This window comes from Coregonus clupeaformis, chromosome 20 (assembly GCF_020615455.1).
Source record: "Coregonus clupeaformis isolate EN_2021a chromosome 20, ASM2061545v1, whole genome shotgun sequence".
Classification (NCBI taxonomy): domain Eukaryota; kingdom Metazoa; phylum Chordata; class Actinopteri; order Salmoniformes; family Salmonidae; genus Coregonus; species Coregonus clupeaformis.
The window spans coordinates 3835832-3980010 of record NC_059211.1 but is presented as its reverse complement, the minus strand read 5'-3'; the positions used below and the strand labels follow the sequence as shown (position 1 = coordinate 3980010).

General features: G+C 44.2%; 7 protein-coding genes across 10 annotated transcripts; 4 read left to right on the top strand and 3 right to left on the bottom strand.

The window, feature by feature from the left end:
- Window positions 1-10110: 10110 nt before the first annotated feature.
- Window positions 10111-13486, top strand: LOC121533213 (homeobox protein Nkx-2.3). Its single transcript, XM_041839028.2, is given in 3 exon segments — window positions 10111-10815; window positions 10817-10964; window positions 12081-13486. Coding segments are annotated over 3 exon segments (1083 nt in total). The 5' UTR covers window positions 10111-10515; the 3' UTR covers window positions 12716-13486.
- Window positions 13487-29395: 15909 nt separating this feature from the next.
- LOC121533212 (mitoferrin-2) lies at window positions 29396-46145 on the bottom strand. Its single transcript, XM_041839027.2, has 4 exons — window positions 45599-46145; window positions 38446-38674; window positions 38129-38185; window positions 29396-30527 (listed from the first exon to the last, which is right to left on the bottom strand). Exons 1-4 carry the CDS (start codon window positions 45950-45952, stop codon window positions 29944-29946), a joined length of 1224 nt encoding a protein of 407 aa, XP_041694961.1. The 5' UTR covers window positions 45953-46145; the 3' UTR covers window positions 29396-29943.
- A 639-nt stretch (window positions 46146-46784) lies between these two features.
- LOC121533214 (ectonucleoside triphosphate diphosphohydrolase 7) lies at window positions 46785-58742 on the top strand. Of its 4 annotated transcripts, none has more exons than XM_041839030.2 (13): window positions 46785-46938; window positions 47510-47622; window positions 48321-48500; window positions 48720-48925; window positions 49954-50104; window positions 50269-50372; window positions 50624-50683; window positions 53986-54134; window positions 54603-54769; window positions 55009-55333; window positions 55820-55905; window positions 56111-56272; window positions 56366-58742. In XM_041839030.2, the coding sequence occupies exons 2-13, from the start codon at window positions 47615-47617 to the stop codon at window positions 56580-56582; spliced, it is 1815 nt and encodes a 604-aa protein (XP_041694964.1). In that variant the 5' UTR covers window positions 46785-46938; window positions 47510-47614; the 3' UTR covers window positions 56583-58742. The 4 variants fall into 4 exon arrangements, with proteins under 4 accessions (XP_041694964.1, XP_041694963.1, XP_041694966.1 ...); XM_041839029.2 differs by having other exon boundaries at window positions 53983-54134; XM_041839032.2 differs by lacking the exon at window positions 50624-50683.
- Window positions 58743-63459: 4717 nt separating this feature from the next.
- On the bottom strand, window positions 63460-91911 carry LOC121532565 (CREB3 regulatory factor). The gene is made up of 9 exons (XM_045205741.1): window positions 91576-91911; window positions 80410-80699; window positions 79954-80070; window positions 78604-79444; window positions 76803-76982; window positions 73843-74032; window positions 72485-72558; window positions 68538-68669; window positions 63460-66879 (listed from the first exon to the last, which is right to left on the bottom strand). The coding sequence occupies exons 2-9, from the start codon at window positions 80416-80418 to the stop codon at window positions 66743-66745; spliced, it is 1680 nt and encodes a 559-aa protein (XP_045061676.1). The 5' UTR covers window positions 80419-80699; window positions 91576-91911; the 3' UTR covers window positions 63460-66742.
- A 4001-nt stretch (window positions 91912-95912) lies between these two features.
- Window positions 95913-98955, bottom strand: atpv0e2 (ATPase H+ transporting V0 subunit e2). The gene is made up of 4 exons (XM_041839033.2): window positions 98720-98955; window positions 98155-98202; window positions 97544-97643; window positions 95913-97115 (listed from the first exon to the last, which is right to left on the bottom strand). Exons 1-3 carry the CDS (start codon window positions 98815-98817, stop codon window positions 97550-97552), a joined length of 240 nt encoding a protein of 79 aa, XP_041694967.1. The 5' UTR covers window positions 98818-98955; the 3' UTR covers window positions 95913-97115; window positions 97544-97549.
- Window positions 98956-113310: 14355 nt separating this feature from the next.
- LOC123481464 lies at window positions 113311-124333 on the top strand. The gene is made up of 14 exons (XM_045205740.1): window positions 113311-113329; window positions 113417-113568; window positions 113890-114099; window positions 114417-114542; window positions 114665-114710; window positions 114799-114889; window positions 115221-115362; window positions 115467-115571; window positions 115782-115872; window positions 116110-116143; window positions 119572-119649; window positions 121476-121578; window positions 123015-123148; window positions 123370-124333. The coding sequence occupies exons 1-14, from the start codon at window positions 113311-113313 to the stop codon at window positions 123503-123505; spliced, it is 1467 nt and encodes a 488-aa protein (XP_045061675.1). The 3' UTR covers window positions 123506-124333.
- Window positions 124334-132219: 7886 nt separating this feature from the next.
- Window positions 132220-143622, top strand: LOC121533287 (B-cell receptor CD22-like). The gene is made up of 12 exons (XM_045205260.1): window positions 132220-132453; window positions 136555-136632; window positions 136882-137226; window positions 137430-137651; window positions 137845-138114; window positions 138357-138620; window positions 138754-139014; window positions 139148-139411; window positions 139613-139703; window positions 139819-139882; window positions 139977-140212; window positions 143478-143622. The coding sequence occupies exons 2-12, from the start codon at window positions 136578-136580 to the stop codon at window positions 143557-143559; spliced, it is 2154 nt and encodes a 717-aa protein (XP_045061195.1). The 5' UTR covers window positions 132220-132453; window positions 136555-136577; the 3' UTR covers window positions 143560-143622.
- Window positions 143623-144179: the final 557 nt, after the last annotated feature.

Sequence of the window (144179 nt, the reverse complement as noted above, 5' to 3'; positions counted from 1 at the left end):
CACTCTCTCACACACACAAAGAGAGAGAGAGAGAGAGAGAGAGAGAGAGAGAGAGAGAGAGAGAGAGAGAGAGAGAGTACACACCACTTTCTTTAAGATGAATGAAGAATACACAGATATGATAGCAGCGCAAGAAATCATCATGTTCCAGAGTTATCTGGAATATTATTAATCATAAAGGCTTTCACCGGGTACTTGGTAGCCCTAGGGAAATTGAGCCGTTATGATAAGATTGACGTTAAAAACGTTTTAAATGGACAATTCATTACTAATTTTAGGCCATTCGTCACCGCTGGGTAGCATAATCAACAGGTAGACTTAAGCTATAGGCAGTCATAATTCCTGAACCACTAAATAGTTGGCAAACGACAACGCGTGGTTGGACATTCCTACTTAAATCAGAAGCAACACAGATTTATCAGAGTGCTAAAACCTAACGGCATGTTTTTACTTCTAATGGTAACAACGGAAGTGGGGCGCATTCATTGTTAATGATTTTAAACTCGGTGGTGATTGAATTTCTGCTTACATTGAAGAGAACCCGTTGTCTATATGAACCCGTGATCCCCAAGGGAGTTTGGTTTATTTCTTCAATCTCCATCGAGTCATCTGAACCCATAGATGTAAAAAAAAAAAAAAAAATCTACAGAGGATGGAGACGACGCATTAGTCAAAATAACTTGTTTACTGCGTTGTGTACAAATAAAGCTAATGTTTTTATGGATAATTATTTGTATCCTATAAATGTTTCATTCCCGTTCCATTTCCCACATAAATCACCCATCCCTCTGCCGGTAAAAGTCGGTCGTTTGTCACCGGGCTCTGGCGTGCTCCGTGACAGAATAGGAGAAACAGAAGTACCATTAGGTAAACTATTCAACGCCACAATTTATACAACACCCAGCGCGTGGATATAAACAGAGAAGGGTTGCGTCACCTTACAGTATTTAGGGTTCTGTAATGCAGGGCCCAGTCACAGAGCTTTATGGCTCTGTCCGGATTCTAAATTAAGATCGTTTTGCAACCCCTGCACAGCATTTCTTATTTTATGGCCAAACCCATCTGTTTTCAGTGCACATATAGTCTACTAAGAAAGTTAGGAATTACAGATGGCATGTGGAAAAAAGTATGAAGACAGCAGAAAGTTTAAAATTGTATTTTGTGTAATAGGACTATTATTATTATGAGTCTACCAACATATGCCTGTGGCTTTTAGGTCTACCATTATATGAGACAGTAAAACAGACGATTACATTTATTCCTTAATCATAGTCCTAATATAACAGGCTCTATGTGTTTTCACCTGTCCTGAATAAGCTCACCTTATCGGAGAATGGAAGCTATTTACGTGGCTAGTGTAGGCTGCTTGTTGACAATGATTATCGAGTCATTATTTTGGAGCGCCTGTCGGGTATCTGTCTGGCCGGTGGGCTCAGGGCAGGGCAGGGAGGGCCAGGCGGAGATAGACTTCACGGATCAGTGAGATAGCGTCTCCCACTGCGGCTAATGGACTATTAGTCCTATTAGTGACCAGACCGCCGCTCCGCTGTCCAAACAATCCCGGGAGGCTGGAGCACCGCACCGCACCGCACCGCACCGCACAGTGACCGGCCACCACACACTTCTACGCGCATCTTTATTAGGCAGCAGAAGTGGTCAGTGCAAATTTGAGACCGTGTCTAAAGATAATCTATATACTGAAAAGTTATTGATACTTGTTTTCTGGACTTATTCTATTTTAATAGTTTTCCATATAGGCCTAGTTAATCAAAATATGCCTGCGTGTCAATTTATGCAGTATATCCTACGTATGCCAAACGAAAATGAAAATATGTACAAATGAGCGTTTGGTCCCATGTGTTGGTCCCATGATTCACGGGCTTAAATAAAAGACCCCAGAAATTTTCCATTCACACAAAAAGCTTATATTTCTCAAATGTTTGGCAATATGCCTAGCCAGGCCACACATCCGACGACCACGTGTATGTCCTCCTGTGGGCGAGTGGTTTGCTGATGTCAACGTTGTGAACACAGTGCCCCATGGTGGTAGTGGGGTTATGGTATGGGCAGGCATAAGCTCTGGTCAACGAACACAATTGCATTTTATCGATGGCAATGTCAATGCACAGAGATACCGTGAAGAGAGCCTGAGGCCCATTGTCGTACCATTCATTCGCCGCCATCACCACAGGTTTCAGCATGAGGTGGTGGCCATGTCACAAGGATCTGTACACAATTCCTGAAAGCTGAAAATGAAAGCTGAAAATGTTCCAGTTCTTCCATGGCCTGCATACTCAACAGACATGTCACCCATTAAGCATGTTTGGGATGCACTGAATCGACGTATAAGACAGCGTGTTCCAGTTCCCGCCAATATCCAGCAACTTCACACAGCCATTGAAGAGGAGTGTAACAACATTCCACAGGCCACAATCAACAGCCTGACCAACTCTATGCTGCGATGGAGCTTTGTCGCGCTGCATGTGGGAAATGGTGGTCACACCAGATACTGACTGGTTTTCTGATCCACGCTCCTACCTTGAAGGTATCTGTGACCAACAGATGCATATCTGTATTCCCAGTCATGTCAAATCCATAGCTTAGGGCCTAATTAATTTATTTCAATTGACTGATTTCCTTACATGAACTGGAACTCAGTAGAATCTTTGAAATTGTTGCATGTGGAATTTATATATTTTTACCAGTCATATACAGTACCAGTCAAAAGTTTGGACAGACCTACTCATTCCAGGGTTTTTCTTTATTTTTACTATTTTCTACATTGTAGAATAATAGTGAAGACATCAAAACTATGAAATAACACATATGGAATCATGTAGTAACCAAAAAAGTGTTAAACAAATCAAAATATATTTTAGATATGAGATTCTTCAAAGTAGCCACCCTTTGCCTTGATGACAGCTTTGCACACTCTTGGTATTCTCTCAACCAGCTTCACCTGGAATGGTTTTCCAACATTCAATTGGGTTGAGGTCAGGTGATTGTGGAGGCCAGGTCATCTGATGCAGCACTCCATCACTCTCCTTCTTGGTCAAATAGCCCTTACACAGCCTGGAGGTGTGTTGGGTCATTGTCCTGTTGAAAAACAAATGACAGTCCCACTAAGCGCAAACCAGATGGGATGGCGTATCACTGCAGAATGCTGTGGTAGCCATGCTGGTTAATTGTGCCTTGAATTCTAAATAAATCACAGACAGTGTCACCAGAAAAGTACCCCCACACCATCACACCACCTCCTCCATGCTTCACGGTGGGAACCACACATGCAGAGATAATCCGTTCACCTACTCCTCACAAAGACACAGCGGTTGGAACCAGAAATCTCACATTTGGACTCATCAGACCAAAGGACAGATTTCCACCAATCTAATATCCATTGCTTGTGTTTCTTGGCCCAAGCAAGTCTCTTCTTCTTATTGGTGTCCTTTAGTAGTGGTTTCTTTGCAGCAATTCGACCATGAAGGCCTGATTCACGCAGACTCCTCTGAACAGTTGATGTTGAGATGTGTCTGTGACTTGAACTCTGTGAAGCATTTATTTGGGCTGCAATTTCTGAGGCTGGTAACTCTAATGAACTTATCCTCTGCAGCAGAGGTAACTCTGGGTCCTCGTGAGACCCAGTTTCATCATAGCGCTTGATGGTTTATGCGACTGCACTTGAATAAACTTCCAAAGTTCTTGAAATGTTCCGTATTGACTGACCTTCATGTCTTAAAGTAATGATGGACTGTCGTTTCTCTTTGCTTATTTGAGCTGTTCTTGCCATAATATGGACTTGGTCTTTTACCAAATAGGGCTATCTTCTGTATACCACCCCTACCTTGTCACAACACAACTGATTGGCTCAAAAGCATTAAGAAGGAAAGAAATTCCCCAAATTAACTTTTAACAAGGCACACCTGTTCATTGAAATGCATTCCAGGTGACTGAGTAGGTGTGTCTAAACTTTTGACTGGTACCATATATTTGTATTTTATATAATTTAATTGTAAATGTTGGTATGTCAACCCCCTTATTTGAATGCACTTGTTGCAACATTTAAAATGGGCCTAGAGCATCATTTTCAATTATATAAAATACAAATCGTTGCTAAATCAGAGCTTGTGTGATGAAAACCGATTAAAAAAACCCAAGGGCTTATTTCTATCAAAGTATAGAGAATTAAAATGTGAGGTAAATGTTTATGACTTGTCTAACCTATTCCCTATAATAATTTCGGGAAAATGTGCTGATTCAGTGCAAACGAATCTTTTAACCTATTTTATTAGTAAAACCAATTGGCGTAAATCAGTTCTTGACCTTGATATTGCCGTTGTTGATTAATTATGCCTATTCTATAATAACCTAAGGATAAATATTTGAACGTTATATTTGGATGCAATAATAACTTATTTTCCCAATTTTTTTGTTAATTGGAGAAGTGCTTAAAAGTCAGAAGACTAACCCCTTCTTATCTATACATTAATTCACTGGATACTTCCTACAGCAATTGTCCAATAAAATAACCATATTTTCGTTGATTTTACAGGCACGTTTGATGGGAACTAAAGAAAAGAAAATTAAACAAAATGCCATTAATGAAAATAGAAAGACCTAATAATGAAATTACAGTAGGCCCTATACCAATATATTATAAATAGCCTACATTTTCATAAACCAATCTTAAATTATAACGTGTCACTTTGGAAGGAAACTATTTTATGATCCTTCATCCGAATAAAGAAATAAAGTTAAACCGCCAAACTGCAGATAAGTCTGTTCAGCCGGTCCTGACCGAGTGACGTAGGGAAAGCCACCTGCAGAGAAGACGCAAACGTCCATTAATCAAATCAGCAGACTGGTTATCTGACAACTGTTGTCATGGTCGGAGCACGCAGCAAGAAAACATAACCGGTATCTACATACAGTACGAACAAACAATAACACATAGGCCTAAACATATAGGACGACATGTTTTGTGATTTTACCATGATAGAAACTATGATAGTGTAGTAGGCCTATCACGTTCATCAGAATACTACTAAAAGAAAGTGAGACCACAGCAACAGAGCAACATTTTGGCGCAAAGGAAGGACACTTTTTGGGAAGCTTCAAGACATAAATTTTCGATTGTGAAAGTAAGTTTTTTTACGCATGGAAACATTCCTTATTCTTAGATCATATAGCCATGGTCTGGTCGCCCATCGTGTTTGTAATTGGAGGCATCTTACCTTGTGAAAAACACCCTAATTGTCCATAGTCAAATGTCCAAAACAAACAAACGAACCGGCCATCCCCACATGCACTCTTCTCAGTAACGTTAAGTGCAAAGGGCGTGTTTACTTTGAGCGCGGGCCTCCCTTTAACACTCTCAAATGGGCCGTTGTAAAGGGCGCGCGGCTCGAGGCCCTGTGAGGAAGATGCTGTCCCAATCTAAACATCGCGAGCGGATGAGATTATCTCTCGTCTCGCTCCCTTCCCTTTTCTTTCCTCTATAGGCTGCCCAATGGTTCCAACAGCAACCAAGCATTCTGCCCTGGCGCCTATACTTGGCCACAATTGACAGACGACAAGAGGTGTAGCATTTCCTTTTGTTGCCCCCCCCATACCCTCTACCCCTTACCCCCCACTCCTTTCCCAAAAGACAGGTAAACGCCTAACCCTGAAATCTCACTGAAATCTCAGACCCTCCTGATTTGACACAGAAAACAAGTGAAATATGGAAGAAACATTGTTTGAAACAGCAAAGACCAAAGGCCGGCGACGGGCTATAGGCTATTGTTCTTCCATTTTGATTTATCTTAATACTTTAACACTTAGCACAAGGCGGGCACATACTTTAATACGTGCTATTAAACCTATCAAAGAGTGCGGAGAGATATTAGGCCTTGGCCTATGTGATACATCCCGACATAAAGCAACCTCAGCATCCAGAGAGAGAGAGACTTGGGGAGGTTCGGTGTCCGCGGTGGTCATGCTTTGATCATGGCGATGCGCCGAGGAAAGAAACGCGGTTAAGAGACGTCACGTGGCATAATAAGGTGAGAAAATCCGAGGGTTCTGTGTTTTGTCCAACAGCGTTTGATTCTCAACGCTTTTCCGCCTCTCGTCGTTTCTGTTCGGAAGCCACGGCTGCAGTCTATAACCGGGTAATAAAGAGTTGGGGACTGACTAACCGGTCTATCGGCCTATGCACCTAAAATAACACCAGAACAATGAAGAATAAAGGCTAAAAAGGCACAGACATTTCTGCGCAAATGAATGCAAATCAATATAATCAACGTTAACATATGAGTTTGCCAAAAAATAACAACAACGATTACTATTATGAAGATGTAATAAAAGCATAATAGCTCATTCGTTTTTGACAGCACAAATTAGTTTTTGGACACGTTGATTGTGAATCATAATAATCATAATAATAATAATAATACATAATAATAAATTATTCACAATCAATGTGGCCAAAAACTAATTAGTGCTGTCGTCTGAGTATCCAAATAGCCTTCATCTACTAATAACTTGAATTAATAAAATCACTATTGTATAAAAGGCATGATCATGAGTAGAACACAGTAGATCTCTCTCTACAATTACTTTTTTAGGCATAGTTTATTTATTTCTTTCTAAATTAATTGCCCTTTTCGTGAAGGCCTATTTTCATTGAATGTACCCAACAAATACAATTCAAAAAGGTTGATAACGTTTCGTTCATAGAACAAGTATATGCCACTGTGACCATTTAAACAACGAAAGAAGGTAAGTGTAAAATAAATAGGCATATGAATTGGCACTAGACTACCAAAATATCCAAACAATTAAAATTCACTTCCGTGCAATTACACATTCTCGCAGTATGATTCATGCAGGAGAAACATTTGGCCTAAATGTAAAGAACGTTTTTAAAAGGCTACAATGAATGTATGTTTTTCGAGATGCTTGTTGTTTTTTTGATAAGAAGTTAATGGGAAAAATGTTTCAGTCGTTCGTGTAGCTATCGAAAATATAACATCCACCTAACCATCCATCAACAACGTATAGCATAACTTTTCCGGCATGAATACAGGCCTCATGTAGCTCAATTGGTAGAGCATGGCGCTTGCAACGCCAGGGTTGTGGGTTCGTTTCCCACGGGGGGCCAGTATGAAAAATGTATGCACTCACTAACTGTAAGTCTCTCTGGATAAGAGCGTCTGCTAAATTACTTAAAATGTAAATGAATCTCCTAAGCATGGGGCAAAACTATTTTCCAATGCTTCTCCTTGACCTCAGAACGCATCGCGTTACCCAACAATCGCTAAGCGTCGTTGGATTTAATGCTTATTTAAACTACATGATGGTGGCTCGGGCCCCGTCGTCCCGTGGCCAGTCTAAACACAGTCCACCGGTGGCCTTGTTAGGCACTATTTTACGAGTGTCCCGACTTCCACGAGGACATGACCGGTGGCGTTGATATACCACGAATCAGAATGCGCGCCGGCGTGTCTGCGAGCCGTGTAACCAGACTTCATCATCAGACATATATCTGACAATATCCGCCCTCCTACTCCTCTAGGTCTCTCTCTAGTCAGTTAATCATTGTCATGAGTAGGCCTATACGCCTCTGCGCTGTCTTGCTATGGTTTATGGTTGGGCCTAGCCGGCATCTGTATTAAGTCAGATTTCAGATCAGATTTGAGATTGCATTTGATTCGACTTTATGGCACAGATATGGTGCACGCACATTTGAACAAAGGAACATGCAAACACACACACACACAGCAAATGGGTGGACTAATCTGTCTGTCAGAGCTAGATAATACCATGGCACCTCTCTGCTTTGTGTCTGGTGAGGGAAAACCCTGCCTCGCTGCCATGCATGAAAAACGTTACTCAGGCTACAGGAGTGTCTGTGTAAGTGAGGGACCCGCGGAGAGCCGAGGCCACATAGTGACAGCCGTGTGTGTGTGTGTGTGTGTGTGTGTGTGTGTGTGTGTGTGTGTGTGTGTGTGTGTGTGTGTGTGTGTGTGAGTGTGTGTGAGTGAGAGAGTGTGTGTGTGTGTCTGAAACGGAAAGGGAGTTGATACCGAGCAGATTGTATTGGCTAAAAACGTCAATCAGTTTTGCTGGAGGAATGTTAATTGCCGCGGATGCCCTGCTTATCGTCCCCACGGAGTTATTAATATACCCGGATAAGGAGGCACAGAGACACCGGCCATGGGCTACTGCTGGAGCTAGCTACTCTTCACGTAGGCTTTTTGTTTGCTTATAATGTGTACAGATGTGCACGGCATCTTTGGGCTAATAGGCTGCTGCAGCACGGCTAGCTGATAGGCTAGGCTACACTTGTTATTCGGTTATTGCCAATGACGTACTGTTCAAATTTGTTGAATTACAGTAGTGCTGCATGGTATGTTATCATTGATCAAAAACGTAGATCTGTCCTTCCACAGCACTAATTAATGGAGGGGCCGGTGCTGCGTTTTTGCATGCAGCTTGGGGAAGGTCTGAGGACCGAAACGTATACCTGCTGTGATGCATCTGCTCTGACATTAAATACAAAGTGAGTTTTTTCAATGCAGTAGATTTGCACCCTTTCCTTTTTGATTCATGTCATCATTGGTGCATTGTGAAGCATATACATTGAGTGTACAAAACATTAGGAACACCTTCCTAATATTGAGTTGCACCCCCTTTTTCCCCTCAGAACAACCTCAATTTGTCGGGGCATGGACTCTACAAGGTGTCGAAAGCCTTCCACAGGGATGCTGGCCCATGTTGACTCCAATGCTTCCCACAGTTGTGTCAAGTTGGCTGGATGTCCTTTGGGTGGTGGACCATTCTTTATACACACGGGAAACTGTTGACCGTGAAAAACCCAGCAGCGTTGCAGTTCTTGAAAACACTCACGCCGGTGCCACCTACTACCATACCCCGTTCAAAGGTACTTAAATATTTTTGTCTTGCCCATTGAATGGCTCACACACACACACACAATCCATGTCTCAATTGTCTCAAACCTTAAAAATCCTTCTTTAAAAAGTGTCTTCTCCCCTTTCATCTGTCTGGAATGTATGCACTCACTACTGTAAGTCGCTCTGGATAAACGCGTCTGCTAAATGACTAAAAAGTACAACTCTACACTGATTGAAGTGGATTTAAGAGGAGACATCAATAAGGGATCATAGCATTCACCCGGTCAGTCTGTCATGGAACGAGCTGGTATTCCTAATATTTTGTACACTCAACGTAGAACCACATTTCATTTCAACAAACAGAACAAGCTACATAGGCCTATAAAACCGTATAGGCCTACAATGTGGGCGGTTCATCGCACAAAGATTAAGCCCTAGACTAAAACGCATGTTTAATGGAGATTCACTACAGAAAGTGTTTGAGTCCAATATCTCTGTGTCCGGGAAACCGGCACTCAATGTGCATGGCTGTATGGAATATGTAGGCCTAGCAGAGGCCGGACACTTGACCTACACACAGTGACAGACATGTAGCTTGGCGTTTTCTCCTCGTGCTTTTGCTTGATAGCCTGCACAGCTTTCCCACTCACGTCCCCATGAGATATGGAGGGATTACGCACCGCACGCACATCCATAACTTGTCATTGACGTAGTTCAAAACAATATCTACAGGAACATTTGGAACGGTGCACTATAGATGAAGTTCACAAAAAGGGACAATTACTTTATTTCCTCGTTTTCGCCATGCGTAAAAGTCATATTTGAATTCCAGTTGATGGCCTATTTCGAAAGATATATATATATTTGTCAGGGTGTAGGCTATTTCATGCACTCCTGGAAAGAGGGAGCATGCACATGTGTTTGATGAGTGTTTTGTCTCTCTCCAGCGTTCTCAAATGCCCCAAAGTAAGTCAGCAATAAATCCACAGTCAAAGTTCCTACTCTGCTGTCCTCTCCCCGATGTATTCGTTTAGGAGAAGTGGTGCACCACCGGTGTGATTCCGGACCAAGTTATCGTAACAAATCATCCAAAACAAATGAATAAGAATAAAACTGATAAATGCGTAAATTAATGGGCAACCTATAGGCCTATAGCGCAGAAAATGTAGGGAGGGTATTATATATAGAGGGGGGTTGGGGGGGTACAATGGAGGCGGGTCACCCTCTTCTATACCTCCGCTCCCCTCCCAACGTCACCAAATACTTAGCTCGCTCGCGCACTGGCTCCTCTCACCACCTTCCCTTTCTTTCTGTTTCATACATCCCGCCCCAGACCTAGACCAAGTGACATCACGGGAAGAGACAAGGGGCTTCGCCCAGCCCTGCTCCCAACTCCAGTTACAAAAACACACAGGAACTGAACTGTCAAAAGATCGCACCGCACTGCTGGTTTGTCTATAGCCTATGGAGAACCAGGCCACACTTATAGGACTAAGCCTAACCAAACCTTTGTTTCTTTTCATCCGGGGATGAGGTGGAATATCCAGCAGTTTAGCGCGCGCACCTCCGATTACCGAGCCTCTAAATCAATGATTCTTTAAAACGGGGTACATAGTATCATATGTTACTCAGCGGGTTCCATTTCCTTAATGCGCGCGAGCAGGACCTCGATGGCATGATGCTCCCGAGCCCACTCACTTCCACGCCGTTCTCAGTCAAGGATATTCTCAAACTCGAGCAGCTAGAGCAGCAGCAGCGATCTCAACATCTGGACCCGCAACAGATCCAACACCTGTCCCACACCCAACAACACTTAGTACAGCCGGACTCGACCCAGCAACAGCAGACCCAGTCCCAGCATTTCCAGGCGCCGCCGTCCTGTATGCTTGCTTCAGCGGTCGACAGCCCTCGGTTCTCGGACCGGGGAGGACAACATGGCTTACATGAGTTCTCTGGCGGCCCGGGACCGGCATGGAGAGGCCAGTCTGTCCCCGGAGATGTTCGTCCATTCCGGGCTGGGCCAACTGACAGACCCGAAGCTGGAGGTAGACCTGGAGGATCAGGAAAACAGTGAGTAGAATAATATGATTAATATTATGAGATTTTTGTTCTGCTGAAATTATGTATGAACAAAGGGACACAAAGCATCGCTTTGAATAAATGATCTATTATAGCCTCTCTCAATATACAAACTCATGATGGTTTGCATCGACTGTCTATATAAAACCAGAAAATGTAAGGATAAAGCAATAAATTATTCCGGAATGTGAAAATGTATTTGTTTTAGGCTACATGTTAGGCGCAGGAGTTTTGTGAGTGTATTATGATTTCAAAAGACGAACGAGGCCTGTTAGAATTCGACAAAACTACATTTTAATCCAAAATGGGTCTGGAGATTTTTAAGTAATTCATGAATCTCGTGTATCTGATTTGTTGAATGATTATACAAATAAAACATTAATTTAGTTAGGCAGGAGAATAAATATCTCAACGGGTATAAAGATGTTTTCATTATGCTATTGTCTTTATTCTAAGGGCTGAATAGACTGATAAATTAGTTTAAATTATGTTATTGGATTATAACTACTTTATGGCCAATAGAATAGCATGAATGTAAAGAAGTCTTAAAAATAAACGACACCGAGTAGGCCTAGCCTGCAACCAAGTGAAAGTAAACATTGTGGAATAATTGTTGTCTTTGGTTTTGATTTATGGTCATACCTTTAGACAGCTGTATATAGCCATGAATAATTCTCACTATATAGTGCTCTCTTGTTTCTTTTACATAATTTATCTAAACTCATTTATCGTGAAATATACACGTTTTGAATAGTTTGGATTAGACGTTTTAGTGTCACGGTTTTTAGTTTTATTTGGAGGGTAGGGCTATACTGATTGACAAAATAATTACACATTAATATCAGTAAAACTAAAGTAGTAGCCTATACGCATTCAAATAAAAGACATTATGAAATATATGAACACAAAAATATGTTGTATTTTTATAGGCTACTTCAATAAACTATTAAAGAACGCCTACGCACCCCCCCTCGTAATCTGGTTGAGTCGTTTGGCGACTGAAAGTATATGCTTGAGAACTTTTCAGGACACTGCATTATAAAAGCCAATATTCCTATTTTTCAGAGTAGCCTACAAATTGTTTATGCTCATCTCTTGACACCACAGAGAGCTGTGGCGTGGTGTCCAAGCCGCTGGAGGGAGAGGACAGCGGGCAGGGGGACTCGGAGCGGCCGGCCAAGCAGAGAACCAGACGGAAACCCCGGGTCCTCTTCTCCCAAGCCCAGGTGTTCGAGTTGGAGCGGCGTTTCAAGCAGCAACGGTACTTGTCCGCTCCGGAACGAGAACACCTGGCGAGCACTCTCAAACTCACCTCCACGCAGGTCAAAATCTGGTTCCAGAACCGACGGTACAAGTGCAAGCGGCAGCGGCAGGACAAGTCCCTGGAGCTGGCAGGACATCACCACCCTCCCCCGCCAAGACGAGTTGCGGTGCCGGTCCTGGTCAGGGATGGGAAGCCCTGTCTGGGCGGGACTCAGAACTACAATGCTCCGTACGGGTCGAGCCCCTATAGTTATAACGGATACCCAGCCTACACGTACAACAACCCGGCATACAACAGCAACTACAGCTGTACTTACACCAGTATCCCTACTCTCCCCCCATCCACCACGGCTAACCCCTTCATGACCATGAACTTGGGGAACATTGGGGGGCTTAGCGCCTCTCCCCAGCCCCAAACGCACCAAGGGACAGCGGTCACGACATGTCAGGGCTCATTGCAAGGGATCCGGGCCTGGTAGCTCCACTCCGGTTACACCCGGGATCAAACCGGAGCATTGTTTTCATACCCACACCGGTGACATTAATCGAATCCTCTCATGCAGCTTTTTAAGGGTTCTTCCCCTTTTTTAAATAAAGATAGTTATTTCTCAGCAGTATCTCGGAAACAGTGTTGTTTTTATGTAGTTATAGGCCTTCGTGTCTGCCTGGTGCGGTGGCTGTCGTTGGATTAAGACTGAAAAGGTGCAAATTCAACATGTTTACTCCACTCTCGGTGACGGTCATCAGAAAGAAGCTGTGCGTAACGGTTGAAATGGATTTATGACCAACAATGGTCGCATTTTATTTGAATGACCAACTATCCAGTTAACGTTGGATAGATAGGACAGGACTAATCACCAGATAATAAACGTGATAATTGTGATATACGGAGTAAATAGTCACTTGTAAGCATGTGCTTAAAAGGATGTCCGGATTATTCAACACTGATGGCCTATAGGTGGAGTTTCCCAATCTACTGTTCTCAAGGACTTGCTTGATATTTCTAATATTTCTTTAGCCATGATGACAAGAGAAGAAAGAGAGTGTTTGATTGTTTTGAAGCTTATGTAATTAATTGACATTTATTTGATTAATTCCATTATCGCATTAAAAATATCCTGGAATGGCAGAAATTGAAATGGGATGTATTCCAACCTTGAGCTCTGAACACAAATAACAACATGTTATAAAATCTCATAACTTGCTTTCGAAAACGAATAAATTCCATATGTTGCTACTTTGCGCAAACATTCCACGGTCCATTACATTCTTTGTGAGGCTCTTGAGAGTTTTCTATGGTGGGATCCTAATTCTCCCAGTGTGTGTGTGTGCGTGTGTGAGAAAGAGTGAGGAATAGGCAAACTTCCCGCTATCTACAAGTTGTTCTAATTTGGCAAGATGTCTGATATTATTGAAATGTCACCTGCTTTACGATGTGCCTTTAAGTACGAGTATATACAATGGGGATAGCGATAAGCAACAATGTTACAAAATGCTGGACAAGAACAATCTCTGCAAAACACTTCCATCACAATCATCTTCAAAAAGCCACATCCAAAGTAGAATAGACGACTGACAATGAATAGGCAACATTGAGGCATGAATAGTCTCTTGGCAAGATACGACATGGATATCAAGACAAGAAAATACTCATTCTCTCTCTTTAGACACAATTTCACTAAACCCGTGCACAATATTTCAATGAAAACTATGAATTCAAAATGGCCTATTCCCGCAATAGCAGGTAAACGTATTGCAATTGTAGCCTACTTATTCGAACCCATGAAAATAGCTTTTTTAGTGCTGGTCCGACTCAGGTTGTTAGCAACAGCTTTGTTATAAAATCTTGCCATTTAGAAATGTGTCGCGCCCGGGAGGCGGTTGGAAAAGGCCAGGCAACAGGCACACTCGAATTAATTGTGCGGGTGCCAGTCTGTGTGAAAAGAGGAAGTTATTCTCCCTTTGAGGCGCTTTAAGGACGCGATTAGCCACCTAAAATACCCTGAAAGAAGTAGCTCGAGCGGGGCTGGAGAGGCCGAATAATGGGCCTTATTGGATTCCTGGACAAAAGGTGTATGGTAGGCTGGCCCGGCCACTCAGCAAAGACAAAAGAACCCAAGAGCTGAGAGATTGACGTCCTAATATTCCAAATTGAGGCACAGGCAGTGCGTTATTTTAACTGGCTGCGCTATACAGCGATTGGGATAGGGGAAAAAAGTGTTCACTTTTGTTCGCTTTTGGGGAGGTTTTTGTTCCAGAAGAAAGGGCCTCTGATTGGGGCGGGGAGGGAGATCCCCAGCCGGGGCAGCAGGGCTGGAGGTTAGGCAGCGGGGGGCGGCTGTGTGAATGAACGGTTATTATTGCTACAAGTTTCACCATTTCTGTCTATCTGCGGGAATGGAGGATAAGGAGCAGAGCGAATTCAAGGAGGAGAAGAACCATGGCGGCCTGGTTATGAGAAATTGGGCATTGCGTTATGAGAAAATAATATGTTTACAGAAGATAAATATAATGCAAAGGCATTTGATCTTTCTTAACTCTCAATTTTGCAACATGTCGAAAATACACGAGGCTATTTGAAACAGCCTAGCATAGGCTATAGACCCAATGTCGGTCATTTAATACACACTGAACATTTGTATTAAGATACATAAATCGAAGTAAATTGATAAACCTCATTTATTAAAAGACTAAACATAGCAGGCCACTTTCAGGACTGCAATGATGATATGATGTTTAATTTTCCCACTATGTGACCATCTGAATTCACTATTCCTTATGGGCGGCTCAAACCTATCCTCATTACCTTTTGTAACAGCCACACGTTTCGGATAAACGTTTTATTTTAACGATTTTTGTGCGAACTTTTTTCGTTTACGTTAGCCTACAATTGTTTAATTTCTCACATTTTAATCATGACAGACAGAGCTAGCCTCTGGCGGCAATGCCGTTGTCCCGGCTCTGTGGGAAACTGCCAGGCTCGCTCATACCACGGCGCGCAGATCAGCAGAGCTCGAGGAGAGGGGAAGTGGAAATTAGACAGACACGCGAGCAGCGGTTCAGGCCAAAGACATTATCCAGACGAGGAGCAGCAGTCATCACACCGTGCTGTCGATGAGCGCCATAAAAACTGGTCTGGGGGAGAATCTCTGAGAATACGTCCCAAATGGCACCCGATTCCTTATTTAGTCCAGTATTTTACATGGGCGCTGGACAAAAGTAATGGACTAGGCTATATATGGAATAAGGTGTCATTTAGGACGCACAATGGGGTAGAATATCTTATTACTAAAGAGCTAAACTGAAGCATCAGACGAACACACTGATCGCGTCCCAAATTGCACTATATTGCCTTAATAGTGCACTACTTTTGACCAGGGCCCATGGGGCAATATATTGGAAATAGGGTGCCATTTGGAGCGTGTCCACTGTTAAAGGGACTGGGAAAGGAAGGATCACTGTTGGCCTAGATTAAGTGAGCTCCCCGTGGGAAAGCGTCAGAGCGCGAGGAGAGTTGGAGAGTTGTCATGCAGCGTAATCTTCTGGAGACATATTTTGAAGGGAGGAGCGGGGACAGGCTCCTATACTAGACATAAATGGAGCATCATTTCAGATAAACTCTGGGCCTATTGGCCAGGTTTGGTTAAAACAGGAACTAGCTATAGGCCAACGATACATTCTTAAACCGTAGGTCTATAGGCTACTAAGGTATAATAATAATCATAATAATCATAATTATAATTACTGTTAGGCCTATTATTAGTAGATTTAGTTACTATTGAATGAAAGTGTTGTAATCGAACAGATAATAGGCTATTAGAAGCAGTTATAAAATCACAAGCAATCTCGCTATAGGCCACAAGAACACTTCAACTGAAGAATTCAACGGAACTTTTGGACTGCAGACAGGATTTTGACTCTCCAAATAGCCACTCGTAGTATAATTATTTTCCCAAGCTTTCTGACAACTCTCATCCTCGTTTGCTTAATTTGTATTTCGGCTTTCCCTTATCCCTCAGAGTCGCAAGAGATGCTCACTCCACAACCACACACTCAACCAGTTCACCTCTCATGTCCTCTCTCTCTCGTACCTCTTCTGCTTTATTTGCCTAGATCGAAATCAGCAAATAAACTCTGATTGTTGATAACAACTACTGTATTAACCTCTCGGGTGCTCTATATCGAGACCCTGCTCTCCCTAATCTCCTGTTGGGCCCAAAACAGATTTAAGCCAATGAGGACTCCCCTAATGCTCTCGCGCTACTAATGGGGATTAATTGAGACGTAAACAAAAGGAGGCCTCGAGCTTGGCATCCACTGATAAGCAACGTTCTAGAGTCTAGCTGGTGTTCTCTCTCCACCGATGCTTCAGGAGTAGAGCCATAGAGCATACCTGCTGTCACAGCGCGGGACCAGCCACTTGATGTATGTAAATAGAGTTGGAGACAGCCTGGCGTCGCCTCAGAACGCTAGCAGCCTCATAGCTGGCTGCAGCATAGTTGACGTTTCTGATTTGCGTTGGTTTTAGAATCAGCAAGGTCACCCAGTGATACAAGTCAGTATTCAACGTCCATCCATGTCTGAGGACATCGGGCGATGACGTGGAAACCGGTCACTATGGGCAACAGTGAGCGCTGTTACCTTCAAGTAGGTTTCACTAGGAGTTGTGGACAGGGATGTTAGACGGGCGTGTAAGCATCTGCCTCCGATTAAATAAGGTTGCATATTCGAATCCAGCAATAGAACGTTGTTTTGATGTTTTTGTTTTAAGCCTATCCCAAACCTTAACCCTTAACCATTCGGATGAACGTCTAATTCTGACGTCAGACTGTGAGAGCTGGTAGTTTAGAATCCCCAATGGTGGTGGAGGGTTCCAAATTCAGAGGAACAGAGCAAGCTGCAGCTTGCTGTGTTGGAGTGACCTGAAACTGAGATAAAGAGAAGCGGTGATCACGAGGAAGCACAACACAAAGGGGGAAATTAAGATTCTAATCGATTCTCCATGAGTGGAATGGGAAGGTTAATTTAGCCTTATGGCAATACAATAAATACAAATCATTACCCACATGTTTGTGTTTTTGATTTGACCTCAACACCCATCTGAAAATACCAGAAAATGTTTGTTTCAATTAGGCTATTGACACGCTTGCAATTTGGGAAAGCTTTTTCAATAGGCCTAAAGTTAAAGCAGCCAATGCATAAAGGTGATTTTTATGGATGAATAATTTGTTATAATACGCCATGCATATATTTTTCTAATTATGCTATTATTCTTAAAATATTTTCTGACATTGTGACACACACGCAAACAGTTTGGTTATGCGGTTCTCTTTACACATGACCCTACACTGTTTACACTAAACCTAACCACAACCGCTCCGAAGCATCCGTGTGTTCTCATCTCAGATGGCAGATTATGACTTATTAAACACCTATTAGTCATTATCGCGCTTTATATCTACACAGCTGTGTGTGTGTGTGTGAAAATGTCAGAAAATACTTTAAGAATAAACAAATCTACATGCAGAAAATAAGACCAAACAAAAACGCATCCGTAAAATCTAGGAGTTTACATAATATTACAATCACAGACACACGAATAATGGCAAGAAAAAGAGTCTGCTTCCAGAACGGTTCGAATCGGATCAAATTATCCTAATTGGACCGTCTTGGGAGAAAAGGTGTCCTATTGGGTTCCAGTTATTCTGATCTGTTCTGACCAGAAGAGAACTGTATGGAAACTTGAGTCTTTCAGGGTGAAAGATAAGTGGATAGGGCGGTGGCCTTTGGATATGAAGAGAGCCAGTGAAACAACACGCCCTAAGGAGGGCCTAGAACGCGTCCCAAATTGCACCCTATTCCCTATATAGTACCAAGGGCTCTCATCAAAAGTAGTGCACAATATCGGGAATAGAGTGTCATTTGGAACGCAGTACAGCCCTTGCTGAAGACACATCACACCGCCTCCAGTTGTTGCTGTACAGTACGGCCTTTGGTTTGATTAATCGTGAGGGCTTTTAGTAACATCTCTACTAAAGAGAGAGGAGATAGAGTTACAAATAGAACCGCCCGCACCTACTGTATTTACCTGTAAGTGCGGTTACCTCCACACACACACACACACACACACACACACACTTTCCAAACTGAAGTGCGGCATTAGCAGCTGTTAATGACGCGCGCACACACACAATATATCTCTCTTCCTCGCGTCGTCAACATCGAAATAACAAAGCCATGTTTCACCTGGACGTGCCCAAACAGCGCGCGCGCGGGGAAAAAAAATCCGTCTCAACTGGGATAGGAGGAAGAGGGGCAGGGAAGAAAGAAAGAATGAATCAACTGCTTTCATCACATTCCTCAAGCAGAGAATAAATGTTAAAGACTGCAGTTAACCATTGGATGATATGGGATATCGGCAGTGCTTAATTTGAGCCGGATCCTGCCGGAACAGGATCCGGCACCTCTAGATTTCTGCAGTATTATGATACTTTCAAGACAACTGGGAAAAACGAGGTCAAACCATTACGTCAGTGATTTTCAGGTTGGAAAGGCGTAGCTCTAGAAATAGGCCTGAGTTCCAGACTTGTAATTCCGAGTTGGATGACCGTTCAAAATGAATTTGCCCAGTTGGTGCTAGTTTTTTTTCCGAGTTCCCAGTTGTCTTGAATGCACTGAAGTCCTAAGTAGAAGATTTCCAGTTCCGAATTCCGAGTTCCCAGTTGTTTTGAACGCATCATTAAAAAAGATTATGCCAACATATTCGGTCATGTAAAAGGACATAGAATTGCATGACATGCATTTATGAAAGGCAAACATTTCCCCCATGTGTGCAACTTCTGTAATGCCTCTACTCTACTGCTCTATGACACTATGCAAATGAAATGATATGCATGCAATGTTTTATTATTATAAAGGACATTTGTTTTCTCATGCCTTCCTGTACCTCAGAGCTCCCCAGCTCACCCCCTCTCGCGCTCACTTTTTGTTCCTGTACCTCCGGATTTACAAATCAAGCACTGGATGTCGGTTGCCTATGCGGCTATGGCATGATGCAACATATAGGGCTGGCTAGACAATGGACTAAATTAGAGGTCTATAGGCCGTTAATATGGGCCCTATGGTTTACAGACAGTCTCAGACATCCGAACAGCTGAACATTTTTGTTTTAACAGATTTCTTCCCCTTGCCAAGTTTGTCATCCAAGTTTCACTGTTTCTTGGGCTGGGAACCAGGCTTTGGCGCGGTTGCGGACCTCCAACCGGGCCGAGGCTAGGTCGTCCATCAGCCGCAAACATCTAAATATTTATCCCCTCTCTGATCTAGGCCTTACACGATAACCATCCAACGCTACTTTCTAGGTCAAAACAGACCTCGTTTCTGGGAAATTCCGTGGGGAATCATTCATCCAGAGCTGACCAACACAACTGTCATCGTTTACATGTGCGAAGCTAACAATAACATTGTATTATTGTTATGTGGCAACCGATTAGCACCCCAGCCTGGCCGAATCACACAGGACACTTACACCCACCCCAAAATAAAACATACAAATGTTGTAGCCAAATTGAGGCCATGGGACTACAAGGATATATCTGCGCAAAGCATTGTTCTGATATATTGAGCATTAAAAAGGTTTCACATCCCAGATCTCAGAAATGTTTTGTAGTGAATTCTTCTTTCATAACCCATTAAGGTCATCACCTTAAAAAGGTAGGCTACCTAAAGTGCAGAGTATCAAAATCCTAAAACATTTGTAAATCTGTTTTGTTAGGGGGGTGCAATCGCAGATATAACTTTCAGGCTCTGAAATGTCAATCTGGGTTCAGCCATGAGGTCCTATCTGGCACAGAATGTACAAATTATTTCAATAGAAAAGTAGGCTACAGACATTTCATGATTAAATAAAGAGAATACCCTTCTTTCTAATCACATCATCAAATATATTAATTCATGTTCAGCACACATTTGTTAAAGCGATAGTTCCCTAAAATGACAAATACACCATATCCTATGGATAACTAGTAACAGTGCTAAAGCTTAGCTCTGGATGAGTAAATTGATATAGTATTCTGGTCTCTGACACCTAAAGTCAGTAAACTACTTGCTAGTTATCAATAAAATGTGGTAAGATTGTAATTTTAGTGAAATACCCCTTCCATGGAGGTTTTTGAATTGATATAAAATAACAAGACAAAAACAGCAATGTCTTTCCCAAGGGCCTTAAACATGGTCTAAGGCAGTGTTTCCCAGTCGGTCCTGGGGCCCTTTGCACTACACCGCTGATTCAAATAATCAAAGCTTGATGATGAGTTGGTTATTTTAATCAGTTGTGTAGCGCTAGGACAAAAACAAAAACGTGCACCCAAGGGGGGCCCCAGGACCGAGTTTTGGAAACACTGCTCTACGGCACCTGTATTTGTTTCTACCATAAACAGCTTACGTTGTGGACCTTCTTCTGAAAAAGTGGTGAAAAAAAATCTAAGTAACTTAAAAAGAGGACCAGAACCTACAATATAAATAATCAAGGACGTGGGACTATAAGGTTCTATCTGCAAAATATGTAATTTTGAGATGAGTATTTTTCAAGTTATGTCTTCCTCTTTCATGACTCAATAAGTATACTGAACAAAAACATGAACGCAACATGCAACAATTTCAACGATTTTACTGAGTTACAGTTCATATAAGGCAATCAGTCAATTTAAATAAATTCATTAGGCCCTAATTAATGGATTTCACATGACTGGGCAGGGGAGCCAGGCCCAGCCAATCAGAATGAGTGGTGTTGTTACACGTGGTCTGCGGTTGTGAGGCCGGTTGGACGTACTGCCAAATTCTCTAAAACGACATCGGAGGTGGCTTATGGTAGAGAAATGAACATTCAATTCTCTGGCAACAGCTCTGGTGGACATTCCTGCAGTCAGCATGCCAATTGCATGCTCTCGCAAAACTTGAGACATCTGTGGCATTGTGCTGTGTGACAAAACTGCACATGATAGTGGCCTTTTATTGTCCCCAGCACAAGGTGCACCTGTGTAATGATGCTGTTTAATCAGCTTCTTGATATGCCACACCTGTCAGGTGGATGGATTATTTTAGCAAAGGAGAAATGCTTACTAACAGGGATGTAAACACATTTGTGCACAAAATGAGATAAAAAAGCTTTACATGTTGCGTTTATATTTTTGTTCAGTATGTATGTATGTATGTATGTATGTATACTACCGTTCAAAAGTTTGGGGTCACTTAGAAATTCCCTTGTTTTAGAAAGAAAAGCAATTTTTTTGTCCATTAAAATAACATCAAATTGATCAGAAATACAGTGTAGACATTGTTAATGTTGAAAATGGCTATTGTAGCTGGAAACGGCTGATTTTTAATGGAATATCTACATAGGCGTACGGAGGCCCATTATCAGCAACCATCAGCCCTGTGTTCAAATGGCACGTTGTGTTTGCTTATCCAAGTTTAACATTCTAAAAGGCTAATTGATCATTAGAAAACCCTTTTGCAATTATGTTAGCACAGCAGAAAACTGTTGTGCTGAATAAAGAAGCAATAAAACTGGCCTTGAGACAAGTTGAGAATCTGGAGCATCAGCAATTGTGGGTTCGATTACAGGCTCAAAATAGCCCGAAACAAATAACTTTCTTCTGAAACTCGTCAGTCCATTCTTGTTCTGAGAAATGAAGGCTATTCCATGCGAGAAATTGACAAGAAACTGAAGATCTCGTACAACGCTGTGTACTACTCCCTTCACAGAACAGCACAAACTGGCTCTAACCAGAATAGAAAGAGGAGTGGGAGGCCCCGGTGCACAACTGAGCAAGAGGACAAATACAATAGTGTCTAGTTTGAGAAACAGGCACCTCACAGGTCCTCAACTGGCAGCTTCATTAAATAGTACCTGCAAAACACCAGTCTCAACATCAGAAGTGAAGAGGCAACTCCGGGATGCTGACCTTCAAGGCAGAGTTGCAAAGAAAAAGCCATATCGCAGACTGCCCATCTTAATCTTTTCTTTTAATTGGCCAGTCTGAGATGTGGCTTTTTCTTTGCAACTCTGCCTAGAAGGTCAGCATCCCGGAGTCGCCTCTTCACTGTTGACGTTGAGACTGGTGTTTTGCGGGTACTATTTCATGAAGCTGCCAGTTGAGGACCTGTGAGGTGCCCTTCTCCCCCGATTGCTCAGTTTGGCCGGGCGGCCAGCTCTAGGAAGAGTCTTGGTGGTTCAAAACTTCTTCCATTTAAGAATGATGGAGGCCACTGTGTTCTTGGGGACCTTCAATGCTGCAGAAATGTTTTGGTACCCTTCCCTATATCTGTGCCTCGATACAATCCTGTCTTGGCGCTTTACGGACAATTCCTTCAACCTCATGGCTTGGTTTTTGTCTGACATGCAAGGTCAACTGTGGGACCTTATATAGACAGGTGTGTGCCTTTCCAAATCATGTCTAATCAATTGAATTTACCACAGGTGGACTCCAAGTTGTAGAAACATCTCAAGGATGATCAATGGAAACAGGATGTACCAGAGCTCAATTTCGAGTCTCATAGCAAAGTGTCTGAATACTTACGTAAATAAGGTATTTCTGCTTTCTATTTTCTAAAAATATGCTAACATTTCTACAAAACCAGTTCTCTCTTTGTCATTATTATTTATTTATTTTATTTTTGTCATTTAGCAGACGCTCTTATCCAGAGCGACTTACAAGAGCAATTAGGGCGAAGTGCCTTGCTCAAGGGCACAGACAGATTTTTCACCTAGTCGGCTCAGGGATTAGAACCAGCGACCTTTCGGTAACTGGCACAACGCTCTTAACAACTAAGCTACCTGCCGCCCATGGGGTATTATGGGGTATTGTGTGTGGAAAACCATGCATTTAATCCATTTTAGAATAAGGCTGTAACGTAACAAAATGTGGAAACTATTTTTGAATGACAACCCAGCAGTGTGATTGGATTGCAGATAGAACCATATTGCACAAAGTAATGGTGTTTGCCCAGATAGAACTTAAAAAATGTTTCATTGTAATTATTATTATTATTTGTAAAAAATCTGACATCTCACATGTAAAGGACCACCTAAAGAGCAACTCTTTGTGAATAACTCATTTTTTACCAACATTTCAGATAGAACCTTATAGTCCCAAGGTCATGAAATAAAGAATTGCTGTGTGTTTGGTTCAAACGAGAAACACCCTTTGAATGAAAACCGTCTGAGTTTATGCTTTAGGCCTATTCCATCAGGACTAACCAGCAGCTTGTTAAGTCTCGTCTGTTCTATGGCTTATGTTCAGACTCAGGCCTAGAGGGGCTTGGTCGCCGTCTCTGTTCAGCTATTACATTCCACTCCTTGCCACTCCTGTCATTTGCCAAAGACAGGAGTGGCAAGTTAGCTAAAAAGACTGCGGCCCGTCTGTAAACGCCTTAAGGGAAGTGCACAAAAATAAGGAGGATGACTAAATCATAAATCATTAGCCTTTTTGCTTAGACCTCTTGACTAATGAAGGCCATCTTACAGGGTTGGGGTCAATTCCATTTAAATTCCAGTCAATTCAGAAAGTGTAACAAATTCAAATTCCTAATTTTCCTCATTAAAAAGCATTGAGCAGAATTTGAATTTCAGTGTTACTTCCTGAATTGACTTGAATTTAAAATGGAATTGACCCCAACCCTGGTATCCTAGTAATTTTATTCTAATGCAATGGATGATATAGGCTAGGCCCCACAAGCTATATTAGCATGGTACACCCTGGGCTGTTGTCTCTCTGGGTGCAATTCATAACCAGGATGACTGCATAGCCTAGACATTCATCATTCTCTGTGTATTTCCAGGATACATTATTCTCGTGTAAAACATACAGGTAACTGCCAAAATAAAGGAAACAATATTATAAAGTGTCTTAGTAGAACGTTGGGCCACCACAAGCTGCCAGAACAGCTTCAATGCGCCTTGGCATAGATTCTACAAGTGTCTGGAACTCCGTTGGAGGGATGCGACAGTTCTTCCAGCAGAAATTCCATAATTTGGTGTTTTGTTGATGGTGGTGGAAAACGCTGTCTCAGGCGCCACTCAAAAATCTCCCATAAGTGTTCAATTGGATTGAGATCTGGTGAATGACAAACACGCACACTTTAGACCACCTATGCTCCACTGAGATCCCTCTTTCAAAGTCACTAAAATATTTTCTAGTCATTGTAGCCAAAATAATGGTCAACTGGGCAGTTTTCTACATGAGTGTCCCGTGTAGCTCAGTTGGTAGAGCATGGCGCTTGCAACGCCAGGGTTGTGGGTTCGATTCCCACGGGGGGCCAGTATGAAAAATGTATGCACTCACTAACTGTAAGTCGCTCTGGATAAGAGCGTCTGCTAAATTACTAAAATGTAAATGAATGACCCTAAGCATGATGGGATGTTAATTGCTTAATTAACTCAGGAACCCCACCTGTGTGGTACAATATACTTTGTATCCCTCATGTACTCAAACGTTTCCTTTATTTTGGCAGCTAGCTGTATATCTCAATAGCTGGATATCATAGGGGTGCCGATACAGCTGACACACGCCATACTACCAAACTTCATTATGACGGATGTTATTTACACACCATCCACTCAAGGCTATGATGATGTGAGTTATTATATCTGCGTCCCAAATGACCCTATAGAGTACACTACTTTTGACTAGAGCCCCAATAGGCCCTGGTCTAAAGTAGTGCACTAATTAGGGAATAGGGTGCCATTTGGGATGCACCCATTGTCTGTGTGTGTTTGATCTGCCACCAGCTGCATCGCTGATTTAGATTTTAATTCCACATTAAACACCACTGACACACCATTTCACAGACAGACTCACAGGCAGACAGACAGACAAAAAACAGACTCACAGACAGACAGTTACACAGAGAGAAAGAAGACACACTGGGTTTGTGAGGGGGAGGGAGGAGGGGTAGGGAGGGTTTGGAAGAGCAGGAGGCTGGTGGTATATTTGTCACAGTGTACTTGTGCTACTGTGTCAGTCTGACTGCACCTCACCCCCCTGTCAAGGCCACATGATTCAGAAAATACTAAATGGTGGTAAAAGAAAGACTCTTCTGGGTATTTTAGGAATGTTTTAGACTAGTTAGAGAACTCCTCCATAGCATAAGGAAACTTGAGTGCATCCCAAATGGGACCATATTCCCTACATAGTGCACTACTTTTGATCAGAGCGCTATTGACTCTGGTCAAAATATATACACTATATAGGGAATAGGGTGCCATTGGGGACCTATGAGAACACATCCTATGAGTGAGTTCAAAACGTCTAAGCATTAAAAGGTGGAGTCTGTAATTTAGTTTACCTTGGCTGACGTGTGTTCTTGTCACTGTAGGAGATGGAGTCACACTGCTGTGCTGTGGAGACAGTGAACCAGGTGAGGACTAGGGTTGCAAAATTCAGGTAACTTTCTTAAAATTGCAACCTTTTCCAAAAATCCTGGTTGGAAGATTCCCAGATTTCCTGCTTATTCCAGGCATCTTCCAACCGAGATTTCTGGAAAACCTATTTTGGGAAAGTTACCAGAATTTTGCAACCCTAGTGAGTGCTGTCTTTAAAGTAACATGGATGCTAGACCATGAGATATGTCATTTGAAATAGGAGACATTCTCAACAATTTTTTTACACTTTTTTTTTTGGAAAGACCGGCCGCATCAGTATACAAACAAGTGCAATACGTTACAGATTGCAGCTTTAACATGAACTTTTCCAGTGTTTTACTGTTGAAATAACAGACATTTCTTACACAACATTTTCACGAAAATAAAGAGACGGACACATTGTAATGGATAATTTCTCTCCAGCACGTGGGGCGCAGCAGTCCCAAGAGAAGACCCTGCTTCTGCGAGGCGCTGCCCGTTAGCGACTATTTATTTACAATTCAAAATAATACAGGAAGAAGTTTCTTTCAATACAGATCAGTCCTCTTCTCTAGCTTTTCCTAATTTTCATCACACCAAATTTCCCCAACCCCCTTTCTTTCAGTCTTTGGTTTCCACTCCCAAAACATTGCATATGGCAAGAAACACTCCTACAATCAACTATATTTTCTCTCACCAACTCCTTTAAAGGGGAAGTTCAGTATTTTAGGAGCTAGCGGTGGCTAAAGTTAGCTGACGTCTGTAGTGGCTGTTTAAAAAACCCTGAAGCATGATTAACAGTTTCTCCTGGCCCATAGACTACTTTCAGGATGAGGAACCATCTGACATAAAGTTGTAAAATAGTGAACTTCCCCTTTAAGTTAACTGGTAGTAGCATCATATTCAAGATGTTGTTCGCTACCTGTGTATTCAGTATGTTGTAGTAGGTTCTATAGGGTGTCGTTCTGGGTGGCAGTTTCTACCTAGAGGTTCTATAGGGTGCTGTTCTGGTGGCAGTTTCTACCTAGAGGTTCTATAGTGTGCTGTTCTGGGTGGCAGTTGGTTAGTCTGTGTGAGGGGGATATCATGCCAAGTAACCTATTACAAGGTTCCAAAAGTCCCGTAACTTTCCCAAAATTCCAAGGTTTTCAATAATTCATTGTTGGGGGATTCAGGATTCCCTGCTTTCTCCCCTCATGAAAAGTTCCCCAGAATTTTGCAACCCTAATATGAAGGAACCTATATATTAATATTCACTTATCAGGTTGGTTCCAGAACAGTTGGCTGAAACTCTATTCCTTTACACCTAGAATGGGTTAATCTAGGATAGAGTAGTCCTATACACACATTTTATTTTCTGTAATAATATGGCTTCAGAAATGTGGGTTAGGGTCTAGCAGGACTTTGTATTTGTGCGTTTGACTCATGGCGGCTGATTGGAAGGCCATGTGTAGGTAGTAAATGTTGCTGTAAGTTACTATAGAATAAGTAACTACATGTATTTAAGTTACTATAGGATAAGTAACTACATGTATTTAAGTTACTATAGAATAAGTAACTACATGTATTTAAGTTACTATAGGATAAGTAACTACATGTATTTAAGTTACTATTAGTTACCACACGTAACTGTAAATTACTATAAGTGCTAGAAAGCGGTGTGTGTTCAGAAGGTTCCGTCCCAAACGGCACCGTATTCCCTATATAGTGCACTACTTTTGACCAGATACTTATGAGCCATAGTCAAAAGTAGTACACTATATTAGGGGCCAGGATGCCATTTGGGATGCTGCACGCACTCTCAAGGGAAAGGTATTCTGCTCCACTAAGGCATCATCCTCAATGCCTTCAGTGTGTCATCATAATGCGCCCCAAAAGGCACCCTTTTCCTTTTCTAGTGCACTACATTTTACCAGATCCCTGTGGGCCCTGGTCAAAAGTAGCACACTATTAAGGGAATAGGGTGCCTTTTGAAACAAAGCCCATAACTCTCAACAGTCTGGTTCACTGGAGGTGTACAAGGGAGAAGAGTAGTACATCCTCATACCATCCTCACAGAGGTTGTCCCAAATGGCACATTATTCCCTATATGGTGTCCTACTTTGCACTCAATGTTCTAGAGCTTTGCACTCAATGTTCTAGAGCTTTGCACTCAATGTTCTAGAGCTTTGCACTCAATGTTCTAGAGCTTTGCACTCAATGTTCTAGAGCTTTGCACTCAATGTTCTAGAGCTTTGCACTCAATGTTCTAGAGCTTTGCACTCAATGTTCTAGAGCTTTGCACTCAATGTTCTAGAGCTTTGCACTCCCATTTTCCTTCTCTCTTCCTCAGTCAGTCAGTCACATCCACACACAGTCAGCACCACTGCCTTGATCAACTCCAATGTGTTAAGTTGAGTATTTCAAGTCAAAATACTTATATTCCTCAATGTATAAATACAGGTGGAGAAATAAGTTAACAAAAGCCATGCCACTATGTCAAAAATGGAAAAGGAAGCTATTGTTTTAAATAGCGTTGCATGAAACAATCTCTGTGGAATTTAATTCCTGTTTCAGAATGCCGAGATCTTAATATATAGTAAATAAATCTAGTCCAATTGTAGTAGTGGCTATAGATCTCCTTAAAGCTGAATCCACTGACGCCAATCATCACCCAACACAGATGGCTTCACTTGGGCTACATCTCAATACTGTCACCTTCCTCCCAGTGTGCCCTTGTTCACTTCCCTTCACTTATTTGAAAGGAAATGACTGGTATAAGAAATATGGTGGAAACTCTGACTAGCCCATGCCTCCACCAACCCAATGCTATTAGATTTGTGGGAAGTAGTGAATGATTGAACATTTGCAGGAGAAAGTAGATATTATTGGGACTCACCCTTGGTTTTAGATCTGTCCATAAAGTCAATGGAGGGAGGATGAGACTCAAAGCCCCCTAGTGGTTATAGTAGGGAAATGCAGAACTATAAAATATAATACTAACAATATATACAGTAACCGGCCAGTTTATTAGGTACACCAAAATGAATCGCTCCTACAGACAGTGAGTCACGTGGCTGGCTATATAAAGCAGGCAGACAGGCATCGAGGCATCCAGTTACTGTTCAATTGAACGTTAGAATGGGCAAAACGAGTGACCTAAGCGACTTAGAGCGTGGTATGATTGTCGGTGCCAAGCGCGCCGGATCCCGTATCTCAGAAACAGACGCCCTCCTGGGCTTTTCACGCACGACAGTGTCTCGGGTTTACCGAGAATAGTGCGACAAACAAAAAACATCCAGTCAGCGGCAGTCCTGTGGGCTAAAACAGCTCATTGACGAGAGAGGTCGAAGGAGAATGGCAAGAATCGTGCAAGCTAACAGGCGGGCCACAAACAGACAAATAACAGCGCAGTACAACAGTGGTGTGCAGAACGTCATCTCAGAACACACAACTTGTCGATCCTTGTCACAGATGGGCTATTGCAGCAGACGACCACACCTGGTTCCACTCCTATCAGCTAAAAACAAGAAGATACAGCTCCAGTGGGCATCATCATCATCATCACCAACACTTGACAATTGAGGAGTGGAACAACATCGCCTGGTCCGACAAATCCCAGTTCCTGTTGCGTCATGCTGATGGCAGATTCAGGATTTGGCGTAAATCCATTGACCCATCCTGCCTGGTGTCAACGGTACAGGCTGGTGGCAGTGGTGTACTGATGTGTGGAATGTTTCCTGGCACACGTTAGGTCCCTTGATACCAAACGAGCCGAAGAATTCAGGCTGTTCTGGAGGCAAATGGGGTCCGACCCGGTACTAGATGGGTATACCTAATAAACTGTCCGGTGAGAGTATATTTGAATTAAAGTGCCATGTATAGTATGTCTATAAACTAGGTGAATGATGGGGGCTTTTTCTCCTATGTGAGGGGAGAAGGGGAGGTCAGGTCTAGATGGGATACAGCTTTTGGCAAATTTATGTCAATATTTTTTATTTTTTTTGAGTGCATTTTAGCTAGCCTTAACACTTTTCCTAACCTTAACCTCAATATTCCTAACCTACTGCGTAGGTTCTAAACCTGCTCCGTAAGGTGAATTTTGACAAAAAGCTTTATCTCTTCTAGATGACAACCACGAGGAGGGGGCTTTTATTTCCTGGTTAGTTTAGGACAAAGGGTCAGAGGTGGGGTTACTGTGGGGTGGTCATAGAGTCGGATAGAGGGGGCACTTTGCCAAAAGATAGGCAATGAGCCCTCTAGTACATCTCTATGGGGGTGGGTTCCTTGGGGGACATTTTGAGTGAAGGCCGTCCCTCCCTCTCTCTACTTCTCTCCGTCTCGGTGGTGCAGCCTTCTCTCGAACTGGCGCTTGGTGATGACGTATTTGAAGAACTCGTAGACGGACCAGCTGATGGCGGTGGAGGGCATCTGATAGATGATCCTGGCCTGGACGCCCTTAAAGAACGCCGCACCGCCCCCCATCCTGTACACAGTCCGGAACGCCTCCCCTAACCCCGAGATGTGGCGCCCCGCAGTGGCCGACGCCGTCCCTACACCTGCTCCAACCCCCACCGCTCCTGGGACCTCGGCATGGACCGCTAGAGCCTCCTGGGTGTTGAGGAGGGTCTTACAGACGTCCAGAGGGGTGGTGGCTGCGGCGGCGATGGCCCCGGCAAGCGCCCCGGAGATGACGTGCGAGGAGGGGTTGTACTGTCTGTGGGGGTTGAGCAGCTCCTGGAGGTACTCATAGGTCATGAAGTGGAGCGCCTGGAAGGGGACGTTCATGGTCAGCTGGGTGGTGTAGGAACGGTAGAAGGCCCCAGGGCCCTCGCGCTTCCAGATGGAGCCTACGCAGTCAGACACGCCGCGGTACGGGGAATTGTACATCTGCATACGCTGCTTCACCACTAGGGAGGGGGATAGAGAGCGAGAAGAGAGGGAGAGAAAGGGAGAGACTGTTTAGAAAGAAAAAGGAACAGCACAGATGATGAAAACACACTGGAGCTTTTAAAGTACACAACCAGACAGAGAGGAGGGTCAGCCTAGAGGAAAAGGGAGAGGAGGGGAGGGTCAGCCTAGAGGAAAAGGGAGAGGAGGGGAGGGTCAGCCTAGAGGAAAAGGGAGAGGAGGGGAGGGTCAGCCTAGAGGAAAAGGGAGAGGAGGGGAGGGAGGAGGGGGGAGGGTCAGCCTAGAGGAAAAGGAAGAGGAGGGGAGGGGAGGGTCAGCCTAGAGGAAAAGGGGAGAGGAGGGGAGGGTCAGCCTAGAGGAAAAGGGAGAGGAGGGGAGGGTCAGCCTAGAGGAAAAGGGAGAGGAGGGGAGGGTCAGCCTAGAGGAAAAGGGGAGAGGAGGGAGGGTCAGCCTAGAGGAAAAGGGAGAGGAGGGGAGGGTCAGCCTAGAGGAAAAGGGAGAGGAGGGGAGGGTCAGCCTAGAGGAAAAGGGAGAGGAGGGGAGGGTCAGCCTAGAGGAAAAGGGAGAGGAGGGGAGGGTCAGCCTAGAGGAAAAGGGAGAGGAGGGGAGGGTCAGCCTAGAGGAAAAGGGAGAGGGAGGGGAGGGTCAGCCTAGAGGAAAAGGGAGAGGAGGGGAGGGTCAGCCTAGAGGAAAAGGGAGAGGAGGGGAGGGGAGGGTCAGCCTAGAGGAAAAGGGAGAGGAGGGGAGGGTCAGCCTAGAGGAAAAGGGAGAGGAGGGGAGGGTTCAGCCTAGAGGAAAAGGGAGAGGAGGGGAGGGTCAGCCTAGAGGAAAAGGGGAGAGGAGGGGAGGGTCAGCCTAGAGGAAAAGGGAGAGGAGGGGAGGGTCAGCCTAGAGGAAAAGGGAGAGGAGGGGAGGGTCAGCCTAGAGGAAAAGGGAGAGGAGGGGAGGGTCAGCCTAGAGGAAAAGGGAGAGGAGGGGAGGGTCAGCCTAGAGGAAAAGGGAGAGGAGGGGAGGGTCAGCCTAGAGGAAAAGGGAGAGGAGGGGAGGGTCAGCCTAGAGGAAAAGGGAGAGGAGGGGAGGGTCAGCCTAGAGGAAAAGGGAGAGGAGGGGAGGGTCAGCCTAGAGGAAAAGGGAGAGGAGGGGAGGGTCAGCCTAGAGGAAAAGGGAGAGGAGGGGAGGGTCAGCCTAGAGGAAAAGGGAGAGGAGGGGAGGGTCAGCCTAGAGGAAAAGGGAGAGGAGGGGAGGGTCAGCCTAGAGGAAAAGGGAGAGGAGGGGAGGGTCAGCCTAGAGGAAAAGGGAGAGGAGGGGAGGGTCAGCCTAGAGGAAAAGGGAGAGGAGGGGAGGGTCAGCCTAGAGGAAAAGGGAGAGGAGGGGAGGGTCAGCCTAGAGGAAAAGGGAGAGGAGGGGAGGGTCAGCCTAGAGGAAAAGGGAGAGGAGGGGAGGGTCAGCCTAGAGGAAAAGGGAGAGGAGGGGAGGGTCAGCCTAGAGGAAAAGGGAGAGGAGGGGAGGGTCAGCCTAGAGGAAAAGGGAGAGGAGGGGAGGGTCAGCCTAGAGGAAAAGGGAGGGGAGGGTCAGCCTAGAGGAAAAGGGAGGAGGGGAGGGTCAGCCTAGAGGAAAAGGGAGAGAGGAGGAGGGAGGGTCAGCCTAGAGGAAAAGGGGAGAGGAGGGGAGGGTCAGCCTAGAGGAAAAGGGAGAGGAGGGAGGGTCAGCCTAGAGGAAAAGGGAGAGGAGGGGAGGGGAGGGTCAGCCTAGAGGAAAAGGGAGGGGAGGGGAGGGTCAGCCTAGAGGAAAAGGGAGGGGAGGGTCAGCCTAGAGGAAAAGGGAGGAGAGGGGAGGGTCAGCCTAGAGGAAAAGGGAGAGGAGGGTCAGCCTAGAGGAAAAGGGGAGAGGAGGGGAGGGGAGGGTCAGCCTAGAGGAAAAGGGAGAGGAGGGGAGGGTCAGCCTAGAGGAAAAGGGAGAGGAGGGGAGGGTCAGCCTAGAGGAAAAGGGAGAGGAGGGGAGGGTCAGCCTAGAGGAAAAGGGAGAGGAGGGGAGGGGAGGGTCAGCCTAGAGGAAAAGGAAGAGGAGGGGAGGGTCAGCCTGGAGGAAAAGGAAGAGGAGGGGAGGGTCAGCCTAGAGGAAAAGGGAGAGGAGGGGAGGGTCAGCCTAGAGGAAAAGGGAGAGGAGGGGAGGGTCAGCCTAGAGGAAAAGGGAGAGGAGGGGAGGGGAGGGTCAGCCTAGAGGAAAAAGGAAGAGGAGGGGAGGGTCAGCCTAGAGGAAAAGGGAGGGGAGGGTCAGCCTAGAGGAAAAGGGAGAGGAGGGGAGGGTCAGCCTAGAGGAAAAGGGAGAGGAGGGGAGGGTCAGCCTAGAGGAAAAGGGAGAGGAGGGGAGGGGAGGGTCAGCCTAGAGGAAAAGGAAGAGGAGGGGAGGGTCAGCCTGGAGGAAAAGGAAGAGGAGGGGAGGGTCAGCCTAGAGGAAAAGGGAGAGGAGGGGAGGGTCAGCCTAGAGGAAAAGGGAGAGGAGGGGAGGGTCAGCCTAGAGGAAAAGGGAGAGGAGGGGAGGGGAGGGTCAGCCTAGAGGAAAAGGAAGAGGAGGGGAGGGTCAGCCTAGAGGAAAAGGGAGGGGAGGGTCAGCCTAGAGGAAAAGGGAGAGGAGGGGAGGGGAGGGTCAGCCTAGAGGAAAAGGGAGAGGAGGGGAGGGGAGGGTCAGCCTAGAGGAAAAGGGAGAGGAGGGGAGGGTCAGCCTAGAGGAAAAGGGAGAGGAGGGGAGGGGAGGGTCAGCCTAGAGGAAAAGGAAGAGGAGGGGAGGGTCAGCCTGGAGGAAAAGGAAGAGGAGGGGAGGGTCAGCCTAGAGGAAAAGGGAGAGGAGGGGGAGGGGAGGGTCAGCATAGAGGAAAAGGGAGAGGAGGGGAGGGTCAGCCTAGAGGAAAAGGGAGAGGAGGGGAGGGTCAGCCTAGAGGAAAAGGGAGAGGAGGGGAGGGGAGGGTCAGCCTGGAGGAAAAGGGAGAGGAGGGGAGGGTCAGCCTGGAGGAAAAGGAAGAGGAGGGGAGGGTCAGCCTAGAGGAAAAGGGAGAGGAGGGGAGGGTCAGCCTAGAGAAAAAGGGGAGAGGAGAGGAGGGTCAGCCTAGAGGAAAAGGGAGAGGAGGGTCAGCCTAGAGGAAAAGGGAGAGGAGGGGAGGGGAGGGTCAGCCTAGAGGAAAAGGGAGAGGAGGGGAGGGGAGGGTCAGCCTAGAGGAAAAGGGAGAGGAGGGGAGGGGAGGGTCAGCCTAGAGGAAAAGGGAGAGGAGGGGAGGGTCAGCCTAGAGGAAAAGGGAGAGGAGGGGAGGGTCAGCCTAGAGGAAAAGGAAGAGGAGGGGAGGGTCAGCCTAGAGGAAAAGGGAGAGGAGGGGAGGGTCAGCCTAGAGGAAAAGGGAGAGGAGGGGAGGGTCAGCCTGGAGGAAAAGGGAGAGGAGGGGAAGAAAGAACAGGTGATGACAGGACAGATAATAAAATAATAGTTGAAAGGAAAAGAGAATCACATCTAGTCAAAACACAGATATTAGTGTGGTGGCTGAGAGAACACCTGGAAGGCTTTTAATGAGGGTTACAGTTGAGGGACACACCATCTAGGGATCCCCACTGGAGCCAATAAGGAGGAGATGAAACCAGTCTCTAAAATGAAATGCTACTTAGGAAAGGAAATTATGGAATTCAGAACACCAGAAAGTTCAAAGGGTCCAATACCGTCCCTAGCGACCCAGCCAGTGGACCAATGGTACAGCTGGCTGGCACACCTGGGCTCGGTCAGGTTGCTATGGAAACACCAATCACCATGGCCAGATGTATGTGAGCCAGCGGATGTTAACGCTATAGAGCTATACACTGAGGGAGCAGGATGTAAACACACAACGGTCCACTAATGACATTCACAGATGTGTGCTTCTGATGCCCCTTTAGTTAGATGATGCAAACCCTCGACACTGATCTAAGGCCAGTTTAGTTTTTCCTGCCCTAAAGGTCAAGGATAGGATATGACGAATGTAAGTTGATCCTAGATCTGTGCCTACAAGCAACTTCTACCCAGCTGTTGCTCCTTATGGAAACCCCCAGTCTCAGAGCTCCCCCTAGTGTCCTGTTTAGGGACTGTAGCCGTATATAAGAGTCATGGGGATTTGCTATAAATATCCAGACTGAGAAGGGATTTCTGTTCTATTAATGTATCAGGGAGTCTGACGCTGCAGATATCTACAGTTTGCATCCCGGCTCAGGAGACATCACATCCCGGCTCAGGTGTATATATATATATATATGACAGACAGAAGTGCAACGCTATTTGGCTCACAGCCACACAAGTAAATTAGTTTACAATGAAACATTTGCTTTCATATATTTAATGTTTATCATAAACCAGGCTTCCATCCAACCTTTATGTGAGTAAAGTACATAAGTGGGATCTAGACAAGGTGCGATCTTTGGGTCTGTAAAATTAATTATGTGAGAAATGGTGATGAAAATGCTTTTATGCACTAATATTGATCTAATAACCATCATATCAAAGTCAACTTGGAGTCACGTGATGACATGTGTGGTCCGCTCACTAAGACTCGTTGGGAAAGCATGCAGTTTATTAGGCTACAGATTAAATAAGTTATGATGAACTTCACAGGGTGGTGAAAGTGCACAGTGATGAGCTTGCTGCTCTTTTCCAATAATGTATTTTTATTATCTAACCTTAATTTTATCAGGGAGTCATACTGAGACCAAGGTCTCTTTTACAGATGAGTCCTGAATTACAGAAATACACACATCAATATAAATACTAAATGCAAGCAGAAAGAAAAACATCGAAAAACATATTGATCAGTAATACGGTCCTCAATCAGCTTTCTGAATTACCCTTGAGGCACTAAACATCAAATATAAGAACATTTTGAAGATTGTTCCACAAATAAGGTGCAAGAAAACTAAAAGCTGATTTACCTAACTCAGTACAGACCAAAGGAATTTCCAGAATTAACCATCCCTGAGACCGGGTGTGGTAACTCGTATGTCTAAAGTTTAGTAAAGATGTTAGGTACAGTGGGACTTTTTAATGAATAAACATAGCAATGTATCAACCTACATGACATCAGAGGGCCAACCAACTTTCTGCTAGAGAATGCAGTGATTAGTACTTAAATTGTCACCCATAATAAAGTGAAGTGCGCTATGATAAACTGCATCTAACGGCTTTAATGAAGTGGCAGCTGCGTTCATATAGATGATGTCACCATAGTGTAGGACCGATAGGAACGTTGACTGAATAATCTGATTTCTACTATTTAGCGAGAGGCAGGACTTATTTCTATGGAAGCAGACCATTTTTATTCTCAGCTTCTTAACTAACTCATCAATATGCTTTTAAAAAAAGACAGCTTTTCATCTATACAGATGCCCAGATATTTGTAAGCAGGGACACGATCAATATGGACACCATCCAAAATACATATGCTTAAATCAGTTATTTCTATGCGCTCTAGAGAACAACACACTTAGTTTCACCTGCATTCAGTACTAATTTCAGATCAATAAAGTTTCTGTAATAAAATGAAGGCAGACTGTAGTTCAGATAGAGCCTGGTCAACCGTGGGGGCAATAGCATACACAACAGTATGACTTGCATACAAATGCAGGTTACAGTTCTTTTACAGACAAGTCGATATTTTTCATGTAAACAGTAAAAAGTACAGGACCCAGAATCGACCCCTGCGGGACACCTTCGGTAATATCCAGGAACGCCGATTTAACACCATCAGTAGATACACATTGAGTTCTATCTGTCAAGTAATATTTAAACCAATTACATGCAGGCTGGTCTAGGCCAATTGAGGAAAGCCTCTGAATTAGCAGTGAGTGATCAACAGTATCGAAAGCCTTTGACAGGTCAATGAAGAGGGCAGCACAATGTTGCCTTTTATCCATACAGTTAACCACATCATTTATAACTAGGGATGCAGCAGAGATAGTGCTATGACCTGGTCTAAAACCGACTGATGTACATTTAGAACACATTTCAAAGATAAGAAAGATCTTAGCTGAGAATTAATCAAGGATTCTAATATTTTAGCTAGGCAAGAAAGTTTAGAAATAGGGCGATAATTATTTAGGTCACAAGGACATACTGGGGGTCATATTCTGGTGACATGATGATTAATGCTTGGCTGCCGTTTGACAAATTGAAATGATCTTGCTCTTTTGTCCATAATAATCTCATAATCTAGGCTAGAGCCCTACACAGGCAGGATTATTAAACCCGAGCCCAACCTGCGACTTTCAGGCCCTACCCTACCCAGGCACGCTTGCTTCTGCCAAATTTAAGGCCCGGCCTGGCCCTGCCCGAAATCAGAAATAACTCTGTTAGTAAATCCATAAGCTGCTCCTCTCTGTCTGTCATTCGCTCCCTGCGCACAGCTCGCTCTGCATGCACTCTGCTCATGGAGGCTCCGAGTATCCATAGCAACGGCTCCGCTTGGGCTGCTCTGCTCAATGAAGAGACATGAGAGAGCAGTTAGCTGTTATCTACCTTTTCGTAACTCTAAACTCTGATAAAACTCAAGGATTATTATTATTTTCTGTAAAGTAATCTCTCCTGTTGAGGATGAAACACTTCTGACACCATGTTATGATCTTAGTCAGATGTCAATGTACTGCGCAGCAGAGCACGAGCAAATGGTTCAGCTTCAAAATGTTAGAGATCAATTTAGTGATACCGAGCCCTGCCCGTCCCATTTTTAGTCATTTAGCAGACGCTCTTATCCAGAGCGACTTACAGGAGCAATTAGGGTTAAGTGCCTTGCTCAAGGGCACGTCGACAGATTTTCACCTCGGGGATTAGAACCAGCGACCTTTCGGTTACTGGCACAACGCTCTTAACCACTAAGCTACCTGCCGCCCTAGCCCCCTAGTTATTGATGAAGAAACAGGCCCTACTCAGCCCTAACCAGAATGTCGGGACCCGTCGGGCTCTGGTCTGGTAGCAGAGCTCTAATGTAGGCTATACCTGCACTGTATCTACGAGCTGTTGGCTAGAGCGCACGGGACAAGACCAGAGTGGGCACATTCGCAATGTAACGCAACAACTGTTTTTTACAAAACCATCAGTAGAGTTGAAAATGTGATGGAAACCCATTTAACTTGTATTCGGTACATGGGAATTTAATGGTAAAGGTATTTTTATACGCACTATGTCTTCACACACAGCCTTTTATCCACAACAAGTCAATTTGATGGAAACATCTCTGTTGGGAAAATGCACATGTTTTTATGCAGATTTTAGAATATTCGCATGAAAATCTGTCGCCAGTTGGATGGAAACCTAGCTAGTGAAAGAATGTAGCCAGCTACATTTCCTAATGTTTTGCTTAAAGTTAATCTTGCATTGTAACTTTCTACTGGAGAAAAATGACACCAGAGGAAAAGTATCCTACACATCAGTCATGGCTGTCTGGTGATCCAATGACAAAAGCAAAGATATTTCATCCGAGTGGAGAAGATATTTATTCTGCGTTTTATCTTTCCTTTTCTGCATGAAAAACGCAGATTCCTGTGTTAACGCGACCCCCTGCACACACACAGTTTGAACGTGCGCACACACACAGTTTTACCTTCTGCTGGGTTCATGATTGCATCATGGAGCACAGTGGCCATGCAGCCTGCCATTCCTGTTAGAAAGAGAGAGAACAGAGAGAGAACGAGAGAGGATAGACAGACAGAGAGGAGAGAGATGGTTGGTTACCAGTGACAAGTTTAATAAGCCAAAAACACACAGCAGAGGATGCTGCAACTTTCCTTCATACTTTTCCTTAATCTGTCTGTCTGTCTCTCAGTGACTGCTGGTCAAATTAGCAACATTGCTAATACCTCTAAAGGTACAGTATGTACTTGTCAATGTCTCTGTGTGTGTGTCCCTGTAACACCGTACCATTAGCAAAGTGGCTGTTAGCTCCCGGGTGGACCATGTTGCTTAGTGAGAACTTTAGTTTCTCGTAACAGGCGAAGTAGAGAGCATGGGCTGGCCCTGCCCCTATCGCCATGACGTTCAGCCCCCTCACAGGCCGCCACACCCCCTCTGTACGCACGATCTGACGCAGCGCGTCCATTACATTACGGTAACGTGCCCCCGGCTCGGGCTGCAGGCTCTGCATCCGCGTCTAGAGACAGAGAGGGAGGGAGGGGGGAGAGAGGGAAGAGGGGGGAGAATGTAGAAGAGGAGGAGGAGAGAGACGAGGGAAAAGGGCATCATGGTCAATCAACTCTTTCAATTTCACCTAAATAGTCTGATTGGTGGGTCAACTGATCAGTGAAAACTAAGAGTGTAGTCACAGTGCAGCTGACCAGGTTCAATACACTAGACGTTTCTCTGTACAGCCTAACAGTATGTTCCTGTTTACTGCAGGCCAGGCATTCACGCGATCGTCCTCACAAACCATTGGATAAATCCAAAGTCAACTAACTTGATTCACACACACACTATCCAGAGTAACTTCCGGACACAAACCAACAACTATTAAAATCTGGACCATAACTATGGCTCAAAGTCAGGTAGGTAGGTAGGTAGGTAGACATCACAACGCCACACATCACAATGCCAAGCCATAATAACTAGGCCTAAGGCTATTGGGTCGCTCCCCTCTGTCAACAGGGCACCATTCACTGTGTCACAACAGAACAATGCTATGTACGGGAAGGATGGAGCAATAACCAAACTTTGGAGATTGCGTCATGAGTAGAATATCCTCCTTTGTCCACAGTCACAGAGGACACCAAGACAGAAGGATGGGGAAATTACTTCTGGAGGGGAGGGATGGAAATTTCCACTCATGACGGCACACACTTCAGGGAAATGGAAAGTCAGAATGAATGTGCAGAAACAGTGTTTTGTTGTCTTTTTTTCCTTTTTTACACGAAGACCTAAAAGACTGCCCCAACTATTATGGTTTCTAAAGTTGTTTCAAATGTGTTTCTTTGCAATGACAGATTGCATAGGCCTACCATTTTAAAGGCCATTTCTGCGACTCCCCATGTAGGCCTAGCACGTAAGTCTCAGAACCAATACAACAGTGTTAGATAGACCTCAGCACCAGTCTGTCCTTGGCTTCCCACTCCAACCCATGTTACTAGAAACACTAAGCTAACAGTTACCACTATCTCTACAGAATCAGAAGTACTATGATGTTTATTTCCATTTTACTGCCGTGTTAGTTGTCATGAGGCGTTATCTACGACCTGTGGAAGTTGCAGTGCTCACGCACAAACACGCAATGTTTGCATTGTGTCTACAGCAAGATCAAGGTATCAGGGACAACGTTCCACGTTCAGCCCCCACTCCACTCCATGAAATGGAAACAGCAGAACGCACACGGTTGCATAATGTTCATTTGACTAGACTTAGCATTACCATGGTATAGCTCGATAGCTGAGAGTCCAGCTTTAGGGTTGAGGGTGAAATTAAAGGGATAGGGGTTAACTTTAAAACAGCCGAATCTCCTGGGAAAGTCCCCCTTTTCTGAATTAGTTATTGCCCTCTCCCCATTTCCCCTCGTCCTTCTCATCTCTCCATTATCTTGAGAAGCCCTAGATCTGCAGCCCAGTTAGACCACAGCCCATGCAACAACAGTGTGACACCAGATTACAGTATAGAGGATTGGGAAACCAACTAAACATATTAGTAGTCTTTCTCTCCTGTATGAAAAGGGTTGCATTCCAAATGTCACCCTGTTGCATAGCCTATATTTCACTACCTTTGACTGGATACCTACTGTAAGGGCCTTGGTCAAGTAGTGCACTATAGAGGGAATATGATGCTATTTGGGATGCACAAAAACAGTGTTTGGCTTTGTCTTGAGGAAAGTTATGGTTGTCTTTGCTGCCATTGACCCTCCATGTTGGTTTATACTCAACTCAAGCGCTCATGGTTGTTATAACACTCGTTATCATGGTTTGCCGTCAAGTGTTTTGGGGCTTTGATCATCATGGCTTGCCAACTGCCATTCCTCTTCGCTGTCACAGTGACCTCAATATAAAACTGTCTCATCAGATCCGATACCACATTTATAAGTTACTACCATCGTTCATTCATTTATACCAGGATTGATTCTTATTGTTAATCATTTAAAGGTCTAGCCTAATCATGCTCAATCTGGAAGTGCTCTACTGTATCTCTCCAGCTTTCTGTGGTGGTCCTCTGTAGCTCAGCTGGTAGAGCACGGCGCTTGTAACGCCAGGGTAGTGGGTTCGATCCCCGGGACCACCCATACACAAAAATGTATGCACGCATGACTGTAAGTCGCTTTGGATAAAAGCGTCTGCTAAGTGGCATATTATTATTATTATTTTTTTTATTATTATTCTTCTGAAATTGGCCCATTCAGCTACAGTACAGAACCTAACTGGAAATCATGCAACTACACCGACGATGCCAGGCCCAAGTCAACCAGTGTTACAGCACCTATAGCCCAGTGTTACAGCACCTATAGCCCAGTGTTACAGCACCTACAGCCCAGTGTTACTGCACCTACAGCCCAGTGTTACTGCACCTACAGCCCAGTGTTACTGCACCTACAGCCCAGTGTTACTGCACCTACAGTCCAGTGTTACAGCACCTACAGCCCAGTGTTACAGCACCTACAGCCCAGTGTTACAGCACCTATAGCCCAGTGTTACAGCACCTATAGCCCAGTGTTACAGCACCTATAGCCCAGTGTTACAGCACCTATAGCCCAGTGTTACAGCACCTACAGCCCAGTGTTACAGCACCTATAGCCCAGTGTTACAGCACCTACAGCCCAGTGTTACAGCACCTACAGCCCAGTGTTACAGCACCTACAGCCCAGTGTTACTGCACCTACAGCCTAACTGATACAGTGCCAAGCTAGATAACAGGCCAGACATGTCTTCTAGCTAATGGGAAGGACCTTTAGAAGTCATGGGTCGTATTCAACAGGAACCAGTGACGAGAAACTGCTCCTCGGCTCAGAACAACAGGGTGTGTGCGTCCCAAATGGCACCCTATGCCCTGCATAGTGCACTACGTTTGACCAGAGCCCTATGCACTACAAAAGGAATATGATGTCATTTGGAACACAGCCAGACAGTGACACACCTCATAAGAGGTCTCAGCAGCAATGAGGAAATGGTTATTTTGAAATCTATGAGGAAACAGAGAGAAATAGGAAGGAATGAGCGCCAACGCAAGTTCCTTTATTTAACCATGAGTGACGTCTGTCAGAGTACTGTTTCAACAAGGCAGGAATCTGGGTTAGGAAAACAAACCAGATCAATGAGGAAGTAGTCTCCTAACTAGTCCATTACCATCATTATCATCCTTACAACAACCCACCGACTTCCTTGAGACACGGCCCTAGTAAATGAGTGACAGGTCAGAGAACAGTGAAAATACAGTGCCTTGCCTTCAGCAAGTATTCACACCCCTTGACCTTTTCCACATTTTGTTGTACTACAGTCTCAATTTAAATTGGATTACAATTGAGATTTTGTGTCCCTGGCCTACACACAATATCCCATAATGTCAAAGTGGAATTATTTTATAATTTTTTACAAATTACTTCAAAATGAAACGCTGAAATGTCTTGAGTAAATAAGTATTCAAACTGTTTGTTATGGTAAGCCTAAATACATTAAGGTGTAAAAATGTGCTTAAGTCACATAATAAGTTACATGGACTTAAACACTGTGCAAAAGTGTTTAAAATTATTTCTGAACGACTACCTCATCTCTGTACCCCACACATACAATTATCTGTAAGGTCCCTCAGTCAAGTAGTGACTGTAGCTCAGCTGGTAGAGCACGGCGCTTGTAACGCCAAGGTAGTGGGTTCGATCCCCGGGACCACCCATACACACACAAAAAAAAATGTATGCACGCATGACTGTAAGTCGCTTTGGATAAAAGCGTCTGCTAAATGGCATATTATTATTATTATATTATAAACACCGATTCAACTATAAAGAACCAGGAGGGTTTCCAATGCCTCGCAAAGGAGGGCACCTATTGGTAGATGGGTAAAAATAAAAAAAAGCAGACATTGAATATCCCTTTGAGCATGGTGAAGTTATTAATTACATTTTGGATAGTGTATCAATACATCCAGTCACTACAAAGATACATCCTTCCTAAGTCAGTTGGCGGAGAGGAATGAAACCGCTCAGGGATTTCACCATGAGTCCAATGGTGACTTTCAAACAGTTAAAGTTTAATGACTGCGATAGAAGAAAACTGAGGATGGATCAACGACATTGTAGTTACTCCACAATACTAACCTAAATGACAGAGTGAAAAGGAAGCCTGTGCAGAATAACACATATTCCAAAACATGCATCTGTTACAATAAGGCACTAAAGTAAAATTTCAAATAATGTGACAAATAAATTCACTTTATGTTCATAATATAAAGCGTTAAGTTTGTGGCAAATCCAACACAACACTCACTGAGTACCACTCTTCATATTTTCAAACTCAGGGGTGTGAATACCTATGTAAATGAGATATTTCTGTATTTCATTTGCAAACATATCTAAGAACATGTCTCACTTTGTCAATATGGGTTATTGTGTGTAGACGGGTGAGAAAAAATAATCAATTTAATCAATTTTGAATTCAGGCTGTAACACAACAAAATGTGGAATAAGTCAAGAGGTATTAATACTTTCTGAAGGCACTGTACATGATGGTTGGCCAGGGCTCCAACGCTTTCAACCATTAATAACTGATTTAAGGCAGACTGCCCAGGGCCAAAAGCAGAGACCATGGGACAGAGGTATTCTAAACCAAAGGGTATGGGTGTACGTACCATGGCTGTATAGGACAGGGCTGGAAGCTTCAAGTCTGTGGAAGTCTGCACACTTTTATAGGACTCTTTATTAAAAGGCCCAGTGCAGTCAAAATTAAGCTTTTCCTGTGTTTTATATATACACTACCAGTCAAAAGTTTTAGAACACCTACTCATTCAAGGATGTTTCTTTATTTTTACTATTTTCTACATTGTAGAATAATAGTGAAGACATCAAAACTATGAAATAACACATATGGAATCATGTAGTAACCAAACCAGTGTTAAACAAATCAAAGTATATTTTATATTTGCGATTCTTCAAATAGCCACCCTTTGCCTTGATGATAGCTTTGCACACTCTTGGCATTCTCTCAACCAGCTTCTTGAGGTAGTCACCTGGAATGCATTTGAATTAACAGGTGTGCCTTCTTAAAAAGTTAATTTGTGCAATTTCTTTCCTTCTTAATGCGTTTGAGCCAATCAGTTGTGTTGTGACAAGGTGGGGGGTTTACAGAAGATAGCCCTATTTGGTAAAAGACCAAGTCCATATTATGGCAAGAACAGCTCAAATAAGCAAAGAGAAACGACAGCCCATCATTACTTTAAGACATGAAGGTCAGTCAATACGGAACATTTCAAGAACTTTGAACGTTTCTTCAAGTGCAGTCGTTTTTCTATTTGGCTGGCTACACCATGTGCTTGTGGAAAACAATAGGTATTCTAGACCAAAGGGTATGGGTGTATCATGGTAGTATGGGGCAGGGTTATAAGGTAACAGAGGATATAGGTGTTCAGTGGAGGTTCTAATTCTACAACCTATTAATCTGTCCAGGTGGTTAGCGGTCAGGGGTGAGGCCAGCCAACAGGTGCCAAACCCTGTTTAGACTAGAACTAGTTGGTTTAGTCAGTGGCTGGACAAAGTTCAGATACACAACCTAGCAAATGGGGCTATGCAAATATGCATAGGATGAACTGAAAACTCCACGTTGAGTTGAGAATCAATGGTATCCATTCTATAAAATAGCAATATTTCTAATCGGCAATTCTGTTTCAGTGAACACTCAACAGGTAATAACAAGTAAAAGCTTCTAATCATGTGCAACAGCAACAACAACAGTAGCCTAACTGACATCAGTGAGTAGACAGAGGAGTCTATTGACTATCTCCAATCCAGTGCCTTGTGACCAACACTAACCAAATACTTTCACTTCTCCACCGAGGAGGATTATGAAACAAAGTGGTGATTATGCTCTAGCCTAGCTCGCTACTGATATAGTTTCAATGACAGCCATACAACTTTATGTAGCTTTATGTAGCTTTATAGTATTAGCTAGTGTTGCTGCTCCAAAACAAACATGTGTCATATAGTTAGATAGACAAGCTTCAATGCATTATAGTTGGGAGACTAGGGATGTATACAGTGTTTGAGGCAAGTGTACAACTAACTAGGCCCTACATAGGTACCAGTGGAGGCTGCTTAGGGGAGGACAGCTCATAATAATGGCTGGAATGGAGTGGTATCAAACACATGAAAACCCATGTGTTTGATACCATTCACTCCATTCCGTCCATTATTATGAGCCATCCTCCCCTCAGCAGCCTCCACTGATAGGTACATAAGTGCACTTCGTGGGATACTTGGTTAGATAGCTACATTACACACACTTCTCAATTTACATATTTGTGACGTAACCTGGCTGGCTGCTCTCCACTCTTGTGCTAGCGCACGAGCTAATGCTGTCGGCCAGCTATCATTAGGATGTTAGCTAACGAGGTTAATGATTAACCTTGGTTTAAAAGTACGACTACATTGAATAATAAGATAAACAAGCAGCCAAAATCCTTATTTTGCTACATATGTCACTTTCACCTTCGCTAGTTCGCAACCTACTCGAGCTCAGGCTTGGGCCTACCTACGGAATTTATGTCAACAACGGCTGAGATTCTGAATAACACGATTTGTTAACAAACATAACTAGTTAGCAAGTTAAACAACTGATGGTGGCTCTTCTGACAACGTAAAGTTCTCTGGGGAATGTGTACATGTGTTATTTTAGCTACATTTGTGTGCAGACGTGATGTATCTATAGAATTAACGGTGGTTAGCTAACTATTCCTCCCCCCCTTTCCATTCTGAAATAACTGGGAACAGAGAGCTAGCCTCTGAGACACCGTTAACCTACACACTAACAAGCAAGGGCCTGGCTAAAGGCTATTTTGCATTTTGACTAGTTAGCCAACTTGTTGTCATTGAGTAATTAGTGACATTATCATCTTCCTTTACCTTAACACAGTCGATGGGATACATTAGGCAGTGTTCCATGATGCCAGCCACGGCGCCGGCTAACATGTGTGTACTGGTGGCGACACCCTGGGGGAGCCCTTCATAGTCTATTTCGGTCTCGATAGCAGCCACCGTGGGCTCCGGGGCTGCTCGAAGTTGCAACACCGCAGCAAAGTCCGGTTCCGCTGTTATCCGTGGCGGTGACAGACCACCAACAAACCCCTCCGTAGCGTCCAAAATCCTCCCGCCGAGCCATCGAATGTCTGCCCCTGCAGCTCCAGCAGTAACCCCGGCATCGACGCTTGGTGTGTCCACGGACATTCTTCGCCTGGACACGAAACCATTCGCTTCCATGCAGAGACGATATAGTTAAGTCCAAGTTGCGCGGTTATTCCTCCGTGTCTCCTCTTCTCAAAGTCGACACTTTCGCCACCCGTCTCTGAGGGTAGCTCCAGCCGAGGACGGGCCGCACAACAGACAGACACTGCGGATCAAGCAAGGGGAGGCTAAAGTCGGCGTGGCGAATGCATTGGGCGGACTAGGTAGGGAAGAGGAGAGGGCTTGTCAGTAAGTCACGCCGGAAACGGTTACATGATTGGGTATTTCCCCGGTCAATCCTTATGAAATATGGGATGAATCCCATCGATTGGCTGTTTTGCCGTGTAATTATTCATAAAATAAGGCGGGAATAGACGAAAGGGGCGGGACATGGAAGGCTGACAATTTTATAAGCTCCCTTTTCGCAACCACAGCAGTCACGTTTTACTGTAGTTGTTGCCGAATGTGGGTATATGTAATCACTACGAAGGTCAATAACTTGACTCCAACGACATGCATCAGCGCTTCTTGCTCTTAGGGTTTAGCTATATTAAAATGTGTCCCCAACACTGGCTTCGAAGGTCATCACTGTTCTGTCTACTGTGAAATTACTTGGTGAAATGATGCATGACAGGCTCACTGTGCATGCAATGGAAGCGATGCAAGAATGTAATTGCATGCAGATAAATAATATACATCAAAAGATACATAACATAACAGCTATAGATTTTAAACTGACCAATATCAATGTGCATTGGTCAAACTTGATTGTACAAGTCGCACGCACCACACGGGGGCATCATTCAGCACATTGGACAGCGACGTGTTCCGTTAGGTGGCCACGTCGGGCACCGGAAGCTACGTCATCTGACGGGTTTAAATGTTATTTTTATTTTCCTGGATGAAGATTAATCTCGTTCGAAGAAAATAGATGTTGTTGTTAATCTGTGATTCAAGAGTAGGATCCACCCGTGATTAAACCGGCTGGGATGACGTGACGGCCAGCGTTAATTTGTATCAAAGTAAGTTTGGAACAGTGACAATGTTACAATGTATGGAAATATTGTAGCTAGCCACCTGGCTACAGCTGTAACATTCACCGGAAGCCGGTTAGTTATCGGTAGTGTTCCAGTTTTAGTCGATCCAAATCGCTATATCAATACAAATTCTGTGCACAGGCCACGTATTCATTCTTTGTTAAATTGCGATCACAGTGGATGAATTGAGATTAGTTTAGCTTGTAGAGATAACAGTTTACAGTTTACTGGCAAGTAAGAAATCTTACATAACACACTGTTTTAAATAATAGATAAACGAACTAGTTGGCAGAGCAACCTAGACTCAGGGGTTGACGTAACATAGGGAGGGGCATTCATAGGGTGCGTTTCTATTGCACATGCATGTACTGTATCTATTCCTATTGACACTGCTTTAATTTAACACATGTAGCTAGTTCGCTGTTCCTTGGTTACTCTGTGATTTACCGAATTATAGGCCTAGCTACCTATGTTTCATGTCCATAACTAACTTGAAGGGATACGTGGTGAATTACTTTTCTGTCGACATGACTATCTCTATATTCCTTCTCTCCAGATCACCACGGGAAAGCAACACCTGGGTCCACGTAGTACGTTCCCAACCATGAGGAGGTGACAGGCAGCCAGCTAACTCTGCTGCTAGGTCTTGCTGCTTGGACATATGGCAAGGTAACACACACTTTCTTTTTGCTGGGTGCTATTGTTAGCCAATCTAGCTCGAATCTGCAACAGCATAACCAGCTATCACAATACAGGGATATGTCTAGAGTTAGAACAGGGATATGTCTAGAGTTAGAACGGGGATATGTCTAGAGTTAGAACGGGGATATGTCTAGAGTTAGAACGGGGATATGTCTAGAGTTAGAACGGGGATATGTCTAGAGTTAGAACGGGGATATGTCTAGAGTTAGAACGGGGATATGTCTAGAGTTAGAACGGGGATATGTCTAGAGTTAGAACGGGGATATGTCTAGAGTTAGAACAGGGGTGACGTCCATAAACACTCTTCCCAGGTAGTGGATCAGAGAGAATAAAAATATAGAACGAAAAGTATATGGGCCTACTGGTATAATAATGGTCCCAAAGGACAACATCTGGACCACAAACTGGTGCTTCTTCAGAAAGACCGTGAGGTAACACACACTAACCGGACTGCTGTATTGACTTGATGGCAGAATTTGAACTTCAGCATGTGTTTAGGTGAAGATGTTTATGGTTGTTTGAAATGTTACTACGGTGTTCTGTTATACAGAACGAGTAATGCAATAACTGTGAGCATGTGCCCATGCGTTATGTTGTAGTAGGCTATATCTATGACAATAACGAAAACTCCCCCCTCCCCTCCTCCCTCCTCCCCTCCCCTCCAGGATAAGTTTCTCATGCCTGCCAGCCTCCTGGTACTGCAGTGTGTCCCTGCTGTCTCTGGGCTGTGTGCCCAGGCAAAGGGCCTTCTTCCTAGTGTTCCTCACCTGCTCTGCCCTGGTCTTCCTGGGGGTCTACCAGACTGAGCTCTGGGGGCCCCAGCGCCACAGGGGACACGTCAACAAGTGAGTGGGACGTCAGATGAACGGACAGACAGACAGAGAGCGAGAGAAAAACAGACGCACACACCAGGCCAAGTGGTTGCACTGTACTGCTACTGAGTCAACACACTCTTAATTATTCTGCATTCAAAGTGTAATTGTATGGTGTCTAACATGTTTTTCCTGTCTCTCTCTCTCTCTCTTCCTCCCTCTATCCTACCCACCTTTCTCTCTCTCTCCTAGATACCTCTCCTCTGTGGAGACCATGGAGGCTACTGACGTCACCAACGTAGCTCTGAACTATGGGATCGTGGTGGACTGTGGCAGCAGCGGCTCCAGGGTGTATGTGTACTACTGGCCCCCCCACCATGGAAACCCTCACACCCTGCTGGACATCAGGCAGATGAGGGACCATGACCGCCACCCTGTGGTCAAGAAGATCAAACCTGGTGAGGAGGGTTAGGTGGGGAAGGAGTGGGGGTGGGAGGGGGGCTACAACAACAGCAGAGAACAACCTTACTGTTGAATGACCAGGAAAAAAAGGATGTTATCCTAACATATGCCGTTGCCACATCATAGTAGGAACATGTTGTCTTTACTCTGTCAGATGCCTTTTTACCTCTTTACCTCTGGTACAGAGAGAGCTAAGATACAGTAGCTAGGTAACGGGAACTGCCAACATAAAGTGTCTTAGTGGGGCGTTGAGCCATTAGAACTGCCAGAACAGCTTCAATGTGCCTTGGCATAGATTCTACAATCTGTGTCTGGAGCTCTACTGGAGGGATCTTCCATGAGAAATTCCTTCATTTGATTTTTTTGTTGATGGTGGTGGAAAACGCTGTCTCAGGCGCAGCCAAAGAAGTGTTCGATTGGGTAGAGATCTGGAGACACACACACACACTTTAAACCCCTAAGCTCCTTTGGGACCCCTCTTTCAAAGTCACTGAGATCTCTTGTTCTAGGGATGGTAGCCAAAATAATGAGCAACTGGGTGTTGTTATACATGACCCTAAGCATGATGGGATGTTTTAATTTCTTAATTAACTCAGGAACCTGTTTTCAGTTTACTTTGTATCCCTCATTTACTCAAGTGTTTCCATTGTTTTGGCAGTGACCTACATGTTCACCATGTAGGGGCGTGGCACCCCAGAATAAGTTGTCATACAGCGTGGATGGTTTTCACCTGTGTTTTCCCATGTTTTCAGGCCAGACCTACACGTCCTCAACCTGCTGTTGTTATCTACGTTTTTTCCCCATTACCTCCTATTTGCCTGGTACATGAAAACACTGGGACTGAGGATGACCGCAATTGCTAAGCAGTTAGCAGCTGCTATGTTCCCAATAAATTAACAGTAGAATTTAGAGAGAAATAGTAAATCTGCCCTGTTACACCCCAGCCAATGCCACTACCTCATCGCCAACTCAACTATCGCTAACTTTTCTTTCTTTCTTTCTTTCTTTCTTCCTTCCTCTCCAGGTATTTCCACCATGGCTCTGACCCCAGCCAAGGCCAGTGACTACCTCCACCCCCTCCTCTCCTTCGCTGCTACCCATGTCCCCAGGAAGAAACACAAGGAGACTCCTCTCTATATCCTCTGTACTGCTGGCATGAGACTGCTGCCTGAGAGGTAGGCCTCAACCCTCCACCCTGTCAGGGTTCAAGGGTCAGCTGGGGGTGAAGCACAGGATCTACCCCTAGAGATCTGTGGAAGGTTTAGGGCATTGATTTTTACATCGCTAACAGCGGTTTAAAACGTGTGTTTATTTATCCCCATTTCACTCCCCTTCCCAGTCAGCAGACTGCTATCCTGGAGGACCTGGTAAGAGATGTTCCTGTGGAGTTTGACTTCCTGTTCTCCAGCTCCCATGCAGAGGTGATCTCTGGGAAACAGGAAGGTGAGACAGAGAGCTGTGAGCATGATGGGAATATGGTGCAGTTATACCTAGACACTGATCGATTCCTGGGACCACCCATACGTAAACTGTATGCATGCATGACTAAGTCGCTTTGGATAAAAGTGTCTTCTAAATCTGTATACATTGGTGTGAAAAAAGGCCAGATGGTCTAATTGTACTAATATACTGCACCTGTCCTCTGTGTGTGTGTTTATGTGGTGTTAATGGTAACACTGCCTCTCTGCTCTCAGGTGTGTATGCATGGATTGGTATTAACTTTGTGTTGGGACGCTTTGACCATGCAGAGTACGGTGAGTGTGAGGTTATGGCTTCTTTGATGATGTCGCTTGTATGTTCACTGCAAAGGATGAGGCTGGATTTTGTATAGAGTTATGGCTTGGCTGTAGGCCTGAAACATACCGGTCGGTAGCCACCATTTTTCTAGGGCGTTAGATGCCATATATGGCGGCTATAGCCATGTCTCAAGGCTAGGTTAAGGCCTTTGCAGACTGATTTTTGCCGTCTTATGCCACGGTTTTGCCGCCCCCATCTACATTTCCACGTCGCGGGCAAATTCTTAGCTGGTAAACGATTGTCAGCCGTCTTGGCTCATTCCGTGTGAGCGGGTCTAGGTCTGCCGATTCTTAAGCACCGCCACGTGCGGTCGTAGGCTCGGACAAAGTTCTATCAGTGTCAGAATGTTTTTGCCTTTATCGTGTCGTGTGGCAGGTGTTACAAGCTGATCCCGGTGACTGACCAATAGGAACACGGCCGGCACTGAGTATGCACACAATACGATTATTGTGAATGGTCAGATTAATATAATAGTTTGATTTAAACGTTTAGCCTACATGCTGTGCAAGAATAACGATTTCCCTAATAATGTTGTTAACATTACACATCTGAAATCAGGCTACCTGATGGGATTTTGATAAATGCACAAAATCGCCAATCAAAATAAACGTTCTACCACAGCGACCATGTTATTTTGGGGAAGCCTATTTGATTCTGAGTTTGGACATATAACGTTTATATGTGAAAACTACTTCTAAGATGCATAGGGGAGAGCCGGGGCGAAAGTAACACGCCCATTTTCTCAGATAACACAGAAGCTAGAATGACGTAGTGAAGTCGGCACGTTCTTAATGCGGAGGATGAGCTCCCTGCAAAAAAACAGCCCAGTCTGAACATGTTTCGCTGTGTTATTAACATTAAGTGGTTTTGAATAATGAAAAAAAGAAAAACTGGCCCAGAAGTGTTTTTCGGTTGTTTAGTGGTTTAAGGTTCCAAACATATTTCATTTTCTTAACCCGTCTAGTAACTAAATGACAGCATAGGTTTCAACTGTCATGCTAGCTAGTCTTGGGTGTTATCCTGGGAGAAGTTACAGGAGAGACGGATGGGACGAAAGTAACACAATGTAAACTGATGACCTGGAATAAAATAAAATAAACTTTTAAGCACAGGCCGTTCTCTCCTTTAGTTCATATTGCTTTTATAATGTTAGCAAAATATTAACAAGTGACAATGTTTGAAAATTATATGACATCTTTACAATTACGCCTTAATCAATTGACTTGATGGATCAGCTTTTCACGTAAGCTTTTATCGACTGGTTAGTGGTTGAAAATATGTAGCTGATATATATTCTGGTGGTCAATTACCTTGTGTCAAGCCATGGAAATGTGACAAACAAGATGAGTTTGCTGTTTGTGAAGAGAATAAAGCCGTTTGTTCTATCAAGCCACGAGGAGCGCATGACAAGGACAGCTGATTGGTAGGGCTAATCATGAATAGTCACTGATTATTGCGAAAAACATCTCCTACATTCCCATTCAAGTGAGATGAGAAAATGATGGTTAATATAGCAATTATGTGATCCATTTTCGTCCGATTTAATATTGTAAGCACAATATTGTGGTTGCGCAACGCATGGTTCATTTTCATAAATTACGAACCTATAGCATTAATTATTCAAATCGACACAAACATGAAATTATGGCTGATGGTACATTTGTTGAAAGTAAAGAGCATTACAAACCAGAAACATGGAGAAAAGACAGATATTGTGCACTTCTCGCCAGCTGTTACTTCCGTCCCAAAGCTGTTTTACTCCTTCCCTGCCAGCAGGTACAAAGGAAACGTTGTGGTAGTTCTGTTCTCATCTATTTCATTGAAACTAATTTACCCTAGAAATGCTATTACAGTTGCTAATGGTAACGGACATATATAAATTGTGTGTCATAACGTATGGTGTCTCTAGCTCTATCGATCTCTGAGTAATTAGAGAGAATAAATAGTGTTACTTTCCTCCTGGTTCTCCCCTACTTAGTTTTTACTAACTCACTTCTTCTTCAATGAGGTTTAACGGCGGTTGGCATCCAATTTGTAGCATTACCGCCACCTACTAGACTGGAGTACAACTCCCTTTTCTTTTCCTCTGAAAAATAAAACAAAACAAAGCAAAGAAATACCCTACCATCTAACACTACACTCACACATTCAAAACTATTACTAATAATTAACCCCACCCTTCTCCACTACTTAACCCCCCCGGGACATGTCTGATCCCCAGCCCCATGGCCACCCCTACAATTAGTGCATACCACCACTTTCCCCACTCCTTTGTTTACATTTAGATTTTAGTCATTTAGCAGACGCTCTTATCCAGAGCGACTTACAGTTAGTGAGTGCATACATTATTTTTCATACTGGCCCCCCGTTGGAATCGAACCCACAACCCTGGCGTTGCAAACGCCATGCTCTACCAACTGAGCTACATCCCTGCCGGCCATTCCCTCCCCTACCCTGGACGACGCTGGGCCAATTGTGCGCCGCCCCATGGGTCTCCCGGTTGCGGCCGGCAACAACAGAGCCTGGATACGAACCAGGATCTCTAGTGGCACAGCTAGCTAGCACTGCGATGCAGTGCCTTAGACCACTGTGCCACTCGGGAGGCCTTTGTCTCATGCCCTTCTGCACACTTCTCACACCTTGGGATCTCCCTCCTATATACTGCTGCCACATGCCCATAAGTTTGACACCTGTAACATCGTAATGTACTTGGCACATAAGCTCGCACAGGATAACTTCTATATCCTAATTTCACTTTATCAGCCAAAGTCTCAACTTCAAAAGAACAGACAATGACTCTTCTGTTTCCCCACTCTCGCCACCCTGTTTGCGTCGCTCTAACTCACTTCACTCACATGCGCAGATCAAATACACCACTGCAGTTGACGTAGCTTACGTCAGCTGACCTATCCTCGCAAGCCAATCGCAGAATGCGACGAACAGAACTGAAGCAAGTCGTACAATCTGGCCAGGATGATATCAAGATTTCTATTTGGTAACATCGCACAGTGTGACATGATAATCGTAAAAGACTGAATCCGACTAGCTAATTATGATGATGAACCAGATTTGATGGCATCTGATTGCTTGTTTGTCAAAGGATGATGCCGGGGTTTATATATATGGACATGCATTTTCCTTTTGAACAGACTGAGAAAAACATTAAAGTTGATCATTGATGCCTTTACATACGTACCTACATTTGACCGGTTACCCACCATGGACATGACTGACACTCAATTCTCAATTTTCCTAGAAGATGATGCAATGGTGGAGGTCACTACAGGGTCACAGAACAATCACCCAATCAGCCGGCGGCGCACAGTGGGCATCATGGACATGGGCGGAGCCTCGCTGCAGATAGCCTATGAGGTGCCTAGCGCAGTCCACTTCAGTTCACCTGAACAGGTAAGGAAGGAGCCACCTGAGAGCTAGCATTCTCTAGCATTCTCATTCTATTTGTTTGGTATGACTGGCTGTTGTAGACTGGTAAGCCTAATGTTAGAGTTTAGTAAACCACACCATGTATTTGGAGATAATGTCTGCGTCCAGATTCTCCACACCAGGGTCGTATTCATTAGGGCACACCGTAGCAAAACGTTTTGCAACGTAAAAAGAAAATGAGCATTTCTTATTGGACAAATTCAGGTAGTCCTTCCCTGTTTCCGTGTGATTTCTTCAACTTGGTGCCTTTATGAATCTCCCGTGTATTGGATATAATTGAACAACAAGATTGTTACAAATCTATGATTCAAGGAGTAGGGTGAAGTTGCCGGTTATCTTGGGCCAGTTTAGAATTGGGGGAGGGGAAGCTGATCCCCAGAGCATGATTTTATGGTTTAAGTAACGTATGTGGTTCTCTGTCTCCCTCTACAGGAGGAGTCTGGTAAGAGCCTGCTGGCAGAGTTTAACCTGGGCTGTGATTCAGAGCATACGCAGCACGTCTACCGTGTATATGTCACCACGTTCCTGGGCTTCGGGGGGAACATGGCCCGACAACGCTACGAAGACCAGCTGATCAACTCCACCATCACCAAGAACAGGTAGGACCGGTGGGGTGACACGTACACGGACGCAGAGAGAGCGAGACACACACACACACACACAGAGGCACAGACATATAGAGACAGACAGACAGACAGACACTTGCATAAACATAGACGCAGACATTCTCCAATTCATCAACTTCCTCCAATTTCATCTCGACACCTTGAGTGTGAGAACTCTTTGATTGATCGACTGACTGTCCCTTCCTCCGTGTCACTTCCTGGTTGTCCTCCAGGCTGACAGGCGATCAGACGGGCATGATGGAAGCCACGCCCCTCGCGGACCCGTGCCTCCCCGTCGGCCTATCAGACGTGGTGCGTCGTGACGGCCGTGCGGTCCACCTGAGAGGGCAGGGGGACTGGGCGCGTTGCCAGGGGGCAGTCAGGCCCTTCCTGGGTCTCCACAACGGCACCATGGGGTCCCCCAGGGGGGTGTACCAGGCTCCCATCGACTACAGCAACTCAGAGTTCTACGGCTTCTCTGAGTTCTTCTACTGCACTGAGGATGTGCTGAGGATGGGGGGACCGTACGACAGCGCCAAGTACTCCAAGGCTGCCACGGTAACCACATCTCATCATTCTAGAACTTATCATGATCAGAAATTCTAGAACAGGGTTTCCTCTGTCATTACCTAGGCAGGTTAAGTTTCTCCCACCTAGCTCTCTTGGTCCCGATTTATAAGTCTAGTTTCAACAAAAAAAAAATCCTTGGGAGATGCCTTTCTTTGCACTGCTGAAGAAATCTGAGGGAAAACATTGGTTTTGTGAAACGCAAGAAAATGACTTGTTTGTCATTGTCTCTTGGAATGATAGCCTGGTACCAGTCTGTTTGTGCCGTCACGCCACTCCTTGTCATGTTTGGCATGATGAGGAGTTGGAATGATAGCCTGGTACCAGTCTGTTTGTGCTGTCACGCCACTCATGTTTGGCATGATGAGGAGTTGGCATGATAGCACAAACAGATCTGGGACCAGGCTGTCTTTAAGTTCTTAAATCGCTGAGAGATCTTTCCAGGAAGTAACTCCGTTGTCTCCTGTCTGTCTGCAGGACTATTGTGCCACCAAATGGTCGACCCTGACAAAGCGTCTGGACAGCAAGCTGTTCTCTAAACAAGCAGACGCCTCCAGACTGAAGTACGAAAACCTTCAACCCAGTTACTCACTATGCCGTTTATAGTGTATATGTGTAATGTATATTAATCTACGTCGATCTGTCTGGAAATGTAAATGCCTATCTAATAAAAATGGAATGGCATATTGTGTATATTCCAGTCAGATGTAAATCTCAACTTGCTTTACAGCGTACCTGACCTCATCAACCACCTCCCTCCCTGTCCAGGTACCAGTGTTTTAAGTCAGCCTGGATGTTCCAGGTGCTCCACTCAGGCTTCAGGTTCCCTAAGGACTACCCCAGCCTGAAGACTGCTCAGCTGGTCTATGACAAGGAGGTTCAGTGGACCCTGGGAGCCATCCTGTTCAAGACACGCTTCCTGCCTCTCAGGTCTGTGGGTACTTCCTGTGTCTGTCTGTCTGTCTGTCCCGTCTGTCCGTCTGTCTCTGTTATTAATCCATCTCTCTCTCTCCTCTCTAACAGGGACCTCCAGGCAGAGTCATTTAAACAGGGCCACTCCAACTGGCTGCGTTCCTCCTTCGTCTACAACCACTACTTGTTCTTTGCCTGTATCCTGGTGGTCCTGCTGGCCATCCTACTGTACATCCTCCGCCTCCGCAGGATCCACCAGAGAGAACAGAGGCAGGCTGAGGCCCTGGACCTGCTCTGGGTGGAGGAGGGGGAGGCTCTGCTGGCCTGATCCAGGATCACTTTAGACTCTGAATCCTTCTTGATCTGAGGCCCTGGGTGTGGGGTGGGGTGGGGTGGGGGGAGTTACTGATCTAAGATCAGTTGAGATTCTCTAAGTAACTGTAACTGGTGTTAATAGCCTGTTATGCACAGATCTAGGATTAACCTTTCACCCGCTGAGTTGTAGGCTTGACTGGGGCTCCATTTGTTAAGAGGCACTGATCTAGGATCAAATTATCATCCGAAAATCGTAACCTTGACTGTGACCAATGGCCTGTTGGGACAATGATCTAGGACCAGCATGGACACGCTGAATCGTAACGTTGACAATTGGGTAGAAAGGCACAACAATGCAATAGCAACTTCATCCTACAACGAAGGTTCGAATTATGGGGGTGCTGGACACTCCTGTTTGACAAATCTTTACACCCCAGATACAGATATCAACGTTGACCTGACTGTGAGCACCCTCCTGAAACAGAAAATATCAACCAAGGGGCAAACCACTATTTGTAGTTACCTCTGGACCTAGAGTGTTGATGTAAATAGAACCCTAAGTAGGATGGGCCATGGAACTGGAACCTTCAAAAGGGGGAGGAGAATTGCAGGATGTGGGTGTGGTCTTGTGGGCGGAACTTCGTAAAGGGAAAACTGTGAATCGTTAAAATGATGAAACAGGAAAATCCCAATAGGTGAAAGACTGTGAGGACTGAGCCATTCCATTTCTATTGTAGATAATTCACTGTTGCAGAGATGGACCACTGTGTTGGCCATTTTGTTTGAAGGAAGGTGAAGCTTGACGTGTGAGGTAGAAGTTGCCCTTAATCACAGATCTAGGATCAGATACCCTAATCCTAACCTTAACTATTGATGCAAATAAAATCTGACCCTGTATCTGTGGTTAGGGGTAACTTCTAGCTACTCTTTGATGAAAAGGGTGCCTCTATGATTGTCTGTTTGGACAGTATTGTAACCATGACGATACACACTGTGTGTCTGACCAGTATACTTCCTGTAAAACTCACAAACAGGAAGTGCATTCATTCCTTAATAATCCCACCATGGGAATGTTTTTGATTTGAAGCTTTCAAATAGAAAAAGGCTTTATTGATTTGTATTGAAAAACAACAATGAGGAATCAAACAATTTATTACAGGGGTTCATTAAATCTCAAATGTTTGAGACGATGTCTCTTTTTAACGTTTAACGTTTTTTAAACTGTTTGCTTTGGTGCTGGGAGCAGTTTGTTCTGAGCCAGTTATGTTGATGACAAGCTAAGAGAGTGAAACGGGTTGTCAGTGTTTAATGGATTGAAGTCGATGCCTTCTGACTGCACACCTGTGTGACAGAGATGTGTTATGACAGGTCTATGTCAGACTGTCAGTGTTAGTTACCCACCAGCTCCTCACCTGCCCTGTACTGTAAATATCCAATCAGTGATCACTATCAGTCTGCTCCACAATCTCTTGATAATGTTTGGCGGTATTGCTGTTGTTAAATGAGATGCATTTAATTGCTAATCAAAGAAGCCATCTTGTTATTTTGAAGCTGTATAATTTGAGTGGTCACAATGCAACTGGAAATGTAGCGTCAGTGATTTTAATGTAAATTCAACACACTTCCTTTTAGGTTTTGACTGTTTCTACAGCTGAAATCTTCAGAGCAGCATTTGAATGTGGTCTAATACCAACCCTCTGTTTGACCTCTTGTCAGTTTTTGACCAATTTGTTTTGTTTTAGATTTTAACACGAGGAAGGGGCCTAAATGTTGCAGCTCCATTTTGACTCTTCCTAAAGAAGGACCAAATGGCTCCCTATACAATGACCCTGATGGGACCTGGTCAAAAGTAGTGCACTATATAGGGAATAGGGTGCCATATGGGACACATACCAACCGGGCCGTTGCTAGCCTCAGAACTGGGCGTTGTGCGATATGGGACTTTCATGCCAGGCATCCCAAATGGCACCCTATTCCCTATATAGTGCACTACTTTTAAGCAGGGCCCATAGGGCTTGGGTAAAGGTATTGCACAATGTAGGAAATAGGGTGCCATTTGGGACGTAATCCTAACTGTCTTGTCGGTCTCTTATTGAGGAAAAATAACTCAACATGGATGTGGAAAACAAACAAACACAAATCTGTTTAAATAAATCAATGTTTTAAAACATTTCCCAATGGGTTGCTTCTCTTTGGGTACTTTCTCTTGGTATATGTTTAGGTCCAGGGTCGTATTCATTAGTGCACATGGTCGCAAAAATGTTTTGCAACGGAAAATAAAAATGTTTTCTTATTGGACAAGTTCAGGTAGTCCCTCCCGGTTTCATTTATTCCGTTTGGTTCCTAGTGTATACGACCCAAGCTGGTTTAGCAGGTCTTGGTAACGTGTGTGAATGTGCCCTAACATGAACCGAGGTCGGCAGTTGTCACTTTCCAGGGAATTCTGGGTGTTTGTAACATCCTGGTACGAGAGAGGGTGCAGGTCGACATGTGTGCCAACGTACCAAGGCTGACTCTCCCCGTTTATTTTCTCGAATTAAGCTCTTCTGTTGCGCTTTCTCTCAGATCACTAACGACGTAAGAAAGGAAACAAGGAGAGGAAACAAGGAGGGGAAAATCAAGGAGAGGAAACAAGGAGGGGAAACAAGGATGGGAAACCAGGAGAGGAAACAAGGAGGGGAAACAAGGAGAGGAAACAAGGAGAGGAAACAAGGAGGGGAAACAAGGAGGAGAAAAACAAGAAGAGGAAACAAGGATAGGAAACAAGGATGGGAAACCAGGAGAGGAAACAAGGAGGGGAAACAAGGAGAGGAAACAAGGAGGGGAAACAAGGAGGGGAAACAAGGAGGGGAAACCAGGAGAGGAAACCAGGAGGGGAAACAAGGAGGGGAAACAAGGAGGGGAAACAAGGAGGGGAAACAAGGAGAGGAAACAAGGAGAGGAAACGAGGAAAAACAAGGAGAGGAAACAAGGAGAGAAAACAAGGATGGGAAACAAGGAGAGGAAACAAGGAGGGGAAACAAGGAGGGGAAACGAGGAGAGGAAACAAGGAGGGGAAACAAGGAGGGGAAACAAGGAGGGGAAGCTTCTAAGAATATTCGGACACTGTCCAAACCAAAATTCTTATCTAGGGAAACAAAAAGAGCACCCTTACCAACGTGTTTTCTTAAAAATATACTTTAATACAACAGCTGCATATAAATATTAAAATATACATTATAATGGTGTACAGTACGCTCACACAAAACACAAAACAAAAATATTAGGCTTCTATTTGTACGGCACTTTGTATTTTTTTTCTTGCTGCTTTTTAACGTTTTTTTCTTTCATTTCATGATGTATTTTGCCAATCCAAAGCGTTTATTGTACTATTGTGATAATTCTTGTAGGTTATTGAAAACAGAGGGTGGGGGTTAGAGGAGTTGTGGAGGGATATGGGGGGTGCTGTACATGACATGATGACACGGCGTTCTGGAATGTATCCCGTTTGTAATCCAAAAGAGCTCCTCGTGTTCTAGAATCTGTGTTCTAGATAGAAAGTCCATTCCTCTTCTTACTTCGCTGTTAGAAAATCATTGGTTTGGGTATCATTTGTCTTCCTATGTCTGTCTGTCTGTCTGTGACAGTCCTGACTAGGTTTTAGGGTAACAAACCCAGGAGTCTCAGAGCTCTCTGTCTCTTCTGTCTCGGCAGCGCATCGCGTCTCCTTTGAAACAGGAGAGGGCCTCCAGTCTCTGGGAGGGAAATGTGTGAGTCTGCAGTGTGTGTGTGTGAGAGTCTGCAGTGTGTGTGTGAGAGTCTGCAGTTCAGGAACAGTCACAGAGGGGTCACTGTAGCCCCACTAGGGTCGTCTTACATCCGAGCCCATTCAGGCTTTAAACACAAAGCACACACAGGCCTTCTTCATCTCACACACACACACACACAGATTAAGCTGAGGGGGAATTCACCTCCTTCCTCAGTTTCAACCATTTCAGACAATGAATGCAGAGAATAGTGTTCTCCAACTACAAAAGACCAGCTAGATTAGAACACCAGGTAGTGTCCGTTCTTCCTGGTATGAACATGGAAAAAGTAGCAACAATACCTCGTTATAACATACTACAGTATAGGCCTAGAAATATGGCCGGAAAAATGCATCCTACAAATGTGTAATAAGTAATACAGTGCTCAAACTCGTTGTTGAACCGTTTGTTTGACCGTTCAAACTGGATTCAGCCCTTGTTGTCGAGTGCTCAAAGGCATTCTAGAACTCTGGATTTCTAAAGGCTGTATTATCAGGAAGGATCTGTCTCTGGGATCGGCTAGCTCTCCCTTTCTGTGGCAACGATGATTCCCAATCTGAAAAGTATGTCAGAGAGCCGACCTGTTTAGTTTCCCCTTCCAGTGTGAGGCTGTGTTAGACCAGGGAGCTGGGTAAATGCCTGTGTCTGAAATGGCACCCTATTCCCTATATAGTGGACTACTTTTAACCAGAGCCCTATGGGCCGAGTCCTGGTGAAAAGTAGTGCACTATATATTGAACATGGAGTCAGTTCGGATGCACCCAATCTGTGATCGGCCAGATGGCTTGCTTCTTGTTTCCCCCATCTACTGTATGCCAGGTGGCCAATCGGGCTGAAGGTGGAGATCTGACTCGACTAATTTCCCCTGGCGCCTCCTCTCTATTCAAGGTAAAACATAAACATCAGTGTTCTGAGAAGCAGAGTGAGTGGGAGGAATGCTAGCCGAGCGTAGAGAGAGAGAGAGAGAGGGAGACAGTGAGAGAGATACATCGTCCATGCCAAGACCTCGACGCCACTCCCGTTCCATCAGTTAACCCTAAACACAACCAAAACACAACCCATGAAACGGGTACATGAACAGAAAGAAAAAAACTAATACATTTAGTGTAGGCCTAAGTAGGGAAAAAACAACCGTTTGTGGGTTTGTTACAGTTGCCGGTTATTTCTACAGTTGTTGTTGTTGTTGCAGAAAGCAGCAGGAGGGCATGTGAAGTGAAGTAGGCTAGTGCTCCTGCCAGAGAAGAGATCGTGTGACTTCTGGCACGGTGTGTGTGTGTGTGTGTGTGTGTGTCGAAGAGAAGCCTCAGCCTGAGAGAGAAATGTATAACCACAGTACAGTACAGTACCACTCGCTCTCCACCATTTTACCAACATAGAGAGAGGTAATCAACCAAGGCTTGCATTCCAATGTCAATACTACCCAGCTCAAAGGACATGATAGAAATGACTTTATCAGGACCAGATTACAACTAGTTCTGGTAATAAACTAGTTGTAATGATGTTATTATTTCAACCAGGTTTTGCCCTCTTGGTACACAACACAATATCCGCCCACTACATTGCTCCATAGCACATGGTACAGTACTATGCTAGTATGGACATTTGGAACACAGCCTAAGTCCTAACTTCTTCACTTCCACTCAAATCAATGGGAAAGTGTAATTTATGTGGAAGTTACTATTTACCCCTAAAAGAGATGATTATTATCATACTAGCCGTTCTGAGCCCAAATCCCAACGTGTGTTTGTGAGTTATCATCATGATATACAATATGAGTAACAAAACAAAAAAACCCATTCAGAGAGCATCGTGTGTTGTGTTGTTTTGGGCGGTTTGGAAGAGGTCTGTCCCCTAGTAAAAGGACAGTGTCCCAACGTAATGTCAGACCTGACTGTCCATTTGTTTGTCCTCGCCAGTCAGTGTGTCTTCTTTTAATCCAGCCGCCATCTGTCTTTGGCATCGTGTTCTCTTAGTGCTCAGGGCTGCATTCAGGAGTACCAACGGTACACGAAAACGTTCCACAGTGAAGCCTGATAGGAGTTTTTCGCTTTTTTAAATGTACAATCTTTTGTATTATATTTTGCATATGGTAAAGATATGTACTGTGTAATAACCATCCTCTGTCCTCTTGCTGTTTGAACTTTTAAAATGCTTCATTCCTTCCTTCCTCTCCTCCTTGAAAATCATGTTAGTGATAACGTCAAGGAAAAGAAGAAGGATGCCTTTTAAAAGTATTGAAACAGCACCTTGGGGTTTCTAAGTATCTTCACACCTCAGCTTTGAGGACCATCACCACAGCAGCAGCCGGTGCACCTGAGCACCAAATCGCAGAAGGTAAATGACTCTTTAACACGCTGGTGGGGCGTTCTACAGGATGGAATTTCCATAGGTGAGAATGGAACATTTTTATGGAACATTGGCTCTGGAACGCAGCCCGGGTTTCTCAAGGTTGGTTCTCTTTGAAAAAACAGAACAGTATTGCTTAACATCGCCATGGTGATCTATCCGTCACTCCCGCCTCTGAAATGGGCCTGCCTTTAATTCATTTAATGCATGTTTACATTTCTTTATTGTCTTGTTTGGTTGCTTTGACTGTGTACCTCGATAGGTAAATACCCACTGTGCACAGACGTCAATTCAACATTTATTCCATGTTGGTTCAACCATGCTTAATTGAAATGAAGTGGAAACAACATTGAACCAACCAGTGTGTGCCCAGTGGGTATGCTCATTGCTTGGTTGTTTCTGTTCAGGCATACTGTACTGTACTGTAGGTCATCGTGGCTTATAGCTCTAGTAGGCACATCAAACACAACATTGCCCTTTCAACGTTAAAGGCCCAGTGCAGTCAAAAATGTGATTTTCTTGTGTTTTATATATATTTCCACTGAATAATATGTCGAAATTGTGAAAATTATGATAATGGCCTTTTAGTGTAAGAGCTGTTTGAAAAGACCACCTGAAATTTCAGCCTGTTTTGGTGGGATGGAGTTTTGGCTTGCCTGGTGACATCACCATGCGGCAAATTAGTTAACAGACCAATAATAAAGAGAGTTCCAAACCTCTCTGCCAATGACAGCTAGTTTTCAGTTTTCCCCTCCCCACTCAGACCCCTCCCAGACAGTCCGTAAATTGCTCTTTGCTAAGAAGCTATAATTTTTGACAATTTTAACTGAAAACAATCATATTAAGGTACTTAATTTTTACCCTGAAATTATTTAATATTAAAGATAAAAACATCTGCATTGGACCTTTAACACAATGTTTCAACTTTAGCACAATATTGCTCTTAAAAAGGTTAACACAACGTTACTCTTTCAAGGTTAATACAACATTGCTCTTTCTACATTAGCACAACATTGCTCTTTCAACATTAACAAAGTTGCTCTTTCTACTTTAAAACAACATTGCTCTTTCTAGGTTAACACAACATTGCCCTTTTAACGTTAGCAGAATGTTCTGCCATGCTGTTGCTCAGGTGAGAAGTTGCATTTCACCAGAGCACCGTATACTATAGTATACTGAACCAGAAACCATATTCACCCTATACAGACCCAGACAACAACAGTTTCTGTTGCTGAAAAACCATGACCAAATACAACAAATAGGCTCTCAATCAATAATCATTTAAAAAAGGTACAGATATATTACTCTTTAGAAGGTGTTTGGTTGTACCCACCGCAGTGAAAATAGGTTGTGTGACTGGCGTGACCAACGACACTCACTGGCCTTTAAAACACGACGTACTCTGGTCTGCATCGCGTCAGACTTCTGCCACAAGACCACCTTTGGCTTGGCCAAGAAAGGCAGCACCATAGAGTTAAAAAGAGGGCTCTAGAAAAAAAAGATGGGCCCTCTTTCTAACTCTATGGGCAGAACAGAGCAGAACTCAGACACTCGCTAGTCGCTAAAAGACCATCCCCACTTTGTGGGAACATGGCTTTGTGAATAAACAAAACACAAATAACTTTATCGACAAACTTAACAAAAAACGCTCCACCACAATAGCTGTTGACTCTTGTTGCCTTTCAGAAAGGAAGGTGCGCTACAGGTTCACATTAGGAGTCAGACGAAGCAGAAGGCGTGGAGAAGGCATCGAGGACAGACACGTCCCTTTTTGTTTTCTGTTAACATTGAACACAAACACCCAGACAGCGTTATGCTGTAGAGCTAAAGGCAGACCGATAGGAGCTTTCAGTCACTTCCATAGAGACGGGAAAGAGAGAACACCTAACTTTATAGGAAGTGCGCCCTCTATTCATCTCTATGGGCATGTCCTGTATACGCTAGCCTTACCCAACAATCCTCTCAGATTGAATATTAACAGTGATTTAATGAATGTCTGATTGATGTATCAAATCGACCTTTCAGGCAATAATACAGGTAACAAAAGGCATCCTTTTCATAAAGAATGTGTGAGGGTAAACATTAAAACGATCAACGTTTTTTTGTTAATCAATTCAACTTCATCTTCAGATTGATGATACAATGATTGGATAATGGCAGTAGTAGTAGGAGAGAGGGTTGGGTAAGAGCTGATCACTTCAGCTTTCATTCCAGTTCTTTGAAATTTCAGCTTTTCATGTCATCTTTGGTCGGTTGGATTTAAGGTGCATTTAATAGCTACTTTTTTTCAAGTTTATTTTTCTTCCTTCTAATTCTGTGACGAAAGCTCTGCAAGTCTTAGCTGCTACAGTTGCTCTGGTGTTTGGTGTTATCACAGTTCATCCTCTGTTCTCTGGTCTTTCTGAGAGAAGGAACTTGCATTTCAGGGTCATGTTCATTAGGCCACGTAACAGAAAACGTTTTAAGACGTTTTGCAATGGAAAGACAAACATTTGCGTTTCTTATTGGAGAAGTCCAGGTAATCCTCCCTGTTTCTGTCTTTTTTTCCTTTTGGTGCCTGATGAACAGGACCCAGGTGTTTGTCAAAGGGAAATAGACAGGATACAGCTACGAATCAAAGTGCTCATTTATGCCCTGTGGCAAGCACCAATTACGTCGCTCGCTGGTCACAAGAGTCTCCTCCCACTGATCTTTACTAGCAGGGTCGATTCCAGGAGGGTGCAAACAAGCCTGCTAAACGTTGCAGATAGCAATGCCATGAATAGAGCAGACATGACTCCTTACTCTAGATGTCAGAGATGCATGTCTGTTCCATTACAGTCTATTTCTATCTGAACCTTCCAGGAACGTTGTGGCCTACTGAACATGACCCCCCCCCTTCTCTTCCTATCCTCAAATACCCCTTACCATACCCTACCCTACCCTCATGCCAACCCCCTGCCAACTACTCTATCATCTACAAACAGTGCAATGTCTATTCATATAGGCACAATGGGATACTAATACAGTACACTGAAGAACGGAGAGATTAAACCAACCACACACACATTCATACTACACACACACACACACACACACACACACACACACACAGCCATAGATCAGCTGACTCACACATGTCGTCAGCAGCTAGCCTGTGTTGGTGATTAGCCGAAGGTAAGAAGAGAGTGTGTTACAGATCGCTGCTGAAGAGACAGAACGAAACAGAGCTCAAACAGAGGGGAGGGTTGAACTCAAACCTCAGTCTCTGTTGAGCTGTAACCCCCACCTCCTCCATCTCCTCTCCCTCTCTTTCTCCATCCCTCTCCATCCCTTTCTCCAGCCACCTGTTCTCCAGGTGACAGAGTGTAGTGGGGGACGGTAGGAGTGGGTGGCTGTGTCCGAGGGGTGTCGGAGGCGAGGTGGTGGTGGAGGGGGGGTCAGGGGTGTGTTAGGCAGCCGTCTCCTCTCCTGGTCCAGGGGGGGTCAGGGGTGATGGGCGGTCCATTAGGCAGCCGTCTCCTCTCCTGGTCCAGGGGGGGTCAGGGGTGATGGGCGGTCCATTAGGCAGCCGTCTCCTCTCCTGGTCCAGGCGGGGTCAGGGGTGATGGGCGGTCCATTAGGCAGCCGTCTCCTCTCCTGGTCCAGGGGGGTCAGGGGTGATGGGCGGTCCATTAGGCAGCCGTCTCCTCTCCTGGTCCAGGGGGGTCAGGGGTGATGGGCGGTCCATTAGGCAGCCGTCTCCTCTCCTGGTCCAGGCGGGGTCAGGGGTGATGGGCGGTCCATTAGGCAGCCGTCTCCTCTCCTGGTCCGGGGGGTCAGGGGTGATGGGCGGTCCATTAGGCAGCCGTCTCCTCTCCTGGTCCAGGGGGGGTCAGGGGTGATGGGCGGTCCATTAGGCAGCCGTCTCCTCTCCTGGTCCAGGGGGGGTCAGGGGTGATGGGCGGTCCATTAGGCAGCCGTCTCCTCTCCTGGTCCAGGGGGGGTCAGGGGTGATGGGCGGTCCATTAGGCAGCCGTCTCCTCTCCTGGTCCAGGGGGGGTCAGGGGTGATGGGCGGTCCATTAGGCAGCCGTCTCCTCTCCCGGTCCAGGGGGGGTCTGTGTGTCTTTGCCCCCGGCCCCAGCCTTGGTCAGTCCCCCTCCACTCACCTCCAGGATCCTCTGGACAAACTCTTTGGTCCGTCCAGCCACTAGAGGACCTGAGAACACACAGATGGAGATATTAGAATAGAGAGACACTGTAGATACAGAAGAAGAGAAAGAAAAGCGATAGAGAGAGAGACATGTCTTTTCCCCCTGTTGAACTCTCTGTCTTTATGCTTCTAATCTGTGTTGCTTTCTTCCTCTCTCCCTTCTTTTCCCCTCCGTCCCCTCCCTCCGTCTCCTCCCTCCGTCTCCTCCCTCCATCCATCTCTCACCGCTGGATCCTTTAGTACAGGGATCATCAACTAGATTCAGCCGCGGGCCTATTTTTCTTGGGCGGATGGTCAGGGGGCCGGAACATAATTACAAATAATTAGTAGACTGCAAATTGACCACAAGAAGCCCAAACATATATTTACATTTACATTTTAGTCATTTAGCAGACGCTCTTATCCAGAGTGACTTACAGGAGCAATTAGGGTTAAGTGCCTTGCTCAAGGGCACATCGACAGATTTGTCACCTAGTCGGCTCGGGGATTAGAACCAGCGACCTTACTGGCACAACACTCTTAACCACTAAACTACCTGACGCCCCAGTATAACCATTTCACAAGCCTTGCTTACATTTCACATATATCTCTCTATTATGTGTGGGAATACTTTGGAACAGATTTCCAAAATTTAAATCATTTGGAGCTGATTTGCTAGTGTTTTTACAGTCTTTTATGTCCAATTATAAAACATTTTAAAATGTAAATTATTATTCTTAGAAACAAATTTGGAGGGCCATTCCCCCCCCCACTCTCTCACACTGCTGGACTCGTTCAGTATATCCTCCAGTCTCTGTCATCCCCCTCTCTCCCTCCCTCTCTCACCGCTGGACTCTTTCAGTATATCCTCCAGTCTCTGGGTCATCCCCCTCTCTCCCTCCCTCTCTCACCGCTGGACTCTTTCAGTATATCCTCCAGTCTCTGGGTCATCCCCCTCTCTCCCTCCCTCTCTCACCGCTGGACTCTTTCAGTATATCCTCCAGTCTCTGGGTCATCCCCCTCTCTCCCTCCCTCTCTCACCGCTGGACTCTTTCAGTATATCCTCCAGTCTCTGTCATCCCCCTCTCTCCCTCCCTCTCTCACCGCTGGACTCTTTCAGTATATCCTCCAGTCTCTGGGTCATCCCCCTCTCTCCCTCCCTCTCTCACCGCTGGACTCTTTCAGTATATCCTCCAGTCTCTGGGTCATCCCCCTCTCTCCCTCCCTCTCTCACCGCTGGACTCTTTCAGTATATCCTCCAGTCTCTGTCATCCCCCTCTCTCCCTCCCTCTCTCACCGCTGGACTCTTTCAGTATATCCTCCAGTCTCTGGGTCATCCCCCTCTCTCCCTCCCTCTCTCACCGCTGGACGCTTTCAGTATATCCTCCAGTCTCTGATCATCCCCCCTCTCTCCCTCCCTCTCTCACCGCTGGACTCTTTCAGTATATCCTCCAGTCTCTGTCATCCCCCTCTCTCCCTCCCTCTCTCACCGCTGGACTCTTTCAGTATATCCTCCAGTCTCTGGATCATCCCCCTCTCTCCCTCCCTCTCTCACCGCTGGACTCTTTCAGTATATCCTCCAGTCTCTGGATCATCCCCCTCTCTCCCTCCCTCTCTCACCGCTGGACTCTTTCAGTATATCCTCCAGTCTCTGGGTCATCCCCCTCTCTCCCTCCCTCTCTCACCGCTGGACTCTTTCAGTATATCCTCCAGTCTCTGGATCATCCCTCGTTCATCTTTGTCCACCTCCTCTCCGCTTCGCTCCACCCGCTGACCAATCACCTCCTTGATCCTCAGCAACGCCCCCAACAGGTTCTCTATACACACACACACACCACACACACACACACACACACACACACACACACACACACACGGGATAAACAACATCAAAATCTGTTGAAGTAGCAGTATACTATTCAGTTCATAGTATAATGAAATCAAAGTGCTCTATATTGAATGGGCTTCAGTTGGCAGGCAGCGAGAAGATGGATAATGTGGAATGATGTACTACAGTTCCCATAATGCTCTGTGTCTCCTTCCCTGTAGGGGACACAGCCCCTCCCCTCCTCTCTTTCTTTTCCCACACATCCTTCATCCTTCGCTCCAGATTTCCTTCTAATGCCTCCGAAGGACAGGCTCTCTGGGGGAGACTAAACACGGACACACACCGACACACACACATAAACACACACACCCATTACTTTGTAGAGTAATCGAGGTCAGGCTTTCCACAGTTGGCAGGTGTCCCAGCTCCAGTCATTTTGAAGTGAACTCCCCAGTCCACCGCTCATACACATGGAAGCATGAGGCTTGTATACACAGAGAGAATGGGAGGAAGAGAGAGGGGCGTGTGTGGGGAGGGGGGGTGGGGGGTGAGAGAGAAGGAAAGTAAAGTGTGAGTGAGAGAGCAAGGGAGAGAGGGAGGAAGTGAAGAGAGAGGGAGAGAGGAAGAGAAGGGAGTGAATGAGGTGAAACTCCTGGCTAGCCTCCAGCTCCTAGACCTCTGTTAGTCCCCCTCCATCCCTCCATCCGTTACTAAGGCCCAATCACAAGCCCCCGCCCGTTCAGGCAGCTGAATGCTGGCCCGCCTTCTGGAATGTTTGGAATTCCAGCAACAAAAGGGCTGTCCGGAAGATTCCAACAGATTTGACTAGGGGAGAGGATGGAGAAGGTTGCCAGGTTTGGATGGGACTGGGGGAGTGAGGTGGGGAGGTTGCCAGGTTTGGATGGGACTGGGGGAGGGAGGTGGGGAGGTTGCCAGGTTTGGATTGGGGGAGGGTAGGGTTGCTAGGTTTATCTGGGGAGGGAAAGGAGGGTTAGAGTTGCCAGGTTTGGATTGGGGGAGGGTAGGGTTGCTAGGTTTATCTGGGGAGGGAAAGGAGGGTTAGAGTTGCCAGGTTTGGATTGGGGGAGGGTAGGGTTGCTAGGTTTATCTGGGGAGGGAAAGGAGGGTGAGGTCCAACTAGGGAAAGCGGAGGGAGGGGAGGGGAGAGAATGAGGAGAGGGGAGGGTTACACTTCAGCTCCACTATAAGCGTTCTGTTGTGTTGCCATCAGCGTCACTTCAATGTGACGCTCTACCTGATACACAGAGCGTGTTGTTTTGAGAGAGGAGAGGAGCAGAGCGGAAGAGCATCTTTCTTCTATTTCCCCCAACTGTGCTGTCCCATAGTACTTTAAAAAGGCTTCTAAAGCTTGTAATTTCCACTTTAAAATATCAGACTTCATTTGCCGTAAACCATTTTTGATCAACCCCTACAAAGAAATGTCCGTTAATTATAATCCACATAATAATTCACATTTCCTGTTGATGCAGGATTATTTTCCCACTGTAGCAAACTGGCTCAAATTAAGATCCTACATCTGTAGCTTCCCACTGGGCACACCACTCGTCAACATTTCAAATGTGGGTAATATTTGGTTGAGACCAGGGGTGAAAGTAAGGCGGTCCGGTACGGCGTCCTGGCAAAATAAATAGTGGGGGTGTGCCGTACCGGTAAAACATGAGCCTATCACAATCATTCAAACTAAATGTCTAGAAAACTGTCGGATATTACGCCATTATTTATCATTACCGCATGTAAGATGCATGAAAAATGAGTGAATGGACTTAAAAACAGGTGGTATAGCCTACACTCCAAAATGCGATGTGGTTCCACGAGAACACTGACATTTTGCCAAGGCAGAGATGAGTGGCAGAAACGTGTGCGGACAGCAGTGGACGCATACATTCTGGCATAATGACAATTAGCAAATGTCCTTACACTTTGTGGTGTTTTGTGTAACAGATGTCTCTTTCCATTCACCACTGTTTGGAGGCTGGAAATATGTTGCGAGTGGATGAAGGTGCATGGGAAGCCAAGTAAAGGATCCCTTTGAAGGGATTGTTTTACGAGCGCTTGAACACATAGGAGGTCCCGTACCAGGAAGACATTAATTCTACTTTCACCCCTGGTTGAGACGTTGATCAATGAGATTTCAACCTTTATTTACTCACTCAAAAAGACAGCCAGAAGTTGTTGAAATCCCAGTGTCATCACTATGCTTTCAGCCATCTAAAAGCCACATTCCAATGGGAATACAATGTCAGATATTTTGTATTTATACAACAACTTAATGTGTTATCACTGTGCTTCATCTAATAGCACAACCAAATGACCTGGATTGCAGTTGAGATTACATTACAAGTACATGGTGCAAGTGATCAATGCTGTTTGAGATTCTGTGCTGATTATTATAGCAATTGTGAAGATCTCCACAGACCTGCACGCTTTCTATGATTACATAAGAAGACAATTATAGGTACAGTAGGCTAACCTCAAAATGTGACCATGGATGTGTTAGTCATTTTAAGGTAGAATAAATACTGTTACATTAGTTTGTAAGATAGCCTTAACATTAGGCTATTTACTATATTACATTACATTTAAGTCATTTAGCAGACGCTCTTATCCAGAGCGACTTACAGTTAGTGAGTGCATACATCATTTGTTTATACTGGCCCCCTGTGGGAATCGAACCCACAACCCTGGCGTTGCAAACGCCATGCTCTACCAACTGAGCTACATCCCTGCCGGCCATTCCCTCCCCTACCCTGGACGACGCTGGGCCAATTGTGCGCCGCCCCATGGGTCTCCCGGTCGTGGCCAGCTACGACAGAGCCTGGATTCGAACCAGGATCTTTAGTGGCACAGCTAGCACTGCGATGCAGTGCCTTAGACCACTGCGCCACTCGGGAGGATAAAAGTAATATTGAATTGTAATAACACAACCAAATATCAACATTTAAAGGATATCAAATGCTTGGATAGTTTAACCCGAGCAACTGGCTTAATCCTATTCTTTAACTTTTATTTTTAGTTTAGTTGGAGACGTGAATTCAAAATATAATTTGTTAACTTGTCGACAAGTTAATAGGCTGTTGCAAAAGTGATTTTGAATGAGATGTATATCTTTTGCCACTGACTGAGTCTGGCTTTAATTCCAGTTTGTCTACACATGAATCATTTATATGTTGAATCAAAGTTTAAGAATATGACTAAATCAAACTTTATGTGCATTTAAAGTTTGATTTGATTTAGTCCTATTCTTAAATTTAGGTTTTTGGTTGAGATGGAGACGTGAATCCAAAATATTAATGATTAACTTGAAGATTACATTTGAAATCAATCAAAGCTTGAATTGTCTATTTTTTAGTTTAACCCTAGGCTGAATTGAAACAATAGCTCATTCTCATGACAGCACATTGGTAGTAGTCAGTGACAAATATCAAAGCTGGGCTTGGTTAAAACCCTGGATGGAGACCAAATGAATAGATGTAGAGGAGGTGCTGCCCAGCATATTGTTATGTTTCCCTGATAGTGGATATAACGTAGAAGATCTGACATTCTACAAATTCAAAATATTTTATACAAGGTTTGTCTATGTTGAAAAGGAAAGGGAGAGGAGGGCTTGGTTCCCAGGTTTGGCCAGGGGAAGGAAACGGAGAGGAGGGCTTGGTTGCCAGGTTTGGTAAGGGAAGGAAAGGAAAGGTAGAGGAGGGCTTGGTTGCCAGGTTTGGATAGGGGAAGGAAAGGGAGAGGAGGGTTGCCAGGTCTGACGAGGGTTAGGGTTGCCATGTTGGTACTAACCGTACTCCTGGTTGAGTCCCCACAGCTTGATCTTGTTGGCTTCGTGCTGCGCTTTCTTCTTCAACCGACAGGCCCTGAGAACACACACAAGTACTGTCAGGAAACTCTCCCCTACACTCCATCATGTTTAGAGAGGACCCCCTTTTCCCTTCAATACGAGAGAGAGCGAGAGAGAGAGAGAGAGCGAGAGAGAGAGAGAGAGAGAGAGAGAGAGAGAGAGAGCGAGAGAGAGAGAGACGTATTGACACAGGAAATACCAAAGATATTGTCTTCGTCCCAAATGGCAGCCTACTCCCTATATAATGCACAACATAGGAACTAGGGTGCCATTTGGGACACATCCATTGTGTTTCCTGTATGGAAGTTAAAACACTAAACACTTGTGTTACTTCAGTTACAGTCAGAGATACAGCCATACAGAGATACAGAGACACAGCCATACAGAGATACAGCCATACAGAGATCCCCGGGACCACCCATACACAAAAAAAGAAAAAAGTCGCTTTGGATAAAAGCGTCTGCTAAATGGCATATTATTTATACAGAGACACAGCCATCCAGAGATACAGCCATCCAGAGATACAGCCATACAGAGATACAGCCATAACAGAGATACAGCCATACAGAGATACAGCCATAACAGAGATACAGCCATAACAGAGATACAGCCATACAGAGATACAGCCATACAGAGATACAGCCATAACAGAGATACAGCCATAACAGAGATACAGCCATAACAGAGATACAGCCATAACAGAGATACAGCCATAACAGAGATACAGCCATAACAGAGATACAGCCATAACAGAGATACAGCCATAACAGAGATACAGCCATAACAGAGATACAGCCATAACAGAGATACAGCCATAACAGAGATACAGCCATAACAGAGATACAGCCATAACAGAGATACAGCCATAACAGAGATACAGCCATAACAGAGATACAGCCATAACAGAGATACAGCCATAACAGAGATACAGCCATAACAGAGATACAGCCATAACAGAGATACAGCCATAACAGAGATACAGCCATAACAGAGATACAGCCATAACAGAGATACAGCCATAACAGAGATACAGCCATAACAGAGATACAGCCATAACAGAGATACAGCCATAACAGAGATACAGCCATAACAGAGATACAGCCATACAGAGATACAGCCATAACAGAGATACAGCCATAACAGAGATACAGCCATAACAGAGATACAGCCATAACAGAGATACAGCCATAACAGAGATACAGCCATAACAGAGATACAGCCATAACAGAGATACAGCCATAACAGAGTTCTCTTCCTCCCCCCTCTTCCTCTCTGTCTCCCTCCCTCCATCCCTCTGTACCTGGAAGCTAGTTTATTCTTCTCTTTGCGTGAGCGTGCCCTGGCCACAACAGGCAGGTCGTTAACAGGGCCCATCCCGTCTATGGTGGCGTTGAGTTTCTGCAGCTGCTCTCCGATGTTGGTGAGCTTCACGGGGTTAGGGGTCAGGTCGCTGGCGTCCGTCTTCCGTGCTTTACGCCTTCCCTTCTTTCCTGAGGAGAGAGGGATGAGTTAGAAATCAGCCGTGCAGCACTAGGCACTCAGAATCAGTTCATTATAATGACCACAGAGGAAGAAGTCACTAGGTAGGGTGCTTACTCTCTCTAGGTATTGTACTAGGTAGTTTACAAGGAGTGTGCTAAGTAGTTCTAGTGTGCTTACCCTCTCTGTGGTATAGGGTACTAGGTGCTAGTGTGCTTACCCTCTCTGCGGTATAGGGTACTAGGTGCTAGTGTGCTTACCCTCTCTGCGGTATAGGGTACTAGGTAGTGTGCTTACCCTCTCTGTGGTATAGGGTACTAGGTGCTAGTGTGCTTACCCTCTCTGTGGTATAGGGTACTAGGTGCTAGTGTGCTTACCCTCTCTGCGGTATAGGGTACTAGGTGCTAGTGTGCTTACCCTCTCTGCGGTATAGGGTACTAGGTGCTAGTGTGCTTACCCTCTCTGTGGTATAGGGTACTAGGTAGTGTGCTTACCCTCTCTGTGGTATAGGGTACTAGGTAGTGTGCTTACCCTCTCTGTGGTATAGGGTACTAGGTGCTAGTGTGCTTACCCTCTCTGCGGTATAGGGTACTCGGTGCTAGGGTGCTTACCCTCTCTGTGGTATAGGGTACTAGGTGCTAGTGTGCTTACCCTCTCTGTGGTATAGGGTACTAGGTGCTAGTGTGCTTACCCTCTCTGCGGTATAGGGTACTAGGTAGGGTGCTTACCCTCTCTGTGGTATAGGGTACTAGGTGCTAGTGTGCTTACCCTCTCTGCGGTATAGGGTACTCGGTAGGGTGCTTACCCTCTCTGTGGTATAGGGTACTAGGTAGGGTGCTTACCCTCTCTGTGGTATAGGGTACTAGGTGCTAGTGTGCTTACCCTCTCTGCGGTATAGGGTACTCGGTAGGGTGCTTACCCTCTCTGTGGTATAGGGTACTAGGTAGGGTGCTTACCCTCTCTGTGGTATAGGGTACTAGGTAGGGTGCTTACCCTCTCTGCGGTATAGGGTACTAGGTGCTAGTGTGCTTACCCTCTCTGTGGTATAGGGTACTAGGTGCTAGTGTGCTTACCCTCTCTGCGGTATAGGGTACTAGGTAGTGTGCTTACCCTCTCTGCGGTATAGGGTACTAGGTGCTAGTGTGCTTACCCTCTCTGCGGTATAGGGTACTAGGTGCTAGTGTGCTTACCCTCTCTGCGGTATAGGGTACTAGGTAGGGTGCTTACCCTCTCTGCGGTATAGGGTACTAGGTAGGGTGCTTACCCTCTCTGCGGTATAGGGTACTAGGTAGGGTGCTTACCCTCTCTGCGGTATAGGGTACTAGGTAGGGTGCTTACCCTCTCTGCGGTATAGGGTACTAGGTAGGGTGCTTACCCTCTCTGCGGTATAGGGTACTAGGTAGGGTGCTTACCCTCTCTGCGGTATAGGGTACTAGGTAGGGTGCTTACCCTCTCTGCGGTATAGGGTACTAGGTAGGGTGCTTACCCTCTCTGCGGTATAGGGTACTAGGTAGGGTGCTTACCCTCTCTGCGGTATAGGGTACTAGGTAGGGTGCTTACCCTCTCTGCGGTATAGGGTACTAGGTAGGGTGCTTACCCTCTCTGCGGTATAGGGTACTAGGTAGGGTGCTTACCCTCTCTGCGGTATAGGGTACTAGGTAGGGTGCTTACCCTCTCTGCGGTATAGGGTACTAGGTAGGGTGCTTACCCTCTCTGCGGTATAGGGTACTAGGTAGGGTGCTTACCCTCTCTGCGGTATAGGGTACTAGGTAGGGTGCTTACCCTCTCTGCGGTATAGGGTACTAGGTAGGGTGCTTACCCTCTCTGCGGTATAGGGTACTAGGTAGGGTGCTTACCCTCTCTGCGGTATAGGGTACTAGGTAGGGTGCTTACCCTCTCTGCGGTATAGGGTACTAGGTAGGGTGCTTACCCTCTCTGCGGTATAGGGTACTAGGTAGGGTGCTTACCCTCTCTGCGGTATAGGGTACTAGGTAGGGTGCTTACCCTCTCTGCGGTATAGGGTACTAGGTAGGGTGCTTACCCTCTCTGCGGTATAGGGTACTAGGTAGGGTGCTTACCCTCTCTGCGGTATAGGGTACTAGGTAGGGTGCTTACCCTCTCTGCGGTATAGGGTACTAGGTAGGGTGCTTACCCTCTCTGCGGTATAGGGTACTAGGTAGGGTGCTTACCCTCTCTGCGGTATAGGGTACTAGGTAGGGTGCTTACCCTCTCTGCGGTATAGGGTACTAGGTAGGGTGCTTACCCTCTCTGCGGTATAGGGTACTAGGTAGGGTGCTTACCCTCTCTGCGGTATAGGGTACTAGGTAGGGTGCTTACCCTCTCTGCGGTATAGGGTACTAGGTAGGGTGCTTACCCTCTCTGCGGTATAGGGTACTAGGTAGGGTGCTTACCCTCTCTGCGGTATAGGGTACTAGGTAGGGTGCTTACCCTCTCTGCGGTATAGGGTACTAGGTAGGGTGCTTACCCTCTCTGCGGTATAGGGTACTAGGTAGGGTGCTTACCCTCTCTGCGGTATAGGGTACTAGGTAGGGTGCTTACCCTCTCTGCGGTATAGGGTACTAGGTAGGGTGCTTACCCTCTCTGCGGTATAGGGTACTAGGTAGGGTGCTTACCCTCTCTGCGGTATAGGGTACTAGGTAGGGTGCTTACCCTCTCTGCGGTATAGGGTACTAGGTAGGGTGCTTACCCTCTCTGCGGTATAGGGTACTAGGTAGGGTGCTTACCCTCTCTGCGGTATAGGGTACTAGGTAGGGTGCTTACCCTCTCTGCGGTATAGGGTACTAGGTAGGGTGCTAGAGCTCCAAGAGAGGGACCATCGGACCTCCCCTCCCGTCTTCTTCTGTCTCCCAGAGTCCCGTGCGTGAGCCTGGCGGTACTCCCAGAAACACCTTCTCTTCTGGGGCCGTTCCCCTGGACCACACCCACGCTCTGGTTCCACCTCTGGAGAGGGACAGGGACGTCAAGAGTTGATACACACAGACACACACACACACACACGTAGACACACACACACTCACCCCCCGCCGCACCGAATAGAAAAATACGTTAACATATGCGCACACAACTAAATGCCCCTCTATAAAAAATCACACGCACACACACACACACGCACACACACACACACACATGCACACACACACACGCACACGCACACACGCACAAACAAATAAGAAGATCTGCATATGCAGCAGGTTCTTTCCCAACACATAATCCACTCCAGTGCTCTCAACATTCCTCCAGTCAGCACTTGTCCCTGTTCCCTGTAAACTGGGCTTCAACTAGAGGCTGTCTGACTCTCACTGCTTGGTTATGTAGCTACTGGATGTTACAGTGGTGTGTATGGGGGGGGGACCAGGGCCATCCAGTCTGTCTCAACCACCTTGAGTTATAGAGGAAATATCACAGCCACACACACACACATACACCACCGAACATAGACACACACACCAGAGAGCACGCACACATACCGCTCACTCTCGCTCTCACATACACAGCCAGACCAGTGGAGGCTGCTGAGGGGAGAACGGCTCATAATAATGGCTGGAACAGAGCAAATGGAAAGACATCAAACACCAGGAAACCATTTATTTGATGCATTTGATACCATTCCACCGATTCCACTCCAGCCTTTACCTCCAGCCCGTCCTCCCCAATTAAGGTGCCACCAACCTCCTGTGAGCCAGACACACACACACACACTCCACCACACACACACACACTCTGCCAGACACACACACACACACTCTGCCAGACACACACACACTCCGCCAGACACACACACACACTCCACCGACACACACACTCTGCCAGACACACACACACACACTCCGCCAGACACACACACACACACACACACACTCCGCCAGACACACACTCTGCCAGACACACACACACACACTCCACCACACACACACTCCGCCAGACACACACACACACACACACTCCGCCAGACTCACACACTCTGCCAGACACACATACACACACTCCACCACACACACACTCTGCCAGACACACACACACACACACACACACACACACTCCACCAGACACACACACTCTGCCAGACACACACACACACACTCCGCCAGACACACACACTCTGCCAGACACACACACACACACTCCACCACACACACACTCCACCACACACACACTCTTCCAGACACACACACTCCACCAGACACACACACTCTGCCAGACACACACACTCCACCACACACACACTCCACCACACACACACTCCACCACACACACACTCTTCCAGACACACACACTCCACCAGACACACACACACCAGTCAACAAGGCAGAGTGATGTTTCATGGAGTGTGCCAGACATATCAGTTAGTCTGCCTTGTCTGATATCAAATGGCTGAGATTGGCTCAACCAAAACGTTTGACATTTGCAGGAATGACTGGAAATATGCAGAAGAAAATAGAGTAGAAAATGTGACAGCTATGACTGAATAGGTCATATCAAAGACATTCCAGATAACATCATAAACTCCAGAACTACAAAATCCAGAACTACAGAATCCAGAACTACAGAATCCAGAACTCACCAAATTCTGTTTCTGACGAGCTGGACAGTTCTGCTTCCACTGTAGTCTCATCCCCTGCTCCATCCTCCCCTTCCTCCTCCTCTTCCTCCTCTTCTTCCTCCTCCTCTTCCTCCTCCTCCTCCACCAATACCTCCTCTTGCTCTTCCCTCTCCTCCTCTCCCTCCTCCTGCCCCTCCTCCTCCTCTGTCTCTGTCTCAGAGCTGGGGCTGGAGGGCGAGGGTCTATCCCCCCCCTGGGTCAGAGAGTAGTTGTGTTCCAACACCGACCCCCCCGGAAGAATCCCAGACGTCTCCGTCACCGCGGCAATGACCTCCGCCCTCGCCGCCGCCAACGCAGCTGCAGCGACCTCCTCCTCCTCTGCCACCTGGTACACCTCCACCGTAGGAACCCTCACCCCCCCATCCTGTCCTCCTCCTTTTCCTGTCACCCTTTCCATCGCCATGGTAACATCCAGCCCCGCCTCCTCTCTGACCACCCTGCCTCTCTGGGCGTGGCCTAGACAGGGATCGGGGGTCATCGTGATTCCGTTTCCGTGGAGATGCGTTACCATCATCGTGGTTACATGTGATGTCTGCTGCTGAGCCCTCCTCTTCCTCCCCTCCTCCTCCTCCTCTTCCTCCCGGGTCCCGCTCCAACGGCCCATCAGCACGGCGTCCTCGGTGCTCGCCAGCTCCCCCCCGAGGCCCAGTTTTGTGTACCGCGTGATGTCATCCAGCGCCGACACATCCCAGCGCTCCACGTGCAGCTCCTCGCCGAAGCCCCCGTCGTCCACCAGGTCGCTTAGCAACTCGAAGGGCCGTTTCCGCGGCGTCGCTGGAGAGCCCAGCATCAGTAGCACGCTCTGAGGGAGGGGTAGGAGGTAAGGAGAGGGGAGGGGTGGGGACGAGGAGAGGGGAGGAGGGGAGGGAGAGAGGGGTGGGGAGGAGGGGAGGGAGGGAGGGAGGGAGGGAGGGAGGGAGGGAGGGGGGTGGGGAGGGAGGGAGTGGGGGGGAAGAAAGAGGAGATGCAGGAGAGTGATAAAAGCGAGAGAGAAGAGCATTGTTCATTGTTGAATGGTTAGAATGTGCCTTTACTTTACATTGATCTATGTTATAGCCATAGAAATAGATTCTAGTTCATTACAGCTCTGTGGTGACATCACCATAATAAGCAACAGGTATGTCTGTTAATACTGTTATTACCATGTTATTACTATGTTCTATCAGTGTAATAGACAGTGTAATAAACATGTAGTCCAGGTAGTGTGGTAGTAGAACAGATGACAAGAACAAGACAAGACAGACACATAATAAAGACATGTTAATATGTCAGACACCTGTACCTTAGAAGCAATAAAAGTGAGTTAGTTACCTGGTCATACTCGGTCCTGCCCCCTAGGGGGGAAACAGCCAGGGGGTAGGGGCTGAGGAGACAGCCACGGCTCCCATACGCCTCGCCAAACGCAGGCTCCATCCCATTCATGCCCGGCTATAGGACACACACACATTATTTATTCTGCTGAGCTACCATCATTAGCTAGCATCAATAGCTAGCATCAATAGCTAGCATCATTAGCTACCATCATTAGCTACCATCATTAGCTAGCATCATTACAAACAGAATAGAAATTCTGTCTAAATATCTTGTCTGTAATCAGTATCAAAATCACAATCTCTGTTGTACATGTATTATTACCAGACAAGGTATTTAGACAGTCAATTAATATCAATATTCAAGTTGGAAAGCAATTTTATCACATTCATTCAAATAAAACAGCTAAAAAACGACTCTTAGTACCGCACAGAATATACAGAGACAGTGGTGTACCTGAGGCATGCCCAAGGTGGTGGGTGGTGTTAGGAGGTGGTCAGGGTGCCGCTGGAGCGTTCAGCCGCAACACAACACACACACCAACAACACACTGCTCACTGACTGTTGTTGAGGTTCAGGATGGAGGGAGGAGGAGGAGGAGGAAGACGGCGTCTCCTGGGTCGGGTCGGGCCAGATATGGACCATCTGTGACCTCACGGGGTCAGGGGCGAGAGGTCAAAGCTTTAGGGTCGACAGACACACTTCACATCACATGACGCGGTGCTCGCTGCTTACTGTTGGGACCGCTAAAGGGGGAGAGGAGACAGGTATAGGGGGGGGTGGGTGGGTTTCAATAGTCTAAACAAGATATATGAGAGAAGTCACCTAAGGACACATAAGCCAGACATAGATTCATTAAGACTAGTTCTGGACTAAAAAGCATTCTCTATGGAGCCTCTGTGTCTGGGAAACTGGCCCTATGGGTGGATCTCAATAGTCTAAAGAGGCTTCCTCTCCTCGTCTCCTTTCCTGCAAACAATCAAACAACCTGGGATGTATTCGTTAGTCCACACCGTAGCAAGACATTTTGCAACGGAAAAGGTTTTGCGACAAAAAATTGAGTTTCTATTGGACAAATTAAGTCCCTCCCTGTTTGCTTCTGTTTTCTTCAGTTTGGTTCCTAGTGAATACACCCCTGGGGAATGCAGCAGACACCTGATTGGATTTTACACATTTTACATTGATTTACTTCACTTTGACAAATGCTGTGTTTTCAGATCAGACCAGAAGAAGGAGAGGAGACAGGGTGAAGACTATGGAGACCCACCGATAGAGCGTATGGCTTATGTCCTTAGGTGACTCCTTTTAACGCTCACACAGCACTCCAAATATAGATAGATACGATGCAATGTAAAGAGCACAGCCATTAATATATATCTATATGCCAATATATGGCCCTGGTATAGAGGAGAGGGAGGCATGTAGATATTTTATGACTACTGAGATCCGCCTCTAGAGTGTGGCTATGTCCTTATAGGTGACCCATATAGTTTTATAAAGCGTTCCTGATATAGATAAGATTTATAGGGAGCCATTTTAGACTATTGGGATCCACCCATAAGGCTTAGGTGACTCCTGTCCCACAGCGCTCCACTAAGAACAGATACCATGGAATGTATAAAACAACAGAATGGAATGTATAGAATGAATGAACATACACACCAGGGTTTCCGTTAGCCGATAATAGCCGGCTTTTGGATGATAAAAAAACGGAAAACCTGATATATATATTTTTTTTATTCCGCCTATTCATTAATGGAAATACCAGTCGTTGGAAATACATTTGACCGGTCATGCTTATCGGTCTATAGGTTAATTTGCATAATTTAGTGGAATTAAATTGTCACTATTTTATCACACGCGCACAGCAAACAGATACAGAAACAGATACAGAACCTAGAGCTGAAAACCTGTCAGACAGCGAGAGAGTTGCTGCTACAGTATCTCAAACTGATTGTCATACTACAGCTATGACAATCAGTGTGTGTTAAAAACAGTTTTGATTACCACGATTAAAAAGAGCTACTATTTTTATTTCTCAACTGGTAATTGAAGCCCGCTTCCCATTCACCATTCAAGTGCATAGGCAACGATAGGCAGGCTTCAGAGCGTCACGCCACTTTGCAATGAGCTGGAGGTAGAATGCATTTTGAAAACATATTCTTATTTGTTTGAAACCTGAAAGATTTACTTCATATTATGAGGCATGTCTTACCTTGCTTCAAAGTAGCCTGATCAAAATCCGACCATACAAATGTGGAGGCAATTATTTTATAAAGACTTCCATATTGCCCTTTATCAACAAGCTAAACATGTTGATCTGTTGCATCAGCCTCATTGCTTTTTGAAGTTTATTTTGATGTAGCCTAGGCCTACTGGTTGTATGAATTTGGGATCTATCTTCCCACAACTGTCCCAGAGTCTGTTTGGAATAGGCTATTTCTTTCTCGACAAGCTGACCAATGGAATAGTTTCACTTTTCTACTATGGGGGATAGTAGATTGACATAGGCTAGTGATTTTGCTGTTCGTTACTCGTCTTGTGGGCTGAGGAAAAGTAAATGTGGACAGTTATTCTAACATCTTCAAAGTGTGCATCAGAATTTGGTAAGAAGGATGAGCGCCATTGCATCCTCGAGTTGCATGCTCTGTTCAAATTAATTACCATAATCTAAATGTGATTTCTGTCATGCTGAGCACCGTGGGTAGACGCCCTGACCCAATACATATGGGCCCGGTACATTTCTCAAATGTTCGGTAAATGAAAATGCTACCGGTCAAATGTCCGGCGCCACATTTTCCTGAAGTGGCACAGACAGACAGGATAATAATCAGAGGTGTTAGTGATATAGCAGCTATAAGAACAGATCAAGGATCAGTCCACCCTGACCGCAACACAGGTCACCACTGACCTTAGATATGTTTAACAACAACAACATCATGCTACACTGCTGCTAAACTGACCTAAGTTTCCACACACACACACACACACACACACACACACAGACACACGAAGGAATGAGGAAACAAAGTGTGTGTGTGTGTGTGTGTGGAAACTAAGACAGGCTACAGCTGTGGAAGATTCTGATGTGTTGACATCATATATGTTCTGTAGCCATTAGCCAATCCAGAGTCACCGAGGCCGTTTCACCTCCCCCATGACCCCTGTACTATTGACACGATGTGGTTCATGCAGTGTCTCCATTTAACCTACTGTCGCTGTACCTCAAATGTGTTGTGGTTACTGCCGATGCCGCGTACTGTTAGTCTGCATCCCAAATGTGTTGTAGTTACTGCCGATGCCGCGTACTGTTAGTCTGCATCCCAAATGTGTTGTGGTTACTGCCGATGCCGCGTACTGTTAGTCTGCATCCCAAATGTGTTGTGGTTACTGCCGATGCCGCGTACTGTTAGTCTGCATCCCAAATGTGTTGTGGTTACTGCCGATGCCGCGTACTGTTAGTCTGCGTCCCAAATGTGTTGTGGTTACTGCCGATGCCGCGTACTGTTAGTCTGCATCCCAAATGTGTTGTGGTTACTGCCGATGCCGCGTACTGTTAGTCTGCATCCCAAATGTGTTGTGGTTACTGCCGATGCCGCGTACTGTTAGTCTGCATCCCAAATGTGTTGTAGTTACTGCCGATGCCGCGTACTGTTAGTCTGCATCCCAAATGTGTTGTGGTTACTGCCGATGCCGCGTACTGTTAGTCTGCATCCCAAATGTGTTGTGGTTACTGCCGATGCCGCGTACTGTTAGTCTGCATCCCAAATGTGTTGTGGTGACTGCCGATGCCGCGTACTGTTAGTCTGCGTCCCAAATGTGTTGTGGTTACTGCCGATGCCGCGTACTGTTAGTCTGCATCCCAAATGTGTTGTGGTTACTGCCGATGCTGTGTACTGTTAGTCTGCATCCCAAATGTGTTGTGGTGACTGCCGATGCTGTGTACTGTTAGTCTGCATCCCAAATGTGTTGTGGTGACTGCCGATGCCGCGTACTGTCAGTCTGCATCCCAAATGTGTTGTGGTTACTGCCGATGCCGCGTACTGTTAGTCTGCATCCCAAATGTGTTGTGGTTACTGCCGATGCCGCGTACTGTTAGTCTGCGTCCCAAATACACCCTATTCCCTATTTAGTGGCCGATCACTATGGAGCGATTTCAGTTCCAAAAGAAACTGTATTTGAATTCAATAGATATTGTAGTTGAATTAGATATTATTTCATTTGTAATGCTCAAATTGAATAATTGAATGAATGCATTTAACTTGTATTTAATTATTTGAAACTGAAATGAATGAATATTGCATTCAATTTTAAAATTCAATTTCTAGGTATTTGAATATTCAAATGCAATATTTATATATTCAGTTTCAATATGGTAGATATTGCATTGGTTGTCTGTGTATCAGGTTTACAAACTATAAATTCAGAATTACCATTCAACTTCTTAGACGCATTCAGATTACGTTTTCAAATTCAGTTCTCTAAATTCAGATTCAAAACCAGAGACACCATCCCGGTACTTTGCCAGCCAGGAAAGGTAGAGGAGAACAGATAGAATCAAACGCTCTCTGTGGTAAACAGAAGGTAGTGGTATGAACGGAGGGGTTTCTGGCTGTTTTCTGAAGCCAATGTGACATGTTGAATGTATTTTCTTCCTATGAACTTGGCTCTAGCGTTTGAACGGTTTGGGCTATAAGCTATTATGACCCCATTTCTGAAAGCTAAGACTCTCTGGAACATGGACTTCTGTTCACTTCTATGGTGATCACAGGCCGCGCAGGACACGTTAGCAGGGAGTGTGACAACAACTGAAATTTGGCCCCATAAGAATATAATTGAATAGCCTTGTCATAGTTATTCTAAGGATAGCTTTCCCACTCCCTATTTCATCTTGCTCTTGTGACTGACTGGGTGCGAACCGGGTCTACTGCATGTCACAAGACTGGGTTATCCCACTTAGCTAAAGCCCATAGGGATGAGTTCAATTCGTGAATTCAATGGTTCAATTTGTGCATTACAAATTCAAGAATATTCAATTCAAATTCAATATACTGATACAAATTCTAAATGATGGAATTCAAATAGAATTTCTGTTGCCACTGAAATCGCTCCATATATGGGCCCTGGTCAAAAGTATTGCACTATATAGGGAATAGGGCGCCATTGCTATAGTAGCCTGGATATTAAAACAACGCATGTGTTTTGGCTAGCTGCCTACTAGGCTTCATGGGGTAATTAACTGCCTGTACTGTAGCCTAGAAACGTTATACAGTACCATAGATTAGTGGATCTCAAAAGATCTCCTCAGGGACCTCCAAGCCGTTCCAAGTATTTGATCTATTTCAGAGCTAGCACACCTGATTCAACTTGTCAACTAACCATCAAACCTTTGACTACTTGAATCAGGTGATCTAGTTCAGGGCTACAACAGAATTGTAAAACGTATGAGGTTCCCCGGGGAGAGGTTTGAGAACCACTGCCCTAGATATAAAAGTATAGTGTGGTTCCTGCCTAATACTAATCCTAATCCTAACTGTAAACTGCTCTGGATATGAACGTCTGCTAAATGACTAAAATTACTCAAATGTCAAACCGAATACCTACGCTGCAATGCATAAGCGCCTATAGCCTACCACAGTAGTCTGGATATAAAAACAACAATCTATCAATCATTTATGGAGTGTTGATATAACTTAGACTGAGTCCAAAGGCCACTGGTGCGAGCCAACCAGGTCATAAGCACAGCCTTACTGAGACATTCCAGCCTGGACACTGGCACCCTATCACCTATACAAAGCACTACTTTCGACCAGGGCCCATAGGGCATGTTCAAAAGTAGTGTACTACATAGGGAATAGGGTGCCATTTGGGACGCACCCTGAGGCTCCCATAGGGTCCCATAGGGATAGATCTAGGATCAGTTCAGCATCTAACTTAAAACCCAAACCGGGTAGGTGTGTCCCCTTAGGGACACACCTAGGATCAGTTTAAATTTCCCCTAAATGCCGATCCCCCCCACTAATGGTTAAGATTGGGGGAGAGGAAGCTGATCCTAGATCGGTACCTATGGGAAAACTTCACCCCAGAGCCCTAATGAGGGTTGATGAGAGAGGGTAAACTTAAAACTGACCTTAGATCAGTGTCAAGGGGACAATTTATCCTATTTCTGAAACAACGCTCCAGGTAGACGTTGCCCCTTAGGGACAGATATAGGATCAGTTTACCTTCCCCAAGACCCTAACCTTCAACATGAAGAGGTGGGAACTAAAAACTGACATTAGATCCGTGTCTAGTGCCTAGAGGCTACTTAAACCTATATCCGTAAAACAACAGCAGTACATGAAACGACCAGAAGGACACTCTAATGACCCAGTCTAATGTGACCCGTTTCAGGAAGCTAGCCGTATGTCGCATGACACTACTTCACAGGAGAGGCATTTGAACTTCTTTTTTAAATGATGATTAAAATACATTTTGGGGGCAGAAATGCATTCTGGAACATGTGAACTTTCATGTGCCTTAATAACAAACGTGTATTCCATCGGTAAATACAAGTAAAATTGGTTTAGCCACGGAAAAAGACAGGAACCTTCCCGCTAGCCATGATTGGCTGAGATAATGGATGGGCTGGACATGCCGGGAGATGAGTTTGGATTGGTCTGCCATGTAGCATGCTTTTGTATACATCTGGCCCTTCATTGGACACTGTGTTAACAAACCTCCAAACGAGCTTCAATTCCATACAACACTCCTTCAGTAGCCTCCAACTGCTCTTAAACACTAGTAAAACTAAATGCATGCTCTTCAACCGAACGCTGCTTGCACCCGCCCACCCGACTAGAATCACTACTCTCGACGGGTCTGACCTAGAGTATGTGGACAACTACAAATATCTAGGTGTCTGGTTAGACTGTAAACTCTCCTTCCAGACTCACATTAAGAATCTCCAATCCAAAGTTAAATCTAGAATCGGTTTCCTATTTCGCAACAAAGCCTCCTTCACTCATGCTGCCAAACATGCCCTCGTAAAACTGACTATCCTACCGATCCTTGACTTCGGCGATGTCATTTACAAAATAGCCTCCAACACTCTACTCAGCAAATTGGATGTTGTCTATCACAGTGCCATCCGTTTTGTCTCCAAAGCCCCATATAATACCCACCACTGTGACCTGTACGCTCTTGTTGGCTGGTCCTCACTACATATTCGTCGCCAAACCCACTGGCTCCAGGCCATCTATAAATCACTGCTAGGCAAATCCCCGCCTTATCTTAGCTCATTGGTCACCATAGCAACACCCACCCGTAGTCTGCGCTCCAGCGGGTATATCTCACTGGTCACCCCCAAAGCCAACACCTCCTTTGGCCGCAATTCCTTCCAGTTCTCTGCTGCCAATGACTGGAACAAATTGCAAAAATCTCTGAAGCTGGAGACACTTATCTCCCTCACTAACTTTAAGCATCAGTTGTCAGAGCACCTTACCGATCACTGCACCTGTACACAGCCCATCTGAAATTAGCCCGCCCAACTACCTCATCCCTATATTGTTATTTATTTTGCTCATTTGTACCCCAGTATCTCTATTTGCACATCATCTCTTGCACATCTATCATTCCAGTGTTAATACTAATTGTAATTATTTTGCACTATAGCCTATTTTATTGCCTTACCTCCATAACTTGCTAAATTTGCACACTGTATATTATATGTATTTCTGTTGTATTTTTGACTTTGTTTTGTTTTACCCCATATGTAACTCTGTGTTGTTGTTTTTATCGCACTGCTTTGCTTTATCTTGGCCAGGTCGCAGTTGTAAATGAGAACTTGTTCTCAACTGGTTTACCTGGTTAAATAAAGGTGAAATAAATAAATAAAATTTTAAATGCTTCTGTTTATAACGTGAGCTGCTCAGTATGTGTTGATAATCCTTTGTACCGCAGATTTTTTGAAAGATATAACGTTACCTATCGAGAACTACAAACGTTTTGCTACTTTTCTCAACAACATTGATGCCCTGGATTTAGCAGGCGCTATCTGCAGATCAGTTGAAAAAGTTGTGATGGGCTACTTTCTGCACACGCCACGGTCAGTGTGAACTGAGTGACTTGACACAACGCTGGCCAAACAAGATGTAGCTACAAACAAAACGGTGTTAAAAGGTTCCAGTCTGCCGTGAAGCATTCATCCATGTATACAGGTAAGAGTCTAGCTACATTTTCAGATATTATACGTTTCTAATTTGGTCAGAAAGTAATTTTCATTGCAAGTTAAAGCGTACTGTTAGCTAGCTAGCGAGCGTTAGCTTGCTGGCTTGCTAGCTAACGTTACGTGTATGATCTATGTAGTAATATTATTAGAATCAGAAAACCATTTGCATTGCTAGTTATAGCCTAACGTTAGCTAGCTAACATTGAACCTAGTTGGTTAGCTTTAGCTACCTGCAGATTCATACTACAGCTATGACAATCAGTTTGTATTGGTGGTAGTAGTATGAGTTGGGATTATGCCGGTTCATTGTTTAGCTAGCTAGCTACATGTCTAAACAAAAGACTCCACGCCAGATGATTACATGACCCATCAAGTTAACCAGGTGTATCTGGGGGTCATTACGGCCATCTATTGTATTTCATGAACACGTGTACATGTCTAGACAATAGTGACTCATCCACTTAGCTAGATGTGGCTGGGGGGTGGGTATAGCATTTCTTTCACATGACCCATCAATTTAGACAAGTGTGTCTGGGGAATAATTATAAAAAACGTTCTGTTTTTGATATTGCTACTATGCAAATATGCAAGTAACCATTTCACTGTACCGTTTACACATTCTGTATCCTGTGCATGTGACAAATAAACTTAGATTTGATTTGATATAGTGTGTGTTTACCAGAGATGGTAATGTGAAGAACAACATGACCTGCACCAAAGTCTGATTAGGATATAGGTCAAGGACTAGATAAAGTGTATTTTTACCTGGAGTTTTTCCTTATTGTAGGCTGCTACTTTTTCCACATTCAGTCTTGAAATCTTTGGTTGTTTACTACACTACTCACTCTGTTTAGCACATGGCCTCACATGTGAATCCTTAAAGAGATGGGTAGGGCTAAGGCTTTAGAGGGTGTGAACGATGCTGAATGGGTGTAGACAAAGAAGAGCTCTCCAGTAGGTGTACCAAAATATTCAAGAGCCAATTTCTCAAAAGTGGGATTAGAAATTGTTCAACTTCCAAAGCAGAATTACTTTCCCATTGTTCCTCAACTGCAGTGTATAATATAAAATGTTCTAACTCTGAGTCTCTACTTTTATCCAATGTAAAAAAATATATATATATATATATATATCAAAATTTGCTACATAAGATTTGTCCAGGTGGTGGGTCACAAATGAAGACAACACCAGGGCCTGTATTCATAAAGCGTCTCACAGTAGGAGTGCTGACTTAGGATCAGTTTAGGCTTTTAGACCATACTGAATAAGATACCCCAGTAGGCTACTATAAATAAATAACACTGTATAGGGATCAGGTAAGGTTATTATCAAGGTTCCCATCTCCTTGAAGCTATTAAAAGGTTATGGGCCCTATTGGCCCTGGTCAAATGAAGTGCACTACACAGGGAATATGATGCCATGTGGGACACAACCCCAAGAGGACAAGACCAGTAGGCTATAGGCTACAAAATAACACTACAGCTTAGGGCAGTGGTTTTCAAACCTATCCTCTGGAACCCACGACATGTCACGATTTTTGTTGTAGCCCTGAAGTAGCTCACCTAATTCACCTAATTAAGGGCTTGATGATAAGTTATTATTATTATTATCAAGGTTCCCAGCCATTCCCTTGAAGTTATTAATAGGTTATGTATTAGGCCTAATTTAGCCTATATAACTGTCTATGAGACAATGCCGCAACGTAAACAACATATTGTATTGTGTGCGTGGAAATACCCGATCAGGGTGGTTACTGAATGGTGGACTAGTCTACACCCGACCTTGGCCGACCCTGAACAGAATATAGGCTACACCATATCACTATAGCAACAACATATACGACCTTGGTGTGATTTTACACGTATTTAATGTCTCGGAGGCCTGGAGAATAATATAGGTCAAAAGGCAGAGTGACATATTGGAACAAGCCACATAGCCTGTACGCTATAGGCCTACAATAACTGGACCACACACATATGCTATGCACTTTAGACAAAAGCTCTCTATAGCCTACCATTAGTAGGCTACTAATAACATAATACTCTCTACATGCCACTCTATAGGTTGCATAACACGTTATATAGACTAAACAAAAAGCGTGAATAATAAGTAGGTTAGACATTTACGCATTTAATAAAAGTGTCAAAAAAGTGCACCTTCTAGTCCAGACAGCTCGTGATGTCAGCGTGGAACCGAGCGACTCGCGTGCACCGAGTAGCCTACAGTGCCACGAGAGGAGACGGTTGGCCAGCCGGATCAGTGAGACTGTCTGGAAAGCCAATTTGCCAAATTATGTCCGACGCACGCACTGTCTATTTGTCTGGGGAAATAATTTAATTTATAATGTTCTTTTCCCATCTTAAAGGATATTACTGGAATACTTTTGATGATAAGGTTTGTTTTAGGACTAACTGATGCCCCAGCTTTCGCCCCCTCTCTCTCTTTCTTTCTCTTCCCTTGTTTATTTACCCCTGAATGAAAGATAAACAAACTAACCTATTTCGTTCTCATCACCTCATCCTAACGATAAACCCCATCATAATAACCCCCAACATGTGAACTTGGGGCAGCGTCTTGGTCTCACCGTGGTCTGGTCTGACTGCACCGCTGGATAATCACCGCACAACAACAAAGATAAAGAACCGTCTAGAGAGAGGAGGGTGCTATGGCAGACAGCAGTGTCCCGCATGGCATGAGAGCGAGTGAGGGAGAGCACACGATCACACGACCCTCAAAACCCGATGGCTGCGCTCAAGCAAGGCATCTCACATCGCCAACAATGTTTAAAATGTTTATAAAATCTCCAACATACCGGATCAATCTGATAAAACTCGATTTTACAGACAATGATAATCCCAATATTCTCGCGCACCGCACACCATCCACAAAAATAAATTTGGGGCGCAGCTGGCACCATGCAACGCCGGATGTCCATTATTAATTTTTAATACCGCACAAAAAGCCAGATTTAGATAGCGTGTGGAGTGGCTTCGCACGCAACAATGTAGCCTAAATTACAGTCTACATACTTTATAGCCATGACCAAAAAAAACGAATATGTTGCGAGTAAAATATTTCGATATAAAAGAAGTTACCTCGTTTCCCCTCTTGTCATTTCCTCCACCTGACTGTGCAGGCTACAGTAGCCTAACCGACTCGAATATGACAGATAGTGACAGTAGCCTACAGCCAAAGTTGAAAGGGTTTTCAGGAGATCGAATAGCATGCACCGCTCTCAAGATGCAGTTGAACCCTCCTCCCCAAATATACTCTGTATCGGTTCTCCTAAAAATCATTTAACAAAATAATAGCGCAAATACTTAGCTGAACTACGATGTAAGGCCAAGAGGGGATAACTACCAACTTCAGTAAATTACAAAGCTAAAGTGAGGTGACTAGCTACATAGCTGTACCTTATTAGGTTTCGTTCGTGTCCCCTTGAAAGAATCCTCTCCAGACAAGTAGGCTACAAGGTTACCAACCCACACCAGTGTAAAATTTCTGCCTTGAGCCTTAACCGCTCCAAAGATTATTACGTAAATCCAAGTGTGATAATACGGCGACAGTGATAATACAGCAAACTCATTATTTATCCTCACATAAAGGAAGTTAGTTTCAAACAGCTGGTGTCGAGCTAGTCCATAGTTGATCAAACGGGGACATCAAGGCTGTACAGGATAATGTCTGATCCAAAACAGAACAGATTTCGAAATGAGACCAGACACAATGAAAAGATATTGAATTATTGCCTCCATCATGCCTGGATAAACCTAATTCTATTTTCTAGAAGCTCATAAATAACTTACACATCTCCACGGAGCTGTCTAACCCCCTTACGCATCACATGGTGTCGCCCGTATGACTCACAATTAAAAAAGAGCACACTGGTAGCCTACTTTCAATTTTTCGGTGGAATGATAACACTTTAGTTTTCTCATCCGCTTTTTGGCGGGGAGAGGGGGCGTGGGCATTGTTCCGAGGACGTTATATGTTTTGTTATTGTGTATACATGTTAATGGATAGGATAGAATACACACTCGGTTACATTTGACATGGCCTCCCCTTAAAAGCGAAATGACCGACACACGCGCGCTCCGCTCGCGGAGCAACGGAGAAAAACTCCTGATGCAAAATGGAAACTGTGTCGACGGGTAAACACAGGCTCTCGGTGCACGAGGGCATACGAGTTCACCGCAGCGCTCAATTCTAGTGGGCGAGTTCGTTTTGGAAGGCCCGGTGTCCCGGTTGCAGGAGTTTGTTTATTTTAGACTACTCCATTGGTCCTTAAGTGACATCTTCACTCACCCGAGGCACCGGGCCATGCAAAACGAACTTGCCTAGTGAAAACGGATATGGCTGGCTGGGGGATCGACGAAACGCAACGTCAGAGCTGGGGCGGGTTCATGTGACCCATCTTTAGGACACGGTGAAGAATGAGGGCCTGAACCGGGTGAACCGCACGACTACTTACTGTACCGGGGGCTCTAGCCTGCTTCCTGCCGCGCCGCTCTATAGGCAGATAATTACATGAAATCCGAGAATATAGGTCAGATTCCTATTAAAATGTAATGGAAAAAGAGTGGCTAGCCTAGCTATCCAACTCTGCTACATGCAGGCCTATATCACACTTATAAGGAGCCTAGGCCTACAGAAAGTAAACATATGTTAATTTTCTATTCTTAAATCTTAATGTTACACAAAAGTAGGTTTCCACTTGCCTGTGTGTGCGCAGGACGTCAAGTTACATTACCATGAATAATACAACAGCTTAGTGTAGCTCAGTTGGTAGAGCATGGCGCTTGCAACGCCAGGATTGTGGGTTCGTTTCCCACGGCGGGCAGTATGAAAAAGTGTATGCACTCACCAACTGTAAGTCACTCTGGATAAGAGCGTCTGCTAAATGACTAAAATGAAAATGTGGCGAGAGAGAGAGACAGAAAATGCGAGTGTGCGTTTGTTTGTGAGCGAGAGGGTGTGTACGTCCGTGTGTGTGTCCATGCGTACGTGCGTGTGTGTGTATGTGAGAGACACATTGAGAGAAAGCGAGAGCGAGTGTGTACACGTTCTTGTGTGTACGGTATGTCCTCTCCCAGATATAGGCCACAGTATATGACACATTCCATATGCAACGGAGAGAGCAACGCAGCTGACAGAGAATGATCACAGACATTTTAATCCAATCACTGAACGAGCCTGTCTGAACCATATATATTCTAGAGTGTATAGGTCTGTGTTCTGATTCCATCTCTGTGGCCAGAACTGTGGAACACGGTAACTATGGGACACCAAGGCCATTTATTCTGTTGATAACAATAGTCATAGTCCAGGTGGGTAGTTGTTAAAAATGAGACAGAGAGGTTTAGACTATTGAAAGTGTGTGTGTGTGTGTGTGTGTGTGTGTGCCTGTGTTTGTGTGTGTCTATGTGTGAGGTTGTTGAAGGCCAAAAAGGAATTTCAAACTAAAAGCTTTCCTCCGCTGTAGCCTATCTACTGATCGTCTACAGTTCATCACATTTGGTCCTGTATCTTCTTCAGTCTTCATTATCTGTAGGGTGCCGTTTGGGATATGGGGATTTTCTGTCAGCTTCACAGCAGCAGGCCTATGATGTTGTGTAATCAGAATTGTCTGATCTTAGATGATGAATGATATCTGTAATTTTATGTAACCCTGTAATCCCTCATCCACCTGTTGCACAAATGGCTCAATTGTTTCCCCCCCCTCTCTATAGCCTATAGGCTAGTCGTTTTCTATAGCTATAGCCTTAACTCCATTTTAACTATCTAAACGTCCATTGTAACGCCATTCTAACTGTGTAAATGTCAACTTTAACTGTACAAACGTCCATTTTAACTGTCTAAACATCAGTTTCAACTGTCTAAACATCAATTTCAACTGTCTAAACATCAATTTCAACTGTCTAAACGTCAATTTTAACTGTCTAAACGTCCATTTCAACTGTCTAAACGTCCATTTTAACTGTCTAAACTTCAGTTTCGACTGTCTAAACATCCATTTCAACTGTCTAAACATCCATTTTAACTGTCTAAATGGCAGTTTCAACTGTCTAAATGTCAATTTCAACTGTCTAAACGTCCATTTCAACTGTCTAAACGTCCATTTGACTTTCAGCAGGTTGCAACTTACACACTGACACAGAACATCCACTTGTTTGTGGCTGTGACATTGTTGTAAATATGGTAAGACACTCACAGACACAGACACAATGACATCTGTGTTTGTCAGTGTGTGTGTGTGTCCTTTTTACAAAGGTAACTAATACAGAGGGCCTATTATCTAAAGGTCAAGACCTCTATACATTCTCTCTCTCTCTCTCTCTCTCTCTCTCTCTCTCTCTCTCACACACACACTAACACATACACACACTCAAAGGTGGCGTTCATCCCGCATAAACTCCTTTAACTGGTTCCTCCAGGTTATGTTACACATTAGTCCGAGTAGGAAGTCGTATGTTCGCAATGAATGGTAAAGAACAGTCCTCATAATATCAGGTGTATGCATGCATACCTGTGTGTGTGTGTGTGTGTGTGTGTGTGTAACAGAGACAAGTGTCAGGTGCAGGCTGAGGAGGATTCAGAAGGAGACAAGACACAGTGTACCAGACACTGAAACAGGGATTTTACTAAGGGATTCACATGGACAATGTCACTGTATACACCTACACATTAGATCACACTTCCACAAGGCCTGAGTCAGACAAGTCTTTTTCCAGTGTCACAAACACACACATCTTTACGTGCAATACGTTTCCATGGTGACCACAATGAACGAGCTGTTGTGCAAGTTGCAACCTAGGTCTAGTGTTCCTAATAATGGACCTAGGCTTCCACATATCCACATATCTACACAGCTGGATTATATAGAACAGTTTTCTCTCATGTAAACCATGCAAACTGATCTATTCATGTTAGCCCTAGGCTGAATCATGTCTACCTCAGTTAGCGTCCTAAATGACACCCTATTCCCTACATAGTGCACTACTTTTGACCAGAGCCCAATGGGCCCTGATCAAAAGTAGTGTGCCATACAGTATAGGCAATAGGGTGTCATTTGGGACGTAACCTTGATCTATCACTGTTGATCCCTCTGTAAACCGCCCCGCCACCACAACTATCAAGAAGGCTTAAAGGAAAATAGAACATAATTTGGTCTTTCTCAAAAGTAGCTGTATATTGATGTATCTTTCTTGACTTTTTGGCTGAGCTGAGGAACAAGCTGTCTCAGAGATAGGTGGCCCTAACCTGGTCCCATATATGTTTGTGCCATTTTGCCAACTCCATTGGTGTCATTTTCAAGCCAAACCTGTTTAGTATGACAGTGAATGACAAGGAGTTGGCATGATGGCACAAACAAGACTGGCACTCAGGCTAAGATGGCTTCTCTCTGGGTGGGGGGGGGGTTGTTGTGGCTGGCTGGAGCTGAGGTGCCTTCCTACAGAAAGCACCACACATCGTTTACACAAGAGGGGGTAGAGTTTGATAGCAAGCACCTGCAGGGTTTGGGCTCAATTCAAGTTTAACTCAAGTTTATTTAGGAATGGAAATGTTTCAGTTTTGAATTAGGATTTTTCAGTTAATTTTATAGGGACATTTCCATTCAATTCCTGAATTGATAGGAGTTAGTTGTTGAAATGGAATTGACTCCTCCAACCCTGTCCCTGCAGCAAGACTAGTTGTCCTGTGGTCGACAACAAACACTGGCTGTTATTGTGATCATGATCACCATGATAACCAAACCAGGAGGACCTAGGGTTGAACAATTCTAGGAAATTTTCCCAAATTCCCAAGTTTTCTAGAAATCCCAGTAGGGAGATTCTTGGAATCAAAAGGGAATACGTAGGAAATCTGGGTATCCTCCAACCAGGATTTCTGACCAGGGAATTTGGGGAAAGTTACTGGAATTTTGCAACCCTAGGAGGACCATAACGATCCCGGAGAGCGACGATGGGAAAGGAGAGAGGATAGCGTAAGGAGTTGTACTGGTGGTTGACGCGCTTAAAATGGAGTGGGGCTCTTCAGTGTAGTTTCTCATGGCCGTCGGCCAGCCAACCACTCCTGGTAATGTACTAGTATTTACACACAGAATGACTCAACAATAATCATCATAGTAACATAATACAGACACTGCCTCCACATAACATAACAGTCAACTTATGTAAGAGCCAGGATGTCAGTAAAAAATCAATACTAAACTTAAATGAAGACTTTCTGATAATAATAATAATAATAATAATAATAACACAATGTACAGGAAATGTAAACAATAACAATAACAGGTCAACTTAAACCTCAAAGATGCCACGTTTTAACTGTAGCTAGAGATGCGAGAGTGACATCTATAATATACCTGATAATATCAAGTTTGTCAGTGTGAGCTATGCCTTCCAGTGCATTATCAAAACAAATACATTGTTATTCTCAAATATAATAACATATCTCGCATGTAAGGATTATATGTAACATATAAAATGATATTATATCATTTGATATTCCATATTACTTTCATACCTGCTATCCAATAAATAGAATTATGCATGCATTCTACAACACGTTGGAACATCAGCAGCATGATGACATACATATATGTTTCGTATAATCCTTACATATATAGTGTCATATACTTTTCTATCTACGAAGTATTATACATCACTTATCTATATTCTCACAGATTTGATCCCAACATTAGAACATGATTGTTTAAGATTCTCTCCCATCTGACTTGACTGCTGCAGGTTCCGATGGCGATGCACAACATTCTGACAACGTTGCAGTGACATAAGAAAGACATTGGGATGGAGGGATGTAGGAATGTAGCCGGGGAGGTAAAGAGGAGGGAACAGGGGGGTTCAGGAGTCAAGTTGTAGAGGAATCCAGTCCAGGATGGATGAAGTGAATGAAGATATGTGGCCAAAGGGGCATCAAAGAGAACCCAACCCTGGAGAGAGAGAGAGAGAGAGTTACATCATGCCAATAAAGCAAATTGAATTGAATTGAGAGAGGGGAGGGGAGGGAGAGATAGAGAGAGAGAGAAAGAGAGGAGCCATTATAAACGCTATATACCTAGTTTATTCATTATATATATTTTTACAAATATTTTTGTGGAGTTTTACGTGTTTTATTGAGCTAGGACAGTGAAGAGAAGACAGGAAAGGTAGGAGAGACTGCTAGTCAGAAGGACAGTAGGTCAGAAGGACAGTAGGTCAGAAGGACAGTGGGTCAGAAGGACAGTGGGTCAGATTCCAACCCATGCCATCTCTGGTATCCTAGGACATGTGTGCCGTGGGCCCTGACACATTAATGCTTATTCTTGAAAGCTAGTATACTGTGCTATGTCAGGTGTTATAATGAGACAGTATGACTGACCTGGTGTTACTCCCAGAAGTAGCGGAGGTACCAGATGGTCTCGTTCTTCAGCTGAGGTCCAAACAGAGGGTTGGCCTGGGCTAGGATCGCTATCAGCCAGCTACGCACACACACACACACACACACACGGAGATACACACACACATACGCAGTAAGTAGACAACCTGCCATTAACTTATACAGTAAGTAGAGAACCTGACATTAACTTATACAGTAAGTAGAGAACCTGACATTAACTTATACAGTAAGTAGAGAACCTGACATTAACTTATACAGTAAGTAGAGAACCTGACATTAACTTATACAGTAAGTAGAGAACCTGACATTAACTTATACAGTAAGTAGAGAACCTGACATGAACTTATACAGTCAGTAGAGAACCTGACATTAACTTATACAGTAAGTAGAGAACCTGACATTAACTTATACAGTAAGTAGAGAACCTGACATTAACTTATACAGTCAGTAGAGATCCTGACATTAACTTATACAGTAAGTAGAGAACCTGACATGAACTTATACAGTTAGTAGAGAACCTGACATTAACTTATACAGTAAGTAGAACTAGGGCTAACATAGAGCATAGAACCTGACAGGACTTCCATACTCACAATAACCAGCAACAAACAGCTGTCAAGATCAAACTAGTGATGACAACCCTGTGAATAGAAAGAGTCAACACACATTGATACAAACCATATCAGCTATTATCACAAACACACAAGCTTGCACACACACACACACACACACACACACACACACACACACACACACACACACACACACACACACACACACACACACACACACACACACACACACACACACACACACACACACACACACACACACATACTATAACCTGCTTAATATGAACGGTATCTTTGATATACAGTAGCTACTACTGTGACAACTGCATCGCGAGCGGGCCAATAGCTGGGATGAGAGAGAGGTTATCGACGCGTCTAGGCTACTTTCCAGGGCCTACTGTTTCCATCCTGTTTATTCATTACAATCCGAGATATAGGAACATATCCTTACAATGCAAAATATTAGTATAAAAAAATATATATTTCATATAATAAGCAAATATAAATAATTACCAGATTACCAATGTACACTATTTTTCGCTTCTGTTATGCGTTTGTATGGATAACGGTAAGGTAGGATACCTACCCTCGGTTTGGTCCTTTGGGCACGAAAAAGGGTGCTACGATACCAACGAGCGCCCATAAGGTGGTGAAACAGATCATCGGCAGCGCGAAAGAGCCCATCGTTACACCGAATAGATCACCGGGTGACAGATAAATAAATATCAAATTGTGTCCTTAGCTAGAACAACAGCATCAACGGTCGGATGCGTTCCTTCTCAATAACCCCCTTGCAGTTTACTCCCGCCTTCTCCCATTAAAACGCCTCTGATTGTCCGGGAGCGTTATGATTGCAGTCTTTGATTGGTTTAGATTGTGTGTCCGTCAGCATTAGGAAACCAGTGACTGGCTAGTGGAATGCGTATGGGCCTAGTTTGACAGCAGATCGGAAGTGGAATGTAACAGTAACAAATTGTTGACACAATGTAACAATGGTGCCGAGTTAAAAGTAAGTATAGTTTGTATCACACTTTTTCCTGAAATGAATACATTGGTCACTGTAATGGCCTTGGTTATAGCTAATTATAAACTGGGTGGTACTAGCCCTGAATGCTGATTGACTGACAGCCATGGCATATTAGACCATATACCACGGGTATGACAAAACATTTATTTTTACTGCTCTAATTACATTGGTAACCACTTTATAATAGCAATAAGGCACCTCTGGGGTTTGTGGTATATGGCCAATATTCCACGGCTAAGGGCTGTGTCCAGGCACTCCGTGTTGCGTCGTGCATAAGAACAGCCCATAGCCGTGGTTTATTGGCCATATACCACACCTCCTTGGGCCTTATTGCTCAAATATAAGATACTTAATCCGTAGGTTATTTTCAATGTGTTTCCACATTTAATAACATAAATGCCAAGTAACAAACGACATGCGACTGAACGCTAAGTAGCCATGTTCCCAACTGCTGTCATGCTGTAGCGCATGCACACAAGTAAACAGTAAGAATGAACCCATTCATCACAGACACGGGTGTAGTTTTGGACTGTAGGATATTTACATCTTTTCTTATACACTGAGTATGCCAAACATTACGAACATTTGTTTACCAAAGGATAACACCTGAAAGCATTACATAGGCCTAATGAAAACACTTATTTCCATAGTGGTCCTCGATGGTAGCCTGGGTACCAGTCTTTTTAGCTAACATCCTTGTCACTGTTGTCATTTGGGAAAAATGACATGGTACACCATGCTACCTCAATAGTAAAAACAAATGACAAGTTCTTCTACAATGAGTCACCTGAGGTTTTAATAAACAGGCCTATAGATTGAAATGGACAGGATTTAGCTTAGCTAACTTTATCATGAACTGTGACCTCGTCACGTATGGCTTACTGTCCAAAGTAACTGCCAAAATAATGGAAACACTTGAGAAAATGAGGGATACAAAGTACACTGAACTAAAATATGAAAGCAAAATGTAAAGTGTTGGTCCAATGTTTCATGAGCTGAAATAAAAGATCCCAGAAATGTTCCATACACAAATAAAGCTTATTTCTCTCAAATGTGCACAAATTGGTTTACATCCCTGTTAGTGAGCATTTCTCCTTTGCCAAGATAATCTATCCACATGACAGGTGTGGCATATCAAGAAGCTGATTAAACAGCATTATAATTACACAGGTGCACCTTGTGCTGGGGACCATAAAAGCCCACTCTAAAATGTGCAGTTTTGTCACACAACACAATGCCACAGATGTCTCAAGTTTTGAGGGAGCGTGCAATTTGCATGCTGACTGCAGGAATGTCCACCAGAGCTGTTGCCAGAGAATTTAATGTTAATTTCTCTACCATAAGACCTCTAATGTCTTTTAGAGAATTTGGCAGAACGTCTAACCGGCCTCACAACCGCAGACCATGTGTAACCATGCCAGCCCAGGACCTCCACATCCGGCTTCTTCAACTGCGGGATCGTCTGAGACCAGCCAACCGGACAGATGATGAAATTGAGGAGTAGTTCTGTCTGTAATAAAACACTTTTGTGGGGAAACAATCATTCTGATTGGCTGGGCCTGGCTTCCCAGTGGGTGGGGCTATGCCCTCCCGGGCCCAGCCATGGCTGTGCCCTGCCCAGTCATGTGAAATCCATAGATTAGGGCCTAATTAATTTATTTCAATTGACTGATTTCCTTATATGAACTGTAACTCAGTAAAAACGTTGAGATTTTTGCATGTTGCGTTTATATTTTTGTTCAGTATATATTGAAAGCAGGTGCTTCCACACAGGTGTGGTTCCTGAGTTAATTAATCCATTAACATCCCATCATGCTTAGGGCCATGTATAAAAATGCTGGGCAGGCCATTATTTTGGCAACCATGGCTATGCCCCCATAGGATGACAATGCCCCCATCCACAGGGCACAAGTGGTCACTGAATGGTTTGATGAGCTTGAAAACTATGTAAACCGTACACTTATGGGAGATTCTGGAGCGGCGACTGAGACAGCGTTTTCCACCAGTGTCTTGCTCTCTGTCTTGCTCTCTGTCTCTCTCTCTCCCTCTCTGTCTCTCTGTCTCTCTGTCTGTCTCTCTGTCTGTCTGTCTGTCTGTCTGTCTGTCTGTCTCTCTCTCTCTCTCTCTCTCTCTCTCTCTCTCTCTCTCTCTCTCTCTCTCTCTCAATTCAATTCAATTTAAGGGGCTTTATTGGCATGGGAAACATATATTTACATTGCCAAAGCAAGTTAATTAGATAATAAACAATGGAAAACAAGGGAAAATAAATAAACATAAATATAGGTTGTATTTACAATGGTGTTTGTTCTTCACTGGTTGCCCTTTTCTTGTGGCAACAGGTCACTAATCTTGCTGCTGTGATTTTGCTGTGATCTTGCTGCTGCTGGGAGTTAATCAAAATTGGATTTGTTTTTGAATTTCTGTCAGAGCAGATGGTTGGGGGACCGGAATTGGACACAACTAAGCCCAAAAAGGGATTGTATTTGAAAATAACAATAATTTCATACCTTGATTACATTGAGACACGATTGTGAGACACAGAGTAGGTGAATGGATGATCTCGCATATGTGGTTCCCACAAGGAAGTATGGAGGAGGAGGTGTGATGGTGTGGGGGTGCTTTGCTGGTGACACTGTCTGTGATTTATTTAGAATTCAAGGCACACGTAACCAGCATGGCTACCACAGCATTCTGCAGAGATACGCCATCCCATCTGGTTTGCTCTTAGTGGGACTATAATTTGTTTTCAACAGGACAATGACCCAACACACCTCCAGGCTGTGTAACAGCTATTTGACCAAGAAGGAGAGTGATGGAGTGCTGCATCAGATGACCTGGCCTCCACAATCACCCGACCTCAACCCAATTGAGATGGTTTGGGATGAGTTGGACCAAAGAGTGAAGGAAAAGCAGCCAACAAGTGCTCAACATATTTCATATTTCATGTCTTAAAGTAATGATGGACTGTAATTTCTCTTTGCTTATCTGAGCTGTTCTTGCCTTAATATGGACTTGGTCTTTTACCAAATAGGGCTATCTTCTGTATACCACCCCTAGCTTGTCACAACACAACTGATTGGCTCAAACGCATTAAGAAGGAAAGAAATTCTGCAAATTAACTTTTAACAAGGCACACTTGTTAATTTAAATGCATTCCAGGTGACTACCTCATGAAGCTGGTTGAGAGAATACCAAGCATGTGCAAAGCTGTCATCAAGGCAAAGGGTGGCTACTTTGAAGAATCTCAAATATAAAATATATTTTGATTTGTTTAACACTTTTTTGGTTACTGTCACGAGTGCTGTAGGTGGGTGTAGTGGTGGAATCAAACGCAGGACACCGAAGTATAGTCCAACAGACTTTAGTAAATCTCCAACAAGGAAAATACGACTTGCCCGAAGGCGAATAATTACGCTCGAAGGCGCACAAACAAAAGCGCACAAAACAGGTGCGTAAACACTCCAACGTAGTGGAGGAAAGCTCAACCGAGCGAAATAGCGAAAATAGCCCAACACACGACAGACCAAAATCAATAACACACAACACTAGACAAACACAACGAGAAACTTATAGGACACTAATTACGCTAAACGAGAACAGGTGTCACAACAAACAGACAAAAGCAAACGAACATGAAACATACAACGGTGGCAGCTAGTATTCCGGAGACAACGAACGCCGAAGCCTGCCCGAACAAGGAAGAGAGGCAGCCTCGGCCGAAACCGTGACAGTTACTACATGATTCCATATGTGTTATTTCATAGTTTTGATGTCTTCACTATTATTCTACAATGTAGAAAATAGTAAAAATAAAGAAAAACCCTGGAATGAGTCCAAGCTTTTGACTGGTACTGTATATATATATTTGTTTTGGAGTACAGAGCCAAAACAACCAAAACATTTTCACTGTCCCAAAACGTTTGGAGCTCACTGTATATATACATATATATTTTTTGTTGCAAAAAACTTTGGGGGCCAAAGAAAAGTCACCTGTTGCCGAGTTTTGATTGAGACTTTCAGAGCAAGTGCCTTTGTCAGACTAAAGGCTACAGGACAAACGAGGGAGCAGCACACACCAGCCCAGCCCTGAGACAGCACACACCAGCCCAGCCCTGAGACAGCACACACCAGCCCAGCCCTGAGACAGCACACACCAGCCCAGCCCTGAGACAGCACACACCAGCCCAGCCCTGAGACAGCACACACCAGCCCAGCCCTGAGACAGCACACACCAGCCCAGCCCTGAGACAGCACACACCAGCCCAGCCCTGAGACAGCACACACCAGCCCAGCCCTGAGACAGCTCACACCAGCCCAGCCCTGAGACAGCACACACCAGCTCAGCCCTGAGACAGCTCACACCAGCCCAGCCCTGAGACAGCACACACCAGCCCAGCCCTGAGACAGCACACACCAGCCCAGCCCTGAGACAGCTCACACCAGCCCAGCCCTGAGACAGCACACACCAGCCCAGCCCTGAGACAGCACACACCAGCCCAGCCCTGAGACAGCACACACCAGCCCAGCCCTGAGACAGCACACACCAGCCCAGCCCTGAGACAGCTCACACCAGCCCAGCCTGCTTTGCATGTTCATTACATTACTCTGTTGCCCTGCGGCTGATGCAGCTCATGAGACTGTGAAGTGCTTTACATGGTTTTACAGGGTTGAACAAGAAGGAAGGAAACCTTACACTGTTACATTACTGAACTGCAGAACTGTACAGTAGAAACCTAAATTATAAAAAGGAGAAAGAGAGAGAGGGAACAACTTTAGTGTATTGCAATGGGTCCCATGGCCTTGTCAGGGAGCAAGTTTAGTGTATTGAGATGCACCCATTGCCTTGTCATTGTTGGGCCAAAGATTTTTATGTATGTGGTGGGGCATCATAGACAGGCCTAAATTGCCTTGCCAAAACCCATGACTGAAGACTGTAAATCAAAGCCATGCAGTCTTCGGAACGCCTCAAGGTTAGCCTCTAGAACAATAAAGTCAGATAAAGCCTATATGACTGTAGAATCCTTATATCCTCGATTGAAAATATAATATAAAATGTTTGAAAGAAAGAATCCCTGTGTCCACATAAAAGAGGTCAGGACCTTGATGACACAGAAGGCAATAAAGCACTGGGCCCGGCTCAATCCCCCGCTACGTAATCAACCCATCATCTTGCATATGGTTGTCTGCTTTCCCCCGCAGCAAGGTACTATCCAGGAGACCTTGACTTGTGTGTGCATTGTGACATTCAACATTACACTCACAAAAGGTCCAAAAGAATAAAGACATTTACTGGTTGCCCTTTTCTTGTGGCAACAGGTCACAAATCTCTCTCTCTCTTTCTCTCTCTCACTCCGTCTCCCGACCTACTTCTCCTTCGCTCATTCTTTCTCTTTGACAGTGAAGTATTGCCACCTAGTGGTTTAAGACGTACTTTACTGGTCTTACTTTGGACTTCAGGCTGTAACTTTACCCGGGTAGTTTACCGGACACAGATCATATCCATGTACTATCAATCAATCAATCAATTTTATTTATATAGCCCTTCGTACATCAGCTAATATCTCGAAGTGCTGTACAGAAACCCAGCCTAAAACCCCAAACAGCTAGTAATGCAGGTGTAGAAGCACGGTGGCTAGGAAAAACTCCCTAGAAAGGCCAAAACCTAGGAAGAAACCTAGAGAGGAACCAGGCTATGAGGGGTGGCCAGTCCTCTTCTGGCTGTGCCGGGTGGAGGTTATAACAGAACCATGCCAAGATGTTCAAAAATGTTCATAAGTGACAAGCATGGTCAAATAATAATCAGGAATAAATCTCAGTTGGCTTTTCATAGCCGATCATTAAGAGCTGAAAACAGCAGGTCTGGGACAGGTAGGGGTTCCATAACCGCAGGCAGAACAGTTGAAACTGGAATAGCAGCAAGGCCAGGCGGACTGGGGACAGCAAGGAGTCACCACGGCCGGTAGTCCCGACGTATGGTCCTAGGGCTCAGGTCTCTCAGTTGGCTTTTCATAGCCGATCATTAAGAGTTGAAAACAGCAGGTCTGGGACAGGTAGGGGTTTCGTAACCGCAGGCAGAACAGTTGAAACTGGAATAGCAGCAAGGCCAGGCGGACTGGGGACAGCAAGGTGTCAGCATGCCCGGTAGTCCTGACGTATGGTCCTAGGGCTCAGGTTCTCAGAGAGAAAGAGAGAACGAGAGAATTAGAGAGAGCATACTTAAATTCACACAGGACACTGGATAAGACAGGAGAAGTACTCCAGGTATAACCAACTAACCCCAGCCCCCCCGACACATAAACTACTGCAGCATAAATACTGGAGGCTGAGACAGGAGCGGTCCGGAGACACTGTGGCCCCATCCGAAGAAACCCCCGGACAGGGCCAAACAGGAAGGATATAACCCCACCCACTCTGCCAAAGCACAGCCCCCGCACCACTAGAGGGATATCCTCAACCACCAACTTACAATCCTGAGACAAGGCCGAGTATAGCCCACAGAGGTCTCCACCACAGCACAAACCAAGGGGGGGCGCCAACCCAGACAGGAAGATCACGTCAGTAACTCAACCCACTCAAGTGACGCACCCCTCCTAGGGACGGTTACTAGAATAAACTCGTATAATAATACAGTATATTCTAGCGTTCAGCTTTTTCACTACATGTCCTTTAGGTAAGTAGGAACTGAAGTTTCAATATCCTGAAACATATCAAAACATTTTTAATTTCAGAGCTGCCCTGATAGTTTTAATTAAATCCGCATCGCAATCCGCTGTTAATTTTACATTTCAGCTTTCATTTATTCAACTTCAGATGATATCTGAGTTTCATTATTGCTTTGGCAATAGAGTGGCGGTGGCAGGAAGAAACATGCAGACATACAGGAAACGTTGCGCTCAAGCTAGTCTCGCGTAGCCATACCTCGGTCAAGCTATACGAGCTATACACACTTTGTATGCGCCACTACACTTATGAATACGGTATCAGGTTGAAGTCGGATTTGGACGAGAGAGCGCCCGTAAAGCCTAGTGTAGTGGCGCATTCATTCTGTCGGTCGGATAGCTTGATCATTTGATAGAGTCAGATGTAGCTCGACGGCATTCAGGAAACGGCGCAAAAAAAGGCAACTTGAACAAACATTGAAGATCCATTCACCCAGCGTTTAAACTGTGGGGTAACCGCTGTCAGTACTGTATGATCATTTTATCCAGTTTTAAAGTTATATACTTTCAGTGTTTTGTATATTTTCTATTCGAGTTGATAATGCTGGATGGTCGAACTGATGAAGTTCACAAGAGACATTTGCCGACTACTGGGTATTGGAGGCGGTAAGTAAAAGTAACTGCGCCGCCACTGTAAAGTTACCAAATATGTCTCTTATGTCAAACACGCGACGAGTTTAATCTGACAACAGCTGTGGAGTGTTTATCGATGTATCGCTGGCGGGTCGGCTCGACTAAAAACAAGTTACACAAGTTAAAATGCTCCTATGCTATGTGATAGCCTATTGTGATCACAAATAAGCGTGATATTTAAAAGAAAAAACAGTCAGTCATGCACGTTCCTATAAAATGTTGCCTTATATTTAAAGCGGCAATACGAAATTGAAACTAACAAATCTGAGGGATGGGGTTGGAAAAATGTAACCGCTCTCAAATTCATAGTTCGAGCTGTGGATGTAAGGACTGACCATCCATGATATCAAAATTATAGTTTTAACCATGTGTTGAGTCTGTATAGTGTTTGTTTACATATACTTTAATTACAAACATCGGAGTAAAACAAGCTTATATTTTGGGTTCTGATGGGGTACGACAGTTGAACTAAGCTCATTAGGCATTTATAAATTACATTCTTCAAGGACCAAAGGGTACACATCATCAATTTAACTGCAGATTGCCCCTTTTTTAAACAAGGTGTATTAGCGATCTTTCTGTTTGCTCTGTCTCTCTCTCGCTCACATAATCAGTATTGTGGAGCTCAGTTGGTAGAACACGGCGTTTGCAACGCAAGGGTTGTGGGTTCGATTCCCACGGGGGGCCAGTATGAAAATGTATGCACTCACTAAAAAACTGTAAGTCGCTCTGGATAAGAGCGTCTGCTAAATGACTAAAATGTAAAATGTTAAATCCTTTGTGTAGGCTTGTCTGTCTCTATCTGCATATGGCTACACGCCACACTGGAATCTGAGACTTTGTTTCCATTTTGCTTACAAGACATGGTGCAGTGCCCGTAGCTCAGGGGACACAGTCCTCTTGGCTCAGGGGTTGTGTGTCTTTGTGGAACAGATCTGGTCCTTTGTAGCTCAGATGGTGGTGCCTGTAATTCCAAAGTAGTGGTTTCAATTCCCGGGACACCCCCCATACGTAAAATGTATGCACGCATGACTAAGTCGCTTTGGATAAAAGCGTTTGCTAAATGTAATATATTGTTACATTAACTCTGGAATGAAACTCTACCCTAAATGTAGGAGAACAATTTGATGACTAATTCCAATAGAACGCAGTCACCAGTAATTCCCAGACTCTTGTTTAAATGGAAAGGCCTTCTATTCCTTAGGTCCTGGTTGAGTCTTTTGTCTCAAATGGGTGTTGTGGTGCGGAATTTATGCCACTTCTTCTATAAGCCAAGGCCACAGAGGACTGTGTAGCTAGGCCTAGGCTATTACGCTCTCTAACTGAATTTGCTCAAGATACACTCTACTAGACTAACTATAATACATTAAATGTGGCATTTAGCAGAGGCTGTTATCCAAAGCAACTTAGTCATGCGTGCGTACATTTTACATATGCCTGTCCCCAGCGGGAATCGAACTTGCAATCATTGCGCCATGCTCTTAACGAAATGTCAATACACACTTCTGTGAAACACATAATGAACCCTTGTGGATATAGACACCTGTAATGTTACGCACTTCCACAGTAGGCTAACAACATGTATGTAAACAGTAATAATCCACAGGCTAATTGTCACCCCCGATCAACAAATTGCTTGAGAGAGAGAGAGAGATGGCTGATCTAAGAAACTAAGATATACATAACATTACTCTCTTCCACAGTAAATCTAAACTAGTTAAACGTCATTCCCAGGCTATTTTCAGCATCTTTCCTTCCGTCAGCTGGAGGTGGTGCAACAGCAGCCGAGCAGCGAGCAGAGTCAGTATACAATTCTGACATGTCATGATGATGTCACCAGTCTACCAGATTGTTCTTGTTGTGGTATTCAAATGAGAGATACCTGATCGCTGTCATCACATGTTATCACACTGAAGAAGCAGTGTAGGTTTGACGATAGAATCTGGGGCTGGATGCATTCCAAATGGCACCCTATTCCCTATACAGTGTAGTACCCTTAGGCCTTTGTCAAAAGTATTGCACTCTCTGGTCGAAAGTAGTGCACTATATAGGGAATAGGGTGCCATTTGAGACGCACATGAATGAAGTCTTTTACTTTCAGTTTGATTGTCCTCCGATTTTTAGCTGCTTTCATGATGACTCACTCATGTTTGATCAGAACCAGAAGGATGTCTTTGAACTGTGATATGATGAGTTTCTCTGGTATAAGGAATTCAGGATGCAAGAATACAACTAAACTGAAACAAGGTATTTCATAATACGGTACCGGATTCAGCATAACAAGATACACGTGAGTTGCCTCTTGCTATCCGAATGATAGACCAAGAGATCTCTCAGTTTATATACTTCAGGGTAAACAAGTTCTAACCAACAGTTGCCAACCATCAGTGGAGGACACTCCCAACCCCGATGGTATCAGCTTGCACCCCAGTCAGGACATTCTATCTATCACTCATTCTAATATTAACACCACTGGCTTCCCCCAGACTTCTTGGCACCCAGACTTTCTGGCACCCACAGTGCCATAGATAAATGGAATGACCCCATTCCAAAATCCTGTGTAACATGTAATATCAAACTGTGATAAGAGAATAGAGTAGAGTAGTAGAGTGAATGGATTAGAGTAGAACTTAATTGATCCATTATACAAGGACAAGGGAAACATGTCTTCTTGCTGATACAGACAGTACCCACCCCACCCGTCTGTATCATTGTGGTGATGGTGGTATGGAGATGTGTTGTGTTCTTTGTGGTTGAATGTGTGGGTGCTAACTACTAACTAACTGTTCCTCTTGATTTTACTCTCTTCTGTCTTCTTCTCTGGTCTGTAAGCCCAAGGCATTATGGGGGAGGGGGGATGGGTACTTTGTCTCTGAGTGGCAGGAAACCACAGGCATGCAGCCACCACCCCATTTACTTAGAGAGAGAGAGAGAGAAGCAGAACAACAAAGAATTTGAAAACAAATCCAACATTGATAACTCCCATATCTGTTAGGTGAAATACCGCAGTGTGAAATCACAGCAGCAAGATTTGTGGCCCATTGTCATGAGAAAAGGGCAACCAGTGGAGCACAAACAACATTGTAAATACCACCAATATTTATCTGTTTATTTATCTTACCCCAGTATTCATACTACAACTATTTGTACATTGCTAAAACACTAGCTTATAATATAACACTTGAAATTTGTATATTTTAAAAACCTTTTTGAGTGCAACATTTACTGTTGATTTCTAATCATTTTTTGTTGATGTTGTTAAATTAGTTTCTTCTCACTTTTGTTTATTTCACTTGCTTTGGCAATGTAAACATACAGTATGTTTCCCATTCCAATAAAGCCCCATTGATTTAAATTAAGAGAGAGGGAGAGGGAAGCAGAGAGAGAGGGAGGGAGGGAGGGAGGGAAGCAGAGAGAGAGGGAGGGAGGGAGGGAGGGAGAGAAAGAGAGATGTGCAGAGGGAGAGGCAGAGAGCATGGCAGAGAGAGAGAGGGAGACAGAGAGAGAGAGGGAGGCAGAGAGAGAGGGAGGCAGAGAGAGAGGGAGGCAGAGAGAGAGGGAGACAGAGAGAGAGGGAGGCAGAGAGAGAGGGAGGCAGAGAGAGAGGGAGGCAGAGAGAGAGAGGGAGGCAGAGAGAGAGAGGGAGGCAGAGAGAGAGAGGGAGGCAGAGAGAGAGAGGGAGGCAGAGAGAGAGAGGGAGGCAGAGAGAGAGAGGGAGGCAGAGAGAGAGAGGGAGACAGAGAGAGAGGGAGGCAGAGAGAGAAGAGCAAGAGGGGGGATAATACCTTTCCCAGCATTTTTCTGTTCCATATCAAAGTAGTATAAGACAAACAGCTTCTCTGCTGGCCTTGGGAAACAGATATACCACAGGTGGTTTTCATATCGCACCAGAAAGAAGTGTGGTTTTTCTAACAATGTTGCTGCTTGTTTCTTAGCAGTGTTTCAGTCATCATTTCTATCTAACGTAGGCTCAGTAAAATTGGATGAAAAAATACACAAAATGAACTAATATGAATATGAACTAATAATATAAACTAATATGAGACGTTTAGACTAGGGTCGTTAATTAGGGCACTGAAAAGTTTTGAAACTGAAATTTGTTTCTTATTTGAAGAGATCAGGAAGTACCTTCTAGTTTCTAAAAGTTTCCCCAGTTTTGTGACTACTGAACATGACCCAGGGAGGAGCAGTTGTGTGTTTAAGGGGAGTGAGCCATTGTTGACCGTGGTAATCCCACATTCCAGAACGTTCAGATAGAAATGTATTGTGTAGAACAGATATGATTGTCTATCTAACATGTAGAATAGGGCATGCTCTATATTATTCATTGCATTTCTATCTGCAATGTTCTGAATGTTTCACCTTACTGAACACAGACCAGATGTAAGCCAGGCAGTCAGTCAGTCAGAATTGCTGACAACAGCATGCAGGTTTAGCTTGTAAGAAGCAAACATACTGGTTGGATTAGACCCTTTTCCTGTGTTAACTTTGTGACTTTTATTATTTCCTTATGAAGATGGAGAATATCTAATTTCACACATGGTTTAACCCTTGTTTGAGGCTGTTTTCAGTATATTTGTCATGGTTGGAGTTGAGTGGGTCTGTCTCAAATGACGTCCCATTCCCTTTATAGTGCACTACTTTTGCCCAGGGCCGATACGGCTTCCGCATGCTTTGGTTTGGCTGGCGCCTAGCCGAACTTGGCTAGGTGATACGAGCGAGTGTGCTCGCATACTCCCTTAAAAGAGCTTTGCTTGAAAAACGAGAAAGAAACAGCAATAGTACTGTTTGTCCATCTTGAGAAGTCCATCATTTCCTCAAAATAGTCAGAATTAATCTAAGATAACTCAAGAAATCTGTCATCAATTTTGACGTTTTTGCTGAGGAGATCTTAGTCGTGCAATTTTACATCTGAAGATGTTTGGTGCAGTATTGTTCAAGGGAAAGGGGATTCCTAAGGGGATTGCACAACTGAATACATTTAACTGAAATGTGTGTTCCATATTTAACCCAAACCATATGAGTCAGAGAGGTGCGGGGGGCTGCCTTAATCGACGTCCACGGCACCCGGGGAGCAGTTGTTGTTGTGGGTTAACTGCCTTGCTCAAGGGGAGAACGGCAGATTATTCCACCTTTCCGGCTCGGGATTTGAACCAGCGACCCTTCAGTTACTGGCCCAACGCTCTTAACCGCTAGGAAATGAGTCGTCTATCGTTGAATCACAACAAACACTTCATTGAATAATCCCTACTGTTGATCAATGACCGACGAAGGGGTGTTGACTTCGGCAACCGAAATTCGGCTTGCCTCAAGAAATGTTGTGTACCCAAACAGCTGCAAAAACCCCCAAAACTAAACAAACAAAACTTCACAACATGTTGTCATAATATGTGCAGGAACCGTTATGGATGAAAGGCATACAGACGCCTTTACATAACATAACATAGCATAACATAGCATAGCATAACATAGCATAGCATAGCATAGCATAACATCCTATTACTTATAGGCCTGTTGGGTCCCAGAGGTCACACACGCATGGACACATATACACACACACACACAGGCACACACACACGTACACAGGCACACGCTATTGTAAGCAGCGTCCCTGTATGCAAGATGGAATCTGCCAGGCCCAGTGCCGATAGGTCTAGGCTGCATCTCAAATGGCACCCTTTTCCCTATGTAGTGCACTACTTTTGACACTATGGGCCCTGGTTAAAAGTAGTGCACTACGTAGAGATTGGGAATAGGGGGCCATTTGGGACGCAGCCATAGAGCGTAAGGCACAGGAGGTCTATTCTCCAGTATCAGTCATGTTCCATTAGAGAGTCTGCTGTCCAGATGTCAGGTGGTTGTACCACTCCCACCTGTAGACACACACACACACACACACACACACACCTCTCAGGGTCAGGTGAGGGAAGCACCCAGGTGGCAGACAGACAGTGGGTGTTTAAGGGGAAGGTTCTGATCTGTCTGTGTTGCCCTCAACAGGCTACAGTCGGTCTGGATTGAACCTTTTGGTTAAAGGTGTGTCCCAAAGGACACCCTATTCCTTATATAGTGCACACATTTTGACCATGACTCAAAATAGTGAACTATATAATATAGGGTGCCATTTGGGACGCGGTCTGAGAGAGGGGGAAGAGAGTCATTTCATCATGGTAGGACAACGATACACTTCCTGTCTGGATCCACTGGACCAATATGTTTCCACCCGAAGAAGGAGGGAGAATCTCCAGCAGCATGTGTACTGTGCTGTGTTCTCTCTTCTCCTCCTTCTTCTCTTTCCTTCCTCCTCTTTCTCCTCTTTTCAGTCCCCGTCTATGAGACCAACCTGTAGGGGAGAGTGGGGCATGTTGAGACCAACCTGTAGGGGAGAGTGGGGCATGTTGAGACCAACCTGTAGGGGAGAGTGGGGCATGTTGAGACCAACCTGTAGGGGAGAGTGGGGCATGTTGAGACCAACCTGTAGGGGAGAGTGGGGCATGTTGAGACCAACCTGTAGGGGAGAGTGGGGCATGTTGAGACCAACCTGTAGGGGAGAGTGGGGCATGTTGAGACATTTTTCTTTACATTTAGCATCCCTATGTCAAGGGAAATGTATAGTATTCTTTCTAACAACGATATCTACATATATTTCAGGATGTTGTGTATCCCTGGAAATAATCAGAATCCATGTAAACATGGATGGGATATATCTGGTTGCTGCCTCTCCTCCTCTTCTTCCTCTTCTTCCTCATCTTCCTCTTCCTCCTCCTCCTCCTCCTCCTCCAAAGTCTCTCTTTCTCAATGAGACCAACCTGTATAAGTAATGTTACAAAAGGAACACTAAACAAACAACCAAGTGTTTGCTTTGGTTCATTTGTGTTCACTCTCAGGTTGTGTGTGTTTCTAGATGGGCCAGGTGAGCAGGAGGAGACGGGAGGAGGAGGAGGAGGAGGAGGAAGAGGTCCAGCCGCGGGTGGAGAGGTCCTGAGTGGGGAGGAGGAGTTGAGTGAGGAGGAGAAGATCAGAAGGAGAGCAGAGAGACGCAGGGCTAAGAGGAAGGTGAGTAGAACACACACCTGTACCACATCATAATCAACCTGGTAACGCTTCACATTAAGTTGCTCTTATACCTGTGTAACCTGTAATAACACTGTAATTACTACGGTAACAACATTGTTGCTACATAGTCATTTAGAAATTGCTGTGTAATTAATCTTAATGAATCAATTGAGTAATGGAGTTGGTTTTCGGTATTGCACCAGAGGAATAAGGAACCATCTATTTGTTTATCCCTGTCATACCTGGTCCACCTGTCACACTCCTGTCCTCCTTACCCTCCTTACCCTCCCTCAACACACCTTTACCATTCTCTCTTTACAGAGACAGAAAGAACGAAAGAAACTGGAGAAGGAGGAGAAGAGCGGGGATGCTGAGCAGGAGGAGGGAGGAGCAGCGTCAGATTCTGAGAGTGAAAGTGAGGAGGAGAAGAGGGAGGGAGAGAGGGTAGGAACTCCTGCCAAGACCACGCCCCCTCTCACTGTGTCTGGGAACAAGAGCAACCACCAGCCCCCTGTCAGGACCCCAGAGGAGGTAGGAGAGAGAGGGAGGGAGGAGAGAGAGGGAGGGAGGAGAGACAGGGAGGTAGGAAGTATGTCTGCACGAGATGGCTAGAGGTCAGAGAGTAGTGTATTAGAGAGGGAGGGAAGGGTACGAGGTAGAGACCTGGAGGGGGAGGGAGGAGAGGGAGGGAGGGTCTATATGATTCTATGGGCCCTGGTCTAAAGCAGTGCGTTATAGAGGGAGTAGGGTGCCATTCAGGCCCTGGTCTAAAGTAGTGCACTATAAGGGTGCCAATTATATTCCCTACAGTCCCATTAATGTGATTATTATACCTTCTCCTTCTCTAGGAGCCGGAGTGGGATGTCTGCAGTGCGTTTGTGGCCAACGCTGCCAGTCACATCAGACACAAAGCCAGGACCAGAGCAGGCCACGCCTCTAGAGAGAACAAGGAGAACGAGGCTGGAACCTGCGAGGTGGGCTGGACACACACACGCACGTTCATACACACACGCACACGCGCACACCCACACGCACACCCACACCCACACCCACACCCACACCCAGAGGCAGTGTTAACTGACTTGTCTCATTTCAGGTGGAGAGCTCAGACCATCTGAAGAGGAAGGGAGCCTCACTAACAGGTAACATTAACACAATTGTCTCAGAATGATTATTTATTTTCACTGAAATGACCCCAGTTTAACACTGTATGTGTGTGTTCTCCTCCAGAGAAGGGTATTCAGCTGTTTAAGCAGGGCCAGTACTCTCAGGCTGTGGACATGTTCTCTGAGGCTATCCACTGTGACCCCAAAGACCACAGGTACATTTTAGTCATTTAGCAGATGCTCTTATCCAGAGCGACTTACAGTTAGTGAGTGCATACATTTTTTTCATACTGGCCCCCCGTGGGAAACGAACCCACAACCCTGGCGTTGCAAGCACCATGCTCTACCAACTGAGCTACACGGGGCTCAGCACCTTAAAGCTTGACCTCTGACCCAAACACCACATATCACACTACTATGCTCTCTGACCTGAAATTAGATCTCTGTCAACTTATGTTTTCATGTGTCCTCTCTCTCTCTCTCCTCTCTCTCTCTCTCTCTCTCTCTCTCTCTCTCTCTCTCTCTCTCTCTCTCTCTCTCTCTCAGGTTCTTTGGGAATCGTTCGTACTGCTACTGGTGTCTGGAGTTCTACCCCTCTGCACTATCAGATGCTCAGAAGTCCATCCAGCTCGCACCTGACTGGCCAAAGGGATACTTCCGCAAGGGGAGTGCACTGATGGGGCTGAAGGTCAGTGTCTGAGCTCTCTACTGTCAACGTGGACATTGCTGTGTGTGTCTGTCTGTCTGTCTGTAAAATCTGACTCTCTCCATCTCCCCGTCTTCTCTCTCCAGCGGTATGGTGAGGCAGAGAGGGCCATGCAGCAGGTGTTGAAGCTGGATCAGGACTGTGAGGAGGCCTCTACTGAGCTCTTCAACTGCAAGGTCCTGCAGCTCATGGTGAGGGGAGACAGGGGTCAGGGGTCAGGCTCTAGTCTTGTGTTATTGAATGACTCAATGTGTCCAAAGCTTTGTTGATTGGTGAACTTGTCTGCTTCTTTGTCTTTTCAGTTTTTTTTCTAAGATCTGCTCTGATATCAGTTTATCAATTCACCTCTCTCTCTCTCTCTCTCTCTCTCTCTCTCTCTCTCTCCCCCCTCCCTCCCGTAGGATCTGGGTTTTGAGGAGGGGCAGAGTGTGTTGCTGCTGGAGAAGTTTACCACGGTGCAGGCTGCTCTCGGCCCCCCTGAGGCTGCCAGAGGTATAGGGAAAAGGTGCACTACCAGACCCCACCACAGGGGGCATAGTATAGACAGGATGCACTACCAGACTCCACCACAGGGGGCATAGCCATTGCATTTAGAGGAGTTTGATTTCTGATTTAACTAAAATAATACAACAATATAGAAATACATACTGTACGTCTAACATTGATTTATTGTGAGGTTTAGCTACAATGTTTCATAGTGAAGTGAACCTTTTCCTCTTCCTTCTCCAGTGGTGGACCTCTCCTCCCCCCAGGACTCTACTGGGTGAGTATGTTTAACTCTGGGTATCATACCTGGGTTGTTAGTGCGACTCTAGACCATGGTATCCCACTGAGCTAAAGTCTAGGCATTACCGAATTCTGATGTGCACTTTGAAGATGTTAGAATAACTGTCCACATTTACTTTTCCTCAGCCCAGAAGGCGAGTAACGAACAGCAAAATCACTAGCCTATGTCAATCTACTATCCCCCATAGTAGAACAGTTTAACTATTCTATTGGTCAGCTTGTCGAGAAAGAAATAGCCTATTCCAAACAGACTCTGGGACAGTTGTGGGAAGATAGATCCCAAATTCATACATCAAGTAAAAATAATGGTTCTGAACGATTGGAAAATTATTTTGGTTCCAAATCCTGATTAAAACGTTCAGGTTTCAAACAATTAAGTATATGTTTTCAAAAGGCATACTGCCTCCAGCTCATTGCATAGTGGTGTGTGACGCGCTGATGAAGCCGGCCTTCCGTTGCCTCAGCATTTGCTGTTTGAGATGCTGTAGTAGCAGCTCTCACGCTGTCTGACAGGTTTTCAGCTCAAAGGCTCTGTGTCTGTATGCTGTACGCTTGTGATAAATAAAATGCATTACGAATATACTGTACACACGTGCCAATTTAATACCACTAAATTATGCAAATTAACCTTTAGACCAATAAGAATGACCGGTCAAATGTATTTCGATCGACTGGTATTTCCACCAGTCAAGAGGCTAAAAAACATGATTTCACAATGGGATTTTTTCTTCTTACATTTTTACATTTTAGTCATTTAGCAGACGCTCTTATCAGAGCGGCTTACAGTTAGTGAGTGCATACATTTTTTTTTTAGTTGTAGTCGGAAGTTTACATACACCTTAGCCAAATACATTTAAACTCAGTTTTTCACAATTCCTGACATTTAATCCTAGTAAAAAGTCCTTGTTTTAGGTCAGTTAGGATCACCACTTTATTTTAAGAATGTGAAATGTCAGAATAATGGTAGAGAGTGATTTATTTAAGCTTTTATTTCTTTCATCACATTCCTAGTGGGTCAGAAGTTTATATACACTCAATCAGTATTTGGTAGCATTGCCTTTAAATTGTTTAACTTGGATCAAACGTTTCGGGTAGCCTTCCACAAGCTTCCCACAATAAATTGAGTGAATTTTGGCCCATTCCTTCTGACAGAGCTGGTGTAACTGAGTCAGGTTTGTATGCCTCCTTGCTCGCACACGCTTTTTCAGTTCTGCCCACACATTTTCTATAGGATTGAGGTCAGGGCTTTGTGATGGCCACTCCAATACCTTGACTTTGTTGTCCTCAAGCCATTTTGCAACAACTTTGGAAGTATGCTTGGGGTCATTGTCCATTTGGAAGACCCATTTGCGACCAAGCTTTAACTTCCTGACGGATGTCTTGAGATGTTGCTTCAATATATCCACCTAATTTTCCTTCCTAATGAAGCCATCTATTTTGTGAAGTGCACCAGTCCCTCCTGCAGCAAAGCACCCCCACAGCATGATGCTGCCACCCCCGTGCTTCACGGTTGGGATGGTGTTCTTCGGCTTGCAAGCATCCCCCTTTTTCCGACAAACATAACGATGGTCATTATGGCCAAACAGTTATATTTTTGTTTAATCAGACCAGAGGACATTTCTCCAAAAAGTACAATCTTTGTCCCCGTGTGCAGTTGCAAACTGTAGTCTGGCTTTTTATTGGGGTTTTGGAGCAGTGGCCTCTTCCTTGCTGAGCAGCCTTTCAGGTTATGTCGATATAGGACTTGTTTTACTGTGGATATAGATACTTTTGTACCTGATTCCTCCAGCATCTTCACAAGGTCCTTTGCTGTTGTTCTGGGATTGATTTGCACTTTTCGCACCAAAGTACGTTCATCTCTAGGAGACAGAACGCGTCTCCTTCCTGAGCGGTATGATGGCTGCGTGGTCCCATGGTGTTTATACTTGCGTACTATTGTTTGTACAGATGAACGTGGTGCCTTCAGGCATTTGGAAATTGCTCCCAAGGATGAACCAGACTTGTGGAGGTCTACAATTATTTTTCTGAGGTCTTGGCTGATTTATTTTGATTTTCCCATTATGTCAAGCAAAGAGGCACTGAGTTTGAAGGTAGCCCTTAAAATACATCCACAGGTACACCTCCAATTGACTCAAATGATGTCAATTAGCCTATCAGAAGCTTCTAAAGCCATGACATCATTTTCTGGAATTTTCCAAGCTGTTTTAAGGTACAGTCAACTTAGTGTATGTAAACTTCTGACCCACTGGAATTGTGATAAAGTGAATTATAAGAGAAATAATCTGTCTGTAAACAATTGTTGGAAAAATTACTTGTGTCATGCACAAAGTAGATGTCCTAACCGACTTGCCAAAATTAAAATTTGTTAACAAGCAATTTGTGGAGTGGTTAAAAAACGAGTTTTAATGACTCCAACCTAAGTGTATGTAAACTTCCGACTTCAACTGAATATAGGGAATAGGGTGCCATTTAGGTTGTATCCATAATGTTGTGGTGTTATAATGTTGCTATAATGGATGTGTTTAGGTTGCATCCATAATGTTGTGGTGTTCTAATGTTGCTATAATGGATGTGTTTAGGTTGCATCCATAATGTTGTGGTGTTATAATGTTGCTATAATGGATGTGTTTAGTTTGCATCCATAATGTTGTGGTGTTATAATGTTGCTATAATGGATGTGTTTAGGTTGCATCCATAATGTTGTGGTGTTCTAATGTTGCTATAATGGATGTGTTTAGGTTGCATCCATAATGTTGTGTTGTTATAATGTTGCTATAATGGATGTGTTTAGGTTGCATCCATAATGTTGTGGTGTTATAATGTTGCTATAATGGATGTGTTTAGGTTGCATCCATAATGTTGTGGTGTTATAATGTTGCTATAATGGATGTGTTTAGTTTGCATCCATAATGTTGTGGTGTTATAATGTTGCTATAATGGATGTGTTTAGGTTGCATCCATAATGTTGTGGTGTTATAATGTTGCTATAATGGATGTGTTTAGGTTGCATCCATAATGTTGTGGTGTTATAATGTTGCTATAATGGATGTGTTTAGGTTGCATCCATAATGTTGTGGTGTTATAATGTTGCTATAATGGATGTGTTTAGGTTGCATCCATAATGTTGTCTTGTTATAATGTTGCTATAATGGATGTGTTTAGGTTGCATCCATAATGTTGTGTTGTTATAATGTTGCTATAATGGATGTGTTTAGGTTGCATCCATAATGTTGTGTTGTTATAATGTTGCTATAATGGATGTGTTTAGGTTGCATCCATAATGTTGTGGTGTTATAATGTTGCTATAATGGATGTGTTTAGGTTGCATCCATAATGTTGTGGTGTTATAATGTTGCTATAATGTTTTTCACCATAGTCCCCTCCCTCCTTTCCTCTTGTCCTCAGGTCCCCCTGTCCCTCTCTCTGGGTGGGGAACGTCACCGTGGACCTCACTGAGAAACACATATGGGACCTCTTCAAAACGTACGAACACATTCCTATCAGTTTTAGTTCTGTATCTGCATCTCTATATTTATATACAGTACCAGTCAAAAGTTTGGACACACCTACGCATTCAAGGGTTTTTCTTTTCTTTTTTTACTATTTTCTACATTGTAGAATAATAGTGAAGACATCAAATCTATGAAATAACACATATATAATCATGTAGTAACCAAAAAAGTGTTAAACAAATCAAAATATATTTTAGATTCTTCAACGTAGCCACCCTTTGCCTTGATGACAGGTTTGCACACTCTTGGCATTCTCTCAACCAGCTTCATGAGGAATACTTTTCCAACAGTCTTGAGTTCCCACATATGCTGAGCACTTGTTGGCTGCTTTTCCTTCACTCTGCGGTCCAACACATCCCAAACCATCTCAATTTGGTTGAGGTCGGGTGATTGTGGAGGCCAGGTAATCTGATGCAGCACTCCATCACTCTCCTTCTTGGTCAAATAGCCCTTACACAGCCTGGAGGTGTGTTGGGTTATTGTCCTGTTGAAAAACAAATGATAGTCCCACTAAGCGCAATCCAGATGGGATGGCGTATCGCTGCAGAAAGCTGTGGTAGCCATGCTGGTTAAGTGTGCCTTGAATTCTAAATAAATCACTGACAGTGTCACCAGCAAAGCAACCCCACACCATCACTCCTCCTTCTCCATGCTTCACGGTGGGAACCACACATGCAGAGATAATCCGTTCACCTACTCTGCGTCATGGCGGTTGGAACCAAAAATCTCAAACTGGAACTCATCAGACCAAAGGACAGATTTCCACCGGTCTAATGTCCATTGCTCGTGTTTCTTGGCCCAAGCAAGTCTCTTCTTCTTACTGGTGTCCTTTAGTAGTGGTTTCTTTGCAGCAATTCGACCGTGAATTCGACCGTCTCCTCTGAACAGTTGATGTTGAGATGTGTTTTTTACTTGAACTCTGTGAAGCATTTATTTGGGCTGCAATTTCTGAGGCTGGTAACTCTAATGAACTTATCCTCTGCAGCAGATGTAACTCTGGGTCTTCCTTTCCTGTGGCGGTCCTTATGAGAGCCAGTTTCATCATAGCGCTTGATGGTTTTTGCGACTGCACTTGAATAAACTTTTGAAGTTCTTGACATTTTCCGCATTGACTGATCTTCATGTCTTTTTTTAAAGTAATGATGGACTGTCGTGTCTCTTTGCTTATTTGAGCTGTTCTTGCCATAATATGGACTTGGTCTTTTACCAAATAGTCTTAATAATCTTCTGTATACCACCCCTACCTTGTCACAACACAACTGATTGGCTCAAACGCATTAAGAAGGAAATCAATTCCACAAATTAACTTTTAAGAAGGCACACCGGTTAATTGAAATGCATTCCAGGTGAATACCTCATGAAGCTGGTTGAGAGAATGCCAAGAGTGTGCAAAGGTGTCATCAAAGGGTGGCTACTTTGAGGAATCTCAAATATAAAATATATTTTGATTTGTTCAACACTTTTTTGATTACTACATGATTCCATATGTGTTATTTCATAGTTTTGATGTCTTCACTATTATTCTACAGTGTAGAAAATTGTAAAAATAAAGAGTAGGTGTGTCCAAACTTTTGACTGGTACTGTATATCTATGTCCATATCCACTGCTTAGGCTTCTCTTGCTGTGAGTTTCTTTGTTCTTGTGTGGTGTGATAATCATCAAGAAACATAACATTAATGGTCACTCAAAATGGCTGCCGGTCCACCATTCTAATACTATGACATTTATCTCTGTTTGCTGAGTTGGAATGGGAATCATTATTCTTTTACATTCTAATTCTATGTTCTGTACTGTAGGTGTGGGGAGATAGAGAGTATCAGAGTTCTACATGAGAGATTCTGTGCCTTTGTCAACTTCAAGAATGCCAACATGGCCGCTCGCGCCTTGGAGAGGCTCCAGGTGAGTGGTGGGATGGAACATAATGCTGTTAAATGCCTTCAACTATGTGAGATGTGCTTTCAATTCCTTAACTTGAACTTTAGGAGTTTGTACTTTTGGGACTATGCTTTTGGTTCCATTGTACTTTTAGGACAATTTTTATTCAACCTTTATTTAACCAGGCAAGTCAATTAAGAATAAATAGTTATTAACAATGACAGCGAGGCTAAAGGCTCCTGTGGGACAATCAAATAAAAAGGAAGGCTATTTAATCTAATTAACATGATAATAAAAATCCCCATAAAAATCTGTCAGTTTAAGCTAGAGATATCAATCCACTGCATCCGCCGATGTAACACTTCCGCATGTGTGGTGTGTCTCCCGAGTGGCGCAGTAGTCTAAGGCACTGCATCGCAGTGCTAGCTGTGCCACTAGAGATCCTGTTTCGAATCCAGGCTCTGTCGTAGCCGGCCGCGACCGGGAGACCCATGGGGCGGCGCGCAATTGGCCCAGCGTCGTCCAGGGTAGGGGAGGGAATGGCCTGCAGGGATGTAGCTCAGTTGATAGAGCATGGCGTTTGCAATGCCAGGGTTGTGGGTTCGATTCCCACAGGGGGTATGAAAAAATTAAATAATGTATGCACTAACTGTAAGTCGCTCTGGATAAGAGCGTCTGCTAAATGACTAAAATGTAAATGTAAAGGTGGCAGAGCTAGAGCAGTGTTTGTCAGACCATGAGACATCCCGAAAATCGGTCTTCTCACAAAAACGTCTGTATGACTAAATGTACAACACAGACCGACGACACTGGCAACAACACAAGTACAACAGCAAACAAACAGTGTGTGTGTGTAGTGTAAAACAACAGGCTTCCTTACATAAGGCAATGTAAACTAGTGACATGGGGTGACAACTAGAAACAGATACATGTCTCAACAACCTGTTCATCTATTTGTCCTTTGAACTCCTCCAGGGACACCAGGTCCTGGAGTTTTAGGTTGGCTTGGAGAGAATTCCAAGAACAGAGGGCTGATATATTTTGGGGACTGTTTGCATAAAACAAGATTGAGATCTGAGCTTGTATGTGTTCTTATTTTGTGCTAGAAGAGAGGATAGATAAAATGGCAGTTTTCCTTAAATGGTCTGAATAAGAATGTAACAGTGTTTGATCCTGCATGTTGCTAATGATGTCCACCTGAACAACTGTAGAGATCACAATGGTGAGTTAGACGTCTCTGCATGATACAAAGAGTGATGACCCTTCAGTGTAGAGCTTGAGGCTTGCTCATAAATAGTATCACCATTGTCCAACACAGAGAGAAAAGTACAACGATTCAACTCCTTTCTGGCGGCAAAGGAAAAAAAACGTTGTTATTGGTTCCATTGTTCTTTTGGGACAATGCTATTAGTCCCATTGCGTGTATTTGGACTGTGCCTTCTGTTTGTCCTCCTGTCCAGGGGGTGGAGCTGGAGAGCACCAGGCTGGTGATCAGGTACCCAGACCACTGGATGCAGAGAACCCCTCCCTCTCCTCAGAGGACCAACCCTATAGGCCTCAACACCTCCTCAGCCTCCCAGTACGTCTCCACAGGGTAAGGACATCCATCTGTCTGTCAAAACATAAAGTATGATTTATAAACATATACAACATTTATAATGGGTAATTATGAGTTATTCTAAAGTGTCACCATCTCATATCACCTTTGGAAATGTACAAAATGACAGACAAATGACAGATGGTGGGGGCAGGGGCACAGGCATTCAGGTGCTTGTGTTTTCATAAGGTTTGTCTCTATCTCCCCCCCCTTCCCAGGCCCAGGAGGATGGCTCCCATCAATGGTGATGAGTGTTTCTTCTGGAGGACCACCGGCTGTCTCTATGGTGACAAGTGTCACTTCAAACACAAGCCTGACCAGAAAGGACGAGACAGGAAACCATGGCAACCCTGACAACCCTGATCACCACGCAGCGACTGGATTTGAGAGAGGGAGGAGAATGATGAAGATTGAAGAAGAGGATGAGGGGCCGTGTCCCTACTTTAAAAGGGAACAGGGGGATTGGGGGGGTGATCACAGACAGTACACTGGACATATAGTATGAGTTTGTGAATTGTCAATCAAAGTGATTGAGGAGTGCACCTCTGATTTACTTACCCCTCTCCCTCTGCCTCGCTGCGAAACATGGAAATGACATCATCATTAGAACCTTGAAGGGATCTTTGCTGAAGACACTAAGGGGGCTGACATCTGTTGTTATCATGTGATTTACTGTGTGTGTATGTATGGTCATGTGACTGGACATGTGACCTGAATGTGTGACCCCTTGTGATGTCACTGTGAGACACACTGCCAGCCTGATGCCATAGGGTGCCTAGTAATTGCCCCTACAGGGGATAAATAAATAACACTTTTTAATTGAATATGGGGCATGTTCCAAGCATGACTAAACAGCAGTCACTTGCCTGCTCTCACAACACCTGGATAGGTGTTTGTTTAAGATATCAGCTAACCCAATCATGATATAGCAATCTGATGCCCGACTGCACAGTAAATGATCTGGCACGCAACCATTAGTCAGCCTGGAACGCCACCAGGGTCCATGGGGTGTTCTAACATCCACACTAGAGCACCTTAAATGAAACAAGTAGTGTGCTACTGTGGATATTGGAACGAGGTCCATATCTTCAGTTCAGTGAATTTATACATATACACTGAGTATACCAAACATTAAGAACACCTTCCTAATATTGAGTTGCACCGCCCCCTTTTGCCCTCAGAACAGCCTCAATTTGTCAGGGTCATGGACTCTACAAGGTGTCAAAAGCGTTCCACGGGGATGCTGGCCCATGTTGACTCCAATGCTTCCCACAGTTGTGTCAAGTTGGCTGGATGTCCTTTGGGTGGTGGACCATTCTTGATACACACGGGAAACTGTTGAGCATGAAAAACCCAGCTGCGTTGCAGTTCCTGACACAAACCGGTGCGCCTGGCACCTACTACCATACCCCGTTCAAAGGCACTTAAATATTTTGTCTTGCCCAATCATCCTCTGAATGACACACATACACAATCCACAAAGGCTTAAAAATCCTTCTTTAACCTGTCTCCTCCCCTTCTTCTACACTGATTGAAGTAGATTTAACAAGTGACATCAATAAGAGATCATAGCTTTCACCTGAATTCACCTGGTCAGTCTATGTCATGGAAAGGTGTTCCTAATGTTTTGTACATTCAGTGTATGTTCAATGGACTAATACATGTATGTTCAGTGGACTAATACAATTCAATTTGACTAAAGTGACAATATGAGGAGTACAGAATGACTGTTTGAGAGCATCAATGTAAAATTACAACTGTCTGTATCTCCTCAGCATGCACGGTGGGGGAGCTGGGTGTACAAATGACTTTCTGTTTTATTATGTCAAACACAGTTGTATTAATTAATAATAAAATACAGTTTTATCAATTCAGATGTAGTGTCATTATTAAATGTAATTTAATCTGTATCTTTATCCGCTGTGACGTATATTTACGTTTCACTCTGATTGGATTGTCTGAATTCCCTAGTCGAGTGACAATTAAGGAAAAAAATGACATTGATGAAAGACATTTTGGGAAAATGTGAATCCCTCGCCCCTTGTAAAGACATAGACCGTATCTAGGAAAAAGATTTAGGCTTTGCCTGTTCCTCTCTGCCCCTGGCCCCTGCCCCTGGCTCCTGGCTCCTGGCTCCTGGCCCCAGCCCTTTCTGTCTGCATCCCGATTCTCCACCCTTCCCGAAGTGTGCACTTGCATACTTTCTCATTGGATTCATCTAAACAAAAATGGAAACTCCAATGTTCACACCAATCCCATACGTTTAAATCCATGACGTGAAGTGTGAACTTGTGAAAGGGTGGAGAGACATCTCAGTGACCTTATTACCAGTTTGATATTGATCCAAATGGATGAGGACATGACTGGGACATACTGTATGAAGACAGGAGGATGCAGTAATGTTGAGTTGCCAGTAGGAGGAGCTCTAGTCTAGAACCTTCAGTAACACTGACGCAGATGATGAGGTGATGGGAATTGGTCACATTTTGCAAGGCAAGACATTTTAAGAAACCATGTACATTCCATAGTACAGTCAACACGTTGTTTTGGTTCTGTGTTTAAAGAAAAGACTCCATTGAAAATGGATTTAGCCTCTTTTAATAAATGTAGGCCCACTCCTCAAATGAAGAAATACCACTAGCTATGCAGTCTATTGCACATTTTCTATTGAAATACAGTACATCCCATTTCCGTCATGTGTCAGTCAACCACTGAAATCACACTTAAAGGTATTTCTTGTTTTTATGTCAGTAAGTTGACTCACTGTACAAGACCTCTTCCCTTCACTTCATTCTGTAAGTACGCTTGACAAGATCTTGAAATATATATATTTTTGTTGTTGTTGTCATAAATCATATACTTGAGGGTATGTACTGAATATTTTTACATTTTGTTTTATTTAAACCTGTGTTTTGGTTGTTACATTCACAAAGTGTCTCAGTGTAGGAGTGCTGATGTAGGATCAGGTCCCTAGTCAATATAATGATGACCTAAAAGGCAAAACTGATGCTAGATCAGCACTCCTGCTCTACTCCAAGACACTTTGTGAATACATCAATGTATCAGGTGTAGTTATTCACCATATAGAGTGAGTTGTTGTTGGGAGATGCAACAATGGCCTTGAGAACAGCAGGAAATGTGTTGGTGGTCTTTATCTGGTCTTTGGCAGGTATGGTCTCATTTATAATTTGATATGTTTATCAATCTACAGACATTTCTAAAAGGTTAAGAATCATAATTGTATTCTGATGTGTTCTGTTAGTCATCTCCACTTCACTTTATATAGTTATCTTTCACACTTTACAATGGCAACAAAGTGTGGACAAACCCTACTTTCAGTGTGAGCCAATAGGCTTCTTTTTGTGATGCTTGACACGCTGCAAGTCCCGCCTCTCCCATCTCCTCATTGGTTTTTAGGAACACATACCCATGTGTGTGATTTAACGATGAACTGCGGTGCACACTCCAGTCCAGTTGGTGGTGGTAATGCACCTTAAAGTTTGTTGCCATCCGCAATATAAAGTTAAAAGAAGAAGAAGAAGCCTGAAGGAGGAAAGATTACTAGAAACGAACTCGGTTTACCCTATTTTCTGTGGATTAATTGTCGGAGTAGAGGACCTTGTGCATTTCAGGTAAAATAACAACCCAATGTTTATATCCCAGGACAAATTAGCTAGCAACAGCAAGCTAGCTAGCTAAATTGCCATAAATGTTTAATGCTTTTCGACCTGTCCCCAAATTAATATAGTTGGTTCAGAGTTCGTTTTGATATTTCAACCTGCATGTCCTGGTCGCGTCTGGTGTGGGTGGACAAACTCAACATGCGCGCGATGGAGCACGCGGACGCACGTACTCTCCCGGTCTAGTCAGCATGTAAGTGTATGTTGTGTAGTAAACTGTTAGTAGCCCATGTACCTCACCATAATAATTTGGTCCCTTTCCTAACCTCATAATTGAGCCTACTGTTCTGACTTGATGGTGCACATGTAGCCTATAGCCTGTTTTAGAGAAATGTAATAATCAAATATTGTAAGAGCTTTCATTGTCTGCTTATATACCCCCTTTATTTATCCTACGGTTTTGACTTGGTGTACAGGGAGAACACTGTAAGAACGGCCCATGTTCTGAATTATGTCGCTGTACATTTCAAAAGTGCTGAACAAATAGTTATATGGACTTCGTCCATCCTAGCTTGCTCATTAATGTCTTAATCGAAATTACGGTTTTGTCTTATCCGCTCGTCGTTCCCTTATGCCATAGATTGTACATCTCAATAGTCAGTAGAAACCACATTTGTTTAAGTAAATCCGCGATATCAGCTATGTTAAAAAAAAGAAGGCGTAAATGAGACTGAATGAACGGTTTCGCTGCCAGACAAGGTTCTGCTGATAGCCAGGTGTAGCGGTGGTAAGGATTCACTCCATGGTGCTGAAAAGAAAGCTCTGCTGTTGGGACAGCTTTATGTAGGCCCTAACAGTTTGTGGGCACCGTTTTTCACCGTTATAGTGCAATGAATGTATTGTTTAGTATTGTGTTGTGTTGTGTAGTGGCTTTGTTGGCATGCATGAATTGTGGTTTTGTTTTGTTTGCCCCACCAAGATTTACATGCTAAAATCGCCACTGGATACCTGCAGCTTCTCTTCTGTCATTATATGCTGCCCTAGAAGACTAAATAAACCCTTGCTCAACAGAATAATGTAATAGACCGATAGAATGAATGCTTCAATATAGTTGAGCTCGGTAAAGTTTTCTCTGTCATCTTTCGGGAAGCAAAGACGTTTAGGGACTGGGGAGAAAATACATTAACGGAAAAAAAAGAAAAAGGGAAAGATATTCTGTGAAAAATGTCCAAATGACATCAGTTTGACCGGTTGTAAGGAAAAATAAAAGTGTGAAAACGGCACCTCTACAGATGGTATCTAACAGAGCATTGCATTATCTCAAGATGCAAAAATAAATAAATCATTTCTCCACTCCTGTTCCCAAGTCCAAATTTAGCCTACATTTGGTGTAGAATTTTACTGCAATAAATGCTTAGTTCTGCAAGAGTTATTATTAAGGCTATGTGAGAGGTTATAGACCTACAGTCAGTGTCTAGATTTCAGTTTCCATTCAACCCATCTAAACATCAGGCTACCGTTCCCTTGACATGCCATAAGCGAGAGATCATCAACTAGATTTAGCGAGGGCCGTTTTTTTTCCTTAAGTGGATGGTCGGGAGGCCGGAACATAATTACAAATAATTTTTAGGCTGCAAATTCACTGCAAGAAGCGCTAACAGATATAATGTTTGACTAAAACATAATAATTTCAAATCTTGCTTACATTTGTATACGATCATGTCATGTCTCTCTATTATGCTGGGGAATACTTAGGAACATATTTCTTAAATTAAAATCATTTGGAGCTGATTTCCTGGTGTTTCTTTGTCTTTTATGTCCAACAATGAATATTCCACACAAAAAAAACATATATTTATTTTTTTTGCTCAGAAAACTTGGGTGGCCAAATAAAACCACCCAAGGGCCGCCAGTTGGGGAAACCCTGCCATAGGCCTATTTGAAGTCCGACTTGTGACTGTCGAATTTGTATAGCACCTCACAATCCTCACAATCCTCACACATAACATAGCTAGCACTGCTATCGTCCTCTTTTACCAAATATTTTCCAAACATTACTTTTCTGACCCTCCCTTCTCTTTATTTTCAACTCTCCTTTCGCAACTTCTAAATACATCTAAATGTATTTTATATTTGAGATTCGTCAAATAGCCACCCTTTGCCTTGATGACAGCTTTGCACACTCTTGGCATTCTCTCAACCAGCTTCACCTGGAATGCTTTTCCAACAGTCTTGAAGGAGTTCCCACATATGCTGAGCACTTGTTGGCTGCTTTTCCTTCACTCTGCCGTCCGACTCATCCCAAACCATCTCAATTGGGTTGAGGTCGGGGGATTGTGGAGGCCAGGTCATCTGATGCAGCACTCCATCACTCTCCTTCTTGGTTAAATAGCCCTTACACAGCCAGGAGGTGTGTTGGGTCATTGTCCTGTTGAAAAACAAATTATAGTCCCACTAAGCCCAAACCAGATGAGATGGCGTATCACTGCAGAATGCTTTGGTAGGCATGCTGGTTAAGTGTGTCTTGAATTCTAAATAAATCACAGACAGTGTCACCAGCAAAGCACCCCCACACCATAACACCTCCTCCTCCATGCTTTACGGTGGGAACTACACATGTGGAGATCATCCGTTCACCCACACCGCGTCTCACAAAGACACAGCGGTTGGAACCAAAAATCTCAAATTTGGACTCAAGACCAAAGGACACATTTCCACTGGTCTAATGTCCATTGCTTGTGTTTCTTGGCCCAAGCAGGTCTCTTCCTCTTATTGGTGTCCTTTAGTAGTGGTTTCTTTGCAGCAATTTAATCATGAAGGCCTGATTCACACAGTCCCCTCCGAACAGTTGATGTTGAGATGTGTCTGTTACTTGAACTCTGTGAAGCTTTTATTTGGGCTGCAATTTCTGAGGCTGGTAACTCCAATGAACTTATCCTCTGCAGCAGAGGTAACACTGGGTCTTCCATTCCTGTGCCGGTCCTCATGAGAGCCAGTTTCATCATAGCGCTTGATGGTTTTTGCGACTGCACTTGAAGAAACTTTCAAAGTTCTTGACATGTTCCGTATTGACTGACCTTCATGTCTTAAAGTAATGATGGACTGTCGTTTCTCTTTACTTATTTGAGCTGTTCTTGCCATAATATGGACTTGGTCTTTTACCAAGTAGGGCTATCTTCTGTATACCTTGTCACAACACAACTGATTGGCTCAAACGCATTAAGAAGGAAATAAATTCCACAAATTAACTTTTAAGAAGGCACACCTGTTAATTGAAAATCATTCCAGATGACTACCTCATGAAGCTGGTTGAGAAAATGCCAAGAGTGTGCAAAGCTGTCATCAAGGCAAAGGGTGGCTATTTGAAGAATCTCAAATATAAAATATATTTAGATTTGTTTAACACTTTTTTGGTTACTACATGATTCCATATGCGTTATTTCATAGTTTTGATGTCTTCACTATTATTCTGTAATGTAAAAAACTGTAAAAAATTAAGAAAAACCCTTGAATGAGTAGGTGAGTCCAAACTTAATTGGTACTGTATGTCCCCGAGGGCTCGGTTCAAGGCCCTCTCCTCTTCTCTCTATACACCAAGTCACTGGGCTCCATCATATCCTCACATGGTCTCTCCTATCATTACTATGCAGATGACACTCAACTACTTTTCTCCTTCCCCCCATCTGACACCCAGGTGTCGACATGCATCTCTGTGTGCCTGGCAGATATCTCAGCTTGGATGTCGGCCCACCACCTCAAGCTCAACCTCGACAAGATGGATCTGCTCTTCCTCCCAGGGAAGGCCTGCCCGCTCAAAGACCTCTCCATCACAGTTGACAATTCCTCTCTCTCTCTCCCTCCCCTGTAGGATCTTGGCATAGTATAGACAGGCTGCACTACCAGGCCCCACCACAGGGGACATAGTATAGACAGGCTGCACTACCAGACCCCACCACAGGGGACATAGTATAGACAGGCTGCACTACCAGACCCCACCACAGGGGACATAGTATAGACAGGCTGCACTACCAGACCCCACCACAGGGGACATAGTATTGACAGGCTGCACTACCTTTTAGGACTATGCAATTGGTTCCATTGTACTTTTGGGACTATGCTTTTGGTTCCATTGTACTTTTAGGACTATAGTATTGGTTCCATTGTACTTTTGGGACTATGCTATTGGTTCCATTGTATGTATTTGGACTCTGTCCGCATTTTGTCCTCCTGTCCAGGGGTGGAGCTGGAGAGCATCAGGCTGGTGATCAGGAACCCAGACCGCTGGATGCAGAGAACCCCTCCCTCTCCTCAGAAGACCAACCCTAGAGGCCTCAACACCTCCTCAGCCTCCCAGTACGCCTCCTCAGGGTAAGGACATCCGTCTGTCTGTCAAAACATCAACTATAATATAATAATAATAATATAATAATATATGCCACTTAGCAGATGCTTTTATCCAAAGCGACTTACAGTCATGCGTGCATAATTCTTTTTTGTGTATGGGTGGTCCCGGGGATCGAACCCACTACCTTGGCGTTACAAGCGCCGTGCTCTACCAGCTGAGCTATAAACATAAATAATGTTAATTATTTATGAGTTATTCTAAAGTGTTACCAATTAACTCATATCAACTTTTGAAATGTACAAAAGGACAGACAAATGACGGAAGGTGCACAGGCAGGCAGATGCTTGTGTTTTCATACTGTTTGTGTGTGTGTCTCTCTCTCTCCCTCCCAGGCCCAGGAGGATGGCTCCCATCAAAGGTGATGAGTGTTTCTTCTAGAGGATATAATTTTTTAGACCAGATGGAAGAGTGCCTCCTATATGGATTTATTTTAAGAAGGTCATACCAAGGATAATTTAGCTATTTGATTTTGAATTTTAAGAAACCTTATCTCTGAGAGATATAAGAAAGATCAGGATTTTGTAATTAGATTTTTACATGTATTTCAGCCCGTATTTTTGGCACTGAACAGTCTGCACACTGTATATACTTCCATATTTTTTTTCAACTGGTACCGGGACCTTCAGACGAGTCTTGTGAGGCCTGTGGGCTTCCTAGAGCAAAACAACCTACGTGTTTGTGAGTCTCACCTTTCCATATATTAGCCCAAACTGTTCGGATGCTACAGACAGAAGTTGGCAGATCGACTGTACCGAGTCCCAGGACGCTTGAGGGGGTCGTAGAGTAACATTTTGTGAGAAGACCGATTTTCGGGATGTATCATGGTCTGACAAACACAGCTCTAGCTCTGTCACCTTTCACTGCAGATGCAGAAGTGCGACATCGGCGGACGCGGTGGATTGAGACGCATCCAATGCAACACAACCAGATATCTCTAGCTTCAACTGACAGATTTGTATGGGGATTTTTCTATTATGCTAATTTAATTTCCGTTAACATGGTTCTGTATTAAAGAAAAGTGGAAATGGGGACATTTTGTACATTTTAGAAATGTAGGGCCCACTCTAATACAGTAACCTCCCTTCTCTGACATGCTGTTCTGGTCCTCATGCATGTTAATGACTTAAAGAGGAAGGAAAGGACAGTTCTGCATCAGCTACTTGTGCCCTGACTACTTTAAATATGTGTCAATAACGAAACTGACACTTACTAGCAGTTCCCACACACTGCCAGTAAGTTGACTCACTGTACAGGACCTCACCCCTTCGCTTCACTCTGTAAGTACACTTGACAATATTTTGAAATATAGTTTTGGTTATTTATTTTTAATCATTAGTCATATACTTGAGGGTAATGTATCATTTTACTTCTTGTTATGTTTTGAGCTGTGTTTTGGTTGTTACATCAGGGCCAGTATTCATAAAGTGTCTCAGTGTAGGAGTGTTGATCTACATAGGGATGAGATGATTAACCAGGGTAAAAAAAACATGCAAACAAATATTGTAACACTGCAGTGTGTGTGTGTGCGTGTGTGTGTGCGCCCATATGTGTGTGTGTGTGTGTGTGTGTGTGTGTGTGAGGGGGATTTGTACATTGCTAGACATAACCGCCTTGTTGACCTGATAGCCAGTGAGGTGAGACAAGTAGTCTCACCAACAGCACATATGCATAAACATTCTTGTGTAAGGGGAAGCTGGTTTGATGTTGATGATGATGTGTTTTCCTGTGTGCGAACTACGACAGATATTGTTGTAGTGGGGGGAGGCTAGGGGGAGGTGCTCATTTTCGAAGTGGGCTGCTCATTTGACGGCTACATGGAGCAGGCCTTTGCAGAGAAGCTGCCTCGGGTGGAGGTGCAAGCTGGTGACGCTGATATTTGTCAGTCTCGGCCACTCACACAGGCTTGCAGTGTGTGGCCTCCAGATTGCGGTCCTGACAAAAACTAGGGCAAAGCAATTGTCTAGGTAGTATGAAAAAAATATATAAAAAAAATAATGAATGCACTCACTAACTGTAAGTCGCTCTGGATAAGAGCGTCTGCTAAATGACTAAAATGTAAATGTAAATGTAGGTACTGCTCTGTTTCAGCTGTCGTGGGCAGCCTAGCTGTTTGGAGGAGGTGCTTTCTGTACCCTTGAGTGCCATGCATTCAGGGATCTTTGAAATGTTCAATTTGATTGGTGGATTCAAATAAAGTATTTAAAATGTGTGTGTGACACAGTGGATTCAGCTGAGGATCCTTTAGGACCAGACTGATAGGGAGTAGGGTTGACATCTATACCAAATCAAATCAAATCAAATTGTATTTGCCAACAGGTGTAGACCTTACAGTGAAATGCTTACTTACAAGCCCTTAACCAACAATGCAGTTTTAAGAAAACAAAAAAAGTAAAAAATAGATAAGTAAAAAATTAAAATAGCAAATAATTAAAGAGCAGCAGTAAAATAAAATAACAGAAGGGAGGATATATACAGGGGGTACCGGTACAGAGTCAATGTGCGGGGAAACCGGTTAGTCAAGGTAATTTAGGTAATATGTACATGTGGGTAGAGTTAATGTGACTATGCATAGATAATAAACAGAGTAGCAGCAGCGTAAAGGGGGGCAATGCAAATAGTCCGGGTAGCCATGATTAGATGTTCAGTAGTCTTATGTCTTGGGGGTAGAAGCTGTTAAGAACCCTTTTGGACCTAGACTTGGCGCTCCGGTACCGCTTGCCGTGCGGTAGCAGAGAGAACAGTCTATGACTAGGGTGGCTGGAGGCTTTGACAATTTTTAGGGCCTTCCTCTGACACCGCCTGGTATAGAGGTCCTGGATGGCAGGAAGCTTGGCCCCAGTGATGTACTGGGCCGTATGCACTACCCTCTGTAGTGCCTTGCGATCGGAGGCCGAGCAGTTGCCATACCAGGTGGTCAGGATGCTCTCGATGGTGCAGTTGTATAACCTTTTTGAGGATCTGAGTACCCATGCCAAATCTTTTCAGTCTCCTGAGGGGGAATAGGCTTTGTCGTGCCCTCTTCACGACTGTCTTGGTGTGTTTGGACCATGATCGTTTGTTGGTGATGTGGACACCAAGGAACTTGAAGCTCTCAACCTGTTCCACTACAGCCCTGTTGATGAGATTAGGGGCGTGCTCTGTCTTCTTTTTTTTCCTGTAGTCCACAATCATCTCCTTTGTCTTGATCCCGTTGAGGGAGAGGTTGTTTTCCTTGCACCACACGGCCAGGTCTCTGACCTCCTCCCTATAGGCTGTCTCATTGTTGTCGGTGATCAGGCCTACCACTGTTGTGTCATCATCAAACTTTATGATGGTGTTGGAGTCGTTCCTGGCCATGCAGACATGGGTGAACAGGGAGTACAGGAGGGGACTGAGCATGCACCCCTGAGGGGCCCCCGTGTTGAGGATCAGCGTGGAAAATGTGTTGTTACCTACCCTTACCACCTGGGGGCGGCCCGTCAGGAAGTCCAGGATCCAGTTGCAGAGGGAGTTGTTTAGTCCCAGGGTCCTTAGCTTAGTGATGAGCTTTAAGGGCACTATGGTGTTGAACGCTGAGCTGTAGTCAATGAATAGCATTCTCACGTAGATGTTCCTCTTGTCCAGGTGGGAAAGGGCAGTGTGGAGTGCAATAGAGATTGCATCATCTGTGGATCTGTTGGGGCGGTATGCAAATTGGAGTGGGTCTAGGGTTTCTGGGATCATGGTGTTGATGTGAGCCATGACCAGCCTTTCAAAGCACTTCATGGCTACAGATGTGAGTGTTACGGGTAGTCATTTAGGCAGGTTATCTTAGTGTTCTTGGGCACAGGGACTATGGTGGTCTGCTTGAAACATGTTGGTATTACAGACTCAGTCAGGGACATGTTGAAAATGTCAGTGAAGACACTTGCCAGTTGGTCAGCACATGCTCGGAGTACACGTCCTGGTAATTCGTCTGGCCCTGAGGCCTCGTGAATGTTGACCTGCTTAAAAGTCTTACTCACATTGGCTACGGAGAGCGTAGTCTGTAATAGTTTTCAAGCCCTGCCACATCCGACGAGCGTCGGAGCCGGTGTAGTACGATTCAATCTTAGTCCTGTATTGACTCTTTGCCTGTTTGATGGTTCGTCGGAGGGCATAGCAGGATTTCTTATAGGCGTCCGGGTTAGAGTCCCGCTCCTTGAAAGCGGCAGCTCTACCCTTTAGCTCAGTGCGGATGTTGCCTGTAATCCATGGCTTATGGTTGGGATATGTACTTACGCTCACTGTGGGGATGACGTCATCGATGCACTTATTGAGGAAGTCAGTGACTGATGTGGTGTACTCCTCAATGCTATCGGAAGAATCCCGGAACATCCTTAGTATTCGATTTTATGCACCAGCTATTGTTTACAAATATACACAGACCGCCACCCCATGTCTTACCGGAGTCAGCCGTTCTTTCCTGCCGATGTAGCGTATATCCCGCCAGCTGTATGTTATCCATGTCTTTGTTCAGCCACGACTCGTGAAACATAAGATATTACAGTTTTTAATGTCCCGTTGGTAGGATAATCTTGATCTTAGGTCGTCCAATTTATTTTCAAATGATTGAACATTGGCTAATAGGATTGATGGAAGAGGTCGTTTTTTCGCTCGCCGTCAGATCCTTACAAGGCACCCCGACCTACGTTCACGATATCTCCGTCTCTTTCTCATGCGAATGTTGAGGATTTTGGCCTTGCCGGGTGTCTGTAGAATATCCTTTGCGTCCGACTCGTTGAAGAGTCGTAATGTGTAGGATGTGTGTTTTAACTTTTCTACATCCATGACTACCAGCACTCTAGACTTCATGGGCCTTCACTACATATGCTATATGTGTGTGTGTGTGTGTTTGTGTGTGTGTGCATGTGCTTGTGAATCACTTGCTGTTTAGCCACAGCTTGGGGATAGGAGCTATCATTGAACCTGGTGGTCAGTCTTTAGGCTGCTGTACAGCTTGATGGACCGTAGAGGATTGAACATTTATCCTCCTATATTTGGGGTTCTGAGAATAAAACAGCTTCAGAACAATCAATGTGTTTACAGTACTACAGATCTGTTCAATAAGTAATTGTTGATGATGATGACTTTATTTTATCCATTAGGAAATTATTTTTTGCATCATACAACATGTAATCTTAAATAGACAGATGTAGACAGACATGCAACACGTCACACACATTACATACATAGTGCAATAGACTTACAGACAGACAGTATTCACACAGACAACTATATAGCACAATACAACACAACACAATATGAGCCTGGTTCATTTTCAGTAATGAGGCCCTGTACCCCATTTACAGTTTATACTTCAATGTATCAGGTGTAGTTATTCACCAGCTATAGAGTGAGTTGTTGTTTATGTTTCTAAGACTGCAGGGTGGGAGATGCAACAATGGCCTTGAGAACAGCAGGAAGTGTGTTGGTGGTCTTTCTCTGGTCTGTAGCAGGTATGGTCTCATTCTTATATTTTAGTTGCTCTGTTTAACAATCTACAGACATTTCTAAAAGGATAAGAATCATAATGTTATTCTGGTGTGTTCTGTTAGGAGTCTCCACTTCACTTAAATAGTTATCTTTCACACCTCACTGAGTGATGCTTATCTGTGGTTTCTATTCACACTCAACTTTACTGTCAGTGTGAGCTAATAGGCCTTGGCTTAATTCTGATACCATTGTGTTGTGTGACTGTGTTTCAGTGGTACTGGGGCAGAATGGCTGGAGTGTGACTTACACCACTCAGAGTATTTGTGCCTTGAAGGCGTCAACAGTGCAGCTGTCCTGCTCTTACATACATCCCAGAAGTTATACAGTCAAAACAACCTTCTGGTTCACTAAAATGTATGCTGTGGAGAATTATGTGAGTCTGAGTAATGACCCAGACTACAAAGGTCGTGTGACGTACCATAGAGATACGAATGGCAACACCCTGACAATCACAGACCTGAGAGAGAGTGACTCAGCTACGTACAAATTCAGATTTATAACATATCAGAACAGAGGGAAATATAGTGGCTATCCTGGAGTCACTCTGTCTGTCACAGGTACAGTTACATTCAATATAGCTAAACTGTTGAATTCCATTTAGTTCAGGAGAATTGTCTTGGTTTGTATTTATGAAATACAAATAATATGATACTATGTCTATATAGCAATTGTCATGTCTTTATTGATCTGTTTGAGAATGTATTGCATCATGTGATGACACTAGACAACAGGTGATTCAGGTTTATGTTGTCTATTCCAGATCTGCAGGTGAAGGTGACTCCTTATTCACAGACTGCAACATGGAAGACACTGACCTGTAGCACCACCAGTTGTCCTCTGACTGGTAACCCCACCTACACCTGGTACAAGAACGGACAGAAAGTAGAACAGGACTCTTCTGTCTTGTATGTCAACTTTAACACTGCAGACAGCTACTCCTGTACAGTAAAAGACCATGAGGGTCTCAGCTCTCCTGCAGTGTGTGAGTACAGTACAATAGTACAGTATTCTACTCAGCAAGTATCATGCACTCAGGCAAAAGAGACAGTTCTTACTTTATCAATCATTACAGAACAAAAAGCCTTTTTTTACACATTGTCTATATTACTTCAAATTATTATAATTATGAAAGTATTGTGACATTACCACTTTGGAACATTCATCTTTTACATCAGATAAACCAAAGAACACCTCAGTGTCAGTCAGTCCCTCTGGTGAAATAGTGGAGGGCAGTTCAGTGACTCTGACCTGCAGCAGTGATGCCAACCCACCTGTGCAGAGTTACACCTGGTGGTACAAGAAGAATGGAGGAGGCTACCAGAGTATGACAGGACCACAGCATGTCTTCAATCAAATCCAGTCATCAGACACTGGAGAGTACTACTGTGAGGTCCAGAATGAGATGGGGACAGACAGGTCTACGACCATCAACATGGATGTAAAGTGTGAGTAAAGTACAGCTCAGTGTTTGAATGCTAAGGTAGCAAAACAATTGTAATTAAATGAAGTATTCCTAAAGCACAGCATCTCCAAATGTGTATTTGTTAACGTTTTGTGTAAGTTATAGTTTTAGATAGTTCTCTGACTTAACAGATAATACATTTTTGACATGACATGTCATTTGTAAATATACTACTGTCATAAATATACTACTGTCCTAACCCTCTGACAAATTCTCCTTTACCAGATGGCCCAAAAAGCACCTCAATGTCAGTCAGTCCCTCTGGTGAAATAGTGGAGGGCAGTTCAGTGACTCTGACCTGCAGTAGTGATGCCAACCCACCTGTGGACAAATACACCTGGTACAAGAAGAATGGAACTTCACTGACAGGATCTGAAAAGACGTACAATTTCACAACCATCAGCTCTGAGGATAGTGGAGAATACTACTGTGAGGCTGACAATAAATATGGACGCCTCAACTCTTCTTATGTGTCTGTGGACGTTCAGTGTTAGTACACCTAACCTCATCTTTTGATCAGAGGATCACATTTGAATTAATATTTCAATCACACGTCTAAGTTTCACGATGCTCCTCATGTAAAACACTATTTAAAATACTGTTGTTACATATTGTTCACCAGATGGCCCAAAGAACACCTCAGTGTCAGTCAGTCCCTCTGGTGAAATAGTGGAGGGCAGTTCAGTGACTCTGACCTGCAGCAGTGATGCCAACCCACCTGTGGACAAATACACCTGGTACAAGAATGGAGCTTCACTGACAGGATCTGAAAAGACATACAATTTCACAACCATCAGCTCTGAGGATAGTGGAGAATACTACTGTGAGGCTGACAATAAATATGGACGTCTCAACTCTTCTTCTGTGTCTGTGGACGTTCAGTGTTAGTACACCTAACCTCATCTTTTGATCAGAGGATCACATTTGAATTAATATTTCAATCACAAGTCTAAGTTTCACGATGCTCCTCATGTAAAACACTATTTAAAATACTGTTGTTACATATTGTTCACCAGATGGCCCAAAGAACACCTCAGTGTCAGTCAGTCCCTCTGGTGAAATAGTGGAGGGCAGTTCAGTGATTCTGACCTGCAGCAGTGATGCCAACCCACCTGTGGACAAATACACCTGGTACTTTCAAAATAAGACTTTTCTAAATGCATTTGGAAAGATCTACAACATAAGTAACTTCAAGTCTAAGGACAATGGACATTACCACTGTAAGGCCTGGAATGGAAGAGGATCTAGGAACTCTACAGTTCTGATGATAATTTTACCAGGTGAAGTTTCATCTTCAATATTTCAATACAAAATTAAGTTAAGGGAATATTAATAATTATACTTTGGCTTATCATACTTTGTTTTTTAATGATATATACGTTGAGATGAGATCACTTAACAAATATTGTATTATTGTCCTGTACTAGGTTTATTTTCAGTTTATAACATGCAGTACTCGTATCATCCATATTTTAATTTAGGGAAACAAACCTCAGTTCTGACTGCAGCTGTAGGAATCATAGTTGTTGTTCTGGTTCTCATCCTCTGTCTCTCTGGCTTCATGTGGTTCAGGTGAGTGATCTTTAAATATTATTTCACTCAAACACTTTTTTATTAACTTAATTTGTTTATTGATTGATTGATTCATTATTTAAAGAATAAATTCATTAATTAATTTACAAAACAGGAAAAAGGCCTCCAAATCCACCTCTGACACAAGAGACAGAAGAGACACAGCAGACGATGGACAGGTGAGTGTGTTGGAATCAGAAGATGACTGATGACTGTGTATTGCTTTGTGGAACATTTCCACTCCTCATGTTGTCTGTCCTTCTTCCCAATCAGGGAGACTCTAGTCCAGTGTATGACAACATCTCAGGCATGATCATGACCCCTACTGCAGCACAGACAGCTGACACAGACTACCAGGATGATGTTCACTACGCCAGCGTCCACTTCTCTCACTCCAAAAACCAGGAAGTACCTCTGTACTCCACCGTCCAGCTGCCTCAACCACAGAAACAGGATCAAGATGTCCAGTACGCTGCTGTGAAATTCTACCGCCCCAGTTCTGCCACCCAGTGAGCAAATTCTGCCATTAAAATACAGTGGGGAAAAAAAGTATTTAGTCAGCCACCAATTGTGCAAGTTCTCCCACTTAAAAAGATGAGAGAGGCCTGTAATTTTCATCATAGGTACACGTCAACTATGACAGACAAAATGAGAAAAAAAATTCCACAAAATCACATTGTAGGATTTTTAATGAATTTATTTGCAAATTATGGTGGAAAATAAGTATTTGGTCAATAACAAAAAAGTTTCTCAATACTTTGTTATATACCCTTTGTTGGCAATGACACAGGTCAAACGTTTTCTGTAAGTCTTCACAAGGTTTTCACACACTGTTGCTGGTATTTTGGCCCATTCCTCCATGCAGATCTCCTCTAGAGCAGTGATGTTTTGGGGCTGTCGCTGGGGAACATGGACTATCAACTCCCTCCAAAGAATTTCTATGGGGTTGAGATCTGGAGACTGGCTAGGCCACTCCAGGACCTTGAAATGCTTCTTACGAAGCCACTCCTTCGTTGCCCGGGCGGTGTGTTTGGGATCATTGTCATGCTGAAAGACCCAGCCACGTTTCATCTTCAATGCCCTTGCACTCAAAATCTCACGATACATGGCCCCATTCATTCTTTCCTTTACACGGATTAGTCGTCCTGGTCCCTTTGCAGAAAAACAGCCCCAAAGCATGATGTTTCCACCCCCATGCTTCACAGTAGGTATGGTGTTCTTTGGATGCAACTCAGCATTCTTTGTCCTCCAAACACGACGAGTTGAGTTTTTACCAAAAAGTTCTATTTTGGTTTCATCTGACCATATGACATTCTCCCAATCCTCTTCTGGATCATCCAAATGCACTCTAGCATACTTCAGACGGGCCTGGACATGTACTGGCTTAAGCAGGGGGACACGTCTGGCACTGCAGGATTTGAGTCCCTGGCGGCGTAGTGTGTTACTGATGGTAGGCTTAGTTACTTTGGTCCCAGCTCTCTGCAGGTCATTCACTAGGTCCCCCCGTGTGGTTCTGGGATTTTTGCTCACCGTTCTTGTGATCATTTTGACCCCACGGGGTGAGATCTTGCGTGGAGCCCCAGATCGAGGGAGATTATCAGTGGTCTTGTATGTCTTCCATTTCCTAATAATTGCTCCCACAGTTGATTTCTTCAAACCAAGCTGCTTACCTATTGCAGATTCAGTCTTCCCAGCCTGGTGCAGGTCTACAATTTTGTTTCTGGTGTCTTTTCACAGCTCTTTGGTCTTGGCCATAGTGGAGTTTGGAGTGTGACTGTTTGAGGTTGTGGACAGGTGTCTTTTATACTGATAACAAGTTCAAACAGGTGCCATTAATACAGGTAACGAGTGGAGGACAGGGGAGCCTCTTAAAGAAGAAGTTACAGGTCTGTGAGAGCCAGAAATCTTGCTTGTTTGTAGGTGACCAAATACTTATTTTCCACCATAATTTGCAAATAAATTCATTAAAAATCCTACAATGTGATTTTCTGGATTTTTTTCCTCAATTTGTCTGTCATAGTTGATGTGTACCTATGTAGAAAATTACAGGCCTCTCTCATCTTTTTAAGTGGGAGAACTTGCACAATTGGTGGCTGACTAAATACTTTTTCCCCCACTGTTACATGGAGCCAATACTAGAACATTGGAAACACACAGCATTAAGGGATAAGTTTGCTTGTTTCCAACCAAATCTGGATGTCCAGGGGGTTGGAAAGTTGAATCTCATTTACTGCATTTCTATACAATTTAAAAACTTTAAAATGCTATTTGGAAAACAGCAAAAACAAGCAAAAATGTCCCCAGCCGTTATCACCTTGGCTGCTGTAGGTTCATTCACCTCAGTCCATCTACAAACACATAGCCTGTTAGCTATACAGTTGTAATGTTATACCCCTGAAAGGGGGGAAATATTGGAAATGATTCACACTGACACGCAGCATCAGCGATGAAACAAAATCGTATGACATTTTTAGAACTTTGCATGTTGATAGCATTTTAATGTAGGCCTATGGCTATATGGGGAAGATAGGCCATGTGGAGATGTTCATATTGAAATATATATATATATATATATATATATATATATATATATATAATTATTTTTTTAATTCCTAAATTGTTTGATTAGATTAGCACAGATTATCTCAGGGGACCCCACATGGGGCCCCGACCCCAAGTTTGGGAACCACTGTAAAAACCTCTCTCTCTGCTTGCTTCCTCTCTCTCTCTGTCTCCTCTACTTCCACCTGCATGCATTGTAACCTGCCTCAGCCTCTCCACTGAGCACCACATCACTGTCTGTCTCAGTAGCCTACTCTCTCTGAAGGACTTAGTAGTGTATGGTTTGCTCCTGCTGAGGTAGGCTCCATTTAACGTTAGCTTCTTACTTCATCCTTCTAGCTGGCTAAGTAATACTAACCAGAGCCCTTCAACGTTACTGCAATAGAAGTCTCTGCCGGCAGCTATTCCCCGACCTGACTGACTGACATATCTATATTAGCCGTTTGAGAGAGTGGTGAATGTGCTGCTAAAAAGGCCAATCAGGACGCAGGAGAACATAATGAACAAACTGTTCACAAAGAGGAAAACCACTGTTCATGATTCCACTCATTCACAAAGAGGAAAACCACTGTTCATGATTCCACTCATTCACAAAGAGAAAAACCACTGTTCAGGATTCCACTCATTCACAAAGAGGCAGGCGTGATTAGTCAGATCAAGAAAATAAGCATTCTGAGCTTTGACCAACGCTGGAAGCAATATTTAGATGTTGATCCGTAATTCATTTTATTTACTGTGTACAGTATTTGTATTAGGCTATTATTATTATTTTCAAATTATAAAACATTTACGAGGTCCGAACCTCGGTGTCCTCATATGTAGTTACGGCTTTGTGCTCATTGTAGACAATGATGATGTCATCAATAATGCATATTGTGCATTAAGGTGAAATTTAACCGCTCCACTGCTGCCACCCGGTGAGCATATTCTGCATTGTCATTCATATGCTGCTGCTTATTGTAAGAGATGTCATCAATAAGCAAAACAGTTGACTCCTATTGATGACTAGTGATGTCATTTCCTTAAACCAGTAGAACAATAGACATCTCAAGACAATTACTATGACATGTCTATTATGAGGGAGTGATGTCTTGATGATTTTTAGGAACTTCTCACTGCGTTCCAAATTGCACACTGTTCCCTATTTAGTGCACTCCTTTTGACCTGAGCTGGGATGCGGATTTTGTTTAATTTCTGTTTCTCTTTCCTCAGACCCGCTGCAGCACAAGCAGCTGAGGAGGACTCCTCTGTTCTCTACAGTACAGTCAACAAACCCAGAGCCAAGAAGACCTGAACACAACAAACCCAGAACCAAGAAGACCTGAACACAACAAACCCAGAACCAAGAAGACCTGAACACAACAAACCAAGAAGACCTAAACACAACAAACCCAGAACCAAGAAGACCTGAACACAACAAACCCAGAACCAAGAAGACCTGAACACAACAAACCCAGAACCAAGAAGACCTGAACACAACAAACCAAGAAGACCTAAACACAACAAACCCAGAACCAAGAAGACCTGAACACAACAAACCCAGAACCAAGAAGACCTGAACACAACAAACCCAGAACCAAGAAGAACTGAACAAAAACCTTGTACTGTATATCTGGACCCATATATTCAAACTAAGTGATATACACTGAGTGTACAAAACATTAGGAACACCTTCCTAATATTGAATTGCACCCCCTTTTGCCCGCAGAACAGCCTCAATTCGACTCTACAAGGTGTCAAAAGCATTCCACAGGGATACTGGCCCATGTTGACTCCAATGCTTCCCACAAGTTGGCTGGTAGTGGATCTCTACTCCGACTAGCTTGTTCCATCTCATCCCACAGATGCTCAATTGGATTGAGATCTGGTGAGTGGGCAGGCCACTGCAGTAAGCTGAATTCACTGTAATGTTTG

Bases quoted from the DNA above. Each gene is read 5' to 3' on its own strand.
- LOC121532565 (XM_045205741.1), bottom strand. The intron at 79,445-79,953 runs GTAACTAACTCA...CCCCTCCCTCAG, and splicing joins GCAGGACCGAGTATGACCAG to AGCGTGCTACTGATGCTGGG. The intron at 68,670-72,484 runs GTTAGTACCAAC...GTGTGTGTATAG, and splicing joins GGGACTCAACCAGGAGTACG to AGAACCTGTTGGGGGCGTTG.
- LOC123481464 (XM_045205740.1), top strand. The intron at 113,569-113,889 runs GTGAGTAGAACA...CTCTCTTTACAG, and splicing joins GACGCAGGGCTAAGAGGAAG to AGACAGAAAGAACGAAAGAA. The intron at 115,572-115,781 runs GTGAGGGGAGAC...TCCCTCCCGTAG, and splicing joins GCAAGGTCCTGCAGCTCATG to GATCTGGGTTTTGAGGAGGG.
- LOC121533212 (XM_041839027.2), bottom strand. From the start codon at position 45,952: ATGGAAGCGAATGGTTTCGTGTCCAGGCGAAGAATGTCCGTGGACACA. The intron at 38,186-38,445 runs GTACGGTGTTAC...TCTTTCTAACAG, and splicing joins TAACAGCCACTTTGCTAATG to GAATGGCAGGCTGCATGGCC. The intron at 30,528-38,128 runs GTAAAACTGTGT...CCCCCTCCCTAG, and splicing joins AATCATGAACCCAGCAGAAG to TGGTGAAGCAGCGTATGCAG.
- LOC121533214 (XM_041839029.2), top strand. The intron at 48,926-49,953 runs GTGAGGAGGGTT...CTTCCTCTCCAG, and splicing joins GGTCAAGAAGATCAAACCTG to GTATTTCCACCATGGCTCTG. The intron at 55,906-56,110 runs GTACGAAAACCT...CTCCCTGTCCAG, and splicing joins GCAGACGCCTCCAGACTGAA to GTACCAGTGTTTTAAGTCAG.
- LOC121533287 (XM_045205260.1), top strand. From the start codon at position 136,578: ATGGCCTTGAGAACAGCAGGAAGTGTGTTGGTGGTCTTTCTCTGGTCT. The intron at 137,227-137,429 runs GTACAGTTACAT...TGTCTATTCCAG, and splicing joins AGTCACTCTGTCTGTCACAG to ATCTGCAGGTGAAGGTGACT. The intron at 137,652-137,844 runs GTGAGTACAGTA...CTTTTACATCAG, and splicing joins TCTCAGCTCTCCTGCAGTGT to ATAAACCAAAGAACACCTCA.
- atpv0e2 (XM_041839033.2), bottom strand. From the start codon at position 98,817: ATGGGCTCTTTCGCGCTGCCGATGATCTGTTTCACCACCTTATGGGCG. The intron at 98,203-98,719 runs GTAGGTATCCTA...TTCTATTCACAG, and splicing joins CCCAAAGGACCAAACCGAGG to GGTTGTCATCACTAGTTTGA. The intron at 97,644-98,154 runs GTGAGTATGGAA...GTGTGTGCGTAG, and splicing joins GCTGTTTGTTGCTGGTTATT to CTGGCTGATAGCGATCCTAG.